At 29.7% G+C, this 115,281-nt stretch overlaps 3 protein-coding genes across 4 annotated transcripts; 1 reads left to right on the top strand and 2 right to left on the bottom strand.

Moving 5' to 3' along the window:
- Positions 1 to 5,844: 5,844 nt before the first annotated feature.
- LOC107455430 (uncharacterized) lies at positions 5,845 to 25,157 on the bottom strand. Of its 2 annotated transcripts, XM_016072988.4 has the most exons (11): positions 25,018 to 25,157; positions 21,752 to 23,489; positions 18,354 to 18,449; positions 17,868 to 18,138; positions 17,686 to 17,787; positions 16,292 to 16,381; positions 14,639 to 14,716; positions 10,166 to 10,233; positions 8,698 to 8,713; positions 7,101 to 7,143; positions 6,021 to 6,999 (listed from the first exon to the last, which is right to left on the bottom strand). In XM_016072988.4, the coding sequence occupies exons 2-10, from the start codon at positions 23,464 to 23,466 to the stop codon at positions 7,126 to 7,128; spliced, it is 2,454 nt and encodes an 817-aa protein (XP_015928474.3). In that variant the 5' UTR covers positions 23,467 to 23,489; positions 25,018 to 25,157; the 3' UTR covers positions 6,021 to 6,999; positions 7,101 to 7,125. The 2 variants fall into 2 exon arrangements, with proteins under 2 accessions (XP_015928473.3, XP_015928474.3); XM_016072987.4 differs by lacking the exon at positions 8,698 to 8,713 and having other exon boundaries at positions 5,845 to 6,999.
- Positions 25,158 to 25,338: 181 nt separating this feature from the next.
- DCTN4-p62 (dynactin subunit 4) lies at positions 25,339 to 42,391 on the top strand. Its single transcript, XM_043051874.3, has 14 exons — positions 25,339 to 25,560; positions 25,650 to 25,720; positions 27,144 to 27,322; positions 29,855 to 29,898; positions 31,727 to 31,828; positions 32,999 to 33,060; positions 33,137 to 33,243; positions 34,250 to 34,359; positions 36,598 to 36,671; positions 36,761 to 36,815; positions 38,424 to 38,519; positions 38,873 to 38,970; positions 39,674 to 39,746; positions 41,293 to 42,391. Exons 1-14 carry the CDS (start codon positions 25,432 to 25,434, stop codon positions 41,422 to 41,424), a joined length of 1,332 nt encoding a protein of 443 aa, XP_042907808.1. The 5' UTR covers positions 25,339 to 25,431; the 3' UTR covers positions 41,425 to 42,391.
- A 2,538-nt stretch (positions 42,392 to 44,929) lies between these two features.
- Positions 44,930 to 60,640, bottom strand: LOC107455432 (S-adenosylmethionine synthase). Its single transcript, XM_016072993.4, has 9 exons — positions 60,460 to 60,640; positions 53,762 to 53,839; positions 51,222 to 51,344; positions 50,989 to 51,101; positions 49,471 to 49,614; positions 48,720 to 48,938; positions 48,457 to 48,639; positions 46,871 to 47,004; positions 44,930 to 45,277 (listed from the first exon to the last, which is right to left on the bottom strand). The coding sequence occupies exons 1-9, from the start codon at positions 60,566 to 60,568 to the stop codon at positions 45,175 to 45,177; spliced, it is 1,206 nt and encodes a 401-aa protein (XP_015928479.1). The 5' UTR covers positions 60,569 to 60,640; the 3' UTR covers positions 44,930 to 45,174.
- Positions 60,641 to 115,281: the final 54,641 nt, after the last annotated feature.

The raw sequence follows: 115,281 nt of genomic DNA, 5'->3' as shown, positions 1-115,281 counted from the left end.
AGTATAAAAATGTACAGTACATGCTTTAACAACGAAAAAAAAAAATTATCCATATAGCTGAAGATACAATGAAAAAAAAGTCTTATTTTTATAAATGTGGTTCGTTTATCATACTTGCTACAGGAGTACTTTTTAAAGGCAAATAAAAATAACATAAATATAAAAATTAACCACCATAAAAGCATATATATATATATATATATATATATATATATATATATATATATATATATATATATATATATATAAATATGCTTTACAGATACAAGGCGTTCCATAACCATTGCCCTTTTAATCCATGATATGAATCCTTGTCAAATATGAAATAAAAAAGGTATAAAGAATTTATAGTAAAGCGAGGAAGAAATAAAAATTTATGACCAATCACCATCATAATATATTAAAAACATGAAAATCAGTTTGATTGCTGGAGGAAATTGCTTTGCTTTCTTCCTAGCTTAACTATTAATTTGCAACCCCCAATACGCAAAACTTTTTTTCAATCTCAATTGTATATGAATCTAAATATATATATATTACTAACAGTGATAATGGAGCTCCCTGTATCTGTGAGTAGAGAAAACTAATTTATTTCAAAGCAAGTAAAGAATTATTCCTAAAACAATTTTCATTAACTAGAACTTCCAGATAACACTAGAATAATTACTTAAACAAAAATTATATTGTAAAAAAGTTTTTAACCTTCTAAGAATTTCAGGATAAAATTAAAATCTTCTGTTATAATTATATACTTTCATGAATTCTTTCTTTAATTAGTTTACAAATGTAATGTATTAAAATATAAATGTTTTCAAAACATTTGTATTAACTATATAATCTTAAACATTTATTATAACTATATAAGCTTAAGCATAATTATCATGATTTTTTTAATTAACAAGTATATTAAATTTTATAAAGAAATTATTAAACATCATTGAAAAACAGCATTTCTGAAAACAGAAATCTCTATATTAGCATGAAGCAAAATTAAAATATTCAAATGAATATTTAATTAAGTCTATTCCAAATTGTTTTATTATCCATATACTAAAATAATTTAAAATTACAAGTCTAAAATCAACCCCCAAGTAATTCAACATATAAATAAATTGAATGACTACATATGTTAGAGCACACTTGGTAAAATGAAAATATTAGAAAAAGTAGAAAAAAATGTAAGAATTGTTAAAATATAGGCATAAAAATGAGTAAAAATTGAAAACATTAAATATGCCAACTATGAAAAAAGTCATGCTATTAAAGTATAATATAAAGTACAAAAAGATATGAAATAGACATAGAATGCTGAAAAATAGAAAACAAAAAATTTACAAAACGTAAAAATAGACATAGAATACTTTAAAATAGAAAACAAAGCTTTCGATAAGGAAAGAAATAAATATACTCAACACAGATGATGGAATGTAGCAACATTTGATTCAGAAAAATCAAAGTGAAATAAAATAAAATAAAGAACAATTTAACAACAAAAAGAATTCACATTTTTAAATGAACCTAAAAATAGAGAAATGAACCTAAAAATTTGTTTTTTCCCCAACCATAAAATAACCGTAATAAGAGTTTGTAGTTATAAGTTTTATATCTCTAAAAAATTCCGTATAAATTTGAATGTAGAAAACCAAAATTCAATAAGTCAGAAATAAAAATTAAATATACTCAATAATAGGATTAAGTATACCTACAGGGACAATTCCCCTTCATTTATATTTTTAGAATCCGCAAAAAAATAAAGTACACACATTAAGAGTCTTCAAGTAATATTTAAGAAAAAGAGAAACAAAAATGCTATTGAAATCAAGAAATTCACTCGTGGCATAGGAAAGATAAGGGGAAAAAAAGTTTGATTGCGTAATGCAACTCGGAGGTGTTGCTTATAATCTTATTTCAATTCCTCTCAATTCTACAGACAATCAAACAGCTTTTAATATTTTTTTCAGCCCTACCTTTCCCAGTCGTGCAATTTTTGTTTTTTCTTGCATAAATATAGTCTAATCAGCATTCTTTAATGTGTATACTTTTTCACTTTATTCTTGATAAGGAATTTAAAAATATACATTAAGGGCACATATTGCAAAACACCCTGTATAACTTAGTTGATTTCTATTTTGAAAGCTCTCAATGACTTTTATTACAATAGAAACTTTATGATTAAAATTTTATTAAACATGGTCTCACTTATTTGAACATACAAATATAATAAAAAATGATTTTTAATATAAATTAAATTAATAACAATTATAAATTTTTATCCGAAGACATTATAATTCCATTCTTATCAAGGAAAACATCAAAATTGATGTTGATAATACTCATGACTATATTAAACAATCACTTCAAATATTCGTTCACACATTCCCTATACACTATATACACACAATTGAGAAAGTTTATACACTGATATATAATTTAGTTTGCTATAGGCCATTGTGCAAAGAAAGATTATTTATAAATACCCTATTGAGTAATAGGGTGACACATAAGACTTCATGGGTTACATTAAGTACTTTCACCTAGCATTACCAATTATATGCAGCTTTGTATTACAACAGTCAGAATGCTTTTATTTCAATTTTATTGCACAATCTCGGTACAAAGTTCAAACACCTTGGTAACTGCTACAAAAGGTAATTATTACACCAACAAAATAATTATAAATAAACAAGTTTTCTACAAATTAAGTTTTCAAAAAAAAAAGTAGAAGTAACTATTTTAAAACTATAAGAAATAAATGTTAAAATAATTATTCAGTGTAAAAACTAAGCAAATTCCCTGCAAAAATTTTTATAGGAAAAATAGTGGAGTTATGAGGAAATGCTATTAAACATGCAGAATAATTCTTAAAATTATGCACTTGTGTCAATATACAGATATGGAATACTTTTTCAAAGGTAGCATTTTTGCATCACACTGTTCTTTAGTATTATTTTCAGATACAGTCAACGCTCGATCTTACGTACCTTATGGTCTGGACGAAAATGCGAGCTATGTGAGGTTGTTACATCATGAGTGCAGAAAAATACTATAAATATTAATTTACAGCTAAAAAAGTAGTTTGCCCAATTTTTACAAAGGAATGCTTTACTTTAATAAAAAATTGGCAGCTAAGATAAATTGGTAACAACTTAACTTTTTGTTTCCTTATTTATGTAAAGGCAAAAGTATCTTTGAAAATAATACTTCAAAGGTGAAAAATGCATTATAAATAAGGTAATGGTACGGGGCTGCCATTTTTAATAAATAACATATTTCAAGCTAACCGTGAAGAAAACCTGTTTTAACTCGAAAATAAATCACATAAGGGAATTGACATATCACAAAAAGAGTGAATGCAATTTTCAAACAAGAAAAGTACATGTGATAAATTTATTATATTGTTTGAAAAGAAAGTTACGCAGATTACGAATGACCAAAAATTACGGCAACCAAGGTCAAAAGATAAGAATTTAAGGGATCATGTCACTTGTTTTCTGGTCAAAATTCAAGGTCTTTTACATTCATGGTGTGGTAACATCAAACATTAAATAATTTAATTGAAACTTTTAATAAATCAAACGATTAAATTTTGGTTAGTTATATTGGAAGGAAGGGACCTTGCAGACCTTCTAATGGACTATAAAATAACATTGCGTCTATGATATAGTAAATAAAATTTTATGTATACAGGTCATTGTAAAAGAAAGGTCGCTGTAATGGAGAGTACTAAAGAGTGTAGACTATATAGTTCACAAAGATTCTAGAATTTCTGCTAGAAAAAAGCACAATACACAGAAAGACCTTAATGATTACAAGAAAATTTGCGTTTCTCACTAAAAATACTCTTCTAAATGAATTGCTCATTATCATTATAATGCCTAAATTAATTACTAACACATAGATAGACAGTTGATAAATAAAAACTGAGCAAATTTTCTAAATATTGTTGCTTCAAAATTATTGGAGTTAAGAAAATATGTTAATGAAATATATGCAGCAATCGCGAAAATTAATTATGCATTTTCAGATAAATACTATACCTAAAAATTGAAGGAAATCTAATTGTTATTAGAAAAATAATGGAGTTATGAGAATATGTTTATGAAATATGTGCAATAATAGTTAAAATTAACTACTCGTTCGTAAGTAATAATCAAGAAACCTGAACTAATTGCTCTCTTAAAGATAACTGAGTTAAAATAAATTACATAAAATATGTAGAAAAAGGACTCATGACTAGACAATTAAGAGCTTTTTTGGCATTTAAGGTTTTTATTTTAAAATTAAATAGAGAAAATTATATCGGCAATAAACTCAAAAATATCCCCTATAAACTATTGTCAACAACATACAGCATTAAGAATGGATTAAAATATATAGACATTATGATTACATGTATCTAATTTTCCAGATATTTATTGAAAGATTAGGAACTATTAATGCTCAGATGTATTTACAGTCATTGTATCATTACAATACCAATCATTATTACAATTATTTAATTTTTTTGCATTAACCTTATCTAACTACAGAGAAATTTACTACAAATAAGATTTAAATGTTAAAAGAAGTATACAACAAGAAACAAAAAATCAGAATTAATAATAGAAAAGAATCTCAAACATATTTATGATGAATAACCTAAATGCATAAAAGAACTTGTAAATATAAAATACTCTTGAAATTATATTAAAAACTTTTTTTAATGTCTTTTACTTCTTATTTATGATCTAAAATAATAAATACATCAAAAACATAATTCAGTTCACATAGAAAAATAATATATGAACAAAGAAGAAATAATTTATAAAAGCAAATTTGTAATAATAAACGATTTATTTTTATAATTCATTTTGTGAAGAAAAAAAAAATCAGAAAAAGCTTTGAGCTTTAAACTAGTAAGAGTAAAACAGCATACCAAACAATTAGGATATAAAATGTTAATACAGTAGGGAACCGATTATCCGGAACGATCGGGATCATCGATATTCCGGATAATTGATTTTTCCGGTTTTCTGAATCGCTACAAAAAGCCGTTTGTTTATTGTTAAACCCAACAAAAAAAATTTTTTTTTGGAAATAATCGTAAAAAGAAGAAAAACCGATGAAGGAATACACTAATGATTATTTCCAAAATGATGGTAAGGTAAACGTCTTTCAAAAAAGGGAAAAAAAATGCGAAAATCTTATGAGGAAAAAAAAATTTTTTTTTTTTTTAAATGGCGCGAAAATTTATCGAATTTCGTTCCGGTTTTTTGGTTTTCCGGTTTTCTGATTTCCGGATAACGGGTTCTGTACTGTATTATGTATGCAAAAATAAGAATTAAAAAAATTTGTTCCTTTTAAAAAGAAAAAAAAAGTTTTTTTAAATTATTATTTAATTTCTTCAACTAAGTTTATCAATTCTTGAAAGTTCTTCTTAGAAATCGTTAAGTGACATTTGGAAAATACTCAAAACTCAAAGTTGAGTTGCAAATTTGAATGTTTTAAAATATAACAAAATAATTTCTCCAATATTTTTTTCTATTACTAAGAAAATATTTATATTTACAAAAGCTTCATAAAACCATTAAAACAAATTCACTTGCATACATAACTCTTTTTCTAAATCACAACTAATCTAATGAAAAACAAGCACTGAAATAAATTAACTTAAATTAATAAATACTATTGAATTAAAAATATTCTACACAAAGAATATTAAATTCTATTCATGAGATTATGCTAGAATATATTAAGCTTTATTAAATAAGTTATGGCAGTACTAAGTAGGAAGTTATAACAATTTAAACAATAACTGTTACATGAAACAGCCCTAAAAGATGCAGTTAACAGTTTAAAAATCAGTCAATATCTCATCAGAATTAATTAATATCTTTTACAGTAAACTAAAAATTACTTAGTTTGGCACTAGCATAATACCATTATAATTTAATATAGAAAGAATAAAAATTAGATGAAAAATATACTAAATTATAAATCATGGATTAAACTTTACAATCCCCATCAAAAAATAAAATAACTTTTTTTTCCACTTTTTTTAAACGGATTTAATACATCAAGATGGTTTTGTGTAATCGTGCAGTTATTTTTTTAATAGTTCTCTATAGGTAATCTTAAAATGAAAAATATAAATTACTAAACTAGATATATACAAAAGAAAAAATAGATAAATAAAAACATATGTTTTTGTCATACGATTTAAGAGAAAACTTTTAACAGAAATTAGCACTTTTTAAACTAAACTCAAATCTTGATGTTTCATTTAAATTATAAACAGGATAGGATATATCTTTTCTAAGTTAATATATTGACATAATCAAAAAAATATCAACCTTAATCTGATTTCGTCAATTAATAAAAAACTCAGATAAAAGCTGATTTTAACTTTAATTACATATTGTAACATAAAAACTATACCTCCAACACGACAATAAACTTAAAAATATATTAATACTTATTTACATCACAAGCAATGCTTAATTTACAATATTATTAAACCAAAAGTCATACTGAAATATTCAAATATTTTTTTAAACCAAAAATCGTTAAGACCTCAAAATGTCAGTTTTTGGATTTTTATTATCCTTAAAATATACCAAAACACTATTGATATATTATTAGGATTACATAAAGGGAGAATTTATGTATCACTTGATTAGGTAAATTAAAGATGTATATGGAGAACTTTTAAACAAAACAGAATATTTACATTTTAATGAGAGAGGGAAAAAATTATACAAGAGGGAAAAAAATACACTTTTCACCATACAAAAAGGAATCACTGAGCAACAATTATAATTTTAAATTTGTAATCTTTAAATACAAGGTGCTTTCACAATTAAATTAGTTTAACATTAACTATTACTAAAAGTTTCATAATCAGCATATTATAATATTTTAGAAAATTCTTCAACATTCTGACTGTGAAGGGTAGATGGCAGAGTTACGATCTAATAAGCGAACAACTTCTATTAAGTGCTCTGTTAAAACATCTTGATCCTGAAAAATTACAATGAAATATAAATTATAAAATTATATATTATTTGCGGATATGAAAAAAAGAACTAATAAATAGTCAAGCAAAATTCTCAATAGCTTACTTTGGAATTTCTTTTAAATGATTTTTCAAAATCTTCCTGTGCACTATAAAAGTTAAAAATGACATCAAATATCTCTAAAAGAAATTACCTTTTTATATGGAAAATAAATAAATAGAGAATACAATTTAATTTCTGCTGGTTGCATTTCATTGTAATTCAAAAAAGTGTTTAAAATCAAGTAAGCAATCTTTAAATACATGTAACTACCCTTTTTAATTTCTTCCAGGTGTGTTCCTTATGTTAACTGTGCTTATGGGTTTCAATAGATAATCCAGTAGAAGTGTTGATTATTTGTGGAAATTGGAGTCATGTCATTCTCAAATGGACAAAAATTTCAGTTGCATAAATTTTATCCATTTCTATTTGCAATCAACATTTAAAACAATGTTTTACGAAAATGCAAAAAAGAAGAAAAAGAATAATAAATAAAAAAAATTTGCTAAAAATACAAAAAAAAAAAAAAAAAAAAAAAAAAAGAAAGAAAGAAAGAAGAAATACAATCTTAATCAAAATATGCTGGCATAGAATCAAAAAAATTTATAGAGTAACAAAGCTTCATGGTGCAAAAAAAATTACCCAAAAGAATCTCCCTGTAGACAAAATATCATGAAAATGTACATACATACATATCATGTATAGTATGTGAGAGAACAAAAATTTGCCTAGTAGAAATTCCTTGCTTCCAAAGTTTCATGGTACAAAAGCATAGAAAAATTTATTTGATGAAGTTTTCAGAACACAAAATTTGTCTGACAAAATTCCCAGCTGAAACTGCAAAATGCCATTTTGGTGAGGCTCAATTACAATCTGAGCTTTATGTATTCACATTCTAAACTAGTAGAAGAATTTTCTAGGAGAGATAAAATACATTATAAGGATTGGAAAATGTAGTCTTACACCAATAGTAGTACTGCTAAATTACTATGAGCTGGCTGTTTATACACATTTAACCTAGTACTTTTTATATAAATTACCATAATTTCATGTTTTCTAAAAATTACTATAAATGTACTCAAACAAGTTCAGAATTGACTGTTTCATAAATAATTTGGAAAACAACTTGGTGAGCTTGGCAAGTAAGTGGCTTAATAATTAAATTTCAATATAATATCTATTTCTGTTCCTCTTTCAAAGTAAATTTTAATAATAACGATTAGAAAACATAAAATAATGTGGATAAAAAAATACAAATACCAGTTTAAACATGGGCAGACATACAGGACATAATTTGGAGGCCTTAGGGTAGCATTAGTTGACATTTCCAATCCTTATGATGTGCCCTACCTATCCCAAATATAAACTGCATACTATTTAAAATAATAAAATTTGTAAGCAAACAAACACAGTAAAGTAAAATAACTTAAATTATATTGAAAAATAATAACTTGACTAGCAGATTATTATCAACATCAACTGTATCAAAATCAAGAGAATTACTTAACAAAAATAATGAGGATAAAATAGGCACTGATTTATTCAGATGAGTGCAAGTTATGGATTTCATGCAACAATTATGAAAGAGTGATAAACATCATGCATAAGCACAGAGCTAAACTACTGATGAATCATGCGAGTAAGAATTTCAATATGTCCATACCTTAGTAATCCTGAAGCTAATAACCAAAAGGTAGGGAGAAAAAAAATATTTTTATTAGATAAAATTTAAATTAAAACATTATAATTACAGATATAAATGGGTTAGCATTTGTATTGATGGTTCTAAAAATATATATATTAGTAAAAGCAATGAGAATTAGCTAAAACAAAAGCAAATTAGAGCGCAGGAGTTAAAGCCATAAAAGACATAGGTTAACTAAACTAGTCATTTATTGAAATCTTTAGAAATTAAGTACTTTGAGTTTTATCAAGTAATTATACTATTAGGTGTATGTAAAATATCAAATATATATTTTTTCCCTTTAATTTCTGTTTTTAATCGCATCATTGTGATTTGTTTGGAGTCCTTTCTTCTACTTAATGTTATCAATATTAATGATCTATAAATCACATAAATATCTCATTATATTAATGTTAATAAATGTATATGACACTTGGATTATATCTAGAGCAGTTGAAGACATGGTATCTCTGGAAAAATATTTTAAGAAGTATTTATGAAGAAATGCGAAAAACAATGAGATGAAAGATCAAATTTGGAACTTCATCGTTCATATAATGAACCTGATATTGTCAAACAATGAATAAAATCAGTAGGTTATGTTACATGAATATATAAAGAATAAAACACAATAAAAAAATGTTTAGAACAAATGGCACGCAGAAAAAGGACAGACGAAATCTAAGAAGAATTAGGGGCCAAATTTTAGAATTGTATGCAAAATTTTTCAATTCAATCAATAAGTTTTCAAGATATAGCAAAATACACAAAAAATAAAATTAGCATTTAGGGGTTCAAACTTTGAATCACTCTCCTGACCAAACTATGGGGACCATATTCTCCAGATTGTGGCTGCCATCTATATCTTAGGGGTCAGAAATTAATTGGTGCAGAGGTTTTATCCAGTCACTGGGAGAGGTTTTAATGGTCACTCCTAAAGGTTTTCTTCAACATTAAGTCTATGGAAAAGACTCTTGCCTCCCTAAAGTGATCGTAAATAGAGGAGGTCGCTACATAAAAGTAGACTTTTCTGGAGGTTTCACTGTATATATAATTGACACATTTTTTATTTTTTTTTACTACACCTTCACACAGCACCTTTGATCAATTAAATTATGATGAACCAATAATCCACAATCTCCTCTACGGTCTCATTACAAACAAATTCAATAGTATTTCCCACAGATCTAAATTGATATCAATAGTGAAATTTTTCTCAATGAAGCTAATAACCTCACACGCCACTATTATACAGTTATAGCGATACAATATGCATAGAAAGTCTCTCGCAAAAAAATAAATAAATAAATAAAAAATAAATGAAAGATCTTTTAGAGATTTTGTAGAAAAATTACAAAATTTTTGCTGAAGCTAGATTAATAACCAAAATGTTTTAAGACAAAACAAATCAAAGCATGAACAGCAATACTGAAAGATATCAAATTACCTAACTAAAGTTTCAATAGAGTCATCAGCGGATGAACTAGATGATAAAGAGGCTGTTAATGAGCGACTCTGTAAGAAAATGTAGAGCCATAAAGATATAGGATAAAGAATTATACAGATAAATACATGTCATCATACTAGTGAAGACAAAAAGAAAAATCAATTACATCAAATAACTATACTTTACCTACAAACAGTATCTGCAAAGAAGAAAAAAAACACTTCTGAAGTAACACGAGAAAATATTAATATTTTTTGAAGTTATTCTGTACCATCAAATCTATCTTATACGAAGCTGCAATCTTTCTTTTTAACAAAATCATTCAAATTATTTGTCTAGCACAGCTAGGTTATGGTGGCTCTAAAAACTTACTACAAATAGGTTAAAATATTAACAATTAAGGTAAAAGTTCAGATTTAAGTATAATTTTGCATATCTAACTGCAAATCAAATTAGTGTAATGCAAAGTTTAAAAAATTAATCAGGCAAAATATTTCAAAACTGGTTTTGTTGTGCCTTTTAAAATTAGATAGAAAGAATCGATAGATTAGAAGAAATTATACAGATATTGATAAGAGCATGGTGAAAAGTTGAAAAAAATTTTGCTTTTAAAAAAAAAAAAAAGATTTTTTTTTCATTCTATAAAATATTTATTATTTTCTTTAATTTATAAAAGTTTTTTTTCCCATTCTCTTTTAGTTTTTTCAGTTGAGTTTTGAAAAGACATTGTATGGAAAGGAAATGAATATTTTATAATTTTTATTCGAATAAAATTTCATTAAATTATTTTAGGAAACATAATTTATACATTAATTTTAAACTTATCAAATAATGTAATTTATGAATTATTTATTTCTAACAAACAGGGACAAAGTTAATTCATCACTTCAAGCTTTTTTTTTTACATCCAATGAAATAAATATTATAAAAATTGTAAGTAAGAACAGAACAGAAGATCACGAAAATATCTAATTCCATTAATAGAATTAATAACTTTTTGAGTTTTAATATGTGACAATTTTTTATCCATTGCCTGAGAAAAATTATTTTTCAGTGTATCAATCAAATACAGTTTGAAAATTAATACAAAGTCAAACTATAAAAAAAGCTGTGATATCTGTCATCTACATATCATCACTACCTTTCCATAGCTTTAAAAAAGTTTGCAACAATATTTGTTTGTTTATAATCTATATAATTTACCAATAATACTTTGTAAAAACTTGTATAAAAATTTTACAATATTCTCCACTTTACTATTTTTGCTCCCCCGACACAAAATTTCTCAAAATTATTGTGCTTTTATGTTAATTTTTCTAAAAGAAAAAATAATTAAATGATTAAAATTGCAAACTTTAACCATTTGATAAAAGAAACATTAACTTTAATATTAAGTTATGAAAATTACTTATGAAAATTTAGAGAAATTATCCATTTTAGTTATCCAAATTATCCCCTTTGAAACTTTAGATTTATTTTGAAACAATGATATGCCGATTAGAAAAATTAACTTAATCATCGACCATAATTATTCATATAAATTTCAGCTTTTCCAGTGCTTTAATTTAACACTGAAATCAATTTTTAGTATTTTTCTTATGTACATTTATTTGTAGATGCATATTTCGAATACACATAACTCCAAATTTTGTCGAAGTCACAATTTACATTATGATAACGCACTGTTGATCAGTACACAAAATCTGCTACAAAAAGTAGTTGAGTAACTCCCATTTTATATATTTTCAGGTTATTTAGATAAAATAAAAATTAAACTTCAAAAATTATTTGAGAAAAAGATTTCTTAAAGTAGGGGTGCACAACCTGCGGCCCGCGGGCCAAATGCGGCCCTTCGACTACTGAAGTGCGGCCCGCGAGAGCTTCTAAACACACAAAAAAATTTTAAAATTTCAATTTTTGATCGCACTTTTAAGTCATCACGTTTTGACACAATCAATTTTAACAGATTCTTTAGTAAATGTACGTTTAACACGCTTCTTTAAGCCGATTTTATGGAAAATATAAATTATTTTTTTTAAACTGTTATTTCCGCTTTTCTACGTGATTTCGAAAATCTTGAAATTTTTATTACGACGCGTGTTTTAGATCGCCCATTTAAATAATCACTTTTTGGTACACTTTATTTGTGACGATTTCATCTTAAATCTAAGTGATTTTTTGTCTTTTTTTTTTTTTTTTTTTGCAATTCTTTGTTTTTTTTCAAATTTTTTTTCGGCAGTTATTGCTATGCGTTCCCACGTATTATAAAAAATTTCAATTATTCTATTACGACATGCAAATTTTAAATTGTTCATTTGACAAGCTTCATTCGTGCTGAGTTCAGCATAAATATAAGTAATTCCCCCCCCCCCCCAATTATTTCTATACTTTTCCACATGATTTTGATGATCCAGTTATTTAACTATGATGTTACTAAGACACTTGATTGTTATTCGCACAATTAAATAATCACTTTTTGATACGGTATTTCAGTACAGTTTTATCGTAAATCCTAGTTATTTTTCCTTCTTTTTTCCGCAACGAATATGATTTGGTCAAATGTGGTAATGAATCGTGATTTGGTCAAAAACCAAATATTCGGCAAAAAAAAAAAAAAAAAAAAGAAAACGATAATCTAAGAATCTTTCAGCAGCATAGCAACACTGAAACTAACTTTTCAATGCTCAGAATAATATTTCCTGGAAAAACGCATTCTTAAATTAACTCTAAAAAATAAGGCCAATCAGGAACGTTTTTTAAAATGTCACAAAGCGAAACAAGAGAGCTTAAAAATCAATCATAATTTTTGGAAGAAAATTTTAAAGCTTAACATCTCAGTTTTCCAATTACCAGAAAAAGCCAAGAAAAAAGAATTATGTCAACAGAACTGCTATTAAAAAGTAATGCATTATAATAAAAACGTCTAAAAAAAGTTTTTTTTATTTAAAGAAAATAAAAATTTAGAAAAAACAAAAACGTTCCTAATTTTTTAAATGAAAATCTTATGCTGAAAATCTCAATTTAAATTTTTCTCATTGCCATAATTTTAGAAGAAAAAAAAATTGCTATAAAATAAATTTTATTAGAAACTTTATTTTTTTTAAAAAATGCTAGCATAATAAAAATGTCTAAAAAAAGAAAAACAGAAAAAACAAATTTTTCTTAGTTCCTGAAATAAAACTTTAATACTGAAAATCACACTTTTCTATGTTACTGGTTATTTATATTACAGTACAGGGAAAGAGTGATAATAAATTAATAGTATGAGACGTTCTATAAAATACTTGATTATAATAAAAACAGCAAAAAATGGAAAAAAATCCTTCTCAATTCTCAAAGTATCGAAAAAATAACAAAATTGTCTTATCTGATTATAATTTTTCTTTTTTTTAAAAAAAAGTAATATCTATAAAAATTCAAAAATAAAAAAAGCTTAGAAAAATACATTTCTAAAAAATATTTGACAGATCATTCAACCAACTGAATTTTTCACAGAAGAGCCAAATACTCGTTACATCCCTAATTAAAATGTAATGTTATTGCAACTTGAGAAATTCATAAAATGGAAGAAAACGTGAATTTTTAAACTGCTCACTGTTTGTAGTTAAGATTTCAATTTTTTGTTTCTTAAGTGATCTTTTTCGATTAAAAAAAAGGAAAATGTTTACAATAAAAAAATCTAATAATTAATAAAATGAAATAATAAAGTACATAACAAAATAAGCATTGAAGTTTATTTTGAACTATCACAGTTTTATTTTTAGTTTAGGCTTTTGCTTAAAACGTGTAAATTTTCTTCAATTAAAATATTTAATTTGAATTTATATTACTTAATTATGACTAAATTTTTTCCTACTTTCATTCTGTGGGCATTGCATTTTTTTTTTATTTATTAGAATTTAATTCTAAAAGGAATTTTCGTATTGCATGATATGATTAAAAAAAAAAAAACATTTCTTTTTTTCAATGTTTATTTATTTTGATAAATCTACGGTTCATATGATCAAAATAGCAATTTTTTTTTAAAGCAATTTTCTAATAATGGGACACCTTTCATTTTTTACAAATATATCACTAAGTTTATTGATAAAAGAAAATAGGACGCGAATGTTTAAATAAACATTACTATATTTGTCATTAACATCTCTAAATACATGTGCGGCCCTTCGTTAGCCAACCTGCTGTGCAAGTGGCCCTTCACTCAAAAAGGTTGTGCACCCCTATCTTAAAGCATGAAACTCTTCAGAACAAATAGAAACTGAGGAATTCACAAATGCAAATTCAAAATAAGTATAACATGAGATGTAGTAGATAAAAAAATTAAAAAAAAAAATTGGTAATATTAATTTTTGAAAGTAGTTTAACATGATGTGGTTGGTAACTTACAATTTATTTAGCACTTAAAAAACAGTTTTGAAGCAATATATAGTAAACTACATGTATAATTATTAAAAAATAAAAAAAAACTCTTACCCTATCAGTTTGAGTAGCTGCATTGCAGGTTGGTAACCCATGGTTACAATTGTTTACTTGAATATTTAAATATTTTGTCTGAAAAAAGAATTTATATTGAATTAAAAATAGCAAAAATGTAACATTTTCTTTATAATGCTTATAACAATAACTCAAAGAGTAGTTATATTATTTATTTTTCAAAACTATACAGAAGATGGGGTTGCAACACTACGCAGAGCCACTTTAACAAAAATTACAAATTATATGTAACATACAAAGTCAATAAACAAAAATCATTATACATTTTATTTTTTATGCATATCCATATGTTATACATATATAACCAATACTGCTACTACAATACGCTGCACGGAATGACAAAACGTTTCTCACAGACAGGATATATCTTTAACATATTTTGATGCCACAACAGTCTGGCAGAAACTTTTGAGCATGCCTTCCAAGATTAAAGATATTTAAGAAGGTAAGTTCGTCCTGATACATGACCCCCAGTTTTAAAATTACAATGTTACAAATGTAAAAACAAATAATTCAAAACTAACTTAACAATAGGCTGCTCATCAATAACACTAAAATAAAGTACATCATTAATTTACTTTGTTCCAAACTGGATAAATCCTAAGCATTACAACAAAACTTGATAAATTCATATTAATGTTAAAAATGAGATTTTGTCAGCAATTTTGTAAAAAAGATGTTAACACTTCAACATTATCTTAAAAAAATCTGGTCAGCACTTATTAAATTTTGCAACAAGAAGACTCATTTTATACTTAAATTTCTATCTCCAATTTGAAACTTTTAATTCCCACCCATATTTAACTTTATTCCAATAAATATAACAGTAAAGTAAAGCATTCCCGCAACAGCCCGTTCGTGAGCCAGGGGGGTCATAGAGGATAAGGCTCCATGATTTTGTGACCAACGGCATGATTGTGGCAATGTGGTCACCACTGCACATAGTCCATCTTTACGTCCTAGACAAGCTGGTACCCATCCATCTGAAGCTTGGTGAGCTTAATGTCACCACTGGGGATCAAACCAGCTCTTCACAAAGACAGTCCAGTGCCTTAACCACTGAGGCATTGCAACTTAAATATAAGAGTGGCGTAAAAAATAATAACAATAATTTATTGCTATCTTAAAAATAATCACTGAATTATAAATTCTAGTTGGATTTTTTACTTTATTTCACAGAGCACTAGATTTTACATAACATTATTTGGAGACCACTGCTTTTTATTTCAAAAATTAATTAATTTTAAGACTATGGTTAGAATAATTTACAAAATTAAACATTAGCAAAATAAGATACAACTTGAAATTCATTGAGAATGAATCAGGATATTTATTTCTTTGTATTGTTATTAAATCATGCAGATTATTTTCACTGAAATAAAATCTATAAATTAGTTAGTTTCGCTTAAGCAAATTATAAATTATTTCTCTTCATTTTTAAAGCTTAGGGAGTGAAAAATATAGGTTAAAAACTTTTTAAACTTGCGTAAAAGTTAAAAATTTCAATTATTCATTTCGTGAAAAAAATTCAATTTTACCACCATTTATTAGTAGAAAAGTTTATTAACATCAAAATGTAATTAACATTTTACTGTGACTTTTAAAAGAAGGGGAAAAAAAGAAGAAACTTACCATTTGTTGTTGAAGTAAGTTAATTGTATGATCTTTATCTTCTAACTGTTGTTGTAAAAGTACAAGCTGCCTTTTCATGTCTGCATTTTCCTGAAAAAATAGATATGAATAAGAATTTCATAGGGAAAAAGATAGCAGAATATTTTTTAAAGATCATTTTTAAGAAGATTTCAATAATAAAAACCAACCAATTAATAAAGATTTATAGATAAGACATTCAGTACACTGAAGAAAATTCTTAGTACATTCAAAGGTCAATTGATTTAAAGTTAGTGATTGCACAGATCTAAAATTCAAACAGTTTGCAAATAGGGGCTTAGCAAATTTCAAAACACTTATCAGTAAAAATTTGCAAAGAACTTATTTAATTTTTTAAATCATATAACTTCTTGTGCAAATTATTTTTAGGGCAACATCATTTCTTGCCGTCATAGCACTGTTACAGGATCTTTAACAGAAAATAACAAAGCCACCTATGAAGGATTCACATCCGCAATCACCTTTTCCATTGCAAATAGTGACTAAATTCAAAAAAATCATTTAACAAACTCTTCAATGCTGAAAAATAATGGTGGTCACTCAGACCACAATGAAATAAGGAGGTCACCAAGATCAGTAATGAAAGTAAAAAGATGGTACGCTGTTCTTTTCTTTTAAAGTTCTGGTTTCATGTTTTAGTTTATGTTTTTTTACCACATTTAGGTAATCATAATTGTGACATTATAGTTTGTCTATGGTAAGAACTTCCCCTGCCACAAAGTCTGAGACCGTCTGCTGCTATGGAAACAAAAATAGCGCATTTCAAGGAGGGTAGCTAATCTTCTTTCTAACAAAATGAACCGAAGAAAAAGATTCCATTTCTCTCGCCGATCCGAAGCCAAAACCTATATCCTGAACAGCGACCCCACACCCCTACTTGAAATAGTTATACCTCGTTAAAATAATCACCACCATGAGTCCAGGCAAATGGCTAGGGGAGTTCTTACTTAAAACAAACTTACTTTTAACATTTTCTTTTTTACCCCTGATTTTTATAACTGCTTTTATATTTAACACTAAACCATGTTATAAATTCAAAATAAATAGGAAAAATCTTACTTAGAGGTAATAATTTAGACAATTTTATGCTAAATGCACTTCTACATGCTAAACATTTCTCAGAAATCAAATTTTAACATTGGCACAAAAACACTGATTTACAATATTTGATAGGGAAAGGGATAGAAAAAAAAAAGGAAAGAAAGATCATTGGGGTATTTTGAAAAATATATTACTTGGTGTCTACCTATATATAAAAAAAAGACCCACTTCAAAGAGAAAGAAAGGAGAGAAAGAAAAAGAAAAAAATATTATATTTTAATAATTTAAATCTGAAATTCTCATAAATAACCAACCTGATAAATAGTAGACAAATCTGGTGTTTTCTTTTCCGTTGAAGTACTTGAGGCTAAGCTTGAAGGCAAATCATTCTGCACTAAACTATGGTAGAATATATTCTAAAAAATAAAATACAACATATTACATATTTAGAGAGTTTGGTAAAATAAGGTTCATAAAAGAAAGCTATAAGACTTACATTAGGGCTTGATTGATCAAAGGGATTTATAGTTTCAGCCTCTTGAATCACAGACTTCAGTCTTAAAAGAAGAGTTTTTACACCATTTAAATCTTGGCACAATAATCGATATGAGGAAGAATCCAATTTCAGGCCACCATCGTCTGCCTCACACACACTCATTTGACGAGGTGGTCGTAAAGGTAGACTAACGGTTCGTTGGCGCCATTCTAAGCGATCAGCGGAAGTTGACAAGGGACCAGACAATTTACGATGATTAGATATTCTTTTCCTTAAAAAAATTACTTTCATTAGTTTCAGGTTTCTTGATACATATTTCTCTTGAATTAATGTTAAACTGTTAAAAAAGTGTGTTTTAATTTAATAAAGATATCCAAGATAATAATAGAATAGAATAGTCTTCCTCAATTGGGTGATGTATTAACTATTGAGTGGCACCAAATTTAAAATGTTTTAATATAATAGAAAAAAAATTTGATAACATACCTTGCTTTTTCTTCAAAATCAAATTTTTTCTCCTTTTTTAATGGGGTAACTTTATCAGTTTCTGTTTCATGTAGTTTTCTCATAGGTGAAGCAGGCCTAAAATAAGAAGACATTGCGTACAAGTATAGAACAAGAAATAAAATACAAAAGATTGTGTTAGTAATAATAAAGATAAATTTTCTTTTTCCTAATGATGATATTAGTTAAAGAGTTTGAAGGAAAAAAATGTTAAATAAAAATTTCATGACAGTGAGAATAAAAAATTTCTGTTATAGCACTTTGCAAATTGAAGAAATTCTAACCACCTTAACTCAACTAACTTACATTTTGTGAGAAGGTAATAATACAGAAATATTGCAATTTTGAATGATAAATGAAAAATTCAGACACATGATATAAAGAAATTGATTTAAATGAGAGTAAAAGATTAAAGGGTAAAGTGGACACTGTTTTAGGAGTAAAAAAAAAAAAAAAAATGAGCTCCTCAATGCAGAGTGTTCTATAAAGACTAAAGCATGAATCAAATAAATAAAATTTAGAAACCACAAAAAAATAGGGTAGTTTCTACTGTTAAAGAAGAACGAATCAGGATATTGCAGAAAAGGTGTCAACTTTATGAGTTAATTTAAATGAATCATAGCGACATGTCTAACTTTTTTTTCTTCTGAAACATCACTTAAATATCTGAGAGGAAAAGAGCTTTAAGATTATTGATGGCAATAGTTTAAATTAGTTCTATTAGGTGAGCAGCAGGCTTACTGGGTTTTTACTGAATAGGTCAACAACAAAAAGAAAGGCATGTTACTTTTGGTTAAAACTACTAAAGATCGGCTTTTCTCATTTTTTTATTTAAATATTGCTTTTATTTAAACAAAATATTTTTCAAAAACAGAGATAAATGCAGTGTAATGCTGTTAATTAATTATACTGATGTTATTGGATTTTAAAAACAATATGGAACATCAGTTTTGTAACTTGTCAGTTAGAAGAAGTAACTTGAAACTTAAATAAGTAAATAACAATTTTTCAAACATTAATCTAAAAAATATATAAATTACTTTATTTTTACTATAGAAATTAAAAATAGCTGAGGTATTTCAATTGAAACAGTGATTTACATGAAAAAGTTTGATGCCTCCAATAGAAAATTTTTCTTGTTCTTTAAGTTTATTTAATTCAAATGTATTTATCTTTACTATAAAAGTAAAGCTAATAGAGTTTGTTAAAGTATTAATAAAACAATGAATTACATAAAAAGCTCTTACCTTAAAGAGATATTTTTTTATTCATTTAATTTAGTTTTAACATTAAGCTTACCGAACATGTATGGTGTGGCATGTGGTAAATGCAAATCAATTAGCTCTTCTCCACATGCACATATGGTAACAAAATTTTTGAAACATTACAAAGGATACTAGTAACTAAAGTTAGTTAATTATCTTGAGTTGATTACTAAAAATCCCCATAGCAGAATGTTTCGTAATGTTCTGCAACAAGCAAGTGATAGAGTGAAATGTTCTGTGGGTTATAAGCAGGGTTGGAATTTTTGCCAGCAAAAAGGGGTTTTTGCCAGGACAGTGGCAAAAACCTGGTAAAAACCGGCAAAAACTGGTAAAAACCGGCAAAAAACAAATTATCTAAATAGCTGATTAAATATTATTACAAAATACTTGAAACAAATTTAACTCAATCATAAGGAATAATAATTTTGATACATTACATGAAAAAATTATTTTTAACATATTAAAAATTAATATAAGGGTAACAGTTTTTAAAAGATTGAAAGTTTTTGATCTCTTTTCATTTTAGAATCCTAAAATAAATGTTTTTTTACAAATAAATAAATATTATTATTTGTACAATAATTAACTACACATGTTGATAGATATTTTATGCTTTAAATTATAGTTATATTAATTTAAAATAAGTTCATTTCTCTTGAAAAAAGAGAATAATCACAAATTTTCCAATCAATAATGTTTTAAACTACTAAAATGATATATTATAACATTATCATTTAATTATGGAATAATAATTTTGTTAATTTTTTTGTAATTATTTATATTCATAGTATATATTTCAATTTTAGGAATAATTTTGTATCAAAAATGTGTTTTTGTCCTCTCATCTTGGAAAATATAAGTTTTTGCCACTTTTTGCCAATTTGCTTGGCAAAAACCTGTTTTTGCCAGGACGGTTTTTACCGGTATTTACCATGGTTTTTTCTACCTGCGGCAAAATCTTGCCAACCCTGGTTATAAGTGCATTTTTTCTCTGAGAAAACGTACATAACTGTTATAAAAATCACTTAAAAATGACATATGAAATAGCATGTCAATGACAATGTATACACGTAATTAACTATTACTGTTGTACATAATTACAAATTCAATTGGATTTATTAATGACAATCACTGACAAAAATATAATTAGATAATATTTTAGAAAATTTTATTCAAAATAATACAGACAATGACAGGGAAGGTTGCAAAATAGAAAAAAAAGAAGAAAATATTCGTGAAATTAAAAAGAAACATGTAAATTGCACATTTTCAAAACGTCTAAATAATATGAATGGTGAAAGTTGAGTATAATGACTGGTTCTGAAAAAGTTCTCAATTTATAAACCTTATGGGAAAACAAGGATAACAGTTTATTTACAGTACACTCTTTGTTTACAATAATTAATTCATTTTACGTATTACATTATTTTTCCTCGATATATTGACATTATTCCCTTTACTGATACCTGCATCAATAATGGGATGAGGATCAGACGTGGTATCAGAACTAATCTCCGACAATGATCTTTCATTCAAACTTAATAAAATTTAATGTACTTTTTTCATCGACCAAACAATGCCAAACAGGTTTTTAGCAATGAAAACATTGATAATGAGCTTTAAAATTTCTTAAAAATACTGTATTTTGCATTTAAAGTAAACTACTTTTCATGTTGGCATCCGCAAAATAAACATAGGCTTGGAACATAATAGTTTTTTTAATATTTAAGAATATTTGTAATGTTTAACTATTTTTATTAATATTTTAATAAATTTTCTCATTTTTATTAACATACTATATTATATTTTATAAAATATTCAAAAAGAAAAAAAAAATTTATTTTTTATTTTTCTATACTTTTTATTGTTTTGCAGAAAGACAACTAGTTCTGCTATGGTGCGAAAAATAAGTTCAATTTTAAAAAAAAACTGTTTATTGAAACAATAAGATTCAATATACAATTTGGCTATACATTTTATTTGTGTGGATTAAATGAAATAAAAGCCCACTAAAGTGAAATAGATAACCAGCATGTGCACTAAAGATAGAAGTTTACTTAGTTTGGTACTCAAATGACAAATAAATAAATCAATATTCTCAATCAGATAACTCACCCTTCATTTACTGTGCCTTCAGGAAACCCATCATAAGACTTTTCATAATCCAGCATTAAATCATCAGAAGCGATGCTAGAACATGAAGAACCAAGTTCTGATCCCAAAATCAAACTGTCACGATGATCCCCGAAACGACCCTTCCTGCTGGAATAGCTACTCACACTGTCCGTTCGCTTTTTAACAGAACTAGACATTTGCAAAGCATGCAACTCACTCATTGCCATCTGCAGCGATTGCACATCTGAATCTTCTGATTTGGGTTCATTGCCGAAAGTCAAACCAGGCTGATCTGCTATTTCATCATCAATAAGAAACTCTCTGTTCTCTTCAGATGGTGGGCTGAGAACTCCTGTACTGTCTGATTTTTCATCAGAATCTAGACTAGACTGTTTGGTATCATTGTTTGATTTCACTGTGGATTCAAAAGCATTATCATATTTCGTTTCACTACACTGATCCTCCTCAGCAGTGCAATAAAAGATACTTCCACCAGGAGTAGGCTGAGAACCATGCCTTCTAATTTTTGGAATACTAGACAAATTTGAAACTGATGACTGAACAACCCGAGAAGTCTTCTCTGAGCGACTTGTTTTAGGGCTCAACTTGCCATTCTCGGGGGATCTGAAAGACTTCTTTTGATAAGACAATAGACCTTTATAAGATGCATAGGTGGAAAATATATTTTCCGAAGCAGTCATCTTGAAGGGGTGTTTTTCTCGTGGACTGCTAGGGCCAGAATTGGGAATAGATTTAGGTTCACTTGTTCGCAAAGTTGATTCAGGTCCAAAATGCTTATCATCGAAACTCCACTTTCCATTTGGTTCCCTTTTATAAGTAGGAGCCTTCACGGCCAGTTTGCTATCCGAAGGAGATTTAGGAGTACCTGCAGAAGATTTACTACCCAAGCTGAGATTTGGCGAGCTTTCATCCTGTAATTCAAGTTGCTCCAAATCTTTAACAGTGTCCGAGTCTTCGGGTCTGTTCTTATCCGTTAAGCTATTTCCAATTCCAGAATCAAAATCTGACAAGCTATCACGACTTTCGAATCCCTTTCTTGATGGGGATTTTGAGACAGGACTAGGACCACCAGAATTTCTACCACTTACTGTTTTAGATTGTTGAGATTTCGAAAAAACTTTAATTTCGGCCTGCTGAGGTCCGGGAGATTTATTGCGGTTTTGACGAGGAGAAATACCGGATCCTCTGGCAGGTGTTCGTACAATTCGTTCATTATCTGGGCTCAGAATTTTTTCAGGACAACTTTTGCTAGTTTTTTTTGGTTTGATTAATGATTCAGATTTATTAAGGTATTTGTTAGAAGATGAAGGTGACGTACTTGATACATTAAAAGCAGAGCGAGAGTTAACAATAGCATTATTATTTACTACATGTAAGGTCTCATTTTCATTTAAAGGAGAACCGATTCTTTGTTCTCCTGTAGCTGTGGGTAGACTAGAGCTAAAGCGAGGTATACTTGACTGGTAGTGCTTTAAATTTTTAATATCTCCCTGCTCAACAGTTGATAATGTATTAAATTTTGTGGGAAGTGGAACATTTTTCTTGGCTGCAAACTCAATGTTTGCATTTCCACTTCTGGTATAAGGCGTTGGACGAGCCAATCTCGAAGCCTCATCCAATTTTGTAGCTGCCATCTGTGATGTCATGTATGGATTATTCCCTCCACTGGCCTTCTTGGAATAGCATGTGCCCATTCAGAAGCATAAACGAAAAGTAACTAGAGGAAAAACAATGAAACTAGTTAGTGATAATGTAAGATAAAATTATTAAGAAATATCTAAACTCAAAAAAATTGTCTATTAAGACAGTAGAAATTTGCCTTTAAAGTAGTAAAATGTTAATTTGACATTTCATACACAAAATTTTATCATTTTAATAATAGATGAAATTAATTTACATAAAGATCATTCAAATATTAATTTCCATATTTCTCCAAAATAAATTAAGGATATTTTAAAAATATTTATTTTAACTATTTAGTATTACAGCTTTTGCACAAATTATGTAGTATTAACCTTTTACATAGCAAGGCTAGTCTAATGATGTTGATGATAAAATAGTGAAACAAATACAGCCTTGCAGTTCCATGTGAAGGGCAGTAACTAAAGAACATTAAACAGTCAAAAATAGTTGTGAAGAGCTCACATCAAAATATATGTAACTGCATTGAAGTGCTACTTTTTTCTTAGTGCTCATGACACTTTACAGGGGTCTGTCTAGGTTTTTTTGGAAAATACCTATTTTGTAAAAATTGTAGACATAATTTGTGAAAATTAAAAATTATATTAAAAAATCAACACAAAAGTATCGATTTATCATTTCTTACGAGATACAAAAATAACTTTTTAAGATAAAAGTATTGTGTGAAACTATCGTTTTTCCTAAAATTGAATTTGTGAAGGTACCACTAAAAGGTAGTAAATTTGGACTGGACAGACCCCTGAATATCTAACATATATATATCTTCATATTCTGGAATTTATAAGATTAAACATCGAGATTCATATTAACACAATTTTGAAATTTAACATTGAGATTCCTATTTACACGATTTTAAATATTATAACTATGATTTATCACACATAAAAAATGGAGTCAAATTTACAGAAAATATTAATTGGTTTTTCTAATGATACTTTTTATTTCAACTTAACAAATACTAATTTCTCTGATATATAATTTCTTATAATTAACAAACATCATATTTTAATTCAAGACATAAATTAATCAACGTATTTTTCCACTTTTTCTTTTTTTTTTGTCCCTCCAAATGTAAAGTGGAAAAGATGATTCTTCTTGCTTTAATGTATTTACCACTACACTATAGGCAGAAATATGTTAACAGGGTTATCATTATATCCATTATTATTATGAGCATATGTGAACATTATGAATATTATTCATGAACATTTGCACAAATAATTAATGGGCACTTTTAAGAAATTAGATCGTTCACACGAATACGTTAGAGCATTAAGCATTATTGAGGTATAAACGATTCTTTAGTTATTTATAAACAAAGCTCATAATCCACAAATAAGTTACAAATTTTTCTTTTTTTTCATTTTCAGCCATAAATTATTAAATTTAATTTAAAATAATGATAATTTAGTTCCACAGGAAAACCATTCCTTTAACTAATTTAGCTAATCAAACTTGTACAATTAACATGTTTTCTAAGTATGAAGAGCTTAATTTCTCTTCTAATAGAATGTATAGAACTAAAAGTAGAATTTTGAAAGTACCTCCACATTCCTTTCTCTAAAAACCAAAACTATTTTATTCCTTATAAAATTAAATGTACTGCAGCGTCAGCCATATTTACAGTGTTATATCTGTTATGCTGCCAAAACATAAGAATATCGTAATTATATTTTTTAATGAGGTTAAAAATAAGATAGTATATTCTTATATACTATTGCATGCGATTCTAGTAATATTTTTAAGGGATAAACAAATTTTTAAATCAGTTTAAGTTAGGAAAATTAAATAATATTTTATTCCTTAAATTCTGTCAATGTAATGGCAACAGACATTAATTTTGAAAAGCTGTAAGCTGAACTTTTCTATGCCACACAGACTTCAAGCTAATACAACACACCTCCATCTCACTTGGTTCTGTAATTACGTGACAGCTTTTATACTTTTGACTCTAAAATATGTTTAAAATTTATGAGCCTAATGATGTTTTATACCTATGCACGTGTGAAGCCGAAAGGCCGATCACAAAAGTTTATTTTTGTCGCCATTGCTCCAAATTAAGATGTGGTGAATGTGTTTCTCATGAGGTCATTACTTACATCTGTCATTGTTTATTATTTTACATTTCATTGTTTTGGTTTAATATAAAATCCTTCTTTTCGTAAATATTTTATAGGTTGATTCTCATTATTGTCAAAACTGCTTAGAATATATGCCATCTCCAGAAGCTCGATTAAAAAAGAATAAGTGAGTATTGATTATAAATTAGGTGTTTTTAAAGAAATAGATGAATTCTAAGTTTGCATTTCGCAATATGGTCACACAAATTTATAAGGCTGCAAACAACACATTCTTAACATTGTTCTAACTTAAAAAAGTAGTCATTTTTTAGTCTATAGTGCTTTCTGTTATCCTTTAACATTACTATACAAATCTTCATATTAAATAATTGCTAATGTTGTGTTTATCATAGTCTTTCGATTTATTTTAATTTTGGGGAAATTTCTGTATTGGTACTTCTGCCAAGATGGCGACTTCCAAGTAATGAGGCGAGGGAAAAAAACGACAGAAGGAAGCCAGGGAATATTTCCATACTATAATTTACAAAATACTCCTTAAGTTTTCGTGATTTCCGGGAAGTGGGTCGTGATATACTATGTAAAAACATCACAAAAGAGACCAACTTGAAGGGTTTAACTCCTTGTAAGTTTAATAAAATTGAAATCCATTTGGCACGTTGTCAATAATAGTTGGTGTAAAAGATCACTATACTGATAGAGGACCAACTAGGAGGATATAAATTGCAGCTACTCTGGGCAAATTATTACATTTTTTTTTCGAGTTCTAAAATTTTTAGCATTTAGTTGATGGCACCAATAAATATTGATACAAGTATATGAAAATATCTCCTAATTAGATTTTGCTTTTACAGTAAGTTTATTTGTTATGTTTCTTCTTGTCATACTTGAGTTAATGTTAATAATGTATTTGTTCTAGCTTCTGAGCACTTTCCTCAAGATTTTCTTGATATAAACTAAGTGTTGAATATGTTAGTTATAGGATAGTCTATTTTTCTAAACATTTTATTGAAATATTTGAGCAAAATAACTTTAAATATACCTAATGAAAGCAAGCATATGAAAATAAAATTGTACTTTTCATTTTTTAATTTTTTTTTATTTCAATCTATATTTAAATGAATCTATTATTTTTATAAAACTTTAACTAATTGAAATAAATAAATTCAAGAGAAATTTAATTAATATTTTTTAATGTATAAACATTGTTATAATTTTAGTCTACACCTATTGTGCATGTATCTTTTATTTTTGCTGTCCTCATTCTATGTTTTGAAGAAATTCAGCTAGTGCTTGCAAGTTTAGACTTATATTTGGCACTAGGCATGTCAAAAAACATTTTTTCACATGAACTGTGTATAAATAAAGATAAACTGTATGAAATTATGTTCATTTTGTCCTATTGAATTTGTACACTGAAAATTTCAAAACTTATCACCAGATTTTAGTGTTTAACTTCCAAATTCTGTGTTTAAGTTTAATTGCCAATCTTAATGAAATGAGTATCTATATGATGAATAAATTTGCTAATTATTTATGAAATCAAAACTCTTGGGTCTCTTTAAATGATTTTATTGAAATAACTATTTTAGGTGCTCCAACTGTTTTGACTGTCCTAGTTGTATGCATACTCTTTCAACCAGAGCTACTAATGCTCAGGTTGTCAATCCTGATGAACCTAAAAAGACAGTTACTAAGAAGGTCTATTACCTGTCTTGTGGCTTTTGTCGATGGACATCTCGGGATGTTGGACTATCTGATCAAGTGACTGGTAATTAGATAATTATATTTTGGTTTATTTAATTATTGAAATTAGTTATAGGGTGCAGCTAAAAAAATTGGACAATGTTATTGCATCCTCGAATGGAAGTTAACTAATTTTTTTTTTTAAATCTGTATTTTAATTTCTTTTTGTCTATCACTTTAATCATGAAATGTTTTATAATCTTATTAGTTTTTCTGTATTATTTTTTGGCTTTTTTTCGATATCAAACAAAAGGATCATGTAATCCACATACCGTGGATTATAGTGAATGAACCATTTTGAAGTCTAGGACCTGCACTAAACTACACGAAAGTTTTGTCTCTCTATAGCAATTACTTCTGCAGGAATAGAATACGTTAAAGGTAGATGACCTGCGCCACATTGCTTAAAATTTTAATAAGCTTTTAACACTTCTAAATCTCTGCCAAAGGCAGCCACTTAAGAACCAAATAAATTTATTTATTCATTAAACCTATTAAAATGGTTATTGATTAGCAGGGTTAAACTTTTTAAAGTAATTTTTTTTTGTTTTGTTGTAAAGTTGATTAGAATCAGGGTTGGCAAGATTTTGCCGCAGGTGGAAAAAACGGTGGTAAATACCGGTAAAAACCGTCCTGGCAAAAACAGGTTTTTGCCAAGCAAATTGGCAAAAAGTGGCCAAAACCTATATTTTCCAAGATGAGAGGACAAAAACACATTTTTGATACAAAATTGAAATATATACTATGAATATAAATAATTACAAAATAATTAACGAAATTATTATTCCATAATTAAATGATAGTGTAATAATATATCATTTTAGTAGTTTAAAACATTATTGATTGGAAAATTTGTGATTATTCTCTTTTTTCCAGTGAAATGAACTTATTTTAAATTAATATAACTATAATTTAAAGCATAAAATATCTATCAACATGTGTAGTTAATTATTGTACAAATAAATTATTATTCCATAATTAAATGATAGTGTAATAATATATCATTTTAGTAGTTTAAAACATTATTGATTGGAAAATTTGTGATTATTCTCTTTTTTCCATTGAAATGAACTTATTTTAAATTAATATAACTATAATTTAAAGCATAAAATATCTATCAACATGTGTAGTTAATTATTGTACAAATAATAATTTTTTATAATAATAATATTATACTAATAATAATATTTATTTATTTGTAAAAAACATTTATTTTAGGATTCTAAAATGAAAAGAGATCAAAAACTTTCAATCTTTTAAAAATTATTACTCTTATATTAATTATTAATATGTTAAAAATAATTTTTTCATGTAATGTATCGAAATTATTATTCCTTATGATTGATTTAAATTTGTTTCAAGTATTTTGTAATAATATTTAATCAGCAATTTAGATAATTTGGTTTTTGCCGGTTTTTACCAGTTTTTGACGGTTTTTACCAGGTTTTTGCCACTGTCCTGGCAAAAAACTCGTTTTGCCGGCAAAAACTTCAACCCTGATTAGAATCTTGTAAATTTTTTAAATTTTAAATAATGTTTTTTTTTACTATGCAGAACTTATAAAGACAAATTTGTAACATAAAATTTAAATTATAATATTGAAGTTAAACACATATACTGCGAGACTTTAACAAATGTGTCAAAAAAAAATTTAAAACTGTTCTAAGACTGTGGTTGCAGCTTTTTAAGATGCTTGTTAAAAATTACTTTTTCTCCTAAAGAATTTGTAATAGCTTGGAAAAGTTAATCATAAGGCAGTAATTTATAAATATGTGTATGGAAATTAATGAATTAAGGGCAAACCTCTACTTTAAAATTAAAGAAAGGGGCAGAATATTTGAAAAATTGATTTTTTTTATTATTATATATCACTAGTCATCAATAGTAAAATAAAGAAGCAAAAAATTTATGATTTATTTTATAAGATCTTTTCAGAAAAAATGACTCAGAACATTAATAATTTAATGAAGATCACATATCAAGTGCACCAAAAATAAAGGCAGTTTAAAAAGCCAATTTAAGATAAGAAGAAAATGCTAAGAAGTGAAAATGCTTCATTATCTGTGTTCTGTTTATAAAACTAGAAAAAATTTCTCATCGAGTTACAGAATTGATGAACGGGTGATGCCTGTAACTGAACAAAATTATGAAACATTGTTTTCTAAAAAAAAATCCACAATTTTCAGCAAAAACGTAGTATGGTCTAAAATGCTAACAGAAACATTATTTTTCAGGCTGCAGCTCTTTCTTTTGATGTATTTTATAAACAGTTGTGAACCTTAGAAAGAATGAATAGCTGGTTTCCTGATCAAAATGCTGAAAACTATATTTTTCAATATCTCCTTTTTTCTTTAAGTGTCTTTTCAGAACATCACTCCATTTTTGAACACCTTGTATAATATAATAGTACCTCAGTTCATGACTCTTTTCTTATACAATCAGTTGCAGTAGTTAAACCCCCATAAAATCCATCACCATAGTGTAGAGAGGTATTTTGGAATTAGTAAAATGTATCTTGATGTATGTTCCAATAATGTATTTAATTATTCCATTTCAGCGAGTGGTGGTTGGCAAGAACCAGAAAATCCTCACAGTAAAAGGGTAAGGAATAGTTTTTGTAATTCATTTGTTAGTATTGCAAATTCTTAGAATAACCAAAAAAGTGAGATTAATTTTTAAAATATTTTTTCAAATATTAAATATTTACTTTATTTTAAATTTTGGCTTTGTATTTAATGAGTTGTTTACTTTTAATTTTTCCTATTTATCTTTTTAAAAAATTATAAAATAAAGGAAACGAAAACTTTGTGCTTTCAATTAGCAGCTGATTTCAGCACTTTATTTAAATGCTGTACATGAAGATACGTTGAGTAAAGTGTTACCCTTCGAAGGGTTGCTTCTTTCTTTATTTTTTTTCTATTGTTTTTGAAAAATTATTTGTTTGTAACACTGATTTTTTATATAAATATATTTGTAGCATTTTTGGAGTATTCTTTGCTCACATTATATTTACTTTTTTTTCTTCCTATCTATGTTCTACCTTGCTATGATAAAATTATGAAACATAAAGTTAAAATGCATACTTTGCTATCTAATTTCACTAATATTTTCGTTGAGAATTAGGATAAGTTTATTTTAAATAAAATAGCATATAACGTAATATGTTTAGAAATTAAGGCCTAAAGATATCCTTTAAAAAATATTATGCCTTACCTTTTTGTACATGCTAAATAAGATTATGAATAGGACTTAATTTGATAACTAATAAATAATTGTATTGAATTCTGATTAGTTGTTAAATTTTCATTTAATTTAATGTAAAATGAAATCATTAAATAGTTCATTAATTAAGTAAAACAACTTGTAAACCAATTTTAATTTTATAACTGTACTCACTTCTCTGCTGTAGTTGATCTGCATTGGTTCATTGGTAAAAGACGCTAAGCTGTCATTATGAAGGACTGGGGTTCAAATCTCCCCCACAGATGCCTAAAGCCCACCCAGCTTTAGATTGATTGATACCAGCTTGTCTAAGAATTAAATCTAGTTTTTAGCAACATAAATTATGAGATTATTTAGACCGAAATTATTTTCAAAATAAAGCTAGTAAAATTTAAATATAAGCAACTATCATTTTGTAGGTAACTATATTAATTTATAAGTATTTGTATGAAATTATTTGGAATTGTTATTATAGTTTTGGAAAGTTTAATACACAGCTCTCTATTTCTGTAAAAATTAATTATATTTTGGTAACTTAAGTTGTATGGTTATTAATATTTTTTATTAAAAAAACAAAGAAGAAACTTCCGATAAAATGTAAAAGGAATTCTATTTCCATTTTCTATATCATTGAAAATTCTTTTTATTAACTAATCTGTGCAAGCTTGATATTAAAACTTATGTGCATTCCTATTACATTTTTAGAAATAATTTTAAATTCAATTAATTTTCTAACTCAAAGCAGCCACTGTATCAGCGAATTATAAATTTGTTCTATTTTGATCCCCTAATAATAATAATAACTCTAAATTTTTCACTTCTGTCCCCTTTAAATTTCTGGTATTTTTTAGAAAATTTTTTGCACAGTGTGGGTTTTGATAAATATAATTGATTCCCTAATATTAATAATTTTAAATGTTCTGCCTTTAATTGACTTTTTTAAATTGACTGAATTTTCTGTTTTTAATTTCTGATTTAATTTTTCCTCTTTAAATTGCTGATATTTTTTGAAGAAATTTTTTGCAATTTGTATATTTTGAAAAAATAAAGGGCAATTCTTTATTTATAATTGTTTATTTTATCCACATATTTTTATAAGTAAATTAAGTTTAAGTTTTTTTGAGACAGTTAACTTGCTCAATGTTTAAAATTATAAAAATATTGTGTTTTTGTGATTTTTGTTTAAAATCTTCCAACTTTTCTTCAGATTTCTCAGTTAATGGAATACTATAGACTTCTTGCACAGAAGGAAAAATTAGAGAAAGAAAGAAAGAAAATAAGCCAACGTTTTAGCTACTTGCATTATACTGTAAGTAGACATTTTTCTTGATTTTATTATAAATATTTTATCATTATGATATTTTAAAAAAAAAAACAGTTTATCCATGTAAAGAATTTGTAATTATGATTGTAGTAAATAATTTTTTATATATTTTAGGAAGGTTTCTTATAGTTCATGATTAATTATGCTAGATTTTGGAAACTATGGATGTTTGAACTCTGGATTTCCAAATTTCTTGTTCCTTTTTGATTCAGAGCAGATCTCAATTTAAAATAATCTGAATTAGTTAAAACATTCTAAATTTTCAAAAATTGCAAAATTCTTTGCAAAATAAAATAAATTTGCTCTTTAAATGTTTTAAAATTTAAAAAAAAACAACATAAAAATGATCTGGGATATTGAGCAGTTAATAAATTGTCTACATTTTTATCGAATTACTAATAGGCACATTTATAAAAATTCCATCTGTTGATATAAAAACAATGAATTTGAAAACAAGAAGATAATTATATTTAAACTCAAGATTTTTAATTAGAACTGAAACTCAGAATTATTTATTTTAATGTTCGGTTCTATTTTGTCCTTTTAAATCTACTGGCGAGCTATTATTTTTTTCTCACTGTACTTTCTATGATATTTGGGCACATTTGACTTAGAAGAGTGTGTTATCGCTGCTTATAAGCCTTGAAGTTTAGTTATGAATAATTTATTTTATTGCTATTTTAGTTGCATATAAAGTGGTTTCGTTTCTTCCCTTTAGTTTAGTTTATTTCAGTATGATAGCACTTTGTCCTTCTAAAATTGATCTTTAACTTATTGGCTTACTTAGTTAGAGGTTTTGTTTTCCCCTTTATCTATTTTTGCCCCAAAGAGTTTTTTTTTTTTTTTTAATTTTTTTTTTTTAATTAATCACAACAAATTTTGATTGATCAGAAATAAATATGTGCCCACAACCCTTCATAAATATTCATTATTTAATAAAATTCTTTGGCTGGTAGTTTATGAAAAGGAGACTTGATGTTGCTGAATAATAATTTTAAAAGATTTTAAATTTTTCGTTTTCAATTGATTAATGGGAGTGCCTGTTTATAGCTGTTCATAAAATCCATTTTACAACAAACTCTAAAAATAAATTGATTGTGTTTATTTATTTATTTTGTCTATTTAGTCATTTTTATAAATTTGATGCCTTTTTAGGACAAATATGGCATGTCCCCAACTGTTGTAAGAAAACTAGCTCATCTACCTCCTACATTCAGGTATTTTTTTAGCCCTTTTTTATGACACTTATTTTTAATTCATTTGATTTTTAAACTCATAATTATTTTTTTACAGTAAAGGAGATTCTGAGAATGCTGATCAGTTGACTATACCAGAAGCTACCTCAGATGTAGAACCTCTTCCTGATCATTATTTAACTGAGCCTTTGAATTTATCAACTGGTATGTTTTTCCTTATTTCTTCTAACAAAACTAGAATATGGGGTACGAGACTTGGGCACTATTTTCAAATGGGCCATAAATTACATATTATAAATAACTATCTTTATGTTTAATCGTGCTTTTAACTCACTGGGGTTTTTTGTATTTTCATTTTTAGTATTATACAATTGCCATTCAGACTGTTTCACCTCCCTTTCTTATCAGAAAACTCTGCTATGAATTGTCATATTTCTCCTATCTAATTCTATCTAGATAGGTGGTTGCTATAGCATTAAAAAATTTAGAAGCTTTACTATGTGTAAGATATTTGAATGTGCATAACTGTATGGGAGTTAAGGGAAATAATAAAATTAGTTATAGAAGTGCAAATAATTATATATGAAGCTTATTAATAAGTTTTAAAAAAAAATATTTTAATTATATGTATTTTGAAGTACGGGTAACAAATAACACTGAAAAAAGTTATAAATCCTAAAAGTCTGTTTACTACTTTTACAGAGATGCCAACTTACTCAGGAAAACGGATAAATATTTTCGAGTGGTTGTTTTTTAATGTGTGATTCTTAGTTTAATAAATTCGATTTATTAGGTTTTTATCCACCACTATTTCTAAATGATTCGAAAGCTTATATAATTTGCCACTTTGTAAAGTTAAGGTATGCTAAACCTTCTATAAAATAAGCAAAATTTACCAAATATTTGCAAATGTTAGTTAGTAGTTAATTACCGTTTTAAACATTATTTTGGCTTGTCCGGAGCAGTTGGCATCTTTGCTTTTATGCATTTCCAAAGTTAAATTTAAAAAAAAGTAAGGAAATAAGTGTACATGTCTAAAAGAATTCCCAAGAGAAAAGTTTTTTCTTCTTTTTTTAAATCTAGTATATGATTGATTTACCTGTGTTTTTGTAATGACTAGTAGTATATATTAGATAGTATATATTGACTAGTAGTATATATTAGATGTACATATTAGATTTTGTATGCTTACCATTTCTTTACTTTTTAGTGTGTACTTTGAAGCAAAGATTGTTTCAGCCCCAATTTCAACCAGTTTCAACTGCAGAACTCAACATTCAAAACAAGTATATGCACATCAAACGATCTCAACGTTGCAAAGTGAGTTGCATTTTGTTCACTCACCTCTTTTTAAATTTTCTTTCTCACTGAATATTAAATTTAAGACTTAAAAATTTTCATTATAAAAGTAACTTCACTAAAGATATAAAAGACATTACGGACTTTTAATCAGGGTTCGTTGATTTAAATCAGCTTGATTTAAATCACGATTTAAATCATGATTAAAATCAAATGATTTTTTTAAAAAAATCATTGATTTAAATCAACTGATTTTTATACATATTGATTTTAAAAGTTAAAAAACAGTGCTTCAAATTATTGATGCTTTTATTATTTTATTTTATTAGTTTTAAAATTTATTTTAAATAAATTGCTGCATTAATTAATTTTAGTTAACGAAATTACTTTCTTTCTTGGAGTGTGTTAAACACATTTAAAATTACATGTTTAAAAATCTTTTGATTCTTAACATTGAAAGTACAGATTAAAGTAAATATTTAATGCTGTCTTAATATAGACTTGCATAGCTGTAGAAAGTAAATAAACATGCTTTTTTTTTCAAAAAGCAAATGTTAATTAAAATTCTACCTTTTGATTAAAAAAGCATGAAATTCAAATCTACATTATAGTTTATTGATGGAAATTTCTATATTTCTAAAGCTTGAGGTTATATTAAAAAGAAATTACCTTAATATGCCAAAAATAGAAAAAAAAAAAAAAAGCTGAGTTCAGATATTTTTTTCCTGATATAGTGTCATTCTTCCCTATCAAAGTCTATTTGAAGCAGTAGGGTTATTAACTGGTTTTTATTTTTCTTCTCATAATATGTTTACGGTATCTTTGAAATTATCAGATTTTCTTTTGTGGAAAAAAATTCCAATGAGTACATAGATTGTTTTAAAAATGTTTTTTAGCTTAACTTATGTATTTTGATAAAGGATTAAAAATGAATATTTTAACATAAAAATATATAGATTGAATATTTATTTTTTGATGAATAACAACATTTATAAACACAATCTGTTGCATTTATTTTGCCATTTTATAAATCATGAGAAAAAAAAGAGATCACAATTTTAAATTAAAATTATGCTGTGCTAATTGAAACTTTGTGTTATTAGTTAAAGTAGTATTCTTTAAATTATCTATTTTATCTTGTCTTTTAATTTCAATCATGCCTTTGTATCAAAATGGTCGCTATACATTATAATGAAAAATTATTTTAGTAAGTTAGAGCTTCTAAAATATTGTTATAATATAGTTTTAATATTAATTTAATTTTGATTAAACATTTATAAAGTTTTTTTGATCATAAATTAAAGCTCTTATAGTGTATTTAAATAAAAATCAAAAAAATCTGATTTAAATCAAAAAAATCCGATTTAAATCAAAATAATCCGATTTTTGTGATTTTTTTTTAAAAAATCAAAAAAATCACGAACCCTGCTTTTAATAATCGGTGTAGATTTTAGTCGTGACTACGTAATTGCAGAAAGCTTTTAAAAAATTTTAAAGTGAAAATCCTTTTTAATAACTACACAAAAAACGATCAACAAAACCATGCTGATTCACTGTAGAATGGTCGCTAATCTAGTGGATCGAGAAATGCTAACTAACTGAATGCGTGTTTCTGAATTTGTGTGTTATAATGACATATTAAAATATCGCGATTTTGAAAACCCTGTGGAGATCTGTAGCAAAAGCTGCAAAAATAACCTAAACCACGTGGATTTATACATTGTTGATTGAAATTTATGTTAATTATTGTCTGTTTGTTATTGAATAAAGATGTTTTGATGTTTGTTTACCTTAAAGACCTATTATTCAGAAAAATCTATTTTCCAAACCCGTATCCAAAATCCCGATGATTTCGGTTATGGGACTTTCAATATAAATAACAAATTTATATATGTACCTACATAAATCTAGTATCCTCCTCTGATTTAATTATAAAATTGTATTGTTTAGGTATAATATATTGGCTATGCACAACAAATAGGGGGGAAAAGAATTACAAAGAATTAATCAATACATCATATACTACAAATAGGCACCTTGCGTTCATTATCTCTAAGGAAAACGAAATTAAACATTTATATTTGTTTGTTCACAATATCTTAAACTGTTGATAGTTATCATCTTTTAATTCATACACATTTTACTCAAGTTTTCTGTTATCTATTTCTAAGCTTAATCTTATGAAGAAGTATTATGGTTTTTAATATTTTTGCATACTGCTGTAATCTTTGTTTCACTATTCATTTTTATTTAATTAAGGTATGTGAACACAATTTGAGCAAGCCCGAGTATAACCCTTCTTCAATAAAATTCAAAATACAGATGTCAGCCTTGTAAGTAATTTTGTTTTTATTTTGTAAATTGAATTATAAGGAAAGTTTCATAATGAAATGTTTATGTTATTATTTATTACTTCTTTCAGTTATCATATACCAGAATTGAGAATTAGGAACATATCAAAACTCTATTTAGATAAGGTATGTTTTATATTCTATAATAAGTTATGTGTGATTTTTTTTAATAATTGTTTTTACTAATGACTAAATTCCTATATAAATTATCTGAGGCAGTTATACTAGTGCTTGAGAAGGAAATAAAATCTATTACTTGTACCAATACTTATTGAAGAATAAACTAATTACTAAAGAATTTAAATTTATATAACAGTTATCAGGTTTATAACTACTTAAAGTAGTTAAACTTGGAAAGTTTGAGAGAAAAAGTTTTAGGAAGTAAGAAGAAGTTTTAAGTCAATTCAAATAAACAGTTTGGTAGGTTAAAAACAATAATGAACTTCCTTATTAAATTAAGCAGAAAATCATTCTTCAATTTCTAAAGTTGGAACGCATAGTTTGGCTGGGTCATACAGAAAGAATGGGTGAAAATTAGGATTTAAAAATAATCTTACATTGGCAATAAATGAACTCCAGACCGAGAGGAAGACCCCCCCCCCAAAAAAAAAAAAGAATGGTTGATGGATGATGAACTAGATTACCTTAATTATTACATAAGTTGCTAAAGCAATATTACTTCTGGTAGTAAGGTGACTATTGTAAGATTGCACCCTCACAAGCAGAAAAGAAAGTTGATAAAAACATAGCAAAAAATGCTAGACATTTATTCTTTTAAGTAGTCATGGTGCGTAGCGTTTTTAAAATTGTGCTTTAAGGTGCTTATCTTTGACTTTCGTTTTTTAAAAAGCCCTTTAAGGTGCTTTTTTTTTATTGGGTGTTTTTAAAAAGTACTTAATTTTCCCTTTTTGAAAATGAGATTTTTTTTTTCCTTTACTATGTTGATTTTTGCCACGTATTATGCAAAAGCGTGGTTTTCACCTTGTGCTATTCAACGTTTTCGCAATTCATTCAAGCAGAGTGCATTTCCATGTACTGCCAGTCCGTAGCGTATGAAACTCTCCAATCGTTTTACATCTTTAATAAAATACTTGTGGGTCCGCATGTGCACTTACTAAGCTGAGTTTGGCGTGATTTCTGCACTCTCATGTGCAACTCTGCTGCATTTTGCAAGATATTCTCATTTTCAGGTTTCATTTTTCACCCTCTGAAATCTAACTAAAAAATCTCTCCATCTTTTTATGGTGGCTAATATAATCAAGAAAAGAGTTCTTAATCAGAAACTAGTTGCTTTATCATGATTATGTAAAGTTTTTGAAAACTATTTTGCATTTTGTTAATGTATGTTGTGCTTAAAAGTATTCTTTTAGTGCTTAAGAATATTCTTTTTGGTGCTTGAAAGGTGCTTATTTTTGTTGAAAGATTTGACTACTGATAGTATAAGTTTCTTTACTAATTATTTTTTAGTTGTTTGGATTTTTTCTTTTATTTTTGTCCACAAAGACAAATATCAAGAAACAAATTTAATTTAAAGTAACCAAATTTAATTTTTGCTTTCATTTATAATTTATTATTGTAACTTGAAGTATAATAATAATAGAATTACCCAAAATTTTAATACTAAACATTTCATGTAAATGTTAATAAAGATTGATAGTTCATGTGTTTTTATCTCTATTAATTGTTTTTCTTTTTTATCCCAGTAAAAAAATAGTTGGTATTTTTTCTTTGTAGGTGTGTAGAGTTGAAATGGTCCTTATTAATCCCACACCACATCTAGCACATGTTACTTTCGACCAAGTGGAAGATACTTCTGATAGCATGTCTAAGGTAAACTATACTTCTTCATTCCAAACCACGTGATAAAGTGTTAAATTCTATTAGAAACTGTTTTCTAAAGCTATTTTCAACTTAAAGATATCATTTCTTTAGACAAGAAGAATACATCATGATAGCAGTTTTCACTAATATCTTAATTTTCATTAGTTTTCACTGATAATATAATGATCATTATTTTCTGAATCTTTGAATTCTTAAAGATTAGCTTTATTGTGCTGATAAAATTAGTCAGGGGTGTGACACTGATTAAAATGAGTACATTTTATAGTTTTATCTCTGTCATTAATCACCAGTTGTTTCATGCTAAGTTTCATGTTTGTTTTAAATTCATTATTATTTTTCAGGCAAAATTACCCCTTGGAGAACTGGTCCTTGCTCCAAGAGATGACACTGCTGAGTTTGATGACTTAAATGATGCGCAGAATTTTAAAGATGATCCAAAGTAATTATTTCATATATACCAATTTTTTCCTACTGAATTTTTTTATGCTATTTGTAGCTTTAAATGCCTTATATACTCTTTCCACTTCTAACCATATTTTATCCATATTATTTTCATCTTAATTTTTAATCCAATTGTTACTGTTATATAATTGGGTTATAATTCAAAAAGAAACATTTTGTAATATATATTCCTATTTAGAGAAGTTAACAATTTGAACAGTTGAAGGTACACGGTTATATATGTCTAAGAATTTTAAACAATAGAAAGAAGTAATTTATATCACTATACATATTCTAATTTTGATTTATTTTTGGAAAGTTATTACAAATGTGTTTTGAGTTCTTAAAAGTGCTTACTTTTTGTTGAAAAATTTGGCTACACACCCTGTTTATGTTTATACCTTTTTTTTTTACTTCATTCATAACAAGGATTCTAATATAAATTTAAGGTCCTCGCTTTGGAGGATTCTGTTTAAAATGCATATTTTGTCAAATAAGTGCATTTTTTCTCAAAACTGAAATGCTTACCTGTACTGCATATATGATTTATTCATTAAAATGAACAAATATTACTTACATATTATAAACATAATTCATTGTTCAATCATTTTAAATAACCATCTTTAGTTTCATATTTTGAATATTTTGATATAGTTTTATTTGATTTTTCTAATATTAATGAACTTAAATATTATTTTTAGTGTTGTGACATTTCGAAAATCTAATAAGCTTGGATTTATCTTTAGTGTCACGCCATCATCAAAAGATGTTACAGTAAGTAAACATTTCGATAGAATAATTTTATAACTGCTGTTATGTTATGTACGTAGTACCCTTATGTTGCAGTTTACTTACACTCACTGTATATAATCCATTGAAATAGATGATTTACTAACATTTAAAAAAAAGTCTATTCTTAAGTGTAATGTGTGGAGTTTTTCCTTATGTTTAATTAGCATGGATTGTTCAATTTTTCTTAATATTTCAGTTCTTTCTATTGTTAGTTTGAAAAAGTATTTTTTTATGTTTCTTAAGCATGATGTATTGAATTATAGAGATAACTATCCGAACATACCAGAGTACACAAATCTTTCCTCCCTTTTTTCGGAATCAGATAACATTTTTATTTTATTACCTTAAGTAGATAATGAATATTGCTAAACGCTCTCCAAATGCAGCCATTAAACATTTAATTTTACTTACTGTTTATTTTTCTCAAACATTGTGTTTGCAGTTTTTTTCAATAGTTAAGCTCTCCCTAAACATTTTTATAACATTATCTTTTTTTTATTTTCTATAAACATTACATACTAAATTTTTTTAATAGTTTATTTTATATAAAATTCTTTAAAAATTATTTTATTTTTTATTGCCACATCTGTTATGTTTTTCATTTCTTTATGTTCTCATTTGTGGTTTAAAGTTCTTTCTGGCCATTGAAAAAAAATATATTTTCCATTATTTAATTTTTATTTTTAGTATTGTATCTTGTCATTGTTAAATTTTACTACTGTTTGAAAAAATTGATTGATATTGTTAATGCTTTTCTTTTATATACTTTTACATACTTTAACTAAGAGATTTCTAAAATTGGTATGTATGTATAGTTTTATGATTTTTACTACTAATCACTGAAATTCCAAAAAATTCAATTCGTTTTCTTTTTAAATCATAAACCAATGCATTGAATTATTTAAAACTCAAATAAAAGAAGTTATAAAAATTTCAAATATATATCGTGTTTAATCTCTGAAACAATTAAAAAGTATTGAAAAACATTGTAATGCAAAATTTCTGTAAAATAATTTCTATAGAAAAACCATAGTAATATTTAATGAACAGGCCGAGCGGTCAGGGTACTTGACTGTGAAGCCACTGGTCGTATGTTAGAATCCTGCTCGGGGCATGAATCTCTCTCTCCTCTTGTGTGAATGTGCCCCCTCCCTATAAACTGGTGTGTGTTGTAAGTATTGTTTCTTGCCTCTGTGACTTAGGTTCACGAGTTCCCACCAGGTAATGTTAAATGAGCAACACTTTCAGCATCTTCTGTGGCGAAGTACCTTATATTTTAAAGCCAGCAATTAGTAAAGAAGTAATACTTAATGTATGTAGAAAAGCAAAATAATAGTGAACAAAAATTATCGAATGCTGTTTTGTAGAATTATATAAAGTAAATTCTTTATTTTCCACTTTTTTTCATAAAGGTTTATTGTTTTCAAATGACATTCGGTCACTAAAAGATCAAGAAAACGAAAATTGAACTAAAGCTTCTTAAGTCTGATTTGTTTTTTCCTAATGTTTATGTTTTAAATTATTTTAGGTATCATTCATGTTGAAACATGACTTCATTAATATGGTTGTTACCCTACCTGGAGAACAGGCAAGAGAACCGCAAATTGTGTGGCTTAACCATATAGTTAAAGTTCACCTTGGAAATGTGCTGGACAAGTAAAATTTCAAAGCTGCTATCTGAAATGCAAATTTTTTAATTTATTGTTGAATAATTATTGTAAGGGAAGTGCTTAGGGCTTAATTATTTCAACTCCTTTGAAAGTTAATTCTTATCAGCTGAATCTAATTTCTTATTTTCTCCCCCCCCCTCCATAAAACTTGTAATGTTACATTTATATTGCTTACTGCACTTGTAAGTAAAGATAAACAAAATTTATCTTGTGATAAACTTTGCTGGTATTTATTATAACTTGCTTGTGATAAGATAACTTCTGGCCTTGACTCTCGAACTCTGTGTGTGTTGGAAACTTGGGGGAAATGTTTTGTATAAACTTGTTGTAAAGTTCATACTAATGTTTGATTGCAATATAGGTATTTTTATACATTAACAATTTTCACAAATATTGTTGTTTTGAAATGGTATTCTGATGTGTAAGCAATTCATTTTCAAATTTTTGATTTATTATAATGTAACTAAAATGCTGCTGAAATAAATTTCACTAGGGAACGATTTTTTTTAACAGGTCTTTGATACTTTTGTATTGCTAATTTCAAATCTGCAATCAATTTTTCATGCAGTTTTAATTCTGATAGTGTGCTTTAAATCCCCTAAAAGTTTTTTCGCGACAGATATGCAACTTCTGTTATATATAACGTTTTAAGACTGGTGTGTTTCAACAGAAATAGACTGAAAATGACATTTTTGAAAAAGTCTAGCTTGGAAAGAGAAACCAATTGCAGATTTGAAATTGCCACACCCGAATTAGTCAAGGTAAGGTATTTGTGTAAATGCAACAAAAAAATCTGTTCCCCAGTCTTATTAATGTCATGATAAGCTAGTGCAAAATATATTTGCTGCTCCATGTATTTTGTAAGTTTCAAATACTGAAATTTTCTGTACATCTCTCAAGATTTTTGATTGTTTATTTGTAAATTTTTATTTATTAAAATTTATTGATTATATTTTATGATGGCTTGGTTTAGTTATTATAGAGGACTCAAATTAGTTTTTGTCATTTTACATTATTGCCTTTTATGTTTAAAATTGAAATAATAAACGGAGCTAGGTACTTTACAAATTGCAATTAAAGTGCAATAGGTATAAGGTAGGGGTGCATTGGCCCTTAAATGGTCACTATGCAGCACCCTGCCTTCAAACCAAAAATTTTTTGAGAAAAAAAAATTGCATCCATGACTAGCAGTCATGTAAGAATGTTTATGAATCTTCTACTTTCTCAGTAAACTTTGAGAAAGGCTAAAATTACAACTTTAAAATTAAAAAATGTAGAAATGATTTTTTTTTTTTAAATTCGTCAGCAGTTCTACTTGCAGAAGGTCCTTTTTTTTCTTGTTCTTCTAAATGGCATGTATGAAAACCTCACTCCAATTTTTACCTACAAACAGTCCTGTATATTAAAAAGTCTTGACTTTCTTTTTCTCTAAAAGCACCTAGATAATTAGAATTGGATTGGATACTATCTAGAATCAGATTGGAAAGGAATGACTCTTCATACCCCAGTTTACTCATTAGAGACGGAGTAATTAGCCTAAACCATGCTTGTATTGTAAAAACAGTGAAAAATATAGTCCATGTAATTGAAAGAACTTCATGATAGATTGTGAGAAAAGCAACTTGACAACTATTTTTCTTCCCCTTGCTAATGCTATCAATGTTAAAATAAAAATTTGGACTGCTGATAAAAAGTAATTTTTGATAGAAAAAAAAAACATTTTTTTCCAATATGTAGCTTATTACACAAAAATGCCAAATATATAAAAATCTCAATTTTGAAGTTTTTGTCGCTTAAATTGATATTTCTTTTGATCGGCTGTGACACAAGTCGTGTTTGAAATGTAAATATTTAGCATATTTAGACTGGGATTATTAACTGTGAATAAATGATAAAAAGTCAGTGCGTGATTGAAAAGAGGACGACAATATCCGATCCGCAGAGACTATCACGGGCAAACACTGTAATCACCAATCAATTCATTGCTAAGGTGCAATTTGGTTTAGTAGAAGAATTATGGCTTATGAAGTAGACTATCGTTGTAAAGGTGTAATCACTTTATACTGCTAAAAACAATGCTACTGCTCCTTGTTCTGTTCCAGACAGTCCCACTGTGGGCTGATCGTAAAGACACGAATAGTAAATCACCGAAGTCAAGCATCACTGTCCGTGGTCAGTAGGCGGGTGGGTCACCACTTTGTCTGTGTAGAGTCCGAGTGTGCACGGTATTGGTTGAACTGTTCTACCATAAAGTGCTAGACTTTGCGCGCACGTCGTTGGGCTACCAAAGTAGATGAGCCATCACCTGTGCAGAGGATCAAAGTAGCAATGGCATGTCTTCGGATCATCCTCAGGGATGTTTCCCAGACCATCGCCCATTGTGCAGCTCTAGTGCGGCTTAAATAAAGTACCTACCTGTTCCAGGCATCATTTACTTTTTAAAGACTCTTACTGAAATTGGTTAATCAGTTAAACTCAATCTGCAATGCACTTCTCCGACTGTCTTTTATAACCCTGTGGGATGATGTTGTCAAACTTGTTAACTTTTCATTTGAGTAACCTTTGTATCTAGATGTTACCGATTGGGATGTTCTATAGTTACAGCTAACTTTCTTAAACCACTCCACGCAAAGTCAAACACAGTCAAAGATTAAGTTTCTTTTGCTGTTTTTTGAAATTGCACTTAACATGTTCTCTCATTAAAACTCTTCAATTTTTTTCTTCTTTAGAACGTATCTTAAACAAGGGTGCCACTCTTCAGTCCTGGGGACTGAAATCAGTCTTGAAAGAAAATCAGTAGATGAAGTTTCATAAATTAATATTTCAATTTGTTTTTAATTTTAAAATGTATGAATTTCCTTAAAAATGTAAAAAAAAATTTCTGTTAATTAAGAATAAAAATTACATTTTAATGTAAACATTGGTAATCTTTATAATTATTGTGAAATGATCAAGTAATGATGTAGCTCATTAATGAAAAAATTAGATTGAACTTCAACGCTTGCTTGCTTAAACAAAATTTGTACTACTGTTGTATCTAAATTTTATTGTTTTTATTTTTCCCAAGCGTTTTTTAATGCTGACCCATGTTAAATTGAGATTATTTTTATTTTAAACTCGAAGAAATTATAGAGATAGGACAAAAAATAAATAATGATTATGTGAAAAAATAAATGGAGATATGTATAGCTTAGAAAAAATTTGTTGTTTATTATTCAGTGGTTGATGTAAAAAGATGTACGAGGTTAGCTGTTATTTTTATCTAGTTCTGTAAAAAATAAATTAATAAAGAAAAAAAACTTGATAATTATAAGTTCTTATTATAGAAAGATACATTCTGGAGTCGGTGAACTATAAATGTCTGAAAATTCTAGTAAATAATTCTAGATCGTGTTCATTTATCAAAAAAAGTTCTGTCATGAAATATTTTTAGAGTGGCACCCGTGATCTTAAATTCTGTATGGCAAAATATAGTATGTAAAGAATACATTGGGCTTAAAAATGTAAAAAGTTATTTATTTCCACTTTTGTTCAATACATCGATGTACATCTCCTTTACAGAAGTGCAAGGAAGGTTTATTTTTGAGTACAAAATGTATTCAGAGTGAAAGTAATATAGGTAAGAACAAGGCATATTACAATTAAACTGCAATGCAGTTAGTATGCATTTTATGTTTCATAGGAACATGTTTTAAATTAAAAAATATAAACATTAAAAGACGTCACAAGCAGGCCAAAGACTATAGGACCAATTTCTTGGGCACTTCCCATGGAAATTCTTCTCTTCCAAAGTGTCCATAAACGGAGGTATTTTGGTAAAATGGCGTGTAGAGCTTAAGATCCCTGTAGGAAAAGAAAATTAAGTTATTTTCAAATGAAGGGTTTATGAAACTTAAGGGTGTGAAATGTTCTTAAGGAATTGTGCACTCTTCATCAAACTGAGGAGATAGATTTTTGTCCAATATTTGCAGTAAATGTAGAAATTCAATTTTAAATATACAACTTTTTTAAAATTTGTTAGCTCAGAAACTATTTCATCAATTTCGTTCAAATTGTGTATTTTGCCTTACTTTTCTAAAAATTATGTAAAAATTTGTATACCTTACAATTCAAAATATTTTCGACTGCTATTAAATAAAATATTAATAAATAATAATTAAAAATTTATTTTTATGTGGAATTGACCTTGGATTAATGAATTTTATGATTGTTTGCAAATTCAAGAAAGAATTCTCGAGATAAGGAAATTATGCAAAAAGTAAAATTCTGGCTGTCTTGACCAAACTATTGGCAGTATATTTTCCAGATTGCGATTAACCCTCCCCCCCCCCCATAGTTAAGAATCCAAATCTGTCGTAAGAAATGTATGTATATTCAGAAAAAATTCGGGTTTGTCTCTGATTTTGTAGCTTAAAATGTCGTCTACGCTAATTAGTTAGCATATTTTAGGTCAATTTCTCAATAATTTAAGATCGAGTTATAGTTTTGGTCATTGAATCTAAAGAATGATAGGAAATCCAAACATTGTGCACTTTTTTATTTTGCACACTGTGCATGTTTAGAATGTAACATAGCATTTTTTCTAATTATTTTTATGAATGGTAAGACAAGAACTTAGAAGCTTAAGGTATTGTGTACCGTCCATTTTATTTTTCAACATTATTATTTAACTCTGTTGGCAAAGTATTTAATACTAATCAATATTTCAAGAAATTGATTCAATTTCAGTGCATTTTGTTTATTTTATGTTATATAAATGTATAAACTTTCTTCCTCTTTCCTATTGTAAAATTAAAAGTTGAATCCTCATTTTTTTCATAAATGATTATAATGTTTGGTTTTGGGCGCTAATGTACAAAATTTGAATGAAATCGGCCGAATAGTCTTTATACAGTTTTGTTCAAATTTTAGATTTTGTCACTTAAAATTGCATAGTTTCGTGAAAAATTTTATATCTTTATTATTCTAAACTTTCCTAACCCTCATTAAATTAAATAATAATGATAAATTGTAACAAATTACATTTTACATGGAATTATGCGTAGACAAACAAATTAAACCATTTTGTTTTTAAAAAAAAAAATTTACTGTTCTTAATATTTCTAGATATTTTCAAATTCTGAAAAAGTAAAATTATCTTCAATAGGTCCAAATTTTCGAATATTTCCCTGACTGAATTATTAGCTCAATATTTTTTAGATCCCCATATTTTAAATATCAAATTTTGTTGGTTGAAGAAGAAAAAGTTAATGCAGAAAAGCTATGGTTTAGTGCATATTTGGGCATCGAACCATTTGCATTTTAGTATGTGAAAATTCAATCCAAAAAGTTGTTTGGATGTTCTGTTTTTATTTTGCGTATTGGAAAACTGGTTAAAACGGAGACATTATCATTAAACTACCAATATATTATTTAGGTTAATGAAAATATACTCACTTGATAATTCTGCCAGGCCTTAAGTCAAAATTGTCTTCAACTATTTTCAACAACTCTTTGCTGCTTTTGTCTGAAGTTCCATAAGAAAATACAGAGATCGATAGTGGCTCAGAAATTCCGATTGCATAGGATATCTGAAAAAAAGAACAACTCACCATATAAATCTCTCTCGGCATGTTATGCGAGATCAATATTTTCTTAAACATTTCGTTTAGTCAAATTTTAAATTTACAGAATTATAACTAAAAACACCATATCTAATAGAACCTTTGGTCATAAGTTGAGCAATGATAAGTGTTTCTAAAACATTGCGTGGATTCCTTTCTGCTAGACCCTGCATTTATAGATGTTCCATTTTCCAACTAGTACTAGTTTAGGAACTCGAGTGCTATACGTAACAAGTGTTGCTGCTAAAAATAAAAAGTTTAGGAACTCGTTTAGGATTTCTTTTTAATGTTGAAAAGTTGGATGCAGCCTTACTTTGGTATTGCGTATGGCCATGTTATGGTTCAATTCATACCATTCTATCGTATGGAAGTAATATTTCCTTTTGAACCATTTTACTGTTCTAATTGTACCATTTTATTATGTGGCAATAATCGGCTCACATCGAACCATTTTGCTGTTCAATTTAAGCAATGCTGCCATTCAAATTATACCATTTTATCGCTTCACAATATGGTTCAAGTTAAGCCACGCTGGGGTGACCCACCGGTGGATCATGCTAGATTGTCTCATCGGGCTGCGCACCGGAGTAAAAACTGGTAACAAATAAATTTCATTTTTTGTTTTTTTTCCGGGAATGATAAAAATCCAAACCTACCAATTGTTTTCAACGGATGCAATTTTTATATTGAATTGCTTCTTCGCTGCGATAAATTTCCTTACAGTGAATTGTTATTGTTGAGAATAGATTAACTCCTCCCGAATATTATCTAATATTGAAATAGTTCTTCTACCAGTATTTTCTCTTTTCCGTCCCGCTTTCAGGCGCAACACCCGGCGTGAACGTGTTAATGTAGATCAAGTTTAACCACGTTACCTTACAAACAATATTCTATTGAACCATTTCGCAGTTCGAGTTGTACCATTTTATCATGCAACAGTAATATGGTTCAACTTGACAAATTTATTAAAGTTAATTTGTGCAATATTAAATTGATGGAATAATTGCGCAAAAAGTTTCGTAGACTTTCTGTTAACTTCGCTATATCATTACAAAGAAAAGAAGTGGTAAATGATATGAGTTTTTAAAGATCATCGATTTAATTATTACGTTTTTAGTGTCAGAAGAGATGGAATCTGATTCCTGAGGAATAATCTACTCAAATTTTAATGAAATGAATTATAATGTAAATTTTGCTTTATGCAAAGTTACATCTTTTATTTCAATTTAATCCAAAAATTAGATTACTAGAATAAAAGGCAGGGTACGATTCTTTTACGTGAGCATAGGACGGAGTTTGCAATTTACTTTATTTGTGGACAAGAAGAGAGTGGGAGTCCGAAATTATGAAAATGTGCTTACTTAATATTTGAAAGAACCCCCAAAAAAGTATATAAATTCTATACAAAAAGAAACTTACTTGTACTAGGCATCGACGGCAAAGTTTCGCTGCTACCAAAGATTTGGCGACCCATCTTGCAGCATATGCTGCAGATCTGTCTACTTTAGTTGGATCTTTTCCTGAGAAGGCTCCTCCTCCGTGGGCTCCCCACCCTCCGTAGGTGTCCACAATTATTTTTCGCCCAGTAAGTCCAGCATCAACCTACAAGGAAAACAAAGATTATTATATGTTCCTTATAGTTATTGTTGGTTTCGTATTTTTCTTGGAAGATTTATTCTTACCTTGGGTCCTCCATTGACGAATATTCCGCATGGATTTATGTAATAAATAGTTTGCTCGTCCCTCATATGTTTAGGAATAACTTCTAGAACAACCCTTTGCATCACTTGTGTTCGAAGTTCTTCTAAGGTAATGTCGTTCGTGTGCTGTGTTGACACAACAACTGTGTGTACGCGTTGAGGTACTGCAGCTCCTTGATCAAACACGTACTCGCACGTCACCTGCAAAATCGTGGTTTAGTTTTTATCCACACTTTCCTTTAGTTGTATATTTAGTCCATTGTATTCATTAACTTTTCACTACATTCATTTTTTTCAGTTGATATACAGAGTTATTCATAATTCCCTCCGGGGTTTCGAAGCGTTATAGTAAAAAAACGAAGACGAATATGGCAAAAAAGAACATATGAAATTATTCCGAAAGTATTCAAGTTTTAATTTAAGCAGTTGCCGGTAGATGGCAGTAGCATGTTCCACTGAAGCCAGTTGTAGTAAAGAAAAATGGCGTTTACAGGCGGAGGGAATTATGAATAACCCTGTATTTATAGTCTACTAAATTCTTTACTTTTAGTTAGACCTGAAAATTTTAAATTAGTTGTAGGGCAAGTATAATACTAAGACCAGGCAACAACAAATGTCGCCGGTTACATTTAAATTATATTTCATAATTAAGTATGTTTTATTATTTTTTATGCAATGAAAAACTACAAATATGAAAAACACAAAATTTGTAGCTACAAATACGAAAACTTACTTGTGATTTTGAATCGGGACCAGCCCAAGGAAATGTTCCGTTTCTTCGTAATTCGCCGAGTTTAGAATTAAGTTTGTGTGCGAGCATGATGGTGAGTGGCATGAGTTCTTCAGTTTCATCACTGGCATACCCGAACATTAGACCCTGAAAGAAAAAAAATTGCTTAAATGAAGTTATATTTATTGTGTTTTAATCTTTCAAAATGCCTTCTTCAGAACGTTTTACCCATAATTATTATTAAGTGCTATTATTATTCCCATACAGTTACAAGCTTATTTACACAATTAGTTGGTCACAAAATAGTGGAGCCGTGGTCTTCCTGGCTCACTACAGGCTGTTGCGGGAATGCTCTACTTTAATTATTCTATTAATTGTTCAGTCTGTATGTTACCGGCAAAGTTGTTAAACCGGCATATTAATGCCAAAAACCAATCAGAAAAATAGGAAATGGTTAAACATGTTACGCGTTGATTAAGCATTGCATTTAATAAAAAACTGCGAGGTATTGAATAGCATTACTTCGTGTTTTCAATTTGTATGATAGTAATTTATTTTATAACCGTCATTGAATAGCCGACCCAATCTTGGGTTTACGACTACTAATGTTCAACTCCGTAACCTCGTAATTTTGAACCAATCCAGCAGACAAGGTAACTCCTGGATCAGTACCCCCAGAGGTATGATTTGTTATGGGAACAGAGAGGACATTGTGACTCGACAGATTTAACATGCATCAATCACCATTTACTACATATTACCATTACTTCGGCCGGCGAGGATCGAACCCACAACCTGTTGGACATGGGCCCAGTGCCCTACCAACCAGGCTATCCCGGCCATAGTAATTTATTATAGTATTGGTTGAAAATACCTTTTTCATGTAAAAAGTAGATTCATTTTTTTTTTCAAATTAGAAAGGCTTAAATTTTTAGTAATCGCCAATATTACTAATAATAACCCGAAAGGGACGCCTGCAGAACCATTGTCCGATATGCCCTACACTGATGTTTGTTCTAATCGAATATTATCAAAAATAACTAAATAAGTCAGTTAAAATAAAATATGAATGCGTAAAAAATTAGATTTATTAAATAATGAAAATGTTATTTTTATTTGATCGTCAACTTAGTAACCTTTTATAAAAGAAAAGAAAATGCGAAGAAAAATTACGCATTGTCTTTTTCTCCGTCATTTACATCCACAAAATCATAATATCATATTTTGCGTTCAAATTAGTATACAATGCAGCATTTTGTACATAGTCCACAACAAATTTAGAATACGAACATCCATTGCTCAGATAATAATTATTGGTTTGTGATAAATAATGTGCAATTAAAAACTCTCTTGATTCTAATCTTTTAAAATAATCAGAAAAAATTGTTTAGAATCTTAATTTTTAGATATAATTTATGAGAACAAACTATTTTTTATATAGATTTTTTCGTCTTTTAGACGCAGTAGTTTTTCTATTATTTTATTTGTACAAATTCAACAAATACTCTTTTATATATTTACCTGATCCCCTGCTCCAATATCATCTTCGTGTTTATCGACGTGTACGATGTTAGCGATTTCTTCGTGCTGTTCATGGATTGCTATTTCGATCTCACAGTTTTTGTAATCTAACCCTAACAAATAAAATATATATACATATATATATTTGTAAAATCGGTTAAAAGAAAGGATGGAATAAATTTGAATATTTTTCATACATAGGAGTGTGTAAAATTCATTCGCATATTTCTTACCTTTTGATGCATCATCGTAGCCAACATGTCGTACGACATCTCTTATTACTTTCTCGTAATCGACGTGTGCACGAGATGTTATTTCCCCGCATACCAAAACCTTGCCTCCTTTGGTAACAGACTCTGAAAAGAAAAGGAGTAACTTCAGCTTATAAGTACCAAAAAAAAATTTTAAAATTATTCTGATACAAATTGTTTTAAGTAGAGAACATTTAAGGGAGTTTTCTACTATTAATGCTAAATAATGTTTCTTTTCCGTCCGAAAACTTTTAAATGGCCCAACTGCAAGATTTACAGTTAAAAGCATATATTTATAACAAAATAAAGACAAGAAAGAATAATGAAAGAAAAGAGAGATTAAGACACTAATGTAGTGATATATTTTGCTTTATCTATATTAATACAATATTAGAAAGCACTCTTTTTTGTGGATATAATCGTGAGAGCTGATGACGAGATTATATCTTTCCTTATTTTTTTTTCTTATTTTTTTTTATTTTTAAATACTTTTTTAAAATATTTTATTTATTAATAATTTTTTCTTTTCTCTTTAAATATATTTAGATATAAGCGTTTTATTTAATATATAATGACATTCAATCAAGGAATATTAAATATTGTGGCATAATAATGTATGAAGATAGAAAATTACATTCCTTTTTTTTTATTATTATTATTAATTTTTTCTTTTTTTTTAAGACGTTATTTTGCAGGTTTATTTCTTACAAGAAGTTTTCACAGTTAAATACTACATTTATGTTTCCATTATTCTACATATTTTGATCACAACTTTATTTATACTTGCGTGTTTTGAACACAACTATATTTATTTTATCATTCTACATATTTTATCCACATCTATATTTATATGTTATTTCACCCAACTCTATATTTACGTGTTTTGAACACAATTATATTAAATTAACATATTTATAGTTATATATTTTGAGCACAGTGTAAGAGTCCTAAAAAATTCGGATAACATAAGCATTAATAACATAACAGCACAACGAGATCAATAAAAAAAGCAGACGATAATTTTGGAACTTCTTGAAGTTGATTGTTTTTCAGACTGAGTTTTTGTTTTTACTACTACACGGGTTTACTAACCCGTGTAGTAGTAAGTAGTGAAGCATAGGTGGAATCCCTTAGAGGAGATGAAAAAGAAGTTTTGAATAATATCATTGCCCAAGAATTTTCAGTATTTGTTTCTGATGTCTTTTTGTGGAATGAATTCGTTGGAAATGGTAAAAGCCTTCTTGATATTAAATATATATTATATTTCATTAGGTTGTCTTATGGAATATTTTAAGTAGTGTTGAATACTTAGGTGTATGTTCAGAAGTTTTTATTTAGAATAATTTTGTATTTTTATAGAAATAGAAACTTAGTTACGAAGTAATTATTTCGATATATTTTTGATCTTTTCTAAAATGGCTGTAAAAACCTTAAACATAAATGGTGGTATGTGCCACATACTGTTTTTCGAACAATATAATATTAATATTATACGGTACTCAAAGTTATATGGCTAAAGCGGTGAGTGAGGAAGTAGTACAGCACGTAACGAAGCATTGGGATAAGTTTTCTTTCTTATCTTATGACAGAGATGGAAATAACTTTAATACTTCTGTTGTCTACTGTGCTGAAGTTTCCCGAACTCATATTTACGGTGATTTGTGGGATTTAAAATTATTACTAAAAATTCAATATTAATATTAATTGATAGTTAAACTTGAAATCAAAGTACTTCCGCGTAGGTATAGCTAGAAGGTGAAAAAAATGGGTTAATATGTTGTTTAAAACGAATAATAGATTTAGGATTGAAGGAGAAGTTAAAGAATTAGAAAATTTAAATACAGTTATGCTGAGCATTCGGCATGGTTACTGGCTGCGGTCAGTGTGTGGTGGGTGATCACTTTGATCAGCCTGCGTAGGGACCCGAGGGTGCGCGGTATCAGTCCTCGTTAAACTGTTCTACCGTAAAGTGCTCGACTTCGCTCGCAGATCGTCTTGCTTCCAAAGCAGGAGAGCCATTCCCTCTATAGGGGATCAAAATCGTGATGGCGTGTCTTCGGATCATCCTCAGGGATGTTTCCCAGACCGTCGCCAATAGCCTATTGTGCTGTTCTAGTGCGACGCCAATAAAGTTACGTTACCTCGGCATGGTTACCATTAAAATTTATATATTACACGCTAATTTTGAAAGGTGACCAAGTTGGTCGCCAAAGGCGGCTAGTATTTTTAGTGTATCACAAGATTAAATACCAGAAAGATAATTAATAAATGATACACAATATATAATAATGTTATTAGATGAGATTTAAAGTTTCTTTCCACAGAAGTTAATTAAAAGTTCCTTTCCGCATAATTTAAATTAATATTTGTATATTAATTAAATTTTAATTACATTATATTTTGACGTAACGGCCCGAACAAAATATCGGTCCCTAAATTCATATAATTGGTAAGTGATTATTTTTCCAATGCTTTTTTTACCAGGTGTGTTTTTTTTTCTTTCTGTGATTCTAAATGCTTACCACAGGCGACTTTGGAACAAGGATCTTGTTTTAAATGAGCATCCAGGATAGCATCACTAAGTTGATCGCAGAGTTTATCTGAAGAAAAAAAAAGTAATCATGTGAGTTCATCTGTAAGTTGCAGTGGTGAAAAATTAAAAACTGATTCTTTAGCGAAGTTATTTAACTTTAATTTTTTACGAAGAAAAAACTGAAAGAAATTAAAGAAAACGAATCATATTATTATTTTATTTTAATTTACAATTGTTATTTTTTGCAGTTATAGGTAGTTTTAAATAAAAAACGAATTGTTTTATGCGATGAATATTATGAATGACACATTTTCAAAAATAATTTATTGTGTATTAATTATTATTTAGAAAAGGAAAAAAAATGAAGTTGAATATTGAAATCGCGTCAACACCTATGAAAGAAGCTAATATTTTTTTTAAATTAAAAGTTAGATTAGGTATATAAATAATTTTTTTGATTTGAAATGTCTCCATTGCTATGCAACTTTATATAGTCCTTAATCTTTTAAAATCCTCGTTAAAATTGAAGTAAAAAAATATACACATTGGGGCTTCTTTTATAGTATTTAAGTGAGTGAATAAAAACGAACAAAAGCGTTAACAAAAGATGACGAATTAAGTATTTCGGATGGCGGATTTAAAACATCAAAACCAGTGTGATCGTCGAAGGTATTTTCTAATAGTTACCTTTAACGCCTCTTAATTTCCACCGGCATTCAAACTGATTTTTGTGTTTTTAATCTCTCTTGACCATCAAAAATTCTAAAACTGTAATCTTCTTTACTACCATTTTTATTACGAAACAGAATATTCTAACAAGTAAATATTTGACTAAAGCTTTTCAAACAAATATAACAATGAAATTTTAGATCTTTAAAATTTAAGTCTCCTTCACATTTAAGGAAAACTTAAGAACACTTTGTTGAAACTTTGTTTTACTATTGAATAATTTCCGAATGCATGTTAATAAAAATGAGTTTATCGTATGAATTTAGTTGTGAAGTTTCCTTGGGTTTTTTTTTAAATTAATAATTTTTTAATTAAATTACACTTTCTTGCCACATCCAGTGATTATGCAACTCGTTTAAAGGGCATTTAATGGAAGAGTTCGTCAGTTTCACTCTTAAAACATGAGCACCACTATACCGGAAAAAAATTATATAGTATAAATAATCATCATATATTAAATTTCATGATCGGAAACTAAGTGATGATCATATTTCTGGCACGCAATCCTTTAAAAGCTTTTATTCAGCAATGGTATATCATTAAACTTAATTTACTCGTATGACGAATTCTTGTAAAAGGTGATGAAATATATTAAGCGCTAACAAAAATTTTAACTACGCATTAATGATTTTATTCAGAACTAAATTATTTTCAAAAATGAATGTTTTTTCTTATATCCATCATAACGTTCAATAACCCATATTCCATATAGCTATATAGTTCTACCAACAATTGGGTATAATATAGCCTACGTCACTGGTTGTGTTGTTCCTACTAAATTTAACCCATGAACGGCATTTTCTGCGAGCCTAACTTCAAGCTACAAATAAACAAACGAAGTGTTCGATCGTTTAAATAGCTGCTCGCCAGATTTTATTGCATTATAAAGAAAAGTTATTGAAACTAAATACAACTAAATAAACAACAACAACTAAAACAAATAACAACAACTACTAATAACAATAACTAAATAAACAACAACTAAATTCCATTCGTTTAGCATTGCGTCATATGTTGTTCCTACTAAATCGAAGTAGTTGTGTTTTTTTCATATTATACCCAATTGTGAATGAAAACATTTATTGGAAAAAAAGTCAAATTTAAAAATCGTGAGGTACAATCATTTATGTAATTTCAGATAGTCGTTGCTATTTACGAAAACTTTTTCAACAACATTCCAATTTTCTTGAAATATCACGTCTCATTAACCGCGTCCAGTTTTAAAAACTATCCTAATTTAGCAACTCAGCAAGCGAAATTTGAAACATTTGTAGTCGCATATCATTCTGACGATGAGATTTGCTTAGTAGCAAAGCATTTTATTTTCCTTCTTGTTAAAACAATTTTTGAATTCTATTTTGTAGAAAATGAAATAAATTAATGTCTGTTATTAGGAAAAACAATAATGTATATTTATTTTTATATTTTACTTCAAATGTGAAGTAATTCTAAATTATACGTTTTCAATTTAATGAAGTGATTCATTAAACGATTAAAATTCCTAAAACGATTTAAGTATTAAAATTGAACGATATTTAATTATGCATTTTAATTATCAGACGATACGATTATATTTAAAATAAATGCAGCGGCGAACTCTTGAAACTTTCACAACTTTAATCACTTTTCATAATTTTAAAATAAAGTCTTGAAGGAAATTATGAATGTAATGATGAAACATTTTATCGAATTTTCATTATTCAGCGATTGTTAAGTCAGTATTTTCTAGAATCCACTAGTTTAAAGTGATGCAAATAATTTTAATAAAAGAAAAAAACACTTAGGAAATAGAATAGCAGGTCTAGGGAGGCTTAAGGGCGATTTTAAAATGCACTTCTCTATTTACAATATCGAGTGAGAGGACTGATAATATAAGTTGATAAAATTGTATCATAACCTTGATAGATAATGCAGACACATTACAAAAGCTAAGGATTGATAACAGCTCCACAAGATAATGTGAGTATGATATAACAGATTATCGCAATGTAAACAGTCTGCTCAAACGCAGTTATAAAAGAAAAACATTTTGTAACATTTAAAGATGCGTAGCTTGGTAAAGTCCTAAAAGTAGATAAGTGTGAGATTTGATTAAAACTTATAATGAAAGTTATATAAGTTTTAATCTTTTAAATTTTTAAAAATTAGTTTTATAACAGTATAGGAAAGAATATAAGTACGGGATATTTATAAATACCTAATGGGTAGGTATTTATAAATAGTAAGAGTATCTATAGATATTTATCCCTGCCCTGGCTAAATACCAAAAATCTGATAATTTACAGTTTTCAGTCATTTTTAAAGCATAAAATCATAAATATTTATACTTCTTTGAATATTATTAAAGTCTTCAATTTAGACAAATATGAAAGCTTGAGAAGGAATATTTCAAAAATTATAACTACCCAGTAAAACAACTAAATTTTTCTGGGCATTATCACACTAAAAAAATAAGGCAAAACAGTTTGTAATTAATAAATTGATTTTATTTAAATGAGTTATTTTTCAAATTAAACAAAATGCAAGTTAAAATTCAATTTTTTTATAATGATATGATAAAACAAAGGGTATTTATTGCTTAAAAATATCAGTAACTGAGTTTTTATTACTATAATGTTTGCTATTCTAAATTAAATATTAAACTAAAGTAAACTCAGTGGCTCGACAGCCCATAGAGGGCCAAGGCCTACTGTGGCCATCTCAGTTTTCTTGACCTTGGGCTCTGGGGTGCAGGAGCAGATGTTCTGGTCAAGTGGTCAGCCGAACGCGGAACCTCCAGCATTTAGTTCCCAAGCATGCTTGGTACTCATTTATCGACCCACTGAAGGGATGAAAGACTGAGTCAACCTTGCCTGACCCGAGGATCGAACACAGGACCTGTGGCACGGGAGCGCAAAGCGCTACCACTCAGCCACCGGGAGTCAAATGAAATATTATAATGTTTTACAACTTATTGCTTAAAGTTTTTAATTGAATTTACAAATTTATTTTTTACTAAACGTTCATTTAAATTGAAATCTATAGTAATTTATTATAAGATATATAAACCTAGTAATTAGCTATATATAACTGTTTATGTGTTTCAGAGATAAATAAACCATTTTTTTGGCTGAACTTCAAACATGTTACTTAAGTATTTAAATACTCAAGTACAAGGAAAAAAATATGTTTATGTATATTAAAAACTAGGATATAATAAGTTTAGGCATACTAAATAAAGTAGTAATGTTCTAGCGTTACATTAGTGGACATCTAGTTAGAAATAAGTGATAAAATTTGGTTCATAAAATTTCAAAATTACAAAAAATTCAGAAAATAAAATTTTGTCCAGATTCATAATTGTTTACCAAACTGCATGCATTTGTTAACTGCATTCTTATTTGTTAAGTACTAATCAGAATATTTTATAGTAACAAATTTTATTTAAAAAATTAAATGCTAGAAGTTTTAGTATAAGTATTATAATTTTAAGTTACAAAAATAAAGTTCAATTTTTTTTTTTTAATTGTGCTTTCCTGTAAGAATTTATGAACTTCAATTTTTTGCATGCATTAATTTTCACATAAAAATATGACATTTAACAATCGTAATTAAAATATAAATCTATCTTTAGAATAATCTAATTAAATAAATTAAACATGCAGTTTTATGTGAAAAAAGTAGTTTCGTTCAATTCTTCCAGGGCAGTTTTTTCAGCAGTGGAAGAAACTCGCCAACTTAGTTTAAGCTAAACATAATGAAATTTTGAAACTTTTAAGCTAAAATTCAAAAAAGCCAGCAAATTAAATCCCGCAATCTTTAAACTCTATTTTTTAATCAATTAAGAATCGTTATATAAAAGCTCATAAATTTTTTTAATCTGTTAAAAAACTTGAGAATTGTTCAAAAACACAACATCGTACCTAAACTAAATACCAAGCCGTGAAGGAAGTATGTATTAATTGTAAGCAGGAAAAACAGTAGCAGATTATTGTTCTGTCATTAATTTTTTCAAACTAAATTATTCAAAACCTGGATGAATTATTGTACTTTAATAATGTAACAGTATTAATATTTGTAATAAATATACTTCCAGCAGCATTTTCCTAATTTAATCATCGTTTTAAAATCACAAAATGATATTGCAGAGAATAGTATTAAAGAAATAATTAAATATGAAATTATGGAGGATCAAGCTATTCTTAAATAAAAAAAATAAAAAATTAATAATTTAAGTTTTAATTTGGTGATACAATTTCTGAGACATATACCCATATAACTCCTCTAATATTTATGTAAGTTAGATTATCAATTTCAATGTCATTTTTCGAATTATAAAAGTTTAAAAATCATTTATAATTAAATGTATGTCATTGAAACATTTTGGCATAATAAGATAATAAAAAATTACAATCTTTTTTTTTAACGTTATTTTGCAAGTTTATTTCTTATAAAAAGTTTTCACAGTTTTAAACTATACTTATGTTTCCATTATTCTACATATCTTGATCACAACTATATTTATACTTACGTGTTTTGAACACAACTATATTTACTTTATTATTCTACATATTTTATTCACGTCTATATTTATGTGTCTTTCACACAACTCTATATTTACGTTTTTTAACACAACTATAATAAACTTATTATTATTCTACATACTCTGATCGCTACCATATTTACAGTTACATGTTTTGAACACAGTGATATTGCAGAGAATAGTATTGAAGAAATAATTAAATGTGAATTTATGGAGGATCAAGCTATTCTAAATCAAAAATTAATAATTTAAGAGTTAAATTGGTGATGCAATTTCTAGGACAATTACCCATATAACTACTCTAATATTTATGTAAGTTAGATTATCAATTTGAAGGTCATTTTTCGAATTATAAAAGTTTAAAAATCATTTATAATTAAATGTATGTCATTGAAACATTTTGGCACAATAATGTAAGAGAATAAAAAATCACGAATCGTTTTAAAGTCACGAAATGATATTTTGCAGAGAATAGTATTGAAGAAATAATTAAATGTGAATTTATGGAGGATCAAGCTATTCTTAAATAAAGAAAATCAAAAAATTATAATTTACGTGTTAAGTTGATGATACAATTTCTAGGACAATTACCCATAAAATTCCTCTAATATTTATGTAAGTTAGATTATCAATTTGAATGTCATTTTTTGAATTATAAAAGTTTAAAAATCATCGAAATGATATTACAGAGAATAGTATTGAAGAAATAATTAAATGTGAATTTATGGGGGATCAAGCTGTTCTTAAATAAAGAAAATCAAAAATTAATAATTTAAGTGTCAAATTGGTGATACAATTTCTAGGACAATTACCCATATAACTCCTCCAATTTTTATGTAAGTTAGATTATCAATTTGAATGTCATTTTTTGAATTATAAAAGTTTAAAAATCATCGAAATGATATTGCAGAGAATAGTATTGAAGAAATAATTAAATGTGAATTTATGGGGGATCAAGCTGTTCTTAAATAAAGAAAATCAAAAATTAATAATTTAAGTGTCAAATTGGTGATACAATTTCTAGGACAATTACCCATATAACTCCTCCAATTTTTATGTAAGTTAGATTATCAATTTGAATGTCATTTTTTTGAATTATAAAAGTTTAAAAATCATCGAAATGATATTGCAGAGAATAGTATTGAAGAAATAATTAAATGTGAATTTATGGGGGATCAAGCTGTTCTTAAATAAAGAAAATCAAAAATTAATAATTTAAGTGTCAAATTGGTGATACAATTTCTAGGACAATTACCCATATAACTACTCTAATATTTATGTAAGTTATATTATCAATTTGAATGTCATTTTTCGAATTATAAAAGTTTAAAAAACATCTATGATTAAATGTAGGTCATTGAAACAGCAATATGCCTCTCAATTTTCGTAGTAATTAGTAATCCATTAGAGAGATTAAAGTGTAAGAATTGATTTACCTGGATGCCCTTCACCCACTGATTCTGAAGTGAAAAGAAAGGGCTCTGCTGCTCCATGATGTTCCCTGGAGCCATCAAGCAAGCTAACGTTTTGCTCGTTTCGTACCATTTTGTGTTCTGTGTTCACCAACGCTTACCGTTTCTATATAAACTGCACCGCAACCTTCCTGAAATCGAAAAGAAAGGCCTGTTGAAACACAAGGCTCAGTGATGTAGCAATTTTTTGTCGTCTTTCTTTCAATTTGCTGAAATTATCTTATCGCTCAGAGAGTCCTTTTGCGTCATGGGACAGTGGATGATTAAGTAATCTTACAGTCGCCTCGTGGGAAAAAAGGCGACTTGTGTTTTTTTTTAATAAATCGATTTTGCAGTCTTGCATCATCCTCAATTGTTAGAGAAAATTTTTATTCCGAATGGCAGACAAACAGAAGTTTTCTGTTTACGTTCTGTTCTTCGTAAGTAAACAGTGCGGTCAGGAAAGGTCTTGTTTGTTGCTATCCTTCTGAAAGGTTTACTGAACTCTAAAAACACTAATATGATTCCTAAATTTTAAGAATTTTGTTTACAATTTGGAATTTTCTTCATCCACTTGAGAGCTTAGTCGATGAATGTTCTAAGTGACATTTAAAATAATTAGCTTTATATTTTATACTCGTTGACAATAAAAAAAATAACGAATAAGTATTATTAAAGATTCTCGTTGAATGTTTAGTGACAAATGCACTTGAACCATCTTTATCTCAGAAATAAAGAAGGTTTAAGCTCATTTGGCAACATGATAAATATGTATAATATGATTTTCGTTTACAAAGTATGGAGTTTTTAATTAAAATGGAATTTTCTTCATCCATTCGACAGCTGAGTTTTGATGAAAGTTCTAACTTACCTTAAGAAGTAATTGGATTTAAAGTGTACAGGTTAAGAATAGGAAATATAAATTATAATTTTCTAATGTTTCTCGAAGATTTTTTAATGCCAATTGCAGTTAAACCTTTTTCTTCTCAGAAATAGAGAAGGTTTAAGAACATCTGACAGCGTAATAAACACCATATATAATATAATTCTCAAATGTTAAGAATTTTGTTGATAAGTATGGGATTTTGATTTTCTTTATTTACTCAAGAGTTGAGTTGAGGTTCTAACTTACATTTGAATAAATTATATTTAAAGTGCATAGGTTAGCAGCAGGAAATATAGATTTTATATTATTTTAGCCGTCGCTGAACTGCCAACCCAATGTTTACGACTACTAATGGTCAACCCCGTAGCCTTGTAATTTTGAACCAATCCAGGACACAAGAAAACTCCTGGATTAGTACCCCCAGAGGTATTGATTTGTTATGGGAACATGGAGGAGTTTGCGAACTCCACAGATTTAACGTGCATCAGTCACCATTTACAACACGGGGAGTCTTCGGCCGGCGGGGATCGAACCCACGAACTCTTGGACATGGGCCCAGTGCCCTACCAACCAGGCTATCCCGGCCTAGGAAATATAGATTATAGTTTTCCAATGTTTCTCGTTAATTGTTACGTGCCAAATGCACTTTTTTTCCATCTCAGAAATAAAGAAGTTTCAAGCGCATTTAGAAACGTTGGAAACGTTATGTCTGCCAACTATGTATGTTCACAGTAAATTGAGAACATTGAGTCAAATTTGAATTAAATCGGTTAAAAATCTTACCAGTTAGAGCGTGCTAGATATAGCGAGTAAGAGAAACGCAGTTACATGTAAATTGCGTTTAAAGTTTTGGAATCAGTAATCCATATAAATTAATACATAAAAATTTGCAACTAACTATAATGAATCAATACCAGGTCCATAAGATGCTTCTTCTCCATCATTTTCAGCAGTCTCAAGTGCCCTTTCTAACCCCTTTTGTTGCAGACCTATCCTCATCTGACCAATCATAAATTATTTGTGTAGCAGCCGAAATTCTGAGCTCATCTTTACTTTGATTATATTCTTTATCTGCTGAACCTATATTTAAATCGAATTGTTACGAAACTGTTAATAACACTTTGCAACCTTCATTAAAAATTATTATTTCAGCTAAATATACGTTGCACCTTCAACGATTTATGTTGAAAGAATCATTAATTTTTTTTCATACATAATTTAAAGACATTATATCAATATAATAGTTAAAAGGATATATTTTACTAAAATGTTTTGATAGGAGTGAAAAATCCTTTTATTAACTGAGGCCACAAATTCACTTTTTCATGCATGTTACAGCGTGTCCTGCGTCGCTTTCTACACTTGTGTTACTTTTAAATTTTTACGAAAATCAATTCAATATTTTTGTACAATATTCTTAAAAGGATAAATTATCAAAAAATGCAATTTTTTTTTTTTTTTTTGAAAATTTTACTGTGTTGTTCCCTCTTTAATTCTTTTGTCTCATCAAGCTGATAAAAGGCAAGGCCACATGATGTCTGAGTTGCTAAGGAAGAATTTTACCTTGTCTTGTCGACTCAAAAAAATGTTCTAGATATAGATTAACGGAACAAATGGGTTCAATTATACAACTTAACATTTTCATGAGCATTGATTGTACATATAAACAACAGCATGAAATGAAACGAACGAAAGAACTATTGAGCAATGCTAATATCTCACTTCGTATTTCGATAACATAATCTAGATTAAAAAGAGAAAAAAATATCATCATTGTATTTTCACTCGTGATGACTCCGATAAAATAAAAGACAATCTTGAGTTATCGATTATTGTCACATTAACTTTCGTTCCAGATTAAATCAATGTTTCAAATTCAGGAAGAATATATACCTAAACGATAAAAATCAGAAAGGCTTCTTCCTGATCTTTATCGATTAAAAAAAAATACTTACTCTATGTGTCAGACTATATAGGAAACATAAATAAAAGGGTTAAGCCCTTGGATTTAAAGCTAAAAAGAAACATCACCTTTATATAATATGAAATTACATTAAAAAAAGAAGCAACAATAATGGTTTATTATATTTTTATATTTATAATTATTTTAATTAAATATCGCCAAACAATAAACTCAATCGACTTCTTCCTTTTAACTATACTAAAAATAATTTTAGTGTCAAGTGTTCAGACAATAAAGAGAACAAAAATGCTGTTGAAAGGTAAGGGATATGATGTGGACACTCAAAATGCGTGAGAGAGCTGTCTGCCTTTTCCACGAAATATTGAGCTGATAACACCATCGATATCTTTTTCCAAAGAACCAAAAATGATCAAGTGGAACTATCCTTCTTAAGTGGAAGTAGTTCTATCCTTTTGATTGAGAAGATTTCTGTGAAAGTTAGGCTACGCGAAAGGTGGTTTGATTCGATCACTGAAACTTCATAGAATAAAAGTTAGGAGGAGAATCACCCTGTAAGAAAACGAACTAACGACAAATCTAGTGTTGGAGACAATACCCCACCTAGACGATATAATATTTATTTATGTTACCTGCCTTCAATCTAAGTTGTTTCATTTAAGTTACTCATCCAATTTAAAATGTTTTATAGCCTCTCCTGTCCTACAGGAGAGGTCATGAACTTCAATCACTTGATGGTTTGCGCATTCCTGAGCGACATTACTAATTCTTAGATCATTGACAAGCAACGTTACTAATTCTTAGGTCATCCCTAAGCAACATGACTAATTCTTAGATCATTGACAAGCAACATTACTAATTCTTAAATCATTGATAACTATCACATGAAGGTTTCTTAGTACCGGTCTGCTGGACGGAAAATGACCCGTGAGGCCATCTCCTCGACAAAAGAAAAAATATTTTGTTTACTTACGTTTATTTCCTCTTTATTTTATTTTCATTCTGTTCTATGATAAATTCTAGTAAAAGCACAAGGAAGAAAATATCTATATTAAGAATGCATTGAAAGGAATTTATGTAGTGATTATACGAAATAACATGGATTCAGGCTGCGGTCAGTGTGTGGGTGGGTGACCACTTGGATCAGTCTGCGAGCGTGTGCGGTATTGGTCCTCGTTAAACTGTTCTACCGTAAAGTGCTCAACTTCGCTTGCAGGTCGTCGGGCTACCGAAGCGGGGGTGCCATCCCCGCTGCAGAGGATCAAAATTGTGATGGCATGTCTTCGGATCATCCTCAGGGATGCTTCCCAGACCGTCGCCAATAGCCCATAGTGCAGCTCTAATGCGACGTAAATGAACTACAACAATTAGTAAATTTTTTCTATTAAATTTAAAAGCATTAATGCTGCATGTCAAAGATATAAATATATATTATATTCAACATAAAAATAAATTTTAAAAAAAGTTAAAACATTTTTCATATCATAATTTTCTTTAAGGGCTAAGAAAAATGTTACATTCTTTGTCCTCAGTAACACTCTACATTTTTTTTTAAATCAGCCAATAAATTTTTGTCATTAAAATGAAACAAATAACTGAACAATTAAAGAAACATTATTTTTAAAAAAATGAAGAAAAAAAAACGATAACTTACCATTTACTTAGTAGTAGTTATGCTTTTTACCACAGTGGGGCGCTCTATACATTTAGTCAGAATGTATTTTCATTTTGCCACGTTTAAAATAATGTGTCGCTTTTTACACACTTTATCATAAATATGGAAACTCTTTATATATGGTTATTTTGTCTGATTCAAAGCCACATACAAAAATACATTTTTTTCTGAAGCATATATATCATTCATATTGTGAGTATAAAATTATCGTATCTATTGAAAAATATTTATAAAGAGAAAGATTGTTTGTGATTTCATGACTTAAATTTAACATATCTAAGATGATTTATATTTTCAATTCATTTCTTAAATCTATTTGAGCATCTTATCAAGTACATTTCTACTAAATAGGATCTCATAATTTAATTTCGTAGTAACACGATGCTTGCAGCATTCCGTATTTTGTGCATAAATTTTAATATGTAGAGTATGTGACACTTACCATCACATTTAAAATATTATAAATAATATGGAGAAAAATAATATTTCAAGAAAAAAATACTTAGAAAGGGAGCAAAAGTAAACACAATAACAGACGAAATTATGATTGAATACCTGCAAGCGACGTCACATGTGGGTAAATCATGTAGCACAAATTTGCAGCCAATCAGGTTGAACACACACGCATGACGTCACTTGTAGGCAGATCCGAAAATTTATTCTGAAAATCGATAATAAACCAAATCTAATCACTGTAACATTAACACGCTATGCTCCAAACACGTGATTAGGAACAACCATGTGATTTCAAAGGTATTCTTACTGAGTTGCAAATAGTACCTAATTCAATTTTGTGATCTAGAAACTTGTTGTTTTAAATTTTAAACATATTTAAAATATTTCGAAAAGTCACTAACTTGTTGAACTAGTAGGCGATAACAATTTTTATTTATTTTGAGGCATTAAACTATTAAAAATTTGCAGCTAGTGGCACTTTTAACAAATCATCAAATACTAGCAATAAAAGAATACCAGTTTATTTTTTTATACTTGTAAGTAGCTCCCAAAATGGTGGGAGCATACTACTGATCTAAGCTCTAACAATAATTAAATTTTAATTTAATCACGATGAAATTTTTAGAATGAATATTTAATTCTGTCTACTGACAAGAATTAATATAAATTATTTCGAAATTCTTCAATAAGTACGATAAAAAAAATTGTTCAAGAGGCCAATTTGGAACATTCGTGATGTTGATTGAGCCAATGTCATACCTTGATTTTTGCAAATAAAAATGAGCGAACAAAGTGTTTCTATATTAGACGATTGCTTGATAATATCCTTAACATACAACAGCACTAGATTAAGTTATTTTTTACTGAGTGAAACTTTTTTATAAAATGCCTAAATCTTTTCTAAATGAAAATTTACAATTTTGCAGAATAACTCTGTTTTATATAAATTAACTTATAGGTGCTTTAAACTCATTTAAACATACTTAATATTTTTTGTAAATTGTTAGAGGCTCCACCACCTGCTTGTTTCGCTCTCCAACCCCTATATGTGTTTTTCATTCATCATTTTTACCCTTTGAAAAGTCTATGTTTTCTACAAAAACAAGCAAAATATTTTTTGTAAATAGTTAGAGGCTCCACCACCTGCTTGTTTCGCTCTCCAACCCCTATATATGTTTTTCATTCATCATTTTTACCCTTTGAAAAGTCAATGTTTTCTACAAAAACAAGCAAAATATTTTTTGTAAATAGTTAGAGGCTCCACCACCTGCTTGTTTCGCTCTCCAACCCCTATATATGTTTTTCATTCATCATTTTTACCCTTTGAAAAGTCAATGTTTTCTACAAAAACAAGCAAAATATTTTTTGTAAATAGTTAGAGGCTCCACCACCTGCTTGTTTCGCTCTCCAACCCCTATATATGTTTTTCATTCATCATTTTTACCCTTTGAAAAGTCAATGTTTTCTACAAAAACAAGCAAAATATTTTTTGTAAATAGTTAGAGGCTCCACCACCTGCTTGTTTCGCTCTCCAACCCCTATATGTGTTTTTCATTCATCATTTTTACCCTTTGAAAAGTCAATGTTTTCTACAAAAACAAGCAAAATATTTTTTGTAAATAGTTAGAGGCTCCACCACCTGCTTGTTTCGCTCTCCAACCCCTATATATGTTTTTCATTCATCATTTTTACCCTTTGAAAAGTCAATGTTTTCTACAAAAACAAGCAATATATACAATTTTTATATTTTTATATAAAAACATTTCGTCGATTTATTAATCATAACGAAATGAACGATTACCCGAATTTAAAAAATAATCATTCATAGTTGAAACAAAATTAAAATAAGTATTACAAAATGTGTGATTTAATAAGAAGAAATAAATTAGAAAGAATTTTACTCGTTAGCGAGACTTACTACAGTTCACATGAAGAATTTTTCTCTCTCTTGAATGTAGATTTTTTTTTAAAATTTCAAAATAAATATTAAAATTTATAAGTGACAAAATCATATTGTCTTTCATTGTTACTTTAGGCATAAACTTCAGCGCGAGTTAAAAAATAATATCTCGAGAGAGATAAAATATTTTTTTTTCTGGAGTAATAGATAAATAATCAATATTTAAAGTGAAAAAAAAAGGAGAAAAAATCTACGGAAGACGCACTTTAAATTCCATAACTTTCAAATTAATCGGAATTTCGATAGAAAGAAAAAACGCGTTCAGTTAAGAAATGAAAATTACTCTTTCTGCACATTAAATAACTCTGTAGCTGCATTTCAATGGGTCGACTCAGAGGCTATTTCTTAACAATTTGAACGAATTCTTGAACTAAATATCGAATGTTAAACTTTTTTATTCATTGCTGAAATTCTGCCACCTCTTGGCCAGCGGAAGGTATTTTATTTCTCTTCTACCACCCAAAATAACCAGATATAAACTTACCTACCAACCACCTAAGAATTCTATCCCAGAACTTAATTACAACCGGGTAATTTCAAGTACCATAGCCAGACTATACACAGGACACTTTAAAGGAATGAAAATATTCCCTAATAGGTCATATTTTTAATTGTCCTTCTACAATGGCTAAACTCTACAACATAGACCCAAACCCCACATACTATCAACCGCTCTATTTGCCGAAGGTGTTTGACATTGCCAGAACTGTTTCGGATGCCTTCGGTGCTATTCGATTCTTCTGCACTTCTTGGTCTAGATAACAACATTAAAAAAAAAAAACATTATTTATTAAGTGAATATTATAATAGTGAAAGATAAATACTAAATACACTTAATTATACATTTGAACTTTCGGCTATCAAAATATTAAATTAAGCAGAACGTTATTCTTTCATGAAATGAAACTGCATTGACACACATATTTTATCTTTAACCTAATCTAAATTTATATTGATACACTAAGAATAATTTTCAAGGAGCCCTTGAATCCGACGAAATATTAAAATATCTCCGACGTCATTCTTTATTATCATTATCAGAAACGTGACGATGTTAACCGGTTCCATCCAAACTAAAACCTAGAAAAGTACCTTGGATAAATTTTTAATCTCATCTGCTTGAAAAAAAAAATTATATTATTTCCCTAAAAATAATAGTAAATTGTGTCAATGATTCACCAGCCATAAAAAAAAAAAACATTTTCCAAAGATTATCAGATCTTTACAAATGATGTATTTTACGTAGTAGTCAAAATCCTTTTAAATTAAATGAATTGAACCAAATGAATTATGTGAAAACGTTTGTGAAACAATTTTCTTTGCGGATCGTTTTTTGTGCACTTAGAAGAATGCCAAGACTTATATCTTATACATATATTTAGTTTCTGGATTATTATTATATTGTTTTCGTGGGCCATTTAAGGCAAGGAGTGTGATTGTTCTTGTTTTCCAGTGGCGCCATCTATGGCCGAGAATTCAACTTTTGCAACACCCATACGTCACACCCGTTGATAGGGCTGACCCATTCATACACCTATTCATTCATCCACAGATCGCAATTTTGACCTGAACCAGAGAACGATCAATCTCCAATTTAATACCCACAGAGGTATAATTTTTTTTTAAATGAGAACATGGAGGACTTTGTGACCAGACAGTTTCAACGTGCATCAATCACCATTTACTACACAGGGAGTCTTCGACCGCCCGAATTCAAACTCCCGTTCTCACGAACGTCAGTTCAGCGCCCTGCCAACTGCTCTATCCCGGCCATTATCTAATATATATAATTCTCTTACGTGGCTCCCAAATTTTGGCTGTATTTCTTTTCCGCCGGTGGCAACGTTTGCTTCGTTTTGTTTACGTTACTATTTCTCTTACACGGCGACAAAAAAAAGCTTCATTACAACTCCCCGAATGGCACCGCTAGAAAATCAACCAATGATTGCGGTTAAAAGTGTCACATGCCAAATCTAGTTGAGGTGGCTCAACATATAGCGCTTTTAAAAACGGAAACTGAAATAACCAGAGAGCATCAGCTGCTGCAATCTCATACTATTAAGCTTGGCAGAAGTGAGTAGTCTTTGTCGATAGATCTCTATTTTAGTATTTTGTCGAAAGCGCTTTTTTTCACAAATTTATATATTACGAATTTATTTGACGATTTTTGATTTATATCACGAATTATACTATAGCACATTTCTAATAGGTTTAACGAATTACATGTCATTTATTTGAATTCAAATTCATTTTAATGACTTAGTATTTACTAAAAAGATGTAATTTTTTTAAAAAAAAAACGTTTTTATATGGATTTCAATGATTGTTTTGAATTCTTAGAATTTCGTGCATTAGCAATGTACCTAAGTTAGTAGCGAGCGAAGCGAGCTTGGTTTGCGAAGCAAACCATATAAGATTGCGTAGCAATTTTCGGGGGTTGGCGAGCGTTAGCGAACAAGGGGCACAGCCCACTAGTTATAAATATTATTTACAATTATACAAATTTAAAAAGAAGAAGCAGTCTAAATTTCTACTTCTGGAGCCAAAATGATTTCTATATTCTATACACATCCGTCCGTAATATATCCTCACGTTAGAGTCCTCTTTTTAACTCCTCTTCTATCCTACGATAGGGAAACGACACTTCCCATGTCCCTAACCCGTTTAACCCCCCGTTTAAGGATTATTCAGATGGAATCAGAGTCCCCCCTCCCTTGCAGAGTTAATCTTGTGTAACCTTCTTTCTCTGGTCGTACAAGTGAAACCTAAAATAACAATTGTAAACCTATCCCTGCACAAAATAACGAAAACATGCGTACATCTCCATACTCAAAGAAATTGACCTCATCATACATCAATAATAATAAAAATATACTTTAGATATACTTAACAAACTAAACAAAAAAATTTTAAACCTAATATAAAAGCACCTAAATTTTTTAAACTCAAAACAATAAAATCACATTTAACAGGCATAAATAATAAAATATCCATGCATAAAAATCAAAAAGATAGTAATTGGCACACAAAACTAAAAGTCCAAATTGCCCGAATGTTCACTCTTTCAACTTCATTGACCTAATTCCAGCGAACTCATCCCTTTTGACATACTCCCTCTCTAGACCAAGCTCCCTCTATTATCTCTTTCACTTGGCTAGTAAATTCTTTTGTCCTAGTTTTTCACTCAGCATCCCCTCGTTAAAAAATAAACTCTTATTTTCCCCTGCAACGGGTCGGTTTTAATTTTGATATCAGGAATGTTCGAATTCGCAGTTATGCACACCTTCTTCAGTCATTTTAGAACTTTTTCTCCCCCTTTAAGCCACGGAGGTTTGGTTCAATCGTGTCCATAATTTTTCCATTTCCTTCCTGAAGGGCAATTCCACCCTTCTCGTCGCGTTAATTGGACATTTATCATTCACTTCCATCCCTCGCTAACCAGAAATCTCTTTGATTTTATTATAGTTTGTCAACGGTAAGAACTCCCCCCGCCACGAAGTCTGAAGCCGTCTGCTGCTATGAAAACAAGAATAGCTTATTTCAGGGAGGGTAGCTTCTCTTCCCTCTAGGACTAACACAGTAGCTGGAAGAGATTCCCTTTCACCCACCGACCGGTTCCAAAACCTGTCCTAAACAATGACCCCACACCTCTGCTTGAACTAGATATGCCTCGTTACCATAGTCACCGCCACGGTTCCAGACGAATGGCTAGGGGAGTTCTTACTTTAGACAAACTGTACTATCCTTCCTCGTTCCATGGAACATTTCTTTTAACATCTTGCCTCATCTGACTTCGTAACTTAAAATATCGTCTGCACTGCACTAACTGATTAGAATATTTGAGGTCACCCTTTTGAACTATTAAGATTGTAACTTAGTTTGTGAAAATCTAATTATTGCAACAAAAGTTATTTAAGGTGATATATTTTTCCTTTTGTGCGATGCACAAATGCATTAAAAACTCATAAGTTTATGCAAAATGTACCAGGTGTTCAAATGATTTTACGTTACTCCGAAATGGAGCACGGATCTTTCGGTTTCACTCTCTTAGGGGTCAGATATTTTGCCTCTCTTCATGCCTTTCCCATTGTTTTAAATTCGTTTACAATCGTCCTGCTCCAACTATTTTCAGTAAGTAGCAAGAAATATATTCTGAAAGAATTTAAATCTTGGAGAAAAAATCTTTGTGTAGGAATATAGAATGTGTCACTTAAGAAAATTGATACTTGACGGGCTTGGCTTACTCGAAATAGAATAGAAAGAACAGTTGCAAATGTAAACAAATGCCACGTTTCAGCAACCAATCAGAATCTAGATACCCACACTACGTCCCTTGGAAAGCATCCCATTATACATTTGTTTTCATAAAGGTGAAAAAATCTTGCAAAATATGCGATTTTTTTTTGAAAAAAATAATACTTTTAAATAAATTTTTTTAATAAAAAATAAATTTTTTTAATAAAAATAAATTTTTTTTGATTTCTAAAGCCCCGCTAATTTTTTAAGGCGAAATGGTATAAATAGTTTAAAACTAATTATAGTTCTGCCTCTTAAACTGTGACGCTTTTCATTTTCCTTGGCGAAAGAAATTCGAAAAACACTATTAACAGCTAAGAAAAGATCAGGATAAATAAATAAAAGATAATTTCTTTAAATATGGAAAAATATTTCATTTCTTGAAAGCAACATTCATTATTTATATATAGAATGTTTCATTTTAAAATTACGAGTATAAACTCACACAATTAATTATATCATCATAATCTTTTCTTAAATGAAAGCAAGAATGATTTGCAAAGATTAGGGCTGATATGGAAAAGAAAGAAAGCACATGTGATAAAAAATAAGTGCGTATGACTTTCAAGTGGATGGTGTTGCATTTTTGGATAATATCTCGTGACGAAGCAATCTTGAAATCATGCACAAATTCTTGAGTCAGAGTTTTGTGAATGTGGATAATTGGGTATACTATAGCCTACGTCACAGGTTGTGTTATTCCTACTAAATTTAACCCATGAACGGTATTTTCTGCGAGCCTAACTTCAAGCCACAAATAAACAAACGAAGTGTTTGATCGTTTAAATAGCTGCTCGCCAGATTTTATTGCATTATAAAGAAGAGTAATTGATATTCGATTTTTGATTAATAATTGATTTATGTGGATAGTGGCATAGAATTTAGCATTGCGTCATGGTAAATGCTATTCCTACTAAGTGGAAGTAGTTGTGTTTTTTTTAATATTATACCCAATTTCACATTTTTCGCATTGTAAATCTGATAGTAAAATCAATTTGATACTCTCTAGAAAAGTAAAATATTTTTATTAGACTTTATTGTTTATAAAATTTGTAACAGTTTCGTATAATTAGATATGAATAGCAAATTAGTTTTCGATTTCTTTTTGAAGTTATACTTCTTATGTGACTTCCAACAAGGTTGCGTTAAACGTTTAACGCTACATTTTTATTGGCCGGGAAATCACGTGGTAGGATCGAGTTTTCCCTCATTCATTTCCATATTGTTTTGGTTCTCACTAGCATAAAAATAATAAAAGTATTGTTTTTCTATAAATATTTCTTTAGTTTGTTTTGATACACTTAGTATTTTTTATTTTCAAATCTAGTGGGTAACAATTGTAAAAAATGAGTGAAAACAATCCCACGGACGACGGATTTAAGGTTATGTCAAGGTACGTCTCTTGTGAATATCAATTGATTGTTTCTCTTTTGAAATTACATTATGACGCATTCACGTACATTATTAATACAAATAAATTTTCCAGGGCGAGACAATGAGGCTGATTCAAGAGGTCTAGGAGGGAAAAATGCACAATATTACCGTGATTACAGAGCACGGAAGCGAGCGGAGCAGGAAAAAGAGTCGTTGAATAGAACTAGTGATCCTTCTACGACTGCTGATTCTTCTACAATTAACATCGCAGGTTGCGAAGTTTAACTTCTTTCGCACGGACTATTTTCTTTTTTTTAAGTAGCTGTGTAGTGTAACAAAGATGTAAAAGATGTTTAAGAAAAATTTAAAGGGCTAACTAGCATTTCAAGACAAATATAGATGCTTTCGAATTGTTTAAAATGTTTGTAGTGCTAAGTTTATCCAGTTTGAGAACATGGCCTTTTTTAAATTATTAGAATTTATTTCGGTAAAACAAGTGAAGTGATTCGGACGAGAAGCAAAAGATTAGCTAACACAAGAAACTACTCACTTATACCAATTCTCATTTTCGAAGAATGGTTTACAAAGCAAACCTTATATGGTTTGCATAGCAATCCTCGGCGGTAGAAAAGATTCAGTAAGTTATTTAAGGTATCCAATTGGGTAAAAAACAGCAATTTCAATTTTTTTTAAAAAGAGTTTTATTATCTTATTTGAATTTTAATTCGGTTTCCAAAATCCTTAAATTTTTTATCTCTGATTTTAAGAGCGAAACCAAAAGTAAACGAAACTAAAATGTTTTTGTTATTCTTTGAGTATTTTAACCCATTTTTTTCTTCTTCTTTTTAATAAATTACACTTTTGTGTCAAATAAAATTCACTTTTAGAAATAAATTTTTGAACTACTAATTTTTTTTTTTTTTTTGGTCATAACTTTCTTACATTTCAGAATTTTCTTGCATTTCACAATTTTCACTTTTATTTTTAAAAATACTTTATACATTTTTAAACTTTATTTCAAATTTGTAATTTTAGGAATCCTGCTAACTATACTTAAAAATATAATTTTAATAACATTTTTTTTAAAAAAATAATCGGGTCGAAACCTGTTGGATACATTAATACATCACTTTAAATAAGCAAAAACTAAAAAGTAACGATTGCAATAATATTTAATTTAATGAAAGGCATTAAAATAACCACTGTTTAATGTTTTACGCAAATTGTTATAATGAAGACTAATATCATAATTATAAAAGAAACTGTTAAAATATCAAAATGAATTTTTGTAAGGCTATTAAATTAACAAAGCCCATATTTAAACATACACACTACTAAAAATTACATAATGAATTTCACAATCATGAGTAGCATACTAATCTTTAAAATCATATATATTTATGAGTGAGAATTCATAAGCATTCGGAGTTGGGTTTTTTTTTTTCTATTTCGTTAGTTTTTTCGTTCGTAAGTTTTTTCGGTTTTTTTTTTTTCAAATTTCTTCCAAAAGAAAAGAGTCAACCCAGATTAAGGCCAATATAAATTTCAAAATTACAAGGATACTCATCACAGAGTAAAGGATTCGCAGCCTTCTATTGACATAAAAAAATATGTATTAAAAAATATAAAAGATTTAGTAAATAATTGATTTTGGACACTAAAATTTTTTTAAAAATTTTGGAGATAATACTTTTTAGTATGTCAAGGCAAAATTGCCTTACAAAATTTAAAACATAAAAACGAGAAAATACAATTTTACACTCTCGTCAGGAAATGAGTTTAAAACTGCTGCACTAGTAAAAACAACTTTTTGCAATAAATAAAACCAAACCTGGCCAAAATATCCTGCAATACCAATACGTTAGAAAACAAGAATGGGCTCAACCTTTACCCTAAGTAAGGAAAATAGTCACTTGTCCAGCACAGCACCTGACCGACATCCGGTCTGTTACAGAAAAACATATCTAATAAGGTGTATGGGGACCGGGATAGCCTGGTAGGGCACTGGGCCCATTTACAAGAGGTCGTGGGTTCGATCCCCGCCGGCCGAAGACTCCTCGCGTATTAAATGGTGACTGATGCACGTTAAATCTGTCAGGGTCACAAAGTCCTCCAAGTTCCCATAACAAAACAATACCTCTGGGGGTACTGATCCAGGAGCTCCGTTGTCTCCTGGATTGGGATCAAAATTACAAGGATACGGAGCTGAACATTGATAGTCGTAAACCCAGAATTGGGTCGGCAGTTCAGCAACGGTTATAAAATAAAATAACAGGGTGTATGATCGCTTCTAATAACTACACAACTCTCGCTTCGGCTTTTCATACTGCTTACCTAAAGCCCTAAATTACCTAGTAAAGTAGCGTCACTCTTTTCCTTGCGACCTTCGCGCCGCTTTCGACTTTGATTGGCTGTAGCCGATCACATGGTTAAACAGTCGCCATTTTGTTGACTGGTCTGTGGTCTGAACGATGATGAAGTATCACTGCACTCAATCTGTTATTTCTATTTTCTCTTTACTTTATTTTGTTTGAAAACCTTGGAATGGGTACAAATCAGCCGCAGAAAAAAATATGCCTTATTAAAGCTTCAGTTCACATTCATTTTTAAACTAACAAGAACTTACACAGCTGATGTGCATTCCTAGTGTAATGGTTAGACTGTCCATTTTCTACCAGACAGGTCTGGGGTTGATATTCCAGTTGGGACGATTAAATTCTATTTCCAATTTTCTTTTCTAGAAAGGTTGATAACTATTTAGTATGTTTTATTCAATTTAAAAATTATTATTTAATTGAATATAATTTCTTTTAAAGTTAAAGAAAAAAAATTAAATTAAGTAAAAAAAAAATTATAATTTAAATTAAAATATTGTAATTTTTTTTTAAAATAACATATGTGTTTTAAATAAAAAAATATCTGCGAAAATTTCTTGTTTTTAAAATTTAATGTTAAAAAAATTTTTTAAATAAAAAATAATCAGTCATAAATTGAATAATACAAATGAAATAGATGTCAACACTTTTTGAAAAGAAAATTAGAGATAAAATTCAATCAGATCGGCCCAGGCGGGATTTGAACTCCGGACCTCTTTAGTAGGAAACAGACAACCGTTTTACCACAAATACATAACGGCTGGAAAGTTTTAGTTAGTCTAAAATAAAATGAAACTTAAATGGGGCATATTTTACCATAAGGCTAGATGTGGTGGCTGATTTGTACCTTATCAAAGGTTTTCTATCATGCTCTTTAATTTAAGCTTAACTTAGTTTTAATATGAATTTTCAAGATGCGCACTTCCCTTGTTAGGGAAATATGTGGCTTAAGTGAGAGGTTTTACGAAGAATAAAATATGATTTTCATACAAATTTAAAAACGGAGTTTTACGTTATTAAAATTAAAATGTTTATATATTTAAGAAAATTTTACTGCAAATAAAAACATTAACATAGAAATAAGGTTAAAATATGGTTTTAAATTTTCTTGAATTAATATCGATCCAAAGATATTTTTCTTTTCTCCTCTTTTCAGAAGCATCTGATCGAGCCCCAGATATGCCCAGCTCTGCGCACCACTGATATTTCGTAAAAATTTAATCCTACGTAACTTTTGATCTAATGATTGGATTTGTGGTACCTAGATTTTCAGATTTAATCATCATGATTTAAGAAATTAATATTAGATAAGTTACTTAACAAATGCAGATGACAATTCAAACTAAACCGATAAATCTCAGTGCTTAGGGACCTATACATCTTCAGGCTTGCTGTTATAAAGCATTTAGTACAAAGTAATAAAGCATTTTTTTAAGACTTCTAAGGCTATAACCTATAGCAGTCTAACTTCTCAAAATCATTAAGTTATTAAATTTACTCAATTAAGTCCACACTGAAACAAAAACTTTTATTTTACACTAGCTATCACAAAAATACATTCCAGGCTCAAGTATTTTTTTTAAAATCATTCTACAATAATTTAAGTATACTTTTATAACATTCAGCAGAATGAGCTAGACACAAAATTCTTTTTAGTGATTAGTTCAAACTGAAAAACGGAAATATGATAGTTGAAAAAATTAGTGGCAACACTGTTAAATGAGAAATCATTTCTTTACAGTATACATAGAATTTGACTAATATTAACTACAATTAAACAAAAAAAAAGCTTTTTTTTCCCCCCAAAACTATAACATTTCAACAATAGAAAAAAGTACAAAACTCATAGTAAGTAAATAATCCCTTAGAAAATGGATGCTGCAAAATTGACCCTTTCTTTTTGCTCAGTTTCTTATAACCTACAGCTTTCATCCATATATTCGACGCCTTTAACCATGAGTTAATATAGTCTTACCTTAGTGTAAATTGTAAATTATATGGCATGCAAAGCACTAGTTCTGAAACAATACTTTAAGACCGTTATTTTTAAATTTGCAACCTAATAGAATAACATACTTTTGTCAATGAAAAACTCATTAAACAATATATAATTTATAATAAATAATTCTTCGAATCTAAATAAAATTTAAAAACTAAAAAGAAAAAAGTATAATTTTTACACTTGACTTTGTAACTGATATAAATTATATTTAATAAAATAGTCAAGTAAATAATTAAAAAATACATTTAAAAAAAATTAGAACTAAACACAGAAAAACCCATGGAAAGATTTAAAAGGACACAAAACATAGTCTAGAGTTATTAGAAAGTAATTTACATAAACAAAACTACAAAAATCTTCATAAGCTTTAAAAGATTGGACAGCTAGTCAGCTTTTCATTTTGCTAACCAAACTTGAAGCCAATATGTAAATATTTGCTTCATCTATGCCTCATCATTGCTCTAACTATAAGCAAAAACCAGTTCTGAAGCCTGCTAAGAGGTTTCTTCCTATCTTAAACATACACAAAGCAGGGGAAGATCTCCTTATTGTGATCTGTGGCAGAATAATTGCGAAGTCTTGGCAACTTCCGGGTAGCAACGTGCAAGAAACTGGAAAACTCATCACAAAAAGGGACCAACTCAAAGGGTATTTATTCACTTGCAACTACCCCTGCGAAAACCTATACCTGTTTTTTTTTTTTTTTTAAAATTCCATTTAACATCAATTTGGCACCTTGGCGATAGTAGTTGGTGATCGTAGCAGAACACGATACGGAAATATCCTCCAAAGCAGAGTCTGATACATAACAGAACTGGTTGAATCTCTATCCTGGTTTTGGAGATCCCCTCAAGATGATGCAAATATTTACATTGAAAACAAAACAGATAGAGGCTTCGTCCCATTCCACTTGTGTTTTGCAGGCTTCTACAGTATAAATAACAAGAATTCATTTTTAAAAAATTTTATGGTTATAAAATGCTAAAATAGTAGATAATGTACTTTATTCTTGAAAATAACAAATAAAAGAAACACTAAAAATAATATTCTACATTTTATTGTTCACATAGAATAATACTAACTTAAGAAGCTTTCTAAGTGGAAAAAATTAGCAAAATAATAACCATTATTACTGTACCAGGACATGAGCATTCATAATGTTTTATTATGTTATTTAACATTTACATAAGTTCGATATTATAATAGTATCAGTCACTGTCAGATATTCACACTGGAATCTGATATAAATTATAAAAATTGATATTCTTGAGCCAGTGTTGGGGTTTTGGATGCCCTAAACTGGTTTTGGACAAGACGCGTGGGTTTTACTGTCTTTAAGTGTCCAAAACCCTGAACATTGGTGAAAGGTAAAAATTCTCTATGTGTAACCATTGTACACATAATAAATACATATATTAACAATTGTACACATAATAATTACATATATTAATATATATTTGATACTTTTTATACAATTTGCTTTAACTTATTAAAGGAAAATAATATTATAGGAAAAGATTTATAATTTTTGAAGCTCCACAACTCAATGAACAACAAAAGTGAATACCTCATCCTTTAAATATGAATAAATATGCTTTTAATACTGATAAATTATGTTTTTGCATAAGGATAAATAATGAAATATTAAAAATAATAACAAACTTTTTTAATAAAACAAAAACTTGTCTTCATTCTGTTTCTTGTTAAAAAATTAACCTTTATTTTTCTAAATATTTTTTTTTTAATTGTGACATAGCCAACTTTGAGCAGCTATAAGTGTTTATTTAGTTATAATTTATATTTAAAATAATAATAATAAAGTTATTTTAAAAAAATACAAGAAAAAAAATATTAGCAAAGTTAACAAAACTGGTTAAGAAAATTTCATGAATCTATTCAAATGGACACCGAAAAGATCTTGCTTCAAAATTAGAGGAAGGCTATAAAACAATGGTGTAAGAGTTGTAATTTATTCTAAAAACTATCAAAACCAACAAATAAAAACAGGCTTAACTTTATAACTTTCAATATTTTTTTTCCTCTAAAAAAGAAATGTTTATAGAATTTTGTTTCCAAAAGCTAGAATTAAACTTGACATTTACAACATTTAGATTTTTATACACAAATGAAATTCAGAAACTTTTAAAGAAAAAAAAATTACCCAAATAGTAAACATTGTGCATGTTGTTATACCAGATTAGGTTGTCTTAAATTATGCAATTAAATAAAGAAAAACATTGATTTCCTGCTCGAAACTTGCTCCTCACCTAAATCGGCCATTTTGTAAGCAATAAAGAAAATTTTCAAATTAGATTAATAAGATGACAGATATTTCTAAAGTAAAAATTTTCATACAACTGTAGCATTGATTTATTACACAAAGCTAGGAACAGATTATCCTCTTAAAAATTATAATCACAATTGGAAATAATCTGTTATTAGCACATTTCATACACTAAAATTTTTAGTTGTTTTTATATGACGGACTATGTACAAATATTTTTAGATTTAAATAATTTTATACATTTACATTTATACATTTTATACAATTTTTTAAATATTTTGAGATTTAAATATTATTATTAATAGAGATGCACAATCAATTTTTAGTGAGCCTACAGACTAAAAATTGCAATGTCTTGGGTCGCCACTAACATAACTCTGTAATTATAAAAAAGTAGGAAGTATACACATTTGGATTCATTTGAAAGTACAGTACAGAACCCGTTATCCGGAAATCAGAAAACCGGAAAACCAAATAACCGGAACAAAATTCGATAAATTTTCCCACCATTATAAAAAAAATAATTTTTTTTTCCTTATAAAATTTTAGGATTTTTCGTTCTTTTTTGAAAGATGTTTACCTTACCATCATTTTGGAAATAATCATTAGTGTATTGCTCCATCGTTTTTTCTTCTTTTTAAGATTATTTCCAAAAAAAAAATTTTTTTTAGTTGTGTTTAACAATAAAAAAACGGCTTTTTGTAGCGATTCAGAAAACCGGAAAAATCAGTTATCCGGAATAGCGATGGTCCCATTCGTTCCGGATAATCGGTTCCCTACTGTAATATATAATTTGTTTCTTGTTTAACCATAACTGACAAAATTAGAGAAATAAAAGAATGGAGATTTCACTTGCATTTTTTAGGCTATGAGTAAGAAGTCAAAAAGAGAAAATTAAAATAATATAAGCACTTACATTTAGTGAAGTAAAATATATATATATAAATCTTAATCTAAGGAAGAGTTTTTAAACCATTATTTATAATTACTTAAACTATTAACACTCAACATACTGCAGTACTAATAATAGCACCATCTGTTGAGGAATATGAGAAGTTTTTTTGCCATCAGCGGGTATTTTATTGGCAAATTTTTTTCTTCTTCTTTTCTTCAACAAATACGGAAAAATTTGAGAATTAAGGGTAAACAGGAGATAGTCATAAATTGCAGGAGTTACTGCTTAGGAGGCGTCCACCTCGGGCCGGCCCTATCTAGTATCTATGCACACATAGATAATAAATTAAAATGTTATATGTGAGTAATTTGAAAAAAAATAAAGATCTTTAAAGCAAACTATATCAAAAAATTTTAGGCACAAAGAAGAAGATTAGAAAATAAATTTTATCTACTTCAAAAATTAACTTTGCAAACACAAAATTTGCTAACGAAAACATTTATACAATAACAGATTTAAGCGATAGTTGTCATTAAAATTTGGAAAGAAAAAAAAATTTTTTTTTTCATCTGATAAATTTTTGAATATTTTTCTTCCGTGCCTTGTTCATTTGGACAAATTTTTAAAGAATTATATTTTAATATAAACACTTTTAGCTCATTGGTAGAAAAAAATTGCTAAATGAAATTGTTATAATACAGTGTTTTAATCATAGAAAAAAAAATGGGTGAGAATTTCGCACCCTTTCTCAAAAATAGGGTCAGATTTCTAAAAACTCTTGAAAAAAAAAATCATTTCTTTAATTATAACACATTTTCAATGTCTTCTATTTTTTAAAGCATTGGATATTTTTGGTGCATCATCACAGAAGATTTTGCCTTTACAAGGAATTTGTCCATCTTACATTAGTGCATAAAAAATTAAAACGTCTTACATGAAGAAACCTTACATACGGTAAACACGTGGTTGCAGAGAAATGTGTTCTGAAAGGGGTTCCGTGGTTGTGTTCTGTTTTTCGAAAAGGTTCTGAACAAAACTAGATAGGGAAGCTAGCAAACAGGGCAGATGTTGAAAATAATGAAAGATCCAGGAAGAAAAGTGAAACGGATTTTATTCTAAATGGCGTAATGCGAAGCTTTTCCCAAAATGCGAGAAATTCACGAATTTTGAAATTGATTTATAGAATGCTCGAATTTCTTGCGGTAATCATTTTTTAATGAGAGAAAAGAAAAAAATATGCGAGATTCTCGCGCTACAATGAAAACACTGTGATAGAGTACTTTTGAGAAATGCTGTGAATTAGATTAGTAACAAAGGTTATTCTAGATTTTTTGTGAAAAGTCCTGTTCTTGTGAGAAATCTATTCATAATTTTCAGAAAATAGGATTCGGTTTTGCGATTTTGTTAAAAATCAGAAATTAAGTGGACTGTCCTGATGATTTGTAAAAGGTTCTGTTTGAGAAAAATCTACTAATAGTTTTGTAAAAATGGGGTTATATTTTTTTGCAAGATAATGTAGATGAAGTTTTAAATTTGTAAGTTTGCAATAATATATTTTATGAAGGGCCTGTTCGTAAAATATAATAATTTGTCGGTTAACGAACCCAAATTTCATCTATAATCATCCCTTAATAACTTACAGCTAAAAAAACAACCAAAAAAGATTTTTTTTTCAATTTTTATTAAAATTTAAATTAAGTTCATGATGGGCAATTTCCAGCCACTAGCAATAAGTTGTGCATCCCTTTATTATGATACAGGGTGCGTAGCCAAATTATTCATTTAAAAAATATATATTTTCAAGCACTTTAAAAAATCATCATAATTTGGAAGAGTTGGAAAGTTTTAGACAATTGTCGGCTTTATCTTGTTTTAACCGTCATGTAAAAAAAAAAAAAATTGTTTTGAAATTTTGAATCATATAACATAAATGGCGTTTTCATACGCTACGGACTGACAATATGCCGAAATATATTGGGGTTGAATTAATTGTAAAAACGCTGAGACATGACGTTTGAAGACATGACGTTGAGACATGACATTGAGAATAGAACAATGCGAATTGTGTCTTTTTGCATAATTCGAAGCAAAAATCAACATGGTAATAGGAAAATCTCATATTGAAAAAGGGAAAATTAAGCACTTTTTAAAAACACCCAATGAAAAAAGCACCTTTAAGGGCTTTTAAAAAACGAAAATAAGCATCTTTAAGCGCTTTTTAAAAACAATACGCACCCTGTGATATCATCCAAGTCACAATAATCTTAGTGAGTGGCAAATAAGATTTTACCTAAAAATATATCAAAGTAAAACAGTATATCTGCTCACCAAATAAAATTAAAATTTCTGAGAAGAAATTTAAATACTTTATAAATACATATTTGTTTTTAAAAAAAAATTACACAATAAATGAAGATTTTTTTTTTTAAATCATTCAATTGCCCTTGAGATTAAGCTTATGAAATTAAAAATAAACAATTCTTCCAAAAATTAAATAAAATAGAAAAAAAACTATTTTTTTGAAAATAAAACTTGCTTCTTTTGAGCTTGCACTGGCGTATCAAACTCTTCAGGCTTGAGGCAAGATGCAAAAAATCCATTTACATACAAAGTGTCTTTTAGATAAACTATCCAATATTTACCAATTCTTTTAACTTGAGATCTACCAATATCAACCACTTCTATCTCTAGATCTTCTTGCTTACTTGCACTGAATTCTCTATTAAGTGCAAATGCAACACCATAATCAATGTCAGCATGAGAAGCTTTAAGAGATGTTCCCAAAACTATATGGGCAGATCTTCCTTTAGCAAATGGAGGTATTAAATCTGTGGGATCAAATACACTGTCGGCTTTAACTATAGTATTATTGCTTTTAGAACAAATTCTCTTTACCTCGGGGTCTAACGGGGGAAGCTCTGAAAGAGACTCATACAGTTTTGTAGGAAATTGTAGTTTAAATAGCTTTTCTTGATTTTCAGAAGCCTTATCATCCATTTCCCATAATTCTTTCTGTTTATGGGTCAGTTTAACTCGTGCTGCAACCATATAGGGAGATATAACAAAGCCAACAATGTGAAGTTTTGACATTCGCCCATAGTGTTCCCTAACTATAGGTTTATCAAAATATTCTTGCATAGAAAAATCATTCTCAAATACCTTTACAGGACAAAATGCAAGGTCTTCTCGCATAACCAGTTTCTTCTTCTCCACATCCTCTTTTATGAGATCAAAATATCTAGTAAAAGTAACATCTTCCTCCTTGTTACCTTTTGAGAACCATTCTCTGAAGTCGGGAATATTTTCAATAAGATCATTAGCGTAAAGTGCACATTCATTACGCAATTCTTCCGAATCTATATCATGCAAAAACCACCCACAGAACAAATGCTGAAACATATTCGGAGCTTGAATACGAGCCTTCAGTATCTTATGGAAACTATCTGCTTGGGAGCCTTTAGGCCATGACATGACATTAGGTTTTTTAGTGACTACCGGTGGCAAAACAAGAACAGTATACTGCATTTTTTTAGCAGCAGCAATGTAGTATTGATTTTGCCAAAAGTTTGACAGAGTAGTATCAATATAAATTAGATTGTATCCAGACTCAAGAGCAATTTTTACTTCTTGCTTAAGATAGGTAAAGAATTCTTCCGTACCATCAGGTGAACAAGTAGTTTTAAACTCGGATCTATAAGTGTTATCAGAAAGCACTCGCGAGGAAGATTTGAAGATTTTTTCTACTTCTGTAGCCATTTTCAGTCTGTCTTCTGTGTAGGGACCTTGGCAAATAACCATGACTTTAGCGAATTTCACATACATTTCAGTTTTTCTGTCCCTCAACATATGTAGAAAATAATCTGCATCTAAAGATAACTTCGACACTTTTCGGTCTAGCTTTTTAGCCATAATTCACTAGTTGTTCTTATATAAATGAAGTGGATCCAGTTAATATTTGGAATCACAACTATAGATGTATGATATAAAACTTATTTTGTTGATCACATACAACGACTTACATTTACGACAAACAGAAAGTTCAGAAATGGGAACTAAACGTTTTCAATTTTTCACAACTTATTTACGCTTTCAAGGATTGAAATGTACTTTTTCAACTGAAACAATTTTCGGAAACTATGTTTCCATATTAAAAGATTTTATACGAACGAACTATTATTAAACTCAGTCAACTCATTCGGAATAAATATTTTCAGACTGAATTCGTTGATATAAATAGGAGTAAGGTGTTTCTTCACTTGTAACCTCTTTAATGAGCTGCATTTGCTTACATAAAGTATAAAAAGCGGCAAGTCTTTCTACAAAAATATTTATAATACATGGTTAATTTACGCTAAAACGCAAATTGGCGAATTTTTCGCAGGTCAACTAGGCTATTTCACCTACCAAGTTAACAACTCCAGGTTCAATGGATGGTGTTTTCGACACTTGGGAGAGCTGAAAGCTGTATGCCGCTTATACTTCCGGGTTACTGTTTCTGGTGTATTTTAAAGCCATTTGGCTGACAACGTGATCATTGTGTTTTAAGATTGTTGCAAACGTGGTATTTGAATACTTATTACTAAACTTAATCTTGCTCCTCGAACAATATGCTAGCACTAACGTAAGATGGTGCACAGCTTGCAGCACGAACAAACAGTAATAAGCAAATGGAAAGAGGCCAAATCAAGACTGCCAAAAAAGCGAGTTATTCAAAATCTAGCAGCCATGTCACCTTTTTTAACAATGTATCTCTAAATAACTAAAACAAATTTTCACTTCAAACTCACCAGAAATACATAATAACATTAATATTTTATGAAATACAGCAGATTTGAGCTCAGAAATTATCTAATTTATTTCTTTTACTGAAAACAAAATTATCCGTTTGAAAATATCGCCTCGCAGAATAACATGTAGTAAGCAGTTGCAAACTTTCTAACCGGAACTAAAGCAGGCATACAGCTCGAGATTGTGATTGTTTACATTTCTACTGCAAACACCATCCATACTCTCCAGCTATGTTCAACAAAACAATGCATCAAAATACCTTAATAACTAGACTTTCTCCCAAAAGACTTAAGAAAAACACGTTAAGTTCAGTGAAATTGCCACTCATCATCTTCTCGATGATTATGTTGAGCCATATTCAAAACAACATTGCATAAATCCTTCTGAAGATTTATCTGGTGTGATCGTTCACTACTACCTTCCTGCTTCTGTTAATAAATAGGATTTTCTGCCAGAACATCTTAGGCAATTGTCCCTGGCGGTTATTAATAAAATCCCCTAAACGAGACCTTAAAATGTATACATTTTTTATGTATAGTATATATACTGACAGCAGTTTAATTGGTATTCAGGCAAGAAGTTGAATTTTCATTGAACTCGAGTTAAACTGTATCTTCAGGATCCTGAAGATATGTCAACGGTATCCAGATTTCTATTCTGTTTTCAGAAGTGAACTTCTTGCAATAGATACGGGTCTCGAGACTATTCTGAGAAAAAAAACAATTATGATGACCTTTGTATACATATTGATAGCCGCAGCGCAATGGATAATATAACTGGATCTTAATAACTGGAACCTCATGAAGGACAAGACTAGCGTCTCCATCATGCTTGGATTAAAACACATTTCCTTTCGGCAGAATATACATAACCAATGGATTCCTGCGCAACTGAATTAAAATGGAAATGACTTATCAGATAGCCTTGCAAGAGCAGGCTGCAGTCTTTCGCCCGCTTCTTCTTCATTGCTAACATACCTGGAATTTTTCTCAAAGAAAAAATTTCAAATTAAGAAAAATCGGATGATACCTCCTACTCACCACTGGTACCGGGGCAGTCGACTAACGACGACTGGTCGACTACTAAATCGTATAAAATCACACTAATCTCGATATATCTACACTGTAAGCACACAAAAAAAATTTTTTCCCACCCAAGTGGTAGAGTTGTTGTAGTTGTAGTAGTTAAAGAACGCATAATGGAATAATAATGAAAAAAAAAAATAAAATAAAATAAAACGGCGGGAGGGTTTCGAATTTCGAAGTAGTCTAACTCCCTTTAATATCAAGTTATAATTATCAAACTCGGACCCTAAGTAGGGGTCAATGGTCTTAACATGTTGGTTGAAGGAAATTTTTATAGGTGAGTTAGGGGGTGCAGGGGGGCCCTCAAAGTTCTATTGCATAGCTGTCCGTGGGAGTACTTTTGAAGCGAAATTGTGGCAGGCTTCTCGTGTTCGAGTGGCATGGTGGTCAAGATACCGGACTAGTAGCTGACGGCTGAGGCAAGGTGGCCCAGGTTCGAATCCCAGCTTCAGCATCTTTTCAAAAAGATTTCTTTTTTTTACTTCCGCTTATTTTGTTTCATATTATTTTTTAAATTAGCTTTTCTATATTTTAGAGGGTCTTAAATATAGAAAATAATTTTTTTAAATCGGGAAAATATCGAATAATGGGTAAAAACTGGAAAAATCCCGGAAAATTTATTTATTTCCATTGTTTTAAATTATTTTTACAATATATTCGACAGTTTATCATGCATAAGATCTCCTACAAGTAGAATCGTTCATCTTTTTTCGTTAAAGAACGCATAATGGAATAATAATGAAAAAAAAATAATATAAAATTGCGGGAGGGGTTAGAATTTCGAAGTCGTCTAACTCCCTTTAATATCAAGTTATAATTTTCAAACTCGGAACCTAAGTAGGGGTCAATGGTCCTTAGATGTTAGCTGAAGGAAATTTTTATAGGTGAATTAGGGGGTGCAGGGGGGCCCTGAAAGGTCTATTGCATAGCTGTCCGTGAGAGGACTTTTGGAACGAAATTGCGGCAGGCTTCTCGTGTTCGAGTGGCATGGAGGTCAAGATACCGGACTAGTAGCAGACGGCTGAGGCGAGGTGGCCCAGGTTCGAATCCCAGCTTCAGCAACTTTTCAAAAAGATTTCTTTTTTTTTTCTTCCGCTTATTTTGCTTTATATTATTTTTTAAATTAGCTTTTCTATATTTTTGAGGGTCTTAAATATAGAAAATAATTTTTTTAAATCGGGAAAATATCGAATAATTTGTAAAAACTGGAAAAATCCCGGAAGGTTTATATATTTCCATTGTTTTAACTTATTTTTACAATATATTCGACAGTTTATTATGCATAAGATCTCCTACAAGTAGAATCGTTCATCTTTTTTTGTTAAAGAACGCATAATGGAATAATAATGAAAAAAAAAATAATATAAAATTGCGGGGAGGTGTTCGAATTTCGAAGTCGTCTAACTCCCTTTAATATCAAGTTATAATTTTCAAACTCGGACCCTAAGTAGGGGTCAAAGGTCCTAACATGTTAGCTGAAAGAAATTTTTATAGGTGAATTAGGGGGTTCAGGGGGGCCCTCAAAGGTCCAATGCATAGCTGTCCGTGAGAGGACTTTTGAAGCGAAATTGTGGCAGGCTTCTCGTGCTCGAGTGGCGTGGTGTTGAAGACACCGAACTAGTAGCTGACAACTATGGCAAGAGACCCAGGTTCGAATCCCAGCTACAGCAACTTTTCAAAAAAATTTCTTTTTTTTTCTTCCGCTTATTTTGCTTTATATTATTTTTTAAATGAGCTTTTCTATATTTTTGAGGGTCTTAAATATAGAAAATAATTTTTTTAAATCGGAAAAATATCGAATAATCGTTAAAAACTGGAAAAATCCTGGAAAATTGATTTATTTCCGTTGCTTTAAATTATTTTTACAATATATTCGCCTGTTTATCATGTATAAGATCTCCTACAAGTAGAATCGTGCATTTTTTTTGTTAAAGAACGCATAATGGAATAATATTGAAAAAATAAAAATAAAAAATAGTATGAAATGGCGGGGTGGGATTCGAATTTCGAAGCCGTCTAACTCCCTTTAATATCAAGTTATAATTTTCAAACTCGGCCCCTAAGTAGGGATCAATGGTTTTAACATGTTAGCTGAAGGAAATTTTTATAGGTGAATTAGGGGGTTCAGGGGAGCCCTCAAAGGTCTAATGCATAGCTGTCCGTGAGAGGACTTTTGAAGCGAAATTGTGGCAGGCTTCTCGTGTTCGAGTGGCGTGCTGGTGAAGACACCGGACTTGTAGCTGACAACTGTGGCAAGGGACCCAGGTTCGAAACCCAGCTACAGCAACTTTTCAAAAAAATTTCTTTTTTTTTTCTTCCGCTTATTTTGCTTTATATTATTTTTTAAATGAGCTTTTCTATATTTTTGAGGGTCTTAAATATAGAAAATAATTTTTTTAAATCGGAAAAATATCGAATAATGGTTAAAAACTGGAAAAATCCCGGAAAATTGATTTATTTCCATTGCTTTAAATTATTTTTACAATAAATTCGACAGTTTATCATGCATAAGATCTCCTACAAGTAGAATCGTGCATTTTTTTTTGTTAAGGAACGCATAATGGAATAATATTGAAAAAGTAAAAATTAAATAAAACGGCGGGGAGGGTTTCGAATTTCGAAGTCGTCTAACTCCCTTTAATATCAAGTTATAATTATCTAACTCGGACCCTAAGTAGGGGTCAATGGTCGTAACATGTTAGCTGAAGGAAATTTTTATAGGTGAATTAGGGGGTGCAGGGGTCATTGAAAGGTCTATTGCATAGCCGTCCGTGAGAGGACTTTTGAAGCGAAATTGTGGCAGGCTTCTCGCGTTCGAGTGGCATGGTGGTCAAGATTCCGGACTAGTAGCTGACGGCTGAGGTGAGGGGGCCCAGGTTCGAATCCCAGCTATTCAGCAACTTTTCAAAAATATTTCTTTTTTTTTCGTCCGCTTATTTTGCTTTATAATATTTTTTAAATATGCTTTTCTATATTTTGGATGGTCTTAAATATAGAAAAAAAAATTTTTAAATTGGGAAAATATCGAATAAAGGGTAAAAACTGGAAAAATCCCTGAAAATTGATTTATTTCTATTGTTTTAAATTATTTTTACAATATATTCGACAGTTTATCATGCATAAGGTCTCCTACAAGTTGAATCATGCTTCTTTTTTTGTTAAAGAACGCATAATGGAATAATAATGAAAAAAAAAATAATATAAAATGGCGGGGAGAGGTTCGAATTTCGAAGTCGTCTAACTCCCTTTAATCTTAAGTTATAATTTTCAAACTCGGACCCTAAGTAGAGGTCAATGGTCCTAACATGTTAGCTGAAGGAATTTTTTATAGGTGAATTAGGGGGTGCAGGGGGGCCCTCAAAGTTCTATTGCATAGCTGTCCGTGAGAAGACTTTTGAAGCGAAATTGTGGCAGGCTTCCCGTGTTCGAGTGGCATGGAGGTCAAGAAACCGGACTAATAGCTGACGGCTGTGGAGAGCGGACCCAGGTTCAAATCCCAGCTTCAGCAACTTTTAAAAAAAAATTCTTTTTTCTTCTTCCGCTTATTTTGCTTTATATTATTTTTTAAATGAGCTTTTCTATATTTTAGAGGGTTTTAAATATAGAAAATAATTTTTTTTAAATTGCGAAAATATCGAATAATTGGTAAAAACTGGAAAAATCCCGCAAAATTTATTTATTTCCATTGTTTTAAATTATTTTTACTATATATTCGACAGTTTATCATGCATAAGATCTCCTACAAGTAGAATCGTTCGTCTTTTTTTGTTAAGAACGCATAATGGAATAATAATGAAAAAAAAAAATAATATAAAATGGCGGGGAGGGGTTCGAATTTCGAAATCGTCTAACTCCCTTTAATATCAAGTTATAATTTTCAAACTCGGACCTTAAGTAGAGGTCAATGGTCCTAACATGTTAGCAGAAGGAATTTTTTATAGGTGAATTAGGGGGTGCAGGGGGGCCCTGAAAGGTCTATTGCATAGCTGTCCGTGAGAGGACTTTTGGAACGAAATTGCGGCAGGCTTCTCGTGTTCGAGTGGCATGGAGGTCAAGATACCGGACTAGTAGCTGACGGCTGTGGAGAGGGGCCCCAGGTTCGAATCCCAGCTTCAGCAACTTTTCAAAAAAATTTCTTTTTTTTTCTTCCTCTTATTTTGCTTTATATTATTTTTTAAATGAGCTTTTCTATATTTTAGAGGGTTTTAAATATAGAAAATAATTTTTTTTAAATAGGGAAAATATCGAATAATGGGTAAAAACTGGAAAAATCCCGGAAAAATTATTTATTTCCCTTGTTTTAAATTATTTTTACTATATATTCGACAGTTTATCATGCATAAGATCTCCTACAAGTAGAATCGTTCGTCTTTTTTTGTTAAGAACGCATAATGGAATAATAATGAAAAAAAAAATAATATAAAATGGCGGGGAGAGGTTCGAATTTCGAAGTCGTCTAACTCCCTTTAATATCAAGTTATAATTTTCAAACTCGGACCTTAAGTAGAGGTCAATGGTCCTAACTTGTTAGCTGAAGGAATTTTTTATAGGTGAATTAGGGGGTGCAGGGGGGCCCTCAAAGTTTCTATTGCATAACTGTCCGTGGGAGGACTTTTGAAGTGAAATTGTGGCAGGCTTCTCGTGTTCGAGTGGCATGGTGGTCAAGATACCGGACTAGTAGCAGACGGCTGAGGCGAGGTGGCCCAGGTTCGAATCCCAGCTTCAGCGACTTTTCAAAAAGATTTCTTTTTTTTTTCTTCCGCTTATTTTGCTTTATATTATTTTTTAAATTAGCTTTTCTATATTTTTGAGGGTCTTAAATATAGAAAATAATTTTTTTAAATCGGGAAAATATCGAATAATTTGTAAAAACTGGAAAAATCCCGGAAAATTTATTTATTTCCATTGTTTTAACTTATTTTTACAATATATTCGACAGTTTATTATGCATAAGATCTCCTACAAGTAGAATCGTTCATCTTTTTTTGTTGAAGAACACATAATGGAATAATAATGAAAAAAAAAATAATATAAAATTGCGGGGAGGGGTTCGAATTTCGAAGTCGTCCAACTCCCTTTAATATCAAGTTATAATTTTCAAACTCGGACCCTAAGTAGGGGTCAAAGGTCCTAACATGTTAGCTGAAAGAAATTTTTATAGGTGAATTAGGGGGTGCAGGGGGGCCCTGAAAGGTCTATTGCATAGCTGTCCGTGAGAGGACTTTTGGAACGAAATTGCGGCAGGCTTCTCGTGTTCGAGTGGCATGGAGGTCAAGATACCGGACTAGTAGCTGACGGTTGTGGAGAGGGGACCCAGGTTCGAATCCCAGCTTCAACAACTTTTCAACAAAAATTCTTTTTTTTTCTTCCGCTTATTTTGCTTTATATTATTTTTTAAATGAGCTTTTCTATATTTTTGAGGGTCTTAAATATAGAAAATAATTTTTTTAAATCGGAAAAGTATCGAATAATGGTTAAAAACTGGAAAAATCAAGGAAAATTTAATTATTTCCATTGTTTTAAATTATTTTTACAATATATTCGACAGTTTATCATGCATAAGATCTCCTACAAGTAGAATCGTTCATCTTTTTTTGTTAAAGAACGCATAATGGAATAATAATGAAAAAAAATATAATATAAAATTGCGGGGAGGGGTTCGAATTTCGAAGTCGTCTAACTCCCTTTAATATCAAGTTATAATTTTCAAACTCGGACCCTAAGTAGGGGTCAATGGTCCTAACATGTTAGCTGAAGGAAATTTTTATAGGTGAATTAGGGGGTTCAGGGGGGCCCTCAAATGTCCAATGCATAGCTGTCCGTGAGAGGACTTTTGAAGCGAAATTGTGGCAGGCTTCTCGTGTTCGAGTGGCGTGGTGGTGAAGACACCGGACTAGTAGCTGACAACTGTGGCAAGAGACCCAGGTTCGAATCCCAGCTACAGCAACTTTTCAAAAAAATTTCTTTTTTTTTCTTCCGCTTATTTTGCTTTATATTATTTTTTAAATGAGCTTTTCTATATTTTTGAGGGTCTTAAATATAGAAAATAATTTTTTTAAATCGGAAAAATATCGAATAATCGTTAAAAACTTGAAAAATCCCGGAAAATTGATTTATTTCCATTGCTTTAAATTATTTTTACAATATATTCGGCAGTTTATCATGCATAAGATCTCCTACAAGTAGAATCGTGCATTTTTTTTGTTAAAGAACACATAATGGAATAATATTGAAAAAATAAAAATAAAAAATAGTATAAAATGGCGGGGTGGGATTCGAATTTCGAAGCCGTCTAACTCCCTTTAATATCAAGTTATAATTTTCAAACTCGGCCCCTAAGTAGGGGTCAAAGGTCCTAACATGTTAGCTGAAAGAAATTTTTATAGGTGAATTAGGGGGTGCAGGGGGGCCCTGAAAGGTCTATTGCATAGCTGTCCGTGAGAGGACTTTTGGAACGAAATTGCGGCAGGCTTCTCGTGTTCGAGTGGCATGGAGGTCAAGATACCGGACTAGTAGCTGACGGCTGTGGAGAGGGGACCCAGGTTCGAATCCCAGCTTCAGCAACTTTTCAAAAAAATTTCTTTTTTTTTCTTCCGCTTATTTTGCTTTATATTATTTTTTAAATGAGCTTTTCTATATTTTTGAGGGTCTTAAATGTAGAAAATAATTTTTTTTTAAATTGGGAAATTCTCGAATAATGGGTAAAAACAGGAAAAATCCCTGAAAATTGATTTATTTCTATTGTTTTAAATTATTTTTACAATATATTCGACAGTTTATCATGCATAAGGTCTCCTACAAGTAGAATCGTGCATCTTTTTTTGTTAAAGAACGCATAATGGAATAATAATGAAAAAAAAAATAAAATGGCGGGGAAGGGTTCGAATTTCGAAGTCGTCTAACTCCCTTTAATATCAAGTTATAATTATCAAACTCGGACCCTAAGTAGGGGTCAATGGTCGTAACATGTTAGCTGAAGGAAATTTTCATAGGTGAATTAGGGGGTGCAGGGGGGCATTGAAAGGTCTATTGCATAGCTGTCCGTGAGAGGACTTTTGAAGCGAAATTGTGGCAGGCTTCTCGCGTTCGAGTGGCATGGTGGTCAAGATACCGGACTAGAAGCTGACGGCATCGGCGAGGGGGCCCACGTTCGAATCCCAGCTTCAGCAACTTTTCAAAAATATTTTTTTTTTCTTCCGCTTATTTTGCTTTATATTATTTTTTAAATATGCTTTTCTATATTTTGGATGGTCTTAAATATAGAAAAAAATTTTTTTAAATTGAGAAAATATCGAATAATGGGTAAAAACTGGAAAAATCCCTGAAAATTGATTTATTCCTATTGCTTTAAATTATTTTTACAATATATTCGACAGTTTATCATGCATAAGGTCTCCTACAAGTTGAATCGTGCATCTTTTTTTGTTAAAGAACGCATAATGGAATAATAATGAAAAAAAAAATAAAAAATAAAATGGCGGGGAGGGGTTCGAATTTCGAAGTCGTCTAACTCCCTTTAATATCAAGTTATAATTTTCAAACTCGGACCCTAGGTAGGGGTCAATGGTCCTAACATGTTAGCTGAAGGAAATTTTTATAGGTGAATTAGGGGGTTCAGGGGGGCCCTCAAATGTCCAATGCATAGCTGTCCGTGAGAGGACTTTTGAAGCGAAATTGTGGCAGGCTTCTCGTGTTCGAGTGGCGTGGTGGTGAAGACACCGGACTAGTAGCTGACAACTGTGGCAAGAGACCCAGGTTCGAATCCCAGCTACAGCAACTTTTCAAAAAAATTTCTTTTTTTTTCTTCCGCTTATTTTGCTTTATATTATTTTTTAAATGAGCTTTTCTATATTTTTGAGGGTCTTAAATATAGAAAATAATTTTTTTAAATCGGAAAAATATCGAATAATCGTTAAAAACTTGAAAAATCCCGGAAAATTGATTTATTTCCATTGCTTTAAATTATTTTTACAATATATTCGGCAGTTTATCATGCATAAGATCTCCTACAAGTAGAATCGTGCATTTTTTTTGTTAAAGAACACATAATGGAATAATATTGAAAAAATAAAAATAAAAAATAGTATAAAATGGCGGGGTGGGATTCGAATTTCGAAGCCGTCTAACTCCCTTTAATATCAAGTTATAATTTTCAAACTCGGCCCCTAAGTAGGGGTCAAAGGTCCTAACATGTTAGCTGAAAGAAATTTTTATAGGTGAATTAGGGGGTGCAGGGGGGCCCTGAAAGGTCTATTGCATAGCTGTCCGTGAGAGGACTTTTGGAACGAAATTGCGGCAGGCTTCTCGTGTTCGAGTGGCATGGAGGTCAAGATACCGGACTAGTAGCTGACGGCTGTGGAGAGGGGACCCAGGTTCGAATCCCAGCTTCAGCAACTTTTCAAAAAAATTTCTTTTTTTTTCTTCCGCTTATTTTGCTTTATATTATTTTTTAAATGAGCTTTTCTATATTTTTGAGGGTCTTAAATGTAGAAAATAATTTTTTTTTAAATTGGGAAATTCTCGAATAATGGGTAAAAACAGGAAAAATCCCTGAAAATTGATTTATTTCTATTGTTTTAAATTATTTTTACAATATATTCGACAGTTTATCATGCATAAGGTCTCCTACAAGTAGAATCGTGCATCTTTTTTTGTTAAAGAACGCATAATGGAATAATAATGAAAAAAAAAATAAAATGGCGGGGAAGGGTTCGAATTTCGAAGTCGTCTAACTCCCTTTAATATCAAGTTATAATTATCAAACTCGGACCCTAAGTAGGGGTCAATGGTCGTAACATGTTAGCTGAAGGAAATTTTCATAGGTGAATTAGGGGGTGCAGGGGGGCATTGAAAGGTCTATTGCATAGCTGTCCGTGAGAGGACTTTTGAAGCGAAATTGTGGCAGGCTTCTCGCGTTCGAGTGGCATGGTGGTCAAGATACCGGACTAGAAGCTGACGGCTTCGGCGAGGGGGCCCACGTTCGAATCCCAGCTTCAGCAACTTTTCAAAAATATTTTTTTTTTCTTCCGCTTATTTTGCTTTATATTATTTTTTAAATATGCTTTTCTATATTTTGGATGGTCTTAAATATAGAAAAAATTTTTTTTAAATTGAGAAAATATCGAATAATGGGTAAAAACTGGAAAAATCCCTGAAAATTGATTTAATCCTATTGCTTTAAATTATTTTTACAATATATTCGACAGTTTATCATGCATAAGGTCTCCTACAAGTTGAATCGTGCATCTTTTTTTGTTAAAGAACACATAATGGAATAATAATGAAAAAAAAAATAAAAAATAAAATGGCGGGGAGGGGTTCGAATTTCGAAGTCGTCTAACTCCCTTTAATATCAAGTTATAATTTTCAAACTCGGACCCTAAGTAGAGGTCAATGGTCCTAACATGTTAGCTGAAGGAATTTTTTATAGGTGAATTAGGGGGTGCAGGGGGGCCCTCAAAGTTCTATTGCATAACTGTCCGTGGGAGGACTTTTGAAGCGAAATTGTGGCAGGATTCTTGTGTTCGAGTGGCATGGAGGTCAAGATACCGGACTAGTAGCTGACGGCTGTGGAGAGGGGACCCAGGTTCGAATCCCAGCTTCAGCAACTTTTCAAAAAAATTTCTTTTTTTTTCTTCCGCTTATTTTGCTTTATATTATTTTTTAAATGAGCTTTTCTATATTTTTGAGGGTCTTAAATGTAGAAAATAATTTTTTTAAATTGGGAAATTATCGAATAATGGGTAAAAACTGGAAAAATCCCTGAAAATTGACTTATTTCCATTGCTTTAAATTATTTTTACAATATATTCGGCAGTTTATCCTGCATAAGATCTCCTACAAGTAGAATCGTGCATTTTTTTTGTTAAAGAACACATAATGGAATAATATTGAAAAAATAAAAATAAAAAATAGTATAAAATGGCGGGGTGGGATTCGAATTTCGAAGCCGTCTAACTCCCTTTAATATCAAGTTATAATTTTCAAACTCGGCCCCTAAGTAGGGGTCAAAGGTCCTAACATGTTAGCTGAAAGAAATTTTTATAGGTGAATTAGGGGGTGCAGGGGGGCCCTGAAAGGTCTATTGCATAGCTGTCCGTGAGAGGACTTTTGGAACGAAATTGCGGCAGGCTTCTCGTGTTCGAGTGGCATGGAGGTCAAGATACCGGACTAGTAGCTGACGGCTGTGGAGAGGGGACCCAGGTTCGAATCCCAGCTTCAGCAACTTTTCAAAAAAATTTCTTTTTTTTTCTTCCGCTTATTTTGCTTTATATTATTTTTTAAATGAGCTTTTCTATATTTTTGAGGGTCTTAAATGTAGAAAATAATTTTTTTTTAAATTGGGAAATTCTCGAATAATGGGTAAAAACAGGAAAAATCCCTGAAAATTGATTTATTTCTATTGTTTTAAATTATTTTTACAATATATTCGACAGTTTATCATGCATAAGGTCTCCTACAAGTAGAATCGTGCATCTTTTTTTGTTAAAGAACGCATAATGGAATAATAATGAAAAAAAAAATAAAATGGCGGGGAAGGGTTCGAATTTCGAAGTCGTCTAACTCCCTTTAATATCAAGTTATAATTATCAAACTCGGACCCTAAGTAGGGGTCAATGGTCGTAACATGTTAGCTGAAGGAAATTTTCATAGGTGAATTAGGGGGTGCAGGGGGGCATTGAAAGGTCTATTGCATAGCTGTCCGTGAGAGGACTTTTGAAGCGAAATTGTGGCAGGCTTCTCGCGTTCGAGTGGCATGGTGGTCAAGATACCGGACTAGAAGCTGACGGCTTCGGCGAGGGGGCCCACGTTCGAATCCCAGCTTCAGCAACTTTTCAAAAATATTTTTTTTTTCTTCCGCTTATTTTGCTTTATATTATTTTTTAAATATGCTTTTCTATATTTTGGATGGTCTTAAATATAGAAAAAATTTTTTTTAAATTGAGAAAATATCGAATAATGGGTAAAAACTGGAAAAATCCCTGAAAATTGATTTATTCCTATTGCTTTAAATTATTTTTACAATATATTCGACAGTTTATCATGCATAAGGTCTCCTACAAGTTGAATCGTGCATCTTTTTTTGTTAAAGAACGCATAATGGAATAATAATGAAAAAAAAAATAAAAAATAAAATGGCGGGGAGGGGTTCGAATTTCGAAGTCGTCTAACTCCCTTTAATATCAAGTTATAATTTTCAAACTCGGACCCTAAGTAGAGGTCAATGGTCCTAACATGTTAGCTGAAGGAATTTTTTATAGGTGAATTAGGGGGTGCAGGGGGGCCCTCAAAGTTCTATTGCATAACTGTCCGTGGGAGGACTTTTGAAGCGAAATTGTGGCAGGATTCTTGTGTTCGAGTGGCATGGAGGTCAAGATACCGGACTAGTAGCTGACGGCTGTGGAGAGGGGACCCAGGTTCGAATCCCAGCTTCAGCAACTTTTCAAAAAAATTTCTTTTTTTTTCTTCCGCTTATTTTGCTTTATATTATTTTTTAAATGAGCTTTTCTATATTTTTGAGGGTCTTAAATGTAGAAAATAATTTTTTTAAATTGGGAAATTATCGAATAATGGGTAAAAACTGGAAAAATCCCTGAAAATTGACTTATTTCTATTGTTTTAAATTATTTTTAAAATATATATTCGACAGTTTATCATGCATAAGGTCTCCTACAAGTAGAATCGTGCATCTAATTTTGTTAAAGAACGCATAATGGAATAATAATGAAAAAAAAAAAAAAAAAAAAAATGGCAGGGAAGGGTTCGAATTTCGAAGTCGTCTAACTCCCTTTAATCTTAAGTTATAATTTTCAAACTCGGACCCTAAGTAGAGGTCAATGGTCCTAACATGTTAGCTGAAGGATTTTATTATAGGTGAATTAGGGGGTGCAGGGGGGCCCTCAAAGTTCTATTGCATAGCTGTCCGTGAGAAGACTTTTGAAGCGAAATTGTGGCAGGCTTCCCGTGTTCGAGTGGCATGGAGGTCAAGATACCGGACTAGTAGCTGACGGCTGTGGAGAGGGGACCCAGGTTCAAATCCCAGTTACAGCAATTTTTCAAAAAAATTTCTTTTTTTATCTTCCGCTTATTTTGCTTTATATTATTTTTTAAATGAGCTTTTCTATATTTTTGAGGGTCTTAAATATAGAAAATAATTTTTTTAAATCGGGAAAATATCGAATAATGGGTAAAAACTGGAAAAATCAAGGAAAATTTATTTATTTCCATTGTTTTAAATTATTTTTCCAATATATTCGACAGTTTATCATGCATAAGATCTCCTACAAGTAGAATCGTTCATCTTTTTTTGTTAAAGAACGCATAATGGAATAATAATGAAAAAAAAAAATAAAATAAAACGGCGGGGAGGGTTTCGAATTTCGAAGTCGTCTAACTCCCTTTAATATCAAGTTATAATTATCAAACTCGGACCCTAAGTAGGGTTCAATGGTCGTAACATGTTAGCTGAAGGAAATTTTTATAGGTGAATTAGGGGGTGCAGGGGGGCATTGAAAGGTCTATTGCATAGCTGTCCGTGAGAGGACTTTTGAAGCGAAATTGTGGCAGGCTTCTCGCGTTCGAGTGGCATGGTGGTCAAGATACCGGACTAGTAGCTGACGGCTGAGGCGAGGGGACCCAGGTTCGAATCCCAATTTCAGCAACTTTTCAAAAATATTTTTTTTTTTTCTTCCGCTTATTTTGCTTTATATTATTTTTTAAATATGCTTTTCTATATTTTGGATGGTCTTAAATATAGAAAAAAAATTTTTTAAATTGAGAAAATATCGAATAATGGGTAAAAACTGGAAAAATCCCTGAAAATTGATTTATTTCTATTGTTTTAAATTATTTTTACAATATATTCGACAGTTTATCATGCATAAGGTCTCCTACAAGTAGAATCGTGCATCTTTTTTTGTTAAAGAACGCATAATGGAATAATAATGAAGAAAAAAAAAATGGCGGGGAAGGGTTCGAATTTCGAAGTCGTCTAACTCCCTTTAATCTCAAGTTATAATTTTCAAACTCGGACCCTAAGTAGGGATCAATGGTTTTAACATGTTAGCTGAAGGAAATTTTTATAGGTGAATTAGGGGGTGCAGGGGGGCCCTGAAAGGTCTATTGCATGGCTGTCCGTGAGAGGACTTTTGAAGCGAAATTGTGGCAGGCTTCTCGTGTTCGAGTGGCATGGAGGTCAAGATACCGGACTATTAGCTGACGGCTGTGGAGAGGGGACCCAGGTTCAAATCCCAGTTACAGCAATTTTTCAAAAAAATTTCTTTTTTTATCTTCCGCTTATTTTGCTTTATATTATTTTTTAAATGAGCTTTTCTATATTTTTGAGGGTCTTAAATATAGAAAATAATTTTTTTAAATCGGGAAAATATCGAATAATGGGTAAAAACTGGAAAAATCCCTGAAAATTGATTTATTTCTATTGTTTTAAATTATTTTTACAATATATTCGACAGTTTATCATGCAAAAGGTCTCCTACAAGTAGAATCGTGCATCTTCTTTTGTTAAAGAACGCATAATGGAATAATAATGAAAAAAAAAAAAAAATGGCAGGGAAGGGTGCGAATTTCGAAGTCGTCTAACTCCCTTTAATATCAATTTATAATTTTCAAACTCGGACCCTAAGTAGGCGTCAATGGTCGTAACATGTTAGCTGAAGGAAATTTTTATAGGTGAATTAGGGGGTTCAGGGGGGCCCTCAAAGGTCTAATGCATAGCTGTCCGTGAGAGGACTTTTGAAGCGAAATTGTGGCAGGCTTCTCGTGTTCGAGTGGCGTGGTGGTGAAGACACCGGACTAGTAGCTGCAACTGTGGCAAGGGACCCAGGTTCGAAACCCAGCTACAGCAACTTTTCAAAAAAATTTCTTTTTTTTTCTTCCGCTTATTTTGCTTTATATTATTTTTTAAATGAGCTTTTCTATATTTTTGAGGGTCTTAAATATAGAAATAATTTTTTTAAATCGGAAAAATATCGAATAATGGTTAAAAACTGGAAAAATCCCGGAAAATTGATTTATTTCCATTGCTTTAAATTATTTTTACAATAAATTCGACAGTTTATCATGCATAAGATCTCCTACAAGTAGAATCGTGCATTTTTTTTTGTTAAAGAACGCATAATGGAATAATATTGAAAAAGTAAAAATTAAATAAAACGGCCGGGAGGGTTTCGAATTTCGAAGTTGTCTAACTCCCTTTAATATCAAGTTATAATTATCAAACTCGGACCCTAAGTAGGCGTCAATGGTCGTAACATGTTAGCTGAAGGAAATTTTTATAGGTGAATTAGGGGGTGCAGGGGGCATTGAAAGGTCTATTGCATAGCCGTCCGTGAGAGGATTTTTGAAGCGAAATTGTGGCAGGCTTCTCGCGTTCGAGTGGCATGGTGGTCAAGATTCCGGACTAGTAGCTGACGGCTGAGGCGAGGGGGCCCAGGTTCGAATCCCAGCTATTCAGCAACTTTTCAAAAATATTTCTTTTTTTTTCGTCCGCTTATTTTGCTTTATATTATTTTTTAAATATGCTTTTCTACATTTTGGATGGTCTTAAATATAGAAAAAAAAAATTTAAATTGGGAAAATATCGAATAATGGGTAAAAACTGGAAAAATCCCTGAAAATTGATGTATTTCTATTGTTTTAAATTATTTTTACAATATATTTGACAGTTTATCATGCATAAGGTCTCCTACAAGTTGAATCGTGCTTTTTTTTTTTTTTGTTAAAGAACGCATAATGGAATAATAATGAAAAAATAAATAAATAAATAAAACGGCGGGGAGGGTTTCGAATTTCGAAGTCGTCTAACTCCCTTTAATCTCAAGTTATAATTTTCAAACTCGGACCCTAAGTAGGGATCAATGGTTTTAACATGTTAGCTGAAGGAAATTTTTATAGGTGAATTAGGGGGTGCAGGGGGACCCTGAAAGGTCTATTGCATGGCTGTCCGTGAGAGGACTTTTGAAGCGAAATTGTGGCAGGCTTCTCGTGTTCGAGTGGCATGGAGGTCAAGATACCGGACTAGTAGCTGACGGCTGTGGAGAGGGGACCCAAGTTCAAATCCCAGTTACAGCAATTTTTCAAAAAAATTTCTTTTTTTATCTTCCACTTATTTTGCTTTATATTATTTTTTAAATGAGCTTTTCTATATTTTTGAGGGTCTTAAATATAGAAAATTTTTTTTTTAAATCGGGAAAATATCGAATAATGGGTAAAAACTGGAAAAATCCTGGAAAATTGATTTATTTCCATTGCTTTAAATTATTTTTACAATATATTCGCCAGTTTATCATGCATAAGATCTCCTACTAGTAGAATCGTGCATTTTTTTTGTTAAGGAACGCATAATGGAATAATATTGAAAAAATAAAAATAAAAAATAGTATAAAATGGCGGGGTGGGATTCGAATTTCGAAGCCGTCTAACTCCCTTTAATATCAAGTTATAATTTTCAAACTCGGCCCCTAAGTAGGGATCAATGGTTTTAACATGTTTGCTGAAGGAAATTTTTATAGGTGAATTAGGGGGTTCAGGGGGCCCCTCAAAGGTCTAATGCATAGCTGTCCGTGAGAGGACTTTTGAAGCGAAATTGTGGCAGGCTTCTCGTGTTCGAGTGGCGTGGTGGTGAAGACACCGGACTAGTAGCTGACAACTGTGGCAATGAACCCAGGTTCGAAACCCAGCTACAGCAACTTTTCAAAAAAATTTCTTTTTTTTTCTTCCGCTTATTTTGCTTTATATTATTTTTTAAATGAGCTTTTCTATATTTTTGAGGGTCTTAAATATAGAAAATAATTTTTTTAAATCGGAAAAATATCGAATAATGGTTAAAAACTGGAAAAATCCCGGAAAATTGATTTATTTCTATTGCTTTAAATTATTTTTACAATAAATTCGACAGTTTATCATGCATAAGATCTCCTACAAGTAGAATCGTGCATTTTTTTTTTGTTAAAGAACGCATAATGGAATAATATTGAAAAAGTAAAAATTAAATAAAACGGCGCGGAGGGTTTCGAATTTCGAAGTCGTCTAACTCCCTTTAATATCAAGTTATAATTATCAAACTCGGACCCTAAGTAGGGGTCAATGGTCGTAACATGTTAGCTGAAGGAAATTTTTATAGGTGAATTAGGGGGTGCAGGGGGCATTGAAAGGTCTATTGCATAGCCGTCCGTGAGAGGACTTTTGAAGCGAAATTGTGGCATGCTTCTCGCGTTCGAGTGGCATGGTGGTCAAGATTCCGGACTAGTAGCTGACGGCTGAGGCGAGGGGGCCCAGGTTCGAATCCCAGCTATTCAGCAACTTTTCAAAAATATTTCTTTTTTTTTCGTCCGCTTATTTTGCTTTATATTATTTTTTAAATATGCTTTTCTATATTTTGGATGGTCTTAAATATAGAAAAAAAAATTTTAAATTGGGAAAATATCGAATAATGGGTAAAAACTGGAAAAATCCCTGAAAATTGATTTATTTCTGTTGTTTTAAATTACTTTTACAATATATTCGACAGTTTATCATGCATAAGATCTCCTACAAGTAGAATCGTGCATCTTTTTTTGTTAAAGAACGCATAATGGAATAATAATGAAAAAAAAAATAATATAAAATGGCGGGGAGAGGTTCGATTTTCGAAGTCGTCTAACTCCCTTTAATATCAAGTTATAATTTTCAAACTCGGACCTTAAGTAGAGGTCAATGGTCCTAACATGTTAGCTGAAGGAATTTTTTATAGGTGAATTAGGGGGTGCAGGGGGACCCTCAAAGTTTCTATTGCATAACTGTCTGTGGGAGGACTTTTGAAGCGAAATTGTGGCAGGCTTCTCGTGTTCGAGTGGCATGGTGGTCAATATACCGGACTAGTAGCTGACAACTGGGGCAAGGGACCCAGGTTCGAATCCCAGCTACGGCAACTTTTCAAAAAAGTTTCTTTTTTTTTCTTCCTCTTTTTTTGCTTTATATTATTTTTTAAATGAGCTTTTCTATATTTTAGAGGGTCTTAAATATAGAAAATAATTTTTTTTGAATTGGGAAAATATCGAATAATGGTTAAAAACTTGAAAAATCCCGGAAAATTGATTTATTTCCATCGCTTTAAATTATTTTTACAATATATTCGCCAGTTTATCATGCATAAGATCTCCTACAAGTAGAATCGTGCATTTTTTTTTTGTTAAAGAACGCGTAATGGAATAATATTGAAAAAATAAAAATAAAAAATAGTATAAAATGGCGGGGTGGGATTCGAATTTCGAAGCCGTCTAACTCCCTTTAATATCAAGTTATAATTTTCAAACTCGGCCCCTAAGTAGGGATCAATGGCTTTAACATGTTAGCTGAAGGAAATTTGTATAGGTGAATTAGGGGGTTCAGGGGGGCCCTCATAGGTCTAATGCATAGCTGTCCGTGAGAGGACTTTTGAAGCGAAATTGTGGCAGGCTTCTCGTGTTCGAGTGGCGTGGTGGTGAAGACACCGGACTAGTAGCTGACAACTGTGGCAAGGGACCCAGGTTCGAAACCCAGCTACAGCAACTTTCCAAAAAAATTTCTTTTTTTTACTTCCGCTTATTTTGCTTTATATTATTTTTTAAATGAGCTTTTCTATATTTTTTAGGGTCTTAAATATAGAAAATAATTTTCTTAAATCGGAAAAATATCGAATAATGGTTAAAAACTGGAAAAATCCCGGAAAATTGATTTATTTCCATTGCTTTAAATTATTTTTACAATAAATTCGACAGTTTATCATGCATAAGATCTCCTACAAGTAGAATCGTGCATTTTTTTTTGTTAAAGAACGCATAATGGAATAATATTGAAAAAGTAAAAATAAAAAATAGTATAAAATGGCGGGGTGGGATTCGAAATTCGAAGCCGTCTAACTCCCTTTCATATCAAGTTATAATTTTCAAACTCGGACCCTAAGTAGGGATCAATGGTTTTAACATGTTAGCTGAAGGAAATTTTTATAGGTGAATTAGGGGGTGCAGGGGGGCCCTCAGAGGTCTATTACATAGCTGTCCGTGGGAGGACTTTTGAAGCGAAATTGTGGCAGGCTTCTCGTGTTCGAGTGGCATGGTGGTCAAGATACCGGACTAGTAGCTGACGGCGGAGGCGAGGTTGCCCAGGTTCGAATCCTAGCTTCAGCAACTTTTTAAAAAGGTTTCTTTTTTTTTTCTTCCGCTTATTTTGTTTTATATTATTTTTTAAATTAGCTTTTCTATATTTTTGAGGGTCTTAAATATAGAAAATAATTTTTTTAAATCTGGAAAATATCGAATAATGGGTAAAAACTGGAAAAATCCCGGAAAATTTATTTATTTCCATTGTTTTAACTTATTTTTACAATATATTCGACAGTTTATTATGCATAAGATCTCCTACAAGTAGAATCGTTCATCTTTTTTTGTTAAAGAACGCATAATGGAATAATAATGAAAAAAAAATAAAATGGCGGGGAAGGGTTCGAATTTCGAAGTCGTCTAACTCCCTTTAATCTCTAGCTATAATCTTCAAACTCGGACCTTAAGTAGGGATCTATGGTTTTAACATGTTAGCTGAAGGACATTTTTATAGGTGAATTAGGGGGTGCAGGGGGGCCCTCAAAGGTCTATTGCATGGCTGACAGTGAGAGGACTTTTTGAAGCGAAATTGTGGCAGGCTTCTCGTGTTCGAGTGGCATGGTGGTCAAGATACCGGACTAGTAGCTGACAACTGGGGCAAGGGACCCAGGTTCGAATCCCAGCTACAGCAACTTTTCAAAAAAATTTCTTTTTGTTTTCTTCCGCGTATTTTGCTTTATATTATTTTTTAAATGAGCTTTTCTATATTTTTGAGGGTCTTAAATATAGAAAATAATTTTTTAAATTGGGAAAATGTCGAATAATGTTTAAAAAGTGGAAAAATCCCGGAAAATTTATTTATTTCCATTGTTTTAAATTATTTTTACAATATATTCGACAGTTTATCATGCATAAGATCTCCTACAAGTAGAATCGTGCATTTTTTTTTGTTAAAGAACGCATAATGGAATAATAATGAAAAAAAATATAATATAAAATTGCGGGGAGGGGTTCGAATTTCGAAGTCGTCTAACTCCCTTTAATATCAAGTTATAATTTTCAATCTCGGACCCTAAGTAGGGGTCAATGGTCCTAACATGTTAGCTGAAGGAAATTTTTATAGGTGAATTAGGGGGTGCAGGGGGGCCCTCAAAGGTCTATTGCATGGCTGACAGTGAGAGCACTTTTTGAAGCGAAATTGTGGCAGGCGTATCGTGTTCGAGTAGCATGGTGGTCAAGACACCGGACTAGTAGCTGACGGCTGTTGTGAGGGGGCCCAGGTTCGAATCCCTGCTTCAGCAACTTTTCAAAAATATTTCTTTTTTTTCTTCCATTTATTTTGCATTATATTATTTTTTCCAAGTGTTTTTCTGTATTTTAGAGGATCCTACGTATAGAAAATAATTTTTTTAAATGGAAAAATAGCGAATAATGGGTTGAAACTCGAGAAATCCGGGAAAATTGGTTTATTTACATTGTTTTAAATTATTTTTAAAATATTACAGTAGGGGTCTATGGTCCAATTATGGCTGAAGGGGGAAATATTTATAGGCCAATTAGTGGAGCCTCAGTGGGCTCCTAACGGTATATTGCGAAGTTGAGCTTTTGAAGCGAAACTGTGGCAGGCTTCACGTATAACCGTGGACGGGATGGTAGGACACTGGACAAGCAAGTTCACTGCTGGAGGAAGGGGTCCTGAGTTTAAATCCCAGGGACGGACACTTTAAAAAAAAAAAAAAAAAAAAATTGTTTACTTTACATCATATTAATTTTTTAATGTGTTTTTCGATATTTTAGAGGGTCCTGCATGTAGGAAATAAGTTTTTTTATAGAGAAAATAGGAAAAAAACTGGAGAAATCCAGGAAAATCAGTTCAGTAAATCTTTTTTGAATCCTTTTACAACATTTTGGCTATTCTAGCATGCATGGGGTGTTCTATGTGTAAAATCCAGCAAAGAAAGCGTAATGGAATAATAATAAAAAAGAATAAAAAAATGAAAAGGGGAAAAAACGGGATAATTTATTTTGTTTTTTCTTCTTTTTCAATACCTTTCTTGTTTTAACCAACTTCTTTTCAAAAATGTTTTGCATGAAAGAGGTGTTTTATTAATAAAAACAAATATCTTTCTATGTTAAAAAGTGAATAATGACAGGGACGGTCGGCACGCTCACGTCAAAACCACGTAACTTCCTTTGATATTAAGCTATAATTTTCAATCTCGGTCTGAAAATAGGGCTTAATGTGCCGAACAATCGTACCATAGAATTATGCAATACATAAAGAATTTTATCGATTTTTTTTTCTATTATTTTATTGATAATATGATATATAGGAATGGAAAACAGTAGTGATAACTCAGGAAAATATTATTCTGGTTTATCTGATTTTGTTGCAAAAATCATTAATTGAGCTATTGAGTCCAAAAACCAGTTATCTCTATTTTTTTTTTCAAAATTTACATTCTCATTCACGCATTAAGTTTAGCTAACTTAAATACATAGCTAGGATATAAAACAAATTCAATTTTACTTTCTTGGTTAAGTAAATTTTATGAAGTGTGAAAACTCAATATATCAGGATTATATTGAAGTTTTTTGTCTTTCCTTTAAAGTTAGTTATGACGGGGTTTCGTAGTCAATGATTCAATTGTTGCATGAAAATGAAATATAATTTTTATCCGTTGTATGAAAAATGAAGGATGAATGCAAATGATTGAGATCAAATACTGTATCACTTTTTTTTTGTGGGCATCTTTATTTTGTTGAGAGTGATAAGTAAACACTAGGGGACAGCATTTTTCTGAAGAAGAAATATTTTCAGGCTTCGCACTGTCCTATAATATTTTGAATAGAAGTAACGAAAGTAATTAAATAAGATGCATTTTTATCACAATAAAGATTAAAATAGAAACATACATAACTGTGAAATCTGCACTTTTTAAATTTCAATTTTAGAATGACAGATAATAAAATTAAAATTTCTAAGCTTTTTATTATTTCATTAACACCACTTTTTAAATTTTCTAAGGACAATACATGTATATTTACAAATTCAATTCAAGCTGTTAGTGATAGCATTTATGATGTAATAAATTTATTGGATTTAGAATGTGCAATTTAAGTGCACTGAAAGTTTTATTTTAAAATTGAAAGAAATAATCGTAAATAAATAAAATAACGAAAAGCATCGAGAAACTTATTACGTAATGATTCTCCAGTGGAAAAAGCCTGCAGCTGGTCTCGGACCCACGACCACAATCACAGCAGGCGCCAATCTTTGCCAAGCCACTGAGACATCACATCGGATGCTTTCTTTGATATTTTATGTCGCATGCAGTAATATATATATATATATATATATATTTTATGCCAATAGCGCCAACATATGGCGACCTTTTGTCATATTTAGTGTGGTAACCCTTTAGTATAAATACTTGACTTTGCTTTGAAAACAATGCCACCTTTTTCCTTAGGAACATGATGTTGCCCTAGCACACGAAATACACTCTCGATATTTGGTGCTAAGCACCCCCTCTTCCCCCCATCTCCATTCCACCTCACTACTCCTCATCATCGATTAAGAAGAAAATCAATTGATTTTATACATAGGACACCTTTGGTATGCTAAACTATCCTGAAATTATTGTAAAAAAAGGTTTAAAAAATAATATAATACAAATAAATCAATTTTCCGGGATTTTACCAGTTTTTTAGCGTTATTTGAAATTTCTCGAATAAAATAATTTTTTTAATACATAGGATCCTTTAATTTATCGAAGAACACATTAAATAAATAATATAATGTAAAATAAATAAAAGAGAAAAAAAAGAAAAAATTTTAAAAATTGACCACAGCCGGGGTTCGAACCCTTCCCCTCTCGCTCCAGGCATAAGTTACTAGCACATGGTCTTACCTGTTGGAAAACGTTTATACGGCGATTGTGCTAATACATAGCTTCAAGTACCGTCTCCCGGCTAGCTAAACAAAATATTTAAGGAGCCATAGCGACCCCCAATCTGGTCTATAAAAATATACTTGGGAGGGGTGTTTCGGCTTGTAGAAACCCACCTTCTGTCCGAGTTTTAAAATTATAACTTAATATTAAATCTCAACCTTCTTCCCGCAATTTTATTTTATTTTATTTTTTATTCCATTATATGTTCTTTCACGTAGAAAATCAATTAATTTTATACATAGGACACCTTTGGTATGCTAAACTATCCTTAAAATATTGGGAAAAAAGGTTTAAGAAATAATATAATACAAATAAATCAATTCTCCGGGATTTTTCCAGTTTTTAAGGATTATTTGAAATTTTCCGAACAAAAAAAATTTATTTTTTATATATAGGATTCTTTAATTTATCGAAAAACACATTAAATAAATAATATAATGCAAAATAAGCAAAAGAAAAAAAAAACTTTTAAAAATTGCCCACAGCCGGGGATCGAACCCGCCTCCTTCTCTGCTGGCGTTAGTCACTAGCACATAGTCTTAGCCGTTGGACCATGCTTATACGGGGATCTTGCTTCTACATAGATTCAAGTACCCTCTCCCGGCTTGCTAAACAAAAGATTTAAGGGGTTAAAGCGATCCCCCCAATAGATCTATAAAAATATAGTATTCGTATCTTTAGCGAGGAAGGATGCCTGTTTTTATTTGTATAACGCATTTTATTCACGCTCCAACATCGAAAGTATTGAAAAAGAAGTTAAAATAAAAGAACATAAATAAATTATCCCGTTTTTCCTTCTTTTTAACGTATTACTCGCTATTTCCAGAAGGAAATTTATTTTTTATGTATGGAATCTTTTGAAATATCGAAAAACACATTAAAAATATTATAAAATAAAGTTAAAATGTTCGTGGGAACTCCGTGTACACTGTAAAAAATTTCGAGCTATGCGGCACCAAATATTGGTATTCATTTGCTGGCTACATTAAGTCGTGCTCAGCTTTACTATATACTGGTGCTTTCACTAGTTCCAAACAACGAGAGAAGGTTGCACCAAAAATCGGAATTTTGAAAGAGCCTAAAAGCGGCGAAAGGTTACACCAAAAATAAATGTTTTGAAGGGAACTAAAAATGGAGGAAGGTTGCACCATGATTTGGTATTTTAGAAGGGAACTAAAAGCGAGGAAGGTTGCACCATTATTAAATATTTTTAAAGCGCCGAAAAGCAGATAAAGTTAGCATCATTAATAAATATTTACTGAAAAAAGAGAAGATAATTTAAATCAAATTATAATTAAATTATTTAAATCTATAAATATTAATAAAACTATTTTTATTTTAGATGTGTTATGTAATATATATATATATATATATATATATATATATATATATATATTAAATAATACATCTAAAATAAAAACAGCTTTTTGAATTTTTATGTATTTAAATAATTAAATTATAATTTGAATTAAATTATCTTCTTTTTTTTATAAATATTTATTAATGATGCTAACTTTATCTGCTTTTTGGCGCTTTAAAAATATTTTCGTTCATATAAAAACTTTTTCTTTCTTCAAATTGATATATGTAAAATTTGAATCATTTTTTACATTTCCTTTAAAGCACGAACAGATGCTATAGAGTTAATACCGCATGTAAATACAAAGAATTTTAATTTTAGGGTGAATCAAATTTTTATTACTATGTATTTTGAAATTATTTTATTATTTAAAAATGAAAATATATTTCTTTCACAAGTAAAAATTTATATTAAAAAGTAGACGAATATTGTATTGGTCAACCCCCAATCTCTAATTAAGGAAACATTCCAATATTAATTACATTGGCGTATGGAAACATTAAATTGGAAGTAAATCAAGAAATGTGAAAATAATGAAACAACTTGGAAATATTAACAAAAAATATACAGATCAATATTTAAACATAATTTATTCATTTACAATCACTTTGATATTTGTATACATAGACAGAATGTAATAATTTTTAAGCAAAATCTTAAAATTTTAATATATTATACTTTTTATACATATCACAGCATTCATTAAAAAAAATATAAAATATTCACTCAGAAATATGATCGATAGTATGTTTTTGTTACTAAGAGAGTACATTCAATTCAAACTTATTTTAAATTTACAGTAATTTAAAATAAAAATTATGTTATGCCTCAATGTTTAGAGTTTTGAAATTTGGGATCATCTGAAAGTAATTTTCTATATTTTAATAAGATACTAAATTTCTTGATATATTCTGCCTCATCTGAATTAAAATCTACAATATAGCTAAATTACTTTTTTACAAGCATAATTTACTACTTGATAAAAAGAGTAAAATTTCCCACAGTTTGGAAAAAAATACTGTAATTTTTTTTAATAAATTAGTAAATGATGGTAAGTATTTGAGAAAAAACAATATTTTTATTACATATTCATTATTATAGATTTTCTGGTGCTATTACTTTAACTATACCACACTTTTTAGTTGATTGTAAAAACACAACAAGTTTTAAAAAGATTACACACAAATAAAATTTTGGAGCCAATTTACAAAAGAATAATTGTTTTTCCAAGCACAGGTTCTTCATTCTCAAAACTTGAAACTATACACATTCCTTGTTTGTAAGCTGTTCTTGAAACTAGTATTTTTCAAGTGTGAAAAAACTGTTTATAACCTTCTGGAATTCTGGTGATTTTGGCAGAATAAATATTTTTATCAATTGGTTCGGCACTGGGCATAACAATATTTTTTCCTGTGTCTCTTTCTCAATTAAAATCATTGAAGTTGTTGGTATCTTTATGCTAATGAAAGAAGATTAAAAATAATGTAATTTATGCTAATAAAATGTACAGCAGAAATAAAATTTGAATCCTTACTTTTTTAAAACATGGAAAGATAAATCAAAGCAAGTCATATTTTAATTAATATTTTTAAAATACAATGTAAAGAAAATTGAGAAATTGTAGTTCTCATGTAAAAAAAATTTCAAACATTTCCCTACCGTAAGAAACAAAAATTTCGAGACCAACTATTTATACAGGGGGGGGGGGATTTTTATCTTAAGCCTCCTTTTACCCACAAAGATCCCGGAAAGGAATGAAAGATATTGATATTTTAAAATATTATTATTATTATTTTTGTTAAAATGCGCTAAATCACCAAAATAGAATTTCTTCACTTGAAAAATTGTGAATTGAATTTCATGCAGAGCGGCACAGTTAAAAATTTACTGAAGGAACTGTTAACAGTTAAAATAATAAATGAACAAATTGATCATCACTTGTATAGATAAAAGAGTTCGTGTTGAGTCTAAGAGGGTGGAATCTGGCTGATGATTAACACACGAGCAGTAGTCATGTGGATAGTATGAAAGCTCCACATGTATACTGTTTGTGAGGATTGCCTTTTTAACTAAAGGTCTTTTGTTTCATAGAAGCACATATATTTCAGAATAAAAAAAATTCACTTTTATAATTAAAATGAAACTTTTCAAAAAAAATTATTTAAAAAAACAAAAACAACTGTAAATATCCGCCAATATTATAAAGAATACGTATGACATTTTTGAGGATCAATGAAAACGTTCAATTTCATGGCTATATTATCCTTCCCCTCACCCGCAAAACACAAATGTGGGCTAAATTAATATATTTAAAGCTACAAAAAATAAAATAAATAAGTAAAAATAAAACAAACATAGAAAAATAAGTATCAAAAGCAGAATATCTATGAGTATCAAAGTATTTTTTTATATGATTTAATAAAAAAGATATATTTATTATCTTTTTAAACACAATACTTCGTTTAATTGAAATTTTTTTTCTCTTAGTTAAAAAATATTAATAATAAAATAAATTTTAAGAAAAAATTATAATAAGAAATCAGTTAATTTTTAAATGTTCTAAAACAAATCTTATTCTTGCCGGTGTTTTGTTCTAAATTTCAGTAAGGTATTCTTGGCGAATTAAAAAAAAAATATCGCTTTGTTTTCTTTAACGCCAATATTACCCACTATGTTTTTCTCCTACCTCGTGCGCTCAGAGAACGTAAAGAGAAATCTAGTTTCCATGACAACGGTTAGTATTAATTTGAGGTGAATAATTCGCATTGAAAATTTTACAACAGAAGCACTTTAGAATGTATCGACCAAAATTCGTGTAATTATGTGACATTACAAACGAAAATGAGCAAAATAGAACATGAAAATCAAAACAAAAGCAGAGATATTGATAAAAAGTTTTAATCCTAACAGAAAGCACATACGAATTTTTTTTGATCGGTAGAATGAAATAAAAACACAAACCTAGAAAATTTTCACCGGCAATGAATTTGGCGGAACGCTATGCTCCTTTAGCCAAATAAACTGTAAATGCACTTTCTGTGCACATAAAATCGTTATATCTCCGTATTTACTGAAAAAGAGCTAATACAGATTTTAAAATACTTAATTATTCATACAACGAAACAGTTTCCTATAAGAAATTTGAATCTAACACTTTCAGAACAGACAACAAAATTTTTAAAGTTGACATTAAAGAAATGAACTGTAATTAATGCAAATAATTAAGAAAAGTTTACTTACCTTCAAAAGAAATTGACAATTTCAAAGACACCTTTTATGAGATTATATCAAGATTCAGCAACAAAATCGTCCATCTTGTCAACAACTCCGTAATAAGTCATCGGTCACGTGCCTGTCATAGTACGAAAGTTTGGTGCAATCGATTGTGCCATAAGCGCATTTCTTGATCATATTTTCCAATTTATGGTGCAACCTAGATAAAATAATTTTTGATTTATCCTACTTATGGTGCAATTAGCAAACTTTGCACCAAGTATTGGATAAAAATTAACCGAGATTTTTTACAGTGTATGGCGTGGCCAAGTGTTAGGGCTGTGCTCGAGTAAGATTCATTGAGGTGGATGACGTGGGTTTGAATCCCGGAGGTGGACAGTTTTTTAAATTTGTTTTTTGTTTATTTTGCTTTACATTATTTTTTAAAGTATTTTTCGATATTTTAAAGGGTTCTATGCATAAAAAATATTTTTTTTCTTTCGGGAATATTTATATAATGGGTTAAAAAGGCAAAAATTCCGGATCATTTATTTATTTATTTTATTTTATATTATTTTTTCACTTCTTTTTCAACATTTTCGATATTTTAGCGTAAATAAGGTGTTCTATATATAAAAATAAGCATCGTTCTTTGTTAAAGAGCGAATAATGGCCGAAAGAGGGTCAGAAATGGGGCGGGTCGGCACGCACACGTTAAAACCACGCCACTGTAAAAAATTTCGAGCTATGTTGCACCAAACTTTGGTATTCATTTGCTGGCTACATAAAATTGTGCTAAGATTTACTAGATATTGGTGCTTTTTCTAGTTCCAAATAACGAGAGAAGGTTGCAACAAAAATAGGTATTCTGAAAAGACCTAAAAGCAGGGAAAGGTTACACCAAGAATAAGTGTTTTGAAGGAAACTACAGGGCGACTAAGGTTGAACCATTATCAGGTACTTTTCAAGTGCTAGAAAGCAGGGTTAGGTTGCACCATTATTAAGCATTTTTAAAGCGCTAAAAAGCAGAGAATGTTAGCATCATTATTAAATATTTATTTAAAAAACAGAGGATAATAAATCAAATTTATATAAATCAAATTATAATTTAAATATTTAAATTTATAAAAATTAAAAAAACTATTTTTATTTTATTGTTATGAAATATATATATATATGTATATATATATATATATATATATATATATATATATATATATATATATATATATATATATATATATATATATATATATATATATATATATATATATATATATATATATATATATATATATATATATATATATATTACCTGTCGCATCTAAAATAAAAAATATTTTTTTTAATTTTAATAGATTTAAATTATAATTTAATTAATATGAATTTGATTTAAATTATCTTTTCTTTTTTTATGCATATTTAATAATGGTGCTAATTTTCTCCGCTTTTTGGCACTTTAAAAATATTTTCTTTCCTATAAATAACTTTTCTATCTTTTCTATTTGATACATGTAAAATTAAAACTCCTTTTTGGATTTCATTCGCTAAAGCACCAACAGATGCTATAGAGCAGGGGTTTCCAACTTACATGAGGCCGGGGGCCGCAATTAAAAACGCCAGTCAAATAGCGGGCCTCAACTTTATCAAAATTTTATATAAGACTTTTTAATGTTTGAAAGAACGTTAAATATTACTGTCAGATTTTTATCTAGTTGTACAAAACAAAAGTATTGAATTACGGATAATAATAAATATTTTCTGGAATAAGTTTTTTCTCGGATGCAAAACTTGAGAAATAAATCTTTTCGCACCGTTGGTATGTTAATTTTCACAGAAACGAAGAAATTAGGTTTTTTTTAACGAAAGGAAGGTATTCTAAACCCATTTAGATTTTTTACGAATATTTTCCCCAAAAAATGACAATTAATATATTTCAGTTCTCGGGCCACAAAATATGGCCTCGCGGGCCGTTTGCTGCCCGGGAGCCGCCAGCTGGTAACCACTGCTATAGAGTTAGTGCCACTAATGTTTTAAAGAGAAAAAAAATTCATTTTAGCCTGAAGCAAATTCTTATTACTATGTATTTGAAATTATTTTATTATTTAAAAATGAAAATATTACTTTCACAAATAAAAATTTATATAAAAGAGTAGACAAATATTGGATTGGTCAACTTCCAATCTCTAATTAAGAAAACAGTC

The sequence above is a fragment of the Parasteatoda tepidariorum genome, chromosome 4 (assembly GCF_982258835.1).
Source record: "Parasteatoda tepidariorum strain Cologne lab strain chromosome 4, Ptep-v5.0, whole genome shotgun sequence".
In the NCBI taxonomy this organism is placed as follows: domain Eukaryota; kingdom Metazoa; phylum Arthropoda; class Arachnida; order Araneae; family Theridiidae; genus Parasteatoda; species Parasteatoda tepidariorum.
This window is presented reverse-complemented; position numbering and strand designations above follow the sequence as displayed.

Bases quoted from the DNA above. Each gene is read 5' to 3' on its own strand.
- LOC107455432 (XM_016072993.4), bottom strand. From the start codon at position 60,568: ATGGTACGAAACGAGCAAAACGTTAGCTTGCTTGATGGCTCCAGGGAA. The intron at 51,102-51,221 runs GTAAGAAATATG...TTTATTTGTTAG, and splicing joins CTACGATGATGCATCAAAAG to GGTTAGATTACAAAAACTGT. The intron at 49,615-50,988 runs GTAAATATATAA...TTTTTCTTTCAG, and splicing joins ATATTGGAGCAGGGGATCAG to GGTCTAATGTTCGGGTATGC.
- LOC107455430 (XM_016072987.4), bottom strand. From the start codon at position 23,466: ATGGGCACATGCTATTCCAAGAAGGCCAGTGGAGGGAATAATCCATAC. The intron at 18,450-21,751 runs GTGAGTTATCTG...TTCTTATTTTAG, and splicing joins GAAGGCACAGTAAATGAAGG to GCCTGCTTCACCTATGAGAA. The intron at 10,234-14,638 runs GTAAGAGTTTTT...ATTTTCTTACAG, and splicing joins CAGCTACTCAAACTGATAGG to AGTCGCTCATTAACAGCCTC.
- DCTN4-p62 (XM_043051874.3), top strand. From the start codon at position 25,432: ATGTTTAAAATTTATGAGCCTAATGATGTTTTATACCTATGCACGTGT. The intron at 25,721-27,143 runs GTGAGTATTGAT...TAACTATTTTAG, and splicing joins GCTCGATTAAAAAAGAATAA to GTGCTCCAACTGTTTTGACT. The intron at 38,520-38,872 runs GTAAACTATACT...ATTATTTTTCAG, and splicing joins CTTCTGATAGCATGTCTAAG to GCAAAATTACCCCTTGGAGA.